General features: G+C 44.2%; 1 protein-coding gene across 2 annotated transcripts; it reads left to right on the top strand.

The window, feature by feature from the left end:
* Positions 1–66,511: 66,511 nt before the first annotated feature.
* Positions 66,512–134,786, top strand: BAHD1 (bromo adjacent homology domain containing 1). 2 transcript variants are annotated; one of them, XM_084632747.1, is made up of 7 exons: positions 66,512–66,836; positions 114,241–115,884; positions 121,104–121,465; positions 123,796–123,955; positions 124,985–125,061; positions 127,704–127,795; positions 131,312–134,786. In XM_084632747.1, the coding sequence occupies exons 2-7, from the start codon at positions 114,258–114,260 to the stop codon at positions 131,499–131,501; spliced, it is 2,508 nt and encodes an 835-aa protein (XP_084488873.1). In that variant the 5' UTR covers positions 66,512–66,836; positions 114,241–114,257; the 3' UTR covers positions 131,502–134,786. The 2 variants fall into 2 exon arrangements, with proteins under 2 accessions (XP_084488873.1, XP_084488874.1); XM_084632748.1 differs by lacking the exon at positions 66,512–66,836 and adding an exon at positions 66,858–66,927.
* The last annotated feature ends 9,393 nt before the right edge of the window (positions 134,787–144,179 follow it).

The raw sequence follows: 144,179 nt of genomic DNA, 5'->3' as shown, positions 1-144,179 counted from the left end.
TTCCTCAGTCAGCCTGGGAACTGCTTGCTCCCAGCCACAGCCCTCTCCTGGGCTGTTTTAAGCCCTTTAAGGCTGGAGCAGGTGACCATTCCTCTACAATGACATTATTGGAGCAGAATCCACTGCTACCTCCCAGCCCCCAAATTTTCTGCCTTACCAAAGAACACATTCACCGATAAATGAGCTATTGGGAGTTTATTATGAAGGGGGGAAGGTCGTAGCCAGGAAATGTCTGTTGTTCTCCACAGAAAATATGGGTTATTACAAAACAAAGTAAGTCTTTGTATCTGAAGCTGTGCATTTAACACTAAATCGCCGTCTGTTCTGTCTGATGATCTGTCATAGTCATTATCTAATGACCCCTCTCCAGATCTGTTGTGGCTACAATGTCGATATAAAAAACAACAGTCAATTGTGAGCAACCCGGAACTGATAAACTCAACCCTGACAGTACTGAGTTTCAACACAATTGCCAAAAAAAAAGTACTGCAATCCAGCTGCTTGTATAATTTATTTTTAAAAATTAGATTACCTAACCTGACCCCACCTCCTGGAGAGAACATCCAAGTGATTTCCATTGATACACAGCCCAAAGACCAAACTAATTGGGATTCTGAGATCGGAATTCTTCCCAAGCTCACTGAAACAAGAACAGTGGCAAAGAAAAGCTACCTGGGGGTGAAATCAGAAACCCACCCGAGCTAAGCCCTGGAGATGAGCAGCACGCTGGTTATCAGAGAGATAGAAAGGAGTGCCCAGTAAGTGATCCCAACACAAGTCATGTGGGCAGTTCATTACCTGAGAGAAGAGATTAGGTGTATCCACAGCCCAGAACACTAAGCCAAGGAAATGGCTGAATTTATTAAAAAGGAAACAAACAAATGGAAACCTGCTCGTCTCAGGCCAGTGTCTGAAAATAACAATCTGCCAAGTGCAGCTAGGCTCCCCATTCAGGTCAGTGCCGACCTTCTCTGCCTTCTTTCCTCTCTCCCAGTGCAAGCCAAGAGATGATCTCTATTAAATGGATTAATTAGCTAATGTCTGTGCAGCACTAGGGAAATATGAAGTTTTTTGTAAGTAAATCTATAAGCCTCCAACAGAGGGGAGGCTTATAGATTTACCTTTACCTTATCTTCTATCCACTACCAGCACTCCCCACTATCCCCGATAATGTCACGGCTAACCTGGTAGCTGAACTTTGTGACTTTGTCCACCAACCTCAGCCTGGTCCAGTCCACACAAGAGATCCACTTCCTGGACACTACAGTGCTAATAAACAATGGTCACATAAACACCACCCTATACCGGAAACCTACTGACCGCTATTCCTACCTGCATGCCTCCAGCTTTCACCCTGACCACACCACACAATCCATCGTCTACAGCCAAGCTCTGCGATACAACCGCATTTGCTCCAACCCCTCAGACAGAGACAAACACCTACAAGATCTCTGTCAAGCTTTCTTACAACTACAATACCCACCTGCAGAAGTAAAGAAACAGATTGATAGAGCCAGAAGAGTTCCCAGAAGTTACCTACTACAGGACAGGCCTAACAAAGAAAATAACAGAACGCCACTAGCCGTCACCTTCAGCCCCCAACTAAAACCCCTCCAACGCATTATTAAGGATCTACAACCTATCCTAAAGGATGACCCAACACTCTCACAAATCTTGGGAGACAGGCCAGTCCTTGCCTACAGACAGCCCCGCAACCTGAAGCAAATACTCACCAACAACCACATACCACACAACAGAACCACTAACCCAGGAACTTATCCTTGCAACAAAGCCCGTTGCCAATTGTGCCCACATATCTATTCAGGGGACACCATCACAGGGCCTAATAACATCAGCACACTATCAGAGGCTCGTTCACCTGCACATCCACCAATGTGATATATGCCATCATGTGCCAGCAATGCCCCTCTGCCATGTACATTGGTCAAACTGGACAGTCTCTACGTAAAAGAATAAATGGACACAAATCAGATGTCAAGAATTATAACATTCATAAACCAGTCGGAGAACACTTCAATCTCTCTGGTCACGCAATCACAGACATGAAGGTCGCTATCTTAAAACAAAAAAACTTCAAATCCAGACTCCAGCGAGAAACTGCTGAATTGGAATTCATTTGCAAATTGGATACTATTAATTTAGGCTTAAATAGAGACTGGGAGTGGCTAAGTCATTATGCAAGGTAGCCTGTTTCCTCTTGTTTTTTCCTACCCCCCCCCCAGATGTTCTGGTTTAACTTGGATTTAAACTTGAAGAGTGGTCAGTTTGGATGAGCTATTACCAGCAGGAGAGTGAGTTTGTGTGTGTATGGGGGTGGAGGGGATGTGAGAAAACCTGGATTTGTGCAGGAAATGGCCCACCTGATGATCACTTTAGATAAGCTATTACCAGCAGGACAGTGGGGTAGGAGGAGGTATTGTTTCATATTCTCTGTGTATATATAAAGTCTGCTGCAGTTTCCACGATATGCATCTGAGGAAGTGAGCTGTAGCTCACGAAAGCTTATGCTCTAATAAATTGGTTAGTCTCTAAGGTGCCACAAGTACTCCTTTTCTTTTTGCGAATACAGTCTGTCACCTGTGGCTGTTTCCTCTCTCCAGGTTTATCGTCATCTCTGAGGTTTACTGTAGCCTGAAATCCTCAGTAGCAGGTGAACCATGTGGTATTCACAGGGAATTCAGTGTCAGGCTTCTGCACACCATCAGTGGACCCCATCCCTGACCTGAGGGGACCAATCCTTTGAGAAGGGAATGGAACTCCTTCCTGGAATGGTACTAATATACAGTTGGCTGTTGCAGTTCTGTTCTCCCTATGGTAGTAGCAACTTATGGGTGGCATGAAGAATCAAGTCCTGGCTTTCTTATACCGGAGATCTACTAAAGAAAAGAGCTATAAAAGAGCTAGGTGTTATTATTTATTCATTCTGTGTGTATCCACTTCCCAGTGGAGACAATGAGTCATAAGACCTTTCCTCAACACCGTGTATGTCCCACTTCCCAATAAGACCACTCTTGCTTTTTCACCAAGCTCCCATAGATGAGAAAGTGTTTCTAGTGTTTCTCTAAATATTGCTTTTGCCATACCCACCCTGACTTCCTCTGGTTGATAATGGCCTCAAAGGGGACAATTCACCTGGTGATCTAGGGCTACAGTTTATCGTGCAGGAGCCCTGCAGAAGTGATCTCAATTTGGTCATTCTGTCATATGTGAGCTAGATTTTGGAGACAATCTTGTGTGTGATGTCACCATAAACTAAAACACCCACATTCAGCACTGAACGTACATTTTACCAGTAAATTGTATCGAATTGAAAATCTGCTCAACAGCAATTATGAGACTTCAGACATTAGTATTAAATATACATACTGTATCAACATGAAACGTATCAGCTGTTACACACCCCACTGTAAACTAAGGAGCAAGGCACAGCCAAAGCACATGTCAAAAAGCCCATTGGCAGCACATGTAAAACCCTGTTTGTCCAATATTAACGTTCTCTGCAAACTTCAAATAAGGGAAAGACTCACTCATGCTCTTCAGCTGCTTTTGGGCCACTCCATAACCACAATTAAACTGCTGATCAGACCAGGTTGACAATTGTTTCCCACCAGTCCCCCCTTAGCCTGACAGCTACTCTGCCATTCCTGTTCCATGCTGTTTTTTCAGAGGATTTGAGGGAGAGGGTCAGAATTACTCATGACCATGGAGGAATTGCCAGACTGGGGGTCTGCGTAAGTCCAGTAGCCTGTCAGCATCAGTGACCAGCAGCACCAGATGCTACAGAGGAAAGTGCCAGACCCCTGCAGCAGGCGGAGGGGTGTATCTTCTTCACACTGTTTCAGTATAATTCAGGAAATCAGGCATCTCTGGGCAGCAGCAGTCTTGCTGCAGCTTTCCATCAAGCTGCTTCCATTATAATGGAGCGCCTTTCGTCTCCAAGCCCTTCACAACCCTCACATCCATTGCTGTTATTATGGTATCACCCAGAGGCCCCAATCAGGACTGAGGCCCCTCTGAGCTGGGCACTGTACACACACACATGCATTTCAAACTAAAGACCTATCAACTGCTTAAACCTGGAGCTGGGAAGGATTTAACTCCAGTTCCCCACCTCTCCCCCGTCCCCCCCGGGGCTCCCTTATAGCCCTATCCCAGGGAGGGGGGAGTTCGTCTTGGTCTCAATACCTTCCCCAGGCTGCAGTTCTTGTACCCCTGCCCCTTCTCTTCTGATCGCATTCTCCCTGCCTTCCCTTTGAGCAGCCCTCCCACACCCTATGTAAACATGCTGTGCTTGCAGACAGGAGGTGAATGTTTGCCTGGGCTCTGGATCTCTGCTCTGAGGCCTGAAAGGGCATTTTAATGGCTGGATAGGCCCATCCCCTTTGGCTGTTGTGGTGTGTTGGGTGTTCTCTCCTGGGCTGTATGAATCATTTTTCTGTGCTCTGCATTATTTGAGCTCGTTGCCTCTGAGACAGGAGGAGAGAGATCTAGAGGAGGTGTTCTTACGAGTATGACTGTCCTCATTGCCAGCAGGCTGTAAGCAGCTGAGGGAGGACATTGGTTCAGAGGCAGTGCATGGAGTGAGCTGTAATATCTAAGGCAGCGTGAGCATTAGAGTTTCAACTATTTATGAGATGCAAAAACTACATTCATACCAAGTCCCCACCTGCCCAGCCATTGTTAGAGCAGCAGGCTGGGAGGGAGGATAGCTGCTCCTGGTTGCAGCTGTAGATCAGATTCCCTGTGTGAACGAGTCGTTTATCCGCTCTGTGCCTCAGTTTCCCCACATAAAATACTTGCTCATTTCACAGGGGTCCACTAGCGTCAGATTCTAATCTTCTGGGCCTGGTGTAAAGCCGGAATAACCGTGCTGATGTCAAGATTTACACCAGCATGACTCAGGCAGGAATCAAGCAATTAACAGCTGTGAAATACTTTGAGCTCCTCACATGGCAGGCGTCTGAGAAGAGCAAAGAATATCATTAACGCTGAGATTTTCATTGTCAGGAAATTGAGCAATGGGCAGGGACGTGTGCTAGTGATAAACCCCATGCACGAGATGTGAACGTACTGGTGAGAAGCTGGACACTGGGAGTCTGTCTGTTTCCCCAGCTAAACACAAAGCCTTTGCATAATCAAAGTGGGAGGAACTGCCACTTGGAAAACAAACTTCTATTAGGTGCAGTTGCTGGAATGAGTCTATTCTGTGCCTGGAAAAAATATCCTTAATGTGTTGAGGTCCTCAGGTTGTGTACTTTTGGAAATGGGGCACTGATCTCAATAGGTTTAGCAGGCCGTGCGGGAGGGGCTCTCTCAAGTCACTAACACCAAGTACAAAGTTTGTATGATCAGCTGATGAAAGTCCTGTGACACGCAAGGAGGCAGAGCACAGGGCCTGATTCTGACCTCACTTTCGCCACCTTTACACTGGTGTCATTCCACTGGCTTCCACGCTTCCTGGTATATGGTGGAGTAAATGAGATCACAGTCAGGCCCAGCGTTTCTGAGAAAACTTTAACTCTGAGGACCAGACACTGGGCTCCAATCTGGCCCCTTGGCACTGCTCTGGTGGTATAAAAGGCTTGTGCAGCTGCCCTAACAAGGCAGCTGGCACGCTCCCTGGCCTGGAGGACTCCCTGGCTGGCGTAGAGTTGTCAGAATCCATGCTGCACCATTCCCTCCCAGCCCCCTCCTGTGTAGGGGGTATGCTGGCAGTGTGTCACTGGGAGGGGTCAGGGTTAGAGTGCTGTTGCAGGTTCCTGGCCGGTGTAACAGGACTGTAGTGGTGCTGGAGCAGTCCAGAGCATTGCTCTGGCCCCTGAAATCCAGAACAGAGCAGTGCTCCAGCACTTCCCCAGCACATGGTGTTGCAATGCCACTCAAATTTGGCCCAGCTTTCCCTCCATCATGATGCGGGGGAGGGCACCCGGGCCAAATTTGAGTGAGCAGCTTTGCGACTTGGTGTATGGGGTTGCAACAGTGCTCAGATTTGGCCCAGCTGCCCCTCTGTCATGATAGGGGGTGACCAACCAGGCCAAACCGGAGTGGCGTGCAAGCCTGGGTGCCAGGTCATAACAACACTCAGCATGCAAATTTCGCCTGCGCTCTGTGAGTGCGGGGCAGGCAATGGGAGCAAGCAGAGCTGCGGGGTGGCCAGGAATGGGAGCAATTCCCCTAACCCAGGATGGGAGCAGAGTGCTTAGCCAGGGGCGCCACGGTGAGAGGCCATGGAGGTCCCGGAGGTGGTGGGTGAGGGGCTGGGGGAAAGTTGTGGGTGAGCTATTGGGGTCTGGAGATGTTGGGGGCTGTGCCTGGTGCGGCTGAGGTGTTGGGGGCTGCAGTAAGCGAGATATCTGTCAGGGCTGCTGGAGGCGGGATAGCTGTCAGGCTAAGGGGGGACTGGTGGAAAACAACTGTCAACCTGGTCTGATCAGCAGTTTAATTGTGGTTATGGAGTGGCCCAAAAGCAGCTGAAGAACACGAGTGAGTCCTTCCCTTATTTGACGTTTGCAGAGAACGTTAATATTGGACAAACAGGGTTTTACATGTGCTGCCAATGGGCTTTTTGACATGTGCTTTGGCTGTGCCTTGCTCCTTAGTTTACAGTGAGGTGTGTAACAGCTGATACGTTTCATGTTGATACAGTATGTGTATTTAATACTGACGTCTGAAGTCTCATCATTACTGTTGAGCAGATTTTCAATTCGATACAATTTACTGGTAAAATGTACGTTCAGTGCTGAATGTGGGTGTTTTAGTTTATGGTGACATCACACACAAGATGGTCTCCAAAATCTAGCTCACGTATGACAGAATGACCAACTTGAGATCTCTTCTGCAGGGCTCCTGCATGATAAAATGTAGCCCTAGATCACCAGGTGAATTGTCCCCTTTGAGGCCATTATCAACCAGAGGAAGTTAGAGCAGCTAAGAGGCTGCCCTGCCTTATGCTGGGGGTGAACTGGCCCTGGCAGGCTGTAACTTGGGGGAGTGCAAGGGGAGCATAGTGTCCCCTTTCCCTCTCCCCTTGTGTTCTGGGACAAACAGTGTAGTCAGGCCCAAGGACTGGGCCCTGCCTTTCCTGACTTCTGTGCATCCAAAATCTCAACCTTAGTGTTACACTAATGAGAAATTTCAGTCCCCAGAGTAATGACATTAATAGTTAGGCAGGCCAGAAGATGCCGATCTGATCTGGAATAGATTTGGGCAACAGCACCAAAATCACCTGTGCAGTTATTCAAGATTTCAGCCCATGTTGGGGAAATATGAGAACAGCTGATCTCGCAAAAAGATTGCCACTGCTTTCTCTCTTCTGGGCAAGGACTATGCTTCTGTGAAGTGCGTAGCATACAACTGGGCATGTGACTAGTAATAATCTTGGGCTGCATCTCAACCAGGACCAGAAAATAGACCTCTTCCAGCTTTGGATCCCACCCAGTACCAACAACATAGGGGTGGATTTGGATCTGGGGATTTAAATCTGAGATTTCAGCCCACACCCGCCAAAGTGGCGGCGGGAGGAGGCATGGGGGTCAGACTTGAAGTTCTCGTGAGGCTCCAGCTTAATAATGTTTGCTCCTATAAGAGTCCTACCCAATCACCTCTTGTTTCATAAAGTTCTGGGCTGCTGCAAATAGGGACCTCAAGTGAATGTGCCATCAGTTTGGAAAGGGCTGGTGAAGAAGACAGCTCTGGCTAGACTAAATATAACCTGCAAACCTGATGTGAACATTACAGACTGCAGAATGGTATCGAAGAGAGTGAACAACAAATTGAGGATCACTCTTATTGACCCTTACTGTCTTTTGTGTTTCAGAAGGCCCTAAAACGCTGCCAGAACTGCCGTGAACATATTATGGCTAAAGAATCCGTTTCAGCAAATAATAGCATCCAGGACTTCTGCATCTAAAGGCAGCAGGGCTACCTGTAAATCCCAGAGATTTTAAGGCCAAAGGGACTATTGGATCCATCCAAGGTAGTTGTATGGCCCTCCTTACCATAGTATCTGAGTACCTCACAAGCTGCAATGTATTTATCCTCACCACAGCCCTGGGTGGTAGAGAAGTGGGCAATGAGCCCAGTTTTAGTGAGGGGGAAGCTACATCCCAATTATGGAGGTCTTAGTTTTAATGGGAATCAGGGCCCTAAATGTCTTTGAAGATCCAGACTTATGTAATTTTTCTAAGGTCACACAGGGTATGTCTACACTACGGAATAAGGTCGAATTTATAGAAGTCGTTTTTTTAGAAATCGGTTTTATATATTCGAGTGTGTGTGTCCCCACAGAAAATGCTCTAAGTGCATTAAGTGCATTAACTCGGCGGAGTGCTTCCACAGTACCGAGGCTAGAGTCGACTTCCGGAGCGTTGCACTGTGGGTAGCTATCCCACAGTTCCCGCAGTCTCTGCTGCCCATTGGAATTCTGGGTTGAGATCCCAATGCCTGATGGGGCTAAAACATTGTCGCGGGTGGTTCTGGGTACATATCGTCAGGCCCCCGTTCCCTCCCTCCCTCCATGAAAGCAAGGGCAGACAATCATTTCGCGCCTTTTTTCCTGAGTTACCTGTGCAGACGCCATACCACGGCAAGCATGGAGCCCGCTCAGGTAACTGTCACCCTATGTCTCCTGGGTGCTGGCAGACGCGGTACGGCATTGCTACACAGTAGCAGCAACCCCTTGCCTTGTGGCAGCAGACGGTGCAGTACGACTGGTAGCCGTCATCGTCATGTCTGAGGTGCTCCTGGCCACGTCGGCTGGGAGCGCCTGGGCAGACATGGGTGCAGGGACTAAATTTGGAGTGACTAGAGCAGGTCATTCTCTTTAGTCCTGCAGTCAGTCCTATTGAACCGTCTTATGGTGAGCAGGCAGGCGATACGGATTGCTAGCAGTCATACTGTACCATCTCCTGCCGGGCAGGCAAGACATGAGGATTGCTAGCAGTCATACTGTACCATCTTCTGCCGGGCAGGCAAGAGATGAGGATTGCTAGCAGTCGTATTGTACCATCTTCTGCCAGGCAGGCAAGAGATGAGGATGGCTAGCAGTCGTACTGTACCATCTTCTGCCAAGCAGCCATGAGATGTGGATGGCATGTAGTCCTTCTGCACCATCTGCTGCCAGCCAAAGATGTAAAAGATAGATGGAATGGATCAAAACAAGAAATAGACCAGATTTGTTTTGTACTCATTTGCCTCCTCCCCCGTCTAGGGGACTCATTCCTCTAGGTCACACTGCAGTCACTCACAGAGAAGGTGCAGCGAGGTAAATCTAGCCATGTATCAATCAGAGGCCAGGCTAACCTCCTTGTTCCAAAAAGAACAATAACTTAGGTGCACCATTTCTTATTGGAACCCTCCGTGAAGTCCTGCCTGAAATACTCCTTGATGTAAAGACACCCCCTTTGTTGATTTTAGCTCCCTGAAGCCAACCCTGTAAGCCGTGTCGTCAGTCGCCCCTCCCTCCGTCAGAGCAACGGCAGACAATCATTCCGCGCCTTTTTTCTGTGCGGACGCCATACCAAGGCAAGCATGGAGACCGCTCAGCTCACTTTGGCAATTAGGAGCACATTAACCACCACACGCATTATCCAGCAGTATATGCAGCACCAGAACCTGGCAAAGCGATACCGGGCGAGGAGGCCACGTCAGCGCGGTCACGTGAGTGATCAGGACATGGACACAGATTTCTCTGAAAGCATGGACCCTGCCAATGCATGCATCATGGTGCTAATGGGGCAGGTTCATGCTGTGGAACGCCGATTCTGGGCTCGGGAAACAAGCACAGACTGGTGGGACCGCATAGTGTTGCAGGTCTGGGACGATTCCCAGTGGCTGCGAAACTTTCGCATGCGTAAGGGCACTTTCATGGAACTTTGTGACTTGCTTTCCCCTGCCCTGAGGTGCATGAATACCAAGATGAGAGCAGCCCTCACAGTTGAGAAGCGAGTGGCGATAGCCCTGTGGAAGCTTGCAACGCCAGACAGCTACCGGTCAGTTGGGAATCAATTTGGAGTGGGCAAATCTACTGTGGGGGCTGCTGTGATGCAAGTAGCCCACGCAATCAAAGATCTGCTGATATCAAGGGTAGTGACCCTAGGAAATGTGCAGGTCATAGTGGATGGCTTTGCTGCAATGGGATTCCCTAACTGTGGTGGGGCCATAGACGGAACCCATATCCCTATCTTGGCACTGGAGCACCAAGCCGCCGAGTACATAAACCGCAAGGGGTACTTTTTGATAATGCTGCAAGCTCTGGTGGATCACAAGGGACGTTTCACCAACATCAGCGTGGGATGGCCGGGAAAGGTACATGACGCTCGCATCTTCAGGAACTCTGGTCTGTTTCAAAAGCTGCAGGAAGGGACTTTATTCCCAGACCAGAAAATAACTATTGGGGATGTTGAAATGCCTATATGTATCCTTGGGGACCCAGCCTACCCCTTAATGCCCTGGCTCATGAAGCCGTACACAGGCAGCCTGGACAGTAGTCAGGAGCTGTTCAACTACAGGCTGAGCAAGTGCAGAATGGTGGTAGAATGTGCATTTGGACGTTTAAAGGCGCGCTGGCGCAGTTTACTGACTCGCTTAGCCCTCAGTGAAACCAATATTCCCACTGTTATTACTGCTTGCTGTGTGCTCCACAATATCTGTGAGAGTAAGGGGGAGACGTTTATGGCGGGGTGGGAGGTTGAGGCAAATCGCCTGGCTGCTGGTTACGCGCAGCCAGACACCAGGGCGGTTAGAAGAGCACAGGAGGGCGCGGTACGCATCAGAGAAGCTTTGAAAACCAGTTTCATGACTGGCCAGGCTACGGTGTGAAAGTTCTGTTTGTTTCTCCTTGATGAAACCCCCCGCCCCTTGGTTCACTCTACTTCCCTGTAAGCTAACCACTCACCCCTCCTCCCTTCAATCACCGCTTGCAGAGGCAATAAAGTCATTGTTGCCTCACATTCATGCATTCTTTATTCATTCATCACACAAATAGGGGGATGACTACCAAGGTAGCCCAGGAGGGGTGGTGGAGGAGGGAAGGAAAATGCCACACAGTACTTTAAGCACAGCACTTTAAAAGTTTACAGCTTTAAAATTTATTGAATGACAGCCTTCTTTTTTTTGGGCAATCCTCTGTGGTGGAGTGGCTGGTTGGCCGGAGGCACCCCCACCGTGTTCTTGGGCGTCTGGGTGTGGAGGCTATGGAACTTGGGGAGGAGGGCGGTTGGTTACACAGGGGCTGTAGTGGCAGTCTGTGCTCCAGCTGCCTTTGCTGCAGCTCAACCATACACTGGAGCATACTGGTTTGGTCCTCCAGCAGCCTCAGCATTGAATCCTGCCTCCTCTCATCACGCTGCCGCCACATTTGAGCTTCAGCCCTGTCTTCAGCCCGCCACTTACTCTCTTCAGCCCGCCACCTCTCCTCCCGGTCATTTTGTGCTTTCCTGCACTCTGACATTATTTGCCTCCACGCATTCGTCTGTGCTCTGTCAGTGTGGGAGGACAGCATGAGCTCGGAGAACATGTCATCGCGAGTGTGTTTTTTCTTTCTTTCTAAGCTTCACTAGCCTCTGGGAAGGAGAAGATCCTGTGATTATTGAAACACATGCAACTGGTGGAGAAAAAAAAAGGGACAGCGGTATTTAAAAAGACACATTTTATAAAACAGTGGCTACACTCTTTCAGGGTAAACCTTGCTGTTAACATTACATACATAGCACATGTGCTTTCGTTACAAGGTCGCATTTTGCCTCCCCCCACCGCGTGGCTACCCCCTCAACCTTCCCCCCCCCATGGCTAACAGCGGGGAACATTTCTGTTTAGCCATAGGCAAACAGCCCAGCAGGAATGGGCTCCTCTGAGTGTCCCCTGAAGAAAAGCACTCTATTTCAACCAGGTGACCATGAATTATATCTCACTCTCCTGAGGATAACACAGAGAGATAAAGAACGGATGTTGTTTGAATGCCAGCAAACATACACTGCAATGCTTTGTTCTACAATGATTCCTGAGTACGTGTTACTGTCCTGGAGTGGTAAAGTGTCCTACCATGAAGGACGCAATAAGGCTGCCCTCCCCAGAAACCTTTTGCAAAGGCTTTGGGAGTACATCTAGGAGAACCGCAAATGCCAGGGCAAAGTAATCCTTTCACATGCTTCCTTTTAAACCATGTATAGTGTTTTAAAAGGTACACTCACCAGAGGTCCCTTCTCCACCTGCTGGGTCCAGGAGGCAGCCTTGGGTGGGTTCGGGGGGTACTGGCTCCAGGTCCAGGGTGAGAAACTGTTCCTGGCTGTCGGGAAAACCGGTTTCTCCGCTTGCTTGTTGTGAGCTATCTACAACCTCATCATCATCTTCTTCGTCCCCAAAACCTGCTTCCGTATTGCCTCCATCTCCATTGAAGGAGTCAAACAACACGGCTAGGGTAGTGGTGGCTGAACCCCCTAAAATGGCATGCAGCTCATCATAGAAGTGGCATGTTTGGGGCTCTGACCCGGAGCGGCCGTTCGCCTCTCTGGTTTTCTGGTAGGCTTGCCTCAGCTCCTTCAGTTTCATGCGGCACTGCTTCGGGTCCCTGTTATGGCCTCTGTCCTTCATGCCCTGGGAGATTTTGACAAAGGTTTTGGCATTTCGAAAACTGGAACGGAGTTCTGATAGCACGGATTCCTCTCCCCAAACAGCGATCAGATCCCGTACCTCCCGTTCGGTCCATGCTGGAACTCTTTTGCGATTCTGGGACTCCATCATGGTCACCTCTGCTGATGAGCTCTGCATGGTCACCTGCAGCTTGCCACGCTGGCCAAACAGGAAATGAGATTCAAAAGTTCGCAGTTCTTTTCCTGTCTACCTGGCCAGTACATCTGAGTTGAGAGTGCTGTCCAGAGCGGTCACAATGGAGCACTCTGGGATAGCTTCCGGAGGCCAATACCGTCGAATTGTGTCCACAGTGCCCCAAATTCGAGCTGGCAAGGCTGATTTAAGCGCTAATCCACTTGTCAGGGGTGGAGTAAGGAAATTGATTTTAAGAGCCCTTTAAGACGAAATAAAGGGCTTCATCGTGTGGACGGGTGCAGGTTTACATCGATTTAATGCTGCTAAATTCGACCTAAAGTCCTAGTGTAGACCAGGGCACAGGAAGCCTGTGGCAGAACAGGGAATTGAACCTGGGTCTCCTGAATCCCAGGCTACTGCTGTAACCACAGGACTGTCCTTCTTTTCTAGAGCCACTTGTCTGACCTATTGTAAAATGCAGGCCATAGAATTTCATCCAGTTAGCCATGTACTGAGCCCAATAATTAGTGTTTGGCTAAACCATATCTTCCAGAAAGGCATCCCTCCCACAGTATTATTGCCAGCAAGTTAAAAAAATATGGATTGGATGAATGGACTATAAGATTGATAGAAAGCTGGCTAGGTCATCGGGCTAAATGGGTAGTGATCAATGGCTCGATGTCTAGTTGGCAGCCGGTATCAAGCGGAGCGCCCCAGGAGTTAGTCCTGGGGCTGGTTTTGTTCAACATCTTCATTAATGATCTGGATGATGGGATGGATTGCACCCTCAGCAAGTTAGCAGATGACACTAAGATGGGGGGAGAGGTAGATACACTGGAGGGTAGGGATAGGGTCCAGAGTGACCTACACAAATTGGAGGATTGGGCCAAAAGAAATCTGACGAGGTTCAACAAGGACAAGTGCAGACTCCTGCACTTAGGACAGAAGAAGCCCATGCACTGCTGCAGGCTGGAGACCGACTGTCTAAGCAGCAGTTCTGCAGAAAAAGACCTGGGGATTACAGTGAATGAGAAGCTGGATATGAGTCAGCAGTGTGCCCTTGTTGCTAAGAAGGCTAATGGCATATTGGGCTGCATTAGTAGGAGCATTGCCAGTAGATCAAGGGAAGTGATTATTCCCCTCCATTTGGCACTGGTGAGGCCACATCTGGAGTATTGTGTCCAGTTTTGGGCCCCCCCACTACAGAAAGGATGTGGACAAATTGGAGAGAGTCCAGTGGAGGGCAATGAAAATGATCAGGGGGCTGGGGCACAGGACTTACGAGGAGAGGCTGAGGAAACTGGGCTTGTTTAGTCTGCAGAAGAGAAGGGTGAGGGGGGATTTGATAGCAGCCTTCAATTACCTGAAGGGGGGTTCCAAAGAGGATGGAGCTCGGCTGTTCTAAGTGGTGGCAGATGACAGAACAAGAGCAATGGTCTGAAGTTGCAGTGTTGGAGGTCTAGTTTAGATATTAGGAAACACTATTTCACTAGGAGGGTGGTGAAGCACTGGAATGGGTTACCTCGGGAGGTGGTGGAATCTCCATCCTTAGAGGTTTTTAAGGCCCCGCTTGACAAAGCCCTTACTGGGATGATTTCGTTGGTGTTGGTCCTGCTTTGAGCAAGGGGTTGGACTAGATGACCTCCTGAGGTCTCTTCCAACCCTAATCTTCTATGATTCTATGATCCCGTCTTGAGCTGAGGACATCAAGTGATGGAGATCCACCACTTTCCTTGGTAGTTTGTTCCAGTGGCTAATCATCCTCACTATTAAAAGTTTGTGTCTTATTTCTAATTTTGATTTGTCTGGTTTCAGCTTCCAACCATTGGTTCTTGTTCTGACTTTAGTATCCAGTATTTTCTCCCCGTGATGGTACTGTAATCAAGTCACCTCAGTCTTCTTTTGGAAAAATCTAAACAAGTTGAGCTCTTTAATCTCTCACTAGAAGATATTTTCTCCAGATCGCGGATCATTTTTGTGTCTTTTTTTCTGCATCCTCTCCCGTTTTTAAAACATGGACACCAGAACTGTAAGCAGTGTTCCAGTATCTGTCTCACTAATACCATACACAGAGGTAAAATCAGCGCCCTACTCACTACTCTCCTGATTACACATTCAAGGATCACTTTAGCTCTTATTGCCACAGCATCGAACTGGAAGCTCATGCTGAGCTGCCTCTCCACTAGGACCCTGGGATGCTTTTCAGCATCACTACTTTCCAGGATACAGCCCCCCCTCCCCCACCTCCAGTCTGGCCTGCATTCCTTGTTCCTGGACGTATGACCTGGCAAGCTAGGGGAGAATCTACTTTATATCTGTACATTACTTCCCATTTGAGGCCTGCAAGCAGCAACTTGAGTCACAAGAACCTACATGGTTCTTGGCATGAGATTCTCCTCTCATTTCCACCAGTGTAAACCAGGAGAAAGTCCCTTGGAGGTTAATGGAGTTGAATGGATGTGCTGGGTCTTTTGCTCTCTACACAGCAAACATTACAGGAAGGAACCACATGGGCACAGTGGTTGTTATTGTCTTGTCCCATGATAATCATATCAAGCCTTGGAAGCAACTTTAGCCACATACTTTCCCGCTTAGCATTTAAAAGCAGATGGGATCAGATATGTCCCGATGACCACCCCTCTGCTCTTTTTAACAAATACAATAAACATATTATTCAAAACAGAAAGTAAGAGAGCACAGGGGATTGGTTTCAGTGGCAGCCATGTTAGTCTGTATCAGCAAAAACAATGAGGAGTCCTTGTGGCATCTTAGAGACTAACAAATTTATTTGGGCACAAGTTTTCATGGGCTAGAATCCACTTCATCAGATGTATGAAGTAAAAGATACAGGAGCAGGTATAAATACATGAAAGGATGTGGGTTGCTTTACCAAGTGTGAGGTCAGTCTAACGAGATAAATCAATTAACAGCAGGATACCAAGGGAGGAGAAATAACTTTTGAAGTGGTAAGAGAGTGGCCCATTACAGACAGTTGACAAAAAGGTGTGAGTAACAGTAGGGAGAAATTAGTTTTGGGGAAATTGACAGATTTCAGAGTAGCAGCCGTGTTAGTTTGTATCTGATGAAGTGAGCTGTAGCCCACGAAAGCTTATGCTCAGATAAATTTGTTAGTCTCTAAAGTGCCACAAGTACTCCTCTTCTTTTTATTGGGGAAATTAAGTTTAGGTTTTGTAATGACCCAACCACTCCCAGTCTTTATTCAGGCCTAATCTGATGGTATCTAGTTTGCAAATTAATTCCAGTTCTGCAGCTTCACGTTGGAGTCTGTTTTTGAAGTTTTTTTGTCAAAGAATTGGCACTTTGAGGTCTGTCATTGGGTGGCCAGAGAGGTTGAAGTGTTCTCCTACTGGTTTTTGAATGTTATGATTCCTGATGTCAGATTTGTGTCCATTTATTCTTTTGCATAGAGACTGTCTGGTTTGGCCAATGTACATGGCAGAGGGGATTGGTATCCTTGATACAGTACTTCAGATATACAATTGCACAGGCACAAAATCCAAGGCCTAGATAGAAATAAAAATAAGTGATGGATCTAAGTAACAAAATTCACATTTAAACCTGGATTTCCTCCCTCCACCTGAAGGTCAGGGCTGTTTGTATCTGGGAGCTTTGGTTTGTCTTTTAGAGATAGAGCTGCCAGATTCAGATTGGGGATCAAATTCCAAATCTGCCCCCTTCTACATTTTGCAGGCATCTAGGTTCAGGTATTAGTTTGGGGGCCCATCAGTAATAGAAATATAGTAGGGGAAAGTAGGAATAATTGCAGACAGACTCTCTAGTACAAGTTGTCTGCACTCACACCACTGCTGTTATCACATTATCATTGAATGCTGCAGTTCACATTTTGACCAGACAGCAAAAGACAATCCCAGATGATTGCTCTGGACACTATAATTTAAATCAATTATATCTGCTCTCAAAAACATCCACCTACTGCCTCCTCAATAGCAACTTCTGTGGACGCCCATAATTTATTCATCTGAGTACACACTTAAACATCTGTTGGAGAGCTAGTTGAGTTTGTTAGAGCATTAGCTTTAAAATTTTATAAGCCACTGTGCAGGTGGCAAGTTTTAAAGTTAAGGAGGATAATTACTGCAGGGAAAGGGTGTTAAGCAGGACTCAACCTGACTAAAAGGGCCAAGCTCTGCAGAGTGCATTTATTGACAAAGGAGTCCCATGAGAAAAGCTCTTTGGGGCTTACTGACTGCCAGGTGCAAAGCAATCCTTACTTCCCACTGCCTCCATTTTAAATGAAGTTGAATCACAGGTGAGGATGATCCCAAATTTCCTCTCTGCACGTGGAAACATTGCACTTTGGTGTATACTTGAACGAGTGAAGAAAGTGCACTGGGCATGCTCAGTTTCAAATATTAACAGCTTTGTTACTGCTAATGAAAAGTTCTTCCAACAAGGTGAATTCCTTATTCAGGACTGTGTATGGGCCAAGTCTGCAGTTTGGAAACAGCCATCAGCAGGGATAAAAAAGTGTGTGTGTGTGCGGGGGACACACCCATCTTTCCACTGATGACAACCACTTCTGTAATACTCAAAAAAAAAAAAAGGGAGGGGGGGAGAACAACAACATTTTATTAAAACTTTCCATCTAAAATAATTTTTGCTTTTGGGGATGAGACCAAAGCTGAGAAATTTTATTCTTAAAAATAAGTTTTCAGAAAGTTATAAGCATTGACAATGGAAGCTCATTATGGTTGAGTACTATAGAAACCTCTAAGAGAGAGAACGTTTTATCTCAGCAGTAATTAGTAGCTATAACATTGTTCCCTCCTTCTCTAATACCCTTCACTGACCCTTCCTTTCCACCCTGGAGTTTTTCTGCCTCTTCAAGTAAAATTCAGCTTACATATAACTATTTGCAGACCTTGTGCTATTCCCCTGAAATGGTATCTTTTCGGTTTACCTGAGTTCAGATCTCAAAGGAACAACACCCCTCCTCTCCTATCTATTCTTTTCTATCCACCCCTCCATTTCTAATGCATCCATAACCATATTATGTATGTACCATATACAAAATGTAGAGTGACATTCTGTGTGTCCTAAAGATGGACCCAGCTTTCTTCTCTGTTTTAAACAGTGTTCTTGAGTGGCCCAGGATTCCTCTTCATTTCCAGGAGACAACATTGCTGACCCATCATGTAACTCCACCGTGGGGAAGACCTGGCTGAAGAGGAGACTCTTGCACTGGGCCTTACAGACAGTAAGTCTTGTCTCGGTCTACTTTTGGGATATAGTGGGTAGGGTTCCATCACTGAAGAACTGAAGATGTGTGACGCCTTTCCTCGCTTAGCTCTTTTTCAATGAATGAGTGGGGAGGATCTGGCTACGTGAACCTATTCACGCCCACCCCAACACTATGCTCTACAGTGGGGAGAAATGGCTGTGAAATATCACCTCCCCTAAAAGAGAAGAGGACACCAAAGGATTGGACTTGGAGATGCTGCCCTCTCTTGGTTTTCCTCCTTGTGAAAGAGTGAGCACAGAGTGGAGGTTGAGCCAGGAGAGGCTATCTTTTCCTTTTCTTGTGTGCACGCAATTCTGTGAAGTCACCCTGCAGGGAAAAAATAGCCACCCCACCCCTGAAGCATGGCAGGGAGGGAAACCTGCATAGACAGAGGCTGGCCTGCGTAAAGAACAAATGTGTTAGGGATGCACATGATGGGGAGGGCAGGTTTATCACCTGGAGCAGCTGCCCATATAATAACTCAGCATTTACATATAATTGTATATCTCCACAGCACAGTACTAGGGTGACCAGATGTCCCAATTTTATAGGGACAGTCCTGATATTCAGGGCTTTTTCTTATATAGGCGCCTATTACCCCCACCCCCGTCCCAATTTTTCACATTTGCTATCTGGTCACCCTACACAGTACAGACATTTACTAAATAAACCTCAGAGCACCAATGTGATACGCAGTGATGTTGTAGCCCTGTCGGTCCCAGGATATTAGCAAGACAAGGTGGATGAGATCATATCTTTTATTGGGCCAACTTCTGTTGGTGAGAGAGACAAGCTTTTGAGCTTACACAGAACTCTTCTTCAGGTCTGGGAAAGGTACTCAGAGTGTCACAGCTAAATACAAGGTGGAACAGATTGTTTAGCATAAGTAAACACATATTTCAAGGGACCATTCAAGTTGAAGTGACCCGTTAACACCCCTCTAGTCATAGGGAAGAAAGGAAGAGGGGGGAGAAGCTGGAGGGGATTGTTCGTGGGTTATAGATTGTTGTAATAAGCCATAAATCCAGTGTGTCTGTTCAGTCCATGATTTTTAGTGTCTAGAAAAGTTATGAATTTAAGCTCCCAGGCCTGTCTTTTGAAAGTGCTGTGCAAATTTCCTGTGAGGATGAAGACTGAGAGGTCAGATATGGAGTAGTCACTTTGTAAAAGGTGATCGGGTCTTTTATCATTTTCTTATGTGAGTTCTTTGGAGAGCACAGTGATTGTCTGGTTTCACCCACATCGTTGTTGCTGGTTAGCACCTATGTGTGGCATTCACCTGTGACAGATGGGGAAATAGAAATGGAAACACAGGGGCCTTGTCTACAATAGTCTATTTTTTTCTGAAAAATGTCCTGCCATTGCTAATACCTGCACAGCTCCCCCAGTGGCAGCTGTAGGTAGACAAAGTGCTAGTAGCCACCAACCATTGGGTCGACCTGCTCTGAGCAGGATGAGATGACATGGTGGTTATAACACGACGGCAGGGTCTATCCTAATGCTCTTACCATTGCGAGAGCTGCACTTGGTTCAGCACTGTTGAGGAGTCTTTCAGAAAAGAGGCTGGTAGAGACTCAGCCAGAGACATTAAGTATATGCTCAAGGCCACAAAATGAGTCAGTGGCGGAGGTGGGATTAGTTCTCCACAGGAGGAAGCACTTGGCTCTTATTCATGGGCTGATTTAGCCACAATACCTCTTGTGTGTGTGAGGAGCAGATGTCTCACAGAGGAAGGGGAGCATGCATGGGATGTCTCTTGGGGGGGTGATCAGATCTCACAGGAGAGTGTACACCATGTGGCTGTCTTGGGCAGAAGCACACCCAAGGGGACAGGTGCATCCCAAACATGTTGGGAGCAACACAAAGAAAAAGGAAAGTGGCTCTCCAGCCACCTCCACCAAAACCCAGCTGTCTCCAGAGTGGCAGAGGGAATCAAACCTACAAATCTAAGGTGCCACAAGTACTCCTGTTCTTTTTGCGGATACAGACTCACACGGCTGCTACTCTGAAACCTACAGCAGAGGCTCGTAGCACAATTCCCGCAGGTGTAGTTTGTTCCCCTCTGTGTACTCCACCCATAACAAGTAGGGCTAACCGTGTGTCTCCCCAACAGGCTGAGCCGGAGCCCATCTGCACAAGCAAACTGACCATAGCAGGAGCTCATGTTATGGTCAATTTTCCTTGTTAACAGGCCCTAAGGCTTAGCTGAGAGATGGGTCTGAGCCCTCAATTTCTAATCCAGATCTCCCCCAGATTCAGGGGGGTTTGGTTCAGGCCTATCTCTAGATCAGACTGAGGAGACATTTGGTCTGATTCTCAGTTCTGCCCAAATTCTTGTTGACTTGGGAAATGGGTGGGGAGGAAAAAAGCATATTCTGGGGCCACTGACTGGGCTGTTCTGTCTCGAACACAGCTCCTCCTAACCTCATGGGGTGCAGCTGCACTCTGGCCATGCCCTCTGGCTTTTGATCATACTCCCTATACCACAATTACACTATACAGGATATAAACCCTCTTGCTTCAGTGCCTAAATACTTGGGGTTTTCAAGAACCTTCCCCCAGAGGGCAGGTTATTCCATAATTATCCATTACAAGGCTTCTTGCACCTTCTTGAAGCATCTTGAAGCCGCTGTTGAAGAAAGGATGTTGGACTAACTGAGCCACCGGTCTGATGGGCTATGGGAACTTTCTTTGATCCAATGTTGAGGCTTCCTCTGGGCTTCCAACTTCATCCCATAGTCTCTATTTGTTTACTAGAAAGTAAAGTCTTTAGGGGAGGGGTTGTCTTCAATTAGTGCTTTATACAGCAACAACCTCATTTAGTGACTAACAAATGAATTACAGTTTACCTGGTCATGGGGCACTTGAAAGTTATACGCAGTTTTGTACTGTGAATTCTCACTCCAGCATAGATCTGCTGGCTGGCTGGTGAGACTCCCGCAGCCTGGAATTGTTGCACTGCAAAATGTAAATGACTGACTTTGAAAGTCCTTGCCGAGCTGATGAGGAAAAGGCCTGACACAATGCGCGGATAATTATTTTCTTTTAAAATAACAGAGAAGCACAGCTCCTGCTGCTCCTTTTGACACCCGCCAGCTCTCACTTTCCCTGTAGAGTAACAATCACATTTAGAATGTGTCTATTACAAGCAAAGTTTCCATGTGTTTAAAACTAATGAATAGTACATTGAAAGGAAAATATTTAGTTTAGAAATTCCTCTTTAATCTCCTATAACCATTTTATTCCATACTAAGCACGTCCCGTGCCAGTGAAGTCCAGTGTATTGCGGTCTTCAAGTTGCTGAATGCAGTGAGGGAGAGAGGAGAGGGTTGCCTGGACACGTGCAACCAGATCACTTGAAAGTTTCTTCTAGCTACTGCTCCTCTCTATGTCCCTCCCTGCTCTTTCTTCACAGCTAAGGAACTAACTTAGGTTTTGATGTTATCAAATGAGAGTGAGGAACTGAGGCCTGGTCTACACTACGGCATTAGAGTGACATATGCTGCGTTAGGTCGAATTTATAATGTGTGTGTCTACACTACTGAGCCCTTTCCGATGACCTAAAGGGCTTGTAAAATCGACGCCTGTACTCCACCTCTGTGAGAGGCGTAGCACTAGAGTCGACCTTCCCGGGTCGAATTAGGTGTAGTGTAGACACAACGCTGTGTAATTTGATGGGATTGGCCTCCAGGAGGTGTCCCAGAGTACTCCGATGTGACTGCTATGGACAGCACTTTCAACTCCACTGCACTTCAGTTCAGGCATGCAGTCACTCTGGTTCTGAGCCCACAGACATGCCGCTTCTATGAGCAGCTGCATGAGATTCTAGGCGGGGGCCCCACCAATACCCCAACACTCTCCATGGATACCTCCCAGGGGCCCCAGGCAGCCTCGGGGAACAACGAGGAGGACATTGTTGATGAGGAAGAGGAGGAGGAGGAGAATGTGCAGCAGGCAAATGGAGGATCCATTCTCCCCGACAGCCAGGACCTTTTCCTAATGCAGGAGCCAGTCCCCTCCCAGAACCTACAGTTGCGGGACTGTGATGGTGGGGAACGCACCTCTGGTGAGTGCACACTTGTAATCACACTATAGGGGTTAAATGCATTCGTGGTTAATGTTTAATCTGAGGTAAACAATTGGGATACAGTGGCAGCCAGTCCAGCTACGCAAAGGGTGCTCCCTGGAAAAGCCTGTTTATGTGCCAAGAGTTCCCTACCAAAAAATGTCCCTAGGTGTGCCCTGACACCTCCTTCCCTTTCTTGTGTGCTTACCATGACTGCCTGCAAACCGAAATCTGCTGCTCCATGCTCTGCCATGTGTTGTACCTTACTGGTAGGCTCTTCTTTTAAAAGACAAAATATGGCCGTGTACCTCAGGGAATGTATTTACTGCTGTGAAGTGTTTCATTCGTTGCAAGAGTTAACCTTCTGTTTTCAACAATGTATGTTCTGTAAGGCTACCCTTGTGGGGTTTTTTCCCTTACAGCTGCAACCTTGTCTGTGGGTGCTTCCTCCACACCAGCACAAAGGCTGTCCCAGATTAGAAGGCGAAAAAAGTGGACAAGGGAAGACATGTTCTGTGATTTGATGCATTCCTCCGAGACTGACAGGGCCCAGCTGAATGCATGGAAGCGTACACTGTTGGAGAGCATACGCACAAGAGCATATGCGGGGAACAGGAAGAGGGCAGGAAAGCATGAGGGGAACAAGAGCATAACACACAAAAGGAGATATTGCGGCTTATGGGGGAACAAACAGATATGTTGTGGTGTCTGGTTGAGATGCAGGAAAGGCAGCTAGACCTTAGAGTCCCACTGCACCCAATGATGAACCAGCTGCCCTCCTCACCAAGTTCCATATCCTCCTCTTCCAGACATTTTAGAATCCAGGGTGTGGGGGGCAAGGGGGAAGCTCCGTTATCCCTTGAACTCAACTCAAGGGGATGGTTCATGTAGCAGAAGGCTCTCATTTCCACAGCTTTGATTGCTAGACAGTGCAGTTGTAATAAGCTACATGTCCTTGCCCCTCCTTCCCTGTGTTATCAGGACCTTAGACCTGGGTTATATTTGCTATTCATTGCTGTCTTTGTTCAGTGTTTGTTAGCATAATAAAAATGTGTGGATTGAGGACAAGAGGCTCTTTATTCATTGTGCACACTGTGATTGGTGGGGGTTTAGTTTACAGGGAAGTACATGCGAAAAAGGGGGCAGCTTGGTAAGGAATAACACACAGAACTGTCACATCAGTGTTGAGTCATTCATGAAACTGGTTTTCAAAGCCTCTCAGAGATGCAGTGCGCCTCGATGTGCTCTTCTTATTGCCCTGGTATCTGGCTGCTCATAATTGGCAGCTAGGCAATCTGCCTCAACCCCCAACCCCACCAGAAACTTTCTCCCCTTACTTTCACAGATATTATGGAGCACACAGCAAGCAGCAACAATGGGAATATTGCTTTTGCTGAGGTCTAACCTAGTGAGTAAACTGCGCCAACACCCCTTTAAATGTCCAAAGGCACATTTTACCACCATTCTGCACTTGCTCAGCCTATCGTTGAAATGCTCCTTACTGCTGTCCAGGCTGCTTTTATACAGCTACCTGAACCATGGGAGCAAGGGGTAGGCTGGGTCTCCAAGGATAACTATTGGCATTTCAACGTCACCAATGGTAATTTTCCGGTCTGGGAAGAAAGTTCCTTCTTGCAACTTTCTAAAGAGACCGGAGTTCCTAAGGATGCACACGTCATGTATCTTTCCCGACTATCCTATGTGGATGTCAGTGAAACAGCCCTTGTGATCCACCAGTGCTTGCAACACCATTGAGAAGTAGCCCTTGTGGTTTATATACTGGTTGGCAAGGTGGTCTGGTGCAAAGATAGGGATGTGCATTCCGTCTATTGCCCCATCGCAGTTAGGGAACCCCATTGCAGGAAAGCCATCCACTATGTCCTGCACATTTCCCAGAGTCACTACCCTTCTTAGCAGAAGTGAATTGATTGCCCTGGCTACTTGGGTCACAGCAGCCCCCATGGTAGATTTACACGCTCCAAACTGATTCCCGACTGACCGGTAGCAGTTTGGCGTTGCAAGCTTCCATGGAGCTATCCTCACTCGCTTCTCAACTGTCAGAGCAGGTCTCATTTGGGTATTTCTGTGCTTCAGGGCTGGGGAAAGCAATTTGCAAAGTTCCATGAAAGTTGCTGTATATATTTGAAAGTTCTGCAGCCACTGCCCCTCATCCCAGACCTGCATCACGACGTGATCCCACCAGTCTGTACTTGTTTCTTGGGCCCAGAAGTGGCATTCCACCTTGTCAACAAACCCAGCTGCCACTGCCAGCATGTGTGAATTGCTCCATTCCGTGGCTTCCAGCATGGCTATTTGCGTGGCATCACATTCTTCCAATGCGCAGTGTTGGCAACGCTCACAACAACAGTGCACAGCTGAGCAGGGTCCATGCTTGCTGTGCTATTGCATCTGCACAAGTAACCCAGGCTTAGGCGCGAAAATGATTGTTTGCCATTGCTTTTAGGGAAGGAGGAGGCAAGTGCATCCTGGGAGGCGGACGACGTGTACCCAAAACAACCTGTGAAAATGTTTTTGTCCCATCAGGCATTGGGAGCCTAACCCAGAATTCCAATCGGCAGCAGGAACTGTGGGATAGCTGCCCATAGTGCATCGCTCCGTGAGTCGATGCTAGTCATGGTAGTGAGGAAGTGCTCCGACAACGGAATGTGCACACTGGGGATATGCAGCATCAACTTTGTAAAATCGGAGACTAAATGTCAAATTAATTAAATTCAACCTAATTTCGTAGTGTAGACATACCCTGAGACTCTGCTTTGGTTTCTGCCACCTAAAAGATTGCAATGAGAGAGTAAATTCCTTCCCCTTTATTGAAAAGGCAATCTATTTTTATCCTCTCAGTCTCAGGGTATGTCTACACTATGAAATTAGGTTGAATTTAATTAATTTGACATTTAGTCTCTGATTTTACAAAGTCACTGACCACCCCTATAAAGGTAGCCAGTGTGGGGGGTGGGGGTCAATGGAGTCTGATGCCTGCTGTATGACAGGGGTATAGGCCAAGATTTTCAAAGGCGTCTAAGTGAGTTAGGCACCCAAATTCTGTTGGAATTCAATGGGAATTGGGCATCCTGTGAAAATCACAGCCAGTAACCTTGCGTTACCCTGACTGATGTTAAGTTACAGGGGCCCAGAGAATAAAGACCAGTCGCTTAGCTGAGTGTCACATCTTTATTACACCCTCACCCTCTTCTGCATGTGTGCAGAGCCCTGATACAGCAGGATTATTCTGGTTCTAGAGTTCCAGGGTGGGATAACATGCCAGGAGTCCACACGGAGAGGCCTTGAAGATTAGTTCCACGTGGCTTCCAGGCATATCGTGCATGCTGGCATGAGGCACCATGACTGACATCCTGTGCAGTTGGGCCAAGGATATTTTTAACTAGGTGCAAAGCTCTGTTATAAGGGCTTTGTTACATTTCCCAGGACTTGACCCTTAATTTCCTTCTTTAAAAACAAAACAGAAGACAAGGAAAGGGAGGAAAAGAGATTTAGACGTGAATGGTTAATCTCTGTTAATTTTCAGCATACTTCCACAGATGGCTGCAGATCTAAAACTCTGCAATGAAACAGCAGCACAAACACGCATTCATATAAATATCAAACAATGCTGGTACGCACTTAAAAACCAGCTTTGTTCTGCTGCTATTCACTAGGTGGTATTTGTTGTTCACAACTCCCAAAATTTTAAAAATGTTTAGCACAAATAATTTTGTCTGAATATTTGTACTGGTAGCACATCATGTGCATTATTTGAAGGTCATTATTCTCCTGTTTTAAAAAGTTTCACTCCTCCAATCAGGAAGCAGAAACAAAATCATGTGCCCCCTCCTCCCGCCCTGAGACCAATCACACATCAAAAATAGTGTGTTTTCAAAGTGAACAGTTGATAAACACCACTTTGGCTGAAAATTGTTTGTCTAAACTATTCTGGAAATATTTAATAATGAAAAAAACATTTGGAGAAATTGGGATTGATTTGTTTTTACTGTGCTCCACAGTCAGATAAGCTACACTATAATAATTCTACAGGAGTAATTCTACAATTCTGAGGAGGAATTTCATAGTGCAAAACTAGTTCTTCTTCGAGTGCTTGTTCATGTCCATTCCAATCAGATGTGTGCCCGCTCATGTGCACAGTAGCTGGAAGATTTTTCCCATAACAGCCTCTGTCGGGTTGGTCTGGCGCCCCCTGGAGTCGCGCCTTCATGGCGCTCAATATAGAGCCCTGCCGACCCACCACCCCTCAGTTCCTTCTTACCGTCAGTGACAGTTAGCTGAAACGTCCCATAGCCCTTGTTTAGCAAGTGCCTTTATCTCCGTTTTTTATATATATAGTTCTCTCTAGTTAGCGTATAGTAGTTAGTTAGTTAGTTAGTTGGGGGTTCTTCCCCCCCTTTCAACTCCCCGGAACTGGGGTATGCCGCGGTCCCCGGGTTTCAAAACCTGTGAGGTCTGCGCTAAGCACATGCCAAAGACTGACTTGTCTAAGGTGCCTAGGTGAAGGTCACCAAAAGGACCAGTGTAGGATCTGCTGTGCGTTCCGTCCCAGAACTATTAAAGAAAGAGAACAGCGGCTTAAGGTTCTCCTCATGGAGGCAGCTCTTTGCCCCCACTCAGACCCTTGGTCGGGGGACCCCACACCCAGCACGTCCTTGTCAGTGTGGAGTGCCCCGGCACCGTCATCCTGGGAATCGGTGCTGAAAAAGGACTCCTCCCGAGATGGTTGGCACCTGCATGGCTCCTCCATTGTGGATACGTTCCTCCTCCCATGGGGAGGCCATCTCCAATATACATTTCCGCCCATCCCTCTAATTCACAAGCTGCTCCTCAAGGTATGGAGGGAACAAGCTTCGGTGACAGTGATAGCTCCATTCTGGCCCCACCAGCACTGGTTCACATCACTCCGGGAAATGTCAGTGGAAGCTCCAGTCACCTTGCCACTCTTCCCCGGATTTACTAACTCAGGATCATGGCCATCTCCAACACCCGAACCTTGAGTTGCTACACCTCACGGCATGGAAGCTCCATGGCTGAACCCGATGGAGCTTTCTTGCTCAGATCAGGTTAGACAAGTTCTCCTTGGCAGTAGGAAACCCTCCACAAGAGCCACCTACCTTGCCAAGTGGAAGAGATTTTCAATCTGGTTGGCGCAGCACTGTTCGTCCCCAATGCTCACCTCAGTCTAATATAAATGGAACAATCTTCTCCATCTCAAGCAGCAGGGGCCATTCACGTCATCAATAAGCATTCACTTGGCCACGATCTCTGCCTTCCACCTAGGCACAGAGGGCTGCTCAGTCTTTTCTAACCCTATGGTCAGCCGCTTCCCTAAAGGTCTCAACAGGCTATACCCACATGTCCAATAGTCTGTCCCAGCTTCAGACCTCAATCTGGTCCTTGCCAGACTTTGAACCTTTGACAACATGCTCCCTGCTCTCTCTCTCATACAAGTTGGAGTTTCTGGTAGCAATAACCTCAGCCAGGAAAGTGTCTGAGCTCAAGGCCTTGACATCAGAGGCCCCTTACACGGTGTTCTATGAGGACAAGGTTCAGCTCACAACCCACCTGGCTTTCCTCCCAAAGGTTGTCTCCCAGTTTCACATCAACCAGGACATCTTCCTCCCAGTGTTTTTTCCTAAGCCACACTCCAGCGGCAAGGAGCAGAGGCTTCACTCATTGGATGTCCGCAGAGCGCTAGCCTTCGACATCGAGAGAACGAAGCCGTTCTGAAAGTCTGTCCAGTTATTTGTGGCAGTGGTGGACAGAATGAAAGGTCTTCCTGTCTCCTCTCAACGTATCTCGTCATGGATCACGTCCTGCATCCGTGAGTGCTACAACCTGGCGAAGGTGCCCGCATCTCCAATCACTGCGCACTTCACCAGGGCCCAGGCCTCTTCAACAGCATTCCTGGCGCAGGTTCCCACCCAGGAAATCTGCAGAGCAGCGACGTGGTTCTCCATACACCCTTTCACCACCCACTATGCGATTACCCAGCAGGTCAGAGACGATGAGGCCTTTGGAAAGGCAGTGCTCCAATCAGTGGACGATTCCGATCCCACCTCCTGAACTTGGGCTTGTGAATCACCTGATTGGAATGGACAAGAACAAGCATGTGAAGAAGAAAAATCGGTTACTCACCTTCTTGTAACTGTTGTTCTTCGAGATGTGTTGCTCATGTCCATTCCAATACCCACCCTCCTACCCCTCTGTTGCAGTAGCCGGCAAGAAGGAACTAAGGTGGTGGCTGGTTGGCGGGGCTCTATATTAAGTGCCACGAAAGTGCGACTCCACGGGGCACCCAAGCCGACCCGATGGAGGCTGCTTGGGGAAAAAACTTCCAGCTACCGTGCACGTGTGCGCACGCACACCTGATTGGAATGGACATGAACAACACATCTCGAAGAACAACAGTTACGAGAAGGTGAGTAACCGTTTTTTTTCTCAGTCTCTCATAACTTCACTTATTGCCATCAGTTTTATTCCCCAAATTTAAACGGGCTTATTCCAGGGTGAGGATTAGCTATATAATAAATTTCAACTTTTAAAATTCAGCCTGCTATGAATTCTCATGTACAAAAATGTGTCTTAAGTTGTTAATTTTTTTAAGTATTTCCACAAATTCAAAAAGATCAAGGTTGCTCTGCCTACAAAATCTGGGTTAGCAGAACATAACTGCCAGAATATGGAGCAAGTGGTTGGTCAGTTTTGTTGGTTCCTTCATCTGATTGGCAGCTCCTCCGCTAGTAATCAAATCCCCTAGTTTTCTGCGAAGTTGTAGCTCCAGACTCAGTCATTAATAATAATGTGAATTACAGATTTGGAAACAAAAACTGGGTTTTCAATGTTCCGATCATTAGCCAGTGTTTGTTGGTTTATAACGTAATAGATTCAACTCTGAAGCATGAGTGTTTAATCTCACTTGTCAGTCTGACCAAACTGCATCATCATTTATTTTAAAAGGGTTTCTACACGGACGACAATTATCCAATAGATCCGAATGAAACATAAATTCCATCCTGTTGCCTGTGTGATTCATAACTTCCCTGGCTAATTGTCAAAGAGCATTGTGATCAAACAAGGGCTCTCTCCCCACTCTAAGCCATCTTCTCCTACCTGCTCTTACAGTGGAACTGTAATGCTTAATCTGTGATATTACAATCATTCCCATAGCAACAGACTGTGATGTTGCAAAGTGACAATTATGACTTCACTACAGGTTCTGGCACAAGCAGAACCTGGGTTATATAGATCCCAGCTCAAACAGCCGGGGTAACACTGAAGGGAATAATGAATAGTACTAGTAACGATGGCAGGAATAGTGAATAGTACTAGTAATGGTGATGGGAATAATGAATAGTACTAGCAGAATAAATGGCTTTGGATAAATGTCTCTGGCCAAACAGCGCTAATAACCACCTTGTTTAGACCTGGCAGATACTAACATGGTTTCTAGGACATGTGTGAACAAAGTGTTGTTGTTGTTTTAAAGCATTGTGCTAGCCAAACTGTGCTCCCTCTGAGGTTAGTCTATGACATGATTTAGCTAGCACTGTTTTTAGAAAACAATCCCTTGCCATAATGGTCAAGAAAACTGTGCCAACAGCAATTGTATTTAGACCATGGTGTGAGGCCAGGGCCAAAATTTTTGCATGCATGTTTCCATCAGTGTAGGAAACGCTTTTTCAATACTGTATAACTAATGTTATTCGGTAACAAGTGAGGGCCCCATCAAAGAGGTAACCCCACTTCTGGAAGACAGGACCTCCTAGGGGACACATGCAAAATAATATGGGGGTGAGGGACTGGGAATAGAAAAGAGAGCCTTTCATCTCTAGGTTGTCCATTCAAATCTCCTCCAAATTGGTAGAGACTGAAAGCTATGGTATGATGACCATGTGAAATAAGTCGGTGGTTCAGTCTAGTTTTTGCTGGACAGATAACAAAACCCAGAATTGCATCTGGAACTAACTGGCACCTTTGTTGGCACTCAGAAGAGATCCAAAGAGCTGAACCAGCACAGAGAAACTGAACGATTCTTTCATCAAGAGTGATGGTTCCTCCTGTTCAGGCCCAGAGATGGGGTGGGATCTAAGCCTGCATGTGCTGTCCCAGTTCCTATAGAGAGGACTAATTCATAGAGCTTAAGACCACAATTCCACTGCTTTCTACATTCGATTCTGAAAAACAGTATTCATTTGGCATCAGAGTTAGGGTGCTTGTGTTATGATGAAATGTGCATTACTTTAAACTTGATAAGAATAATTTGTTTAGGTGGGCAGTGATGTCCTCAACTATTCATTTCTTGGCTTTTAAATCCTTGGGTTTTGCCAGTGATGTAATAGGTATGTATGTTATTGTCAGTCAGCAACTTTACGTGTCTTGTTAAATGCAGTTTTCTGTTTTTAAAATATCTATACTACAATCCCTTCACCCCTCCATAGAATGCAGCCACCTCTAGAGAGGAACAGTGTTGTTTTACCGCACATAGCACACCAAATAGAAATTTAGGAAAGATGAATAGATTCATAATTTTTTTTTAAGGCCCAAAAGGACCATTATGATCTAGTCTGACCTGCTGCATCACACAGGCCATGTAATTCCTGCATCAAGCCCATAACTTGTGGCTGAACGAGAGCATATTTTTTAGAAAGACATCCAATCTTGATATAAAGACTTCAAGTAATGAGAAATCCACTGCATAATTTGGTAAATTGTTCCAATACTTAATTACCCTAACTGTTGAAAATGTGTACCTTTTCTCTACCCTACATTTAATCTAGCTTCAGCTTCCAGCCATTGGATCTCATTTTACCTTTGTCTGATAAGATTAAACAATTTTCTGCTCATATATGAAAAACCGGATCATTGTATCCAGCTGAAATTGCAGAAGTATTTTAGGCTGGCAGAATATATTTATCTGGGACACTAGGGTTAACGCCTCTACTTTTGCAAGAAGAACCATAGCCAAAACACTGATTTCAAGACTCTCCTGAAAGACAGTCACTCTATCAACAGTGTCCTTTAACCCCACTCCGGGGAACTGGCTCAGAATACATTCAAAAGGAAGAGTGCCACGTACTGCATCACCACTCCCTGGAGTATCCTGCGTTTTCTTAGGGCTAGTCTACATTACGAGTGACACAGCTGTGCTACCGTAGCACGTCTGGTGAAAACATTCTGTGACGAATGGAGAGAGTTCTCTCGTCAGCATAATAAAACCACCTCCGTGAGCGGCAGTAGCTACATTGGTGAGAGAAGCATGGGTTGGTGTGGTTCAGGATCCTGAACTGGGTTGGTCAAGACATTCTGGATGCTGAAAGACTGATGTTAGTAATACTAATTGGGAAGAATTATGGCTCTTCCTTTGCCTGAAACAGCTTCTCTACAGCAGGAGTTCTCACACTGTTTTAGAGTATAGATCACAGGTGAGTAGAGGGATTATCTCATGGATCACCTGCCCTTGTCGCTGTGATTGCCTGGGTCTCTCCCCCTCCCATTGGTAGTCCTATACCACCTCTCTGACATGTCTCTCTCACCAATAGAAGTTGGTCCAATAATAGATAATACCTTACCCACTTTGTATCTCTAGCAATTGCTTACTGGGAAAATTTAATGCATTTTTAATCCAATTTATTATGTGAAAATTAGAAGGATGGCTAGCACCATGCAGCTGTCATGCTCCCTGCAGACCCACCCATGGTCCACAGACCACAGCCTGAGAACTGCTGCTCTTTCCGAAGAACTTAAAGGAGCTGACAAACAAATCCCTTATCTCCCTTGAAATTTCTTTTGCACATCTGTGCCGTGTTAGGGTCTCACGAACCCCTCATGAGAGTTAATCTAACATTTATTCCACTCACTGTTACAGTTCCTCAGATTATTTTAAATCAGGAGCTGAGTGTCACCTGTGGTTATGTCCAAGCTTATCATATTTTTGATTAAAAGAAGGGCCTGCTGAACAAGCTGCTTCCCGGCATCTGCTGTTTACCAAGTTACTGAGTGACGTTTGTTGTGAAGTACTATTAGAGTACAAACTCACAAAAAGAAAAAGGGAACTGAGGAGCACAGTTGAATCATAATGAAGACAGGAAGCTGTTCATTCAGGTATTGGTATGACTTACTGCAGTGCCAGGGTACTATCTGGGCACCAGAAGAGAGCATAGAGAGCTGAGGAACACAGATGACTTAAAGCAAAAATTCATGCACCAGGCAGGCCTCCCTATCTAAGGATTGTGCTAACTTCACAGAAGCTAAAAGATTAGCTCTGCTTGTCAACATACGTTAGTTCCAAAACAGAAAAGATTGTTTTTTTATTTCTTTTCCCAAGGGTTTTGACTGATCAAAAATTATACTTACACTGACATAAATTTCAAACAATATTTGAATTGTGGCTTTTTGTTTTAACAAAAGTGTAATGTAGAAAGTAAAAGGAAAAGAAACTTTTTAAAAAGTTCCTATCTAAATGACAAGTGTTCAAACTGAAAGCTGAATTCCTGGTGAGATACAGAGGCAGATTAGTTGTGTACACATACCGAAACTTACACTGGCTCGTTTAAACTGGCAGAATCAAATGAAATGGAAATGTAAGGCTGAAATCTAGCCCCTTGTAAACTCCTCTTATTCGGCTTTGGTCACTGATGATGAGTCTTTCTGGTCATGAGGGTCAAAAATGGAATGTTTATAGTGTCAGATACGAAATTTTGTGGCTTTCTGATGATATTTTCTTCCCTTCAATGTCCCCATGTTCGGCCCCATTTTTTCCCCTTCTCTTCTGAATCCTTCTCTCTTTATTTCCTTCCTCTCTGTTCTGTCCCCTTCACTCTAGGGCCCCTTTCTCTCTTTCCACTCTCCTTCCCCATGTTCTGCTCCCCTTTCCCTTTCAATCCCTTTTCTACTTTGTCTTTCTCTTTCAGCCACTTCTCTTTGCTGCATCAATTGCTGATTATAGGTGTCAATGTCAATGCTGGCGGGCCCCACCCTTCCCCATTTGACCCCAACTGGTATGTATTGCATCATACACTTGGGCGTGTCAGTTGCCCTAGCTACTGCACTGCCTTCCTTGAGATCTGGGACACATACTAATGGAACTAGTGCCGGCACCGACTTACCTAACGGGGCCCCGTCATTGCCAAGTCTCCAAGCAATGGCTGATTTACATTTCATATGAGTTACAGTACGTGGGCCTGACCTTGTTTACGGGTGGAGTTTCAATCCTAACTGATTTTCCTGGCATTTGATGCTTTAAGTCAGATCCTTAAAGGTTCATTGTCTGTACAAAATGCAAGGATTTAGTCACACAGTTGATGTTAATGCTAATAGGATTTTCACAGCAAACATTCAAACATCACAGTACAGCTTACTGCCCTATTATCTTAACTCTTTTGCTGATCTGCAGGTATTCAACATACAGCCATCAAAATGGCATGTGCACGGCCCAATTGTTCATATCCTCTCAGAGATCATATGACCTTCAAAGTTGTTTAGTGTGCTTCACACGAATTCACAGCCCATGAGTGACAATCAGCAGCATGCATGGGATTAAATATGTAATATTATGTATATTGTATGTGTATATATATCTCCTTCAGTCTCTTAACACTGCAATCCTGAGCAGTCTCAGACCTTCTCACTCAAAAGTCACATCACTTTTGTCTATCATCCCTTAATCCATGGTAAGTGTAATTTCTGGCCTGATTTTGTACCAGTGATATCAATGAGAGCAAGCCCAGGCCCTTAGACTGTCAGCATCTCAGGGCAAGGACCTGGATTGTCTGTAAAATGCCATGCAGCTCTGGAGCACCGTTTGGATGATACACAAACATGATAGGTGTGCGTGACTCTGTATTTCATGTTTTTATGTTAGTTACTAAAGGAAAGAAAAATACAATGGTTAAAGATTGTAATGATTACATAACCTAGCCTTTTGGATTTGGAGATCTACATTCAAATTTATTTTAGATCACAGGCGAAATGAGTTTGACGGTCTCAGACTAGTCTCCAGTGGACATCTGTCTACATCACACAACCTAGCAGCCAGTCTGGCGTAATTTGATATCACTAATGTTCTTTGCTGTGAGAGGACCTGGCTTGGAATAGCTGTAATGCAGTAGGCCACTATGGAGGTGCACTAGGAAAGCATTATGGGAATTAACAATTGGAACTGCATGGCATTTCAGGTATTTTGTCATAGTTTTGTAATGATCCAGAAGCTGCTTCAGGTCAGGACTGAGAAAAACTGGCAGAGCCATGTGGAAGAAATTTTCCCAATGTCTGCTTGCAAAATATCTGTTACAAAAGGTCTTTCTCCACACATGCAGTCTAATGGAATTGGAAAGTGATGGCTCAGTGAAACACTTTGTAAAACTCTTATTATTTGTCCAGTGGAGAGCAATTTCCTTTGGAACTTAGATGTCTCATAAGGGAAACATGAATTTATGCAATTTATGAATAAATAAATGTGAATTTTGATCTGATGGGGGTGAAAAGCACACTAGACCCTTTGACGCCATTGCACGGACTTTTGACAGGAACACCTTATGACTATTCCTAACAAATTGTTAGATTGGCATTATTACACATAAGCATATTACAATGTTATAAGTTACTGGGCACGGACAATGAAAATACCAACGACTTTGCTTGTTACTTTCAAAGACAAACAAACACGTCTCAGCTGCATAATGGAAAAGTTCACTTTAAAAGCACTGCCAGGTTTCCGATACACACAAACATGTTCCAAACCTACTACATTTCAATTCTTTAAAGCTGTATAAACTAAAAGCAGACAGATTTTTAGCAATTTGTTTTTTAAAAAATTAAAAAGCACTGTCAGTCTGTACTGCCACACAGTTTCACCAGCAGCATATTCTAATTAATTTACGGTCCAATTTATAAATGCTTAAAAACCGGGCCAACATTTTCAAACTCAGGTTCCAGATGTCAAAATGAGCCGCTGGTGTTCTGGACCTCTGAAAATCAAATCAGTTCTATTTAAATGCCTAAATATGGATCAAGGTGCCCAAATTTGAAAATTTTGGCCAGGAGACAAATGGATGGTCATATCTCCTGCTGTCAATGGATGATGGCCAGACTTCCATTCTCATCCTCCTTGACCTCTCTGCAACATTTGACACTGTCAACCATGGGCTACAGCTGTCCTGCCTAAAACAGGTGGCAGCGGTACAGGGAACTGCACTAAAATGTTTTAAGTCCTTCCTGGAGGGACACATCCAATGAATAGTGATGGGAAACTGCACCTCCACCACTCAAGTTGTGGAGTTCCACAAGGACCAATTCTCTCTCAACATGCAGGCACTAGGTGAACCAGTCAGCTGATATGGACTTATGTAGCAGCAATATGCAGATGACATAATGCTCTACCTATCCTTCACCACTTTCCACCATACCATTACCACCAAGATGGGACAGTGCCTGGGCAAGATCAGCTCGTGGAAGAAGAATAGCTGGCTGACACTCAATCCAAGCAAGACAGAGGTGATGCTGGTGGGCAGAGACAAGTGCTTTGCAGAGTTTGCAGTCCTGGTGCAGTCTCCTTTGGTTGAAGGCACATCTCTACAATTGGTCAATTCAGTCTGTAGTTTAGGATTGTTCCTGGATTCCTCACTGATGCTAAACTCTCACGCAGCAGCACCTTTAGTATTGCTTTCCCCATTGCTGGTAGGCTAGGAGACTCCATTCCCCATCATGGTGGAGGATGACCTGGCCTCAGTTATTCACACCTTCATCGCCTCTCAGAGGGACTACAGCCATACGATATACCCCTTTAGTACTTAGGAAGCTCCAACTAGTACAAAATGCCGTGTCTCCTCAGCCATACAGGCTACAGCGAGCACAATAAATCTGTCCTCCATTCTCTACACTGGCTTCCTACAGAAAGTCAAGTCAAGTTCAAGGTTTCAATCCTTAAGGTGTTTAACGGCCCAGGACCCAGCATATCTAAAAGGTCCCTAAAGCTCTAGAAAGAAGACCATGGTTAACAACACTGCTTCTCAGGCTCAATGGAACTTTCTGTCATAATGGAAAAGTTCATCAGTGCAGGGGACAAAGCTTTTTCAGGGGCTAGTCCGAGACGGGGAAACAAATGCTCACAGGAACTAAGGATCATTACAAACCTCGCCACTTTCTGCTGCAAGTGCAAACTACATTGCTTTGACCTGCCTTCTCTAACAAAAACAGAGCAGCATATACACTTAAAAAGCCCCCAGTCATACCCAAAATAAAACCCCAGTGAAACAAAAGACTATTGTATGCACAATTCTCCCCCTGCAAAGAGGGCAAGAGACAGAACCACATGTAAAAGATGTTAGTCTGGGAGATGCCTGATGTGAAGGTACTAAGATACTACTGAGATGAGGGCGGTATAAGATCCTATACAGAATAGAATGGGAATTTAAAATAAAATTTCTGACCAGACCTTTTAACTATTGCAGCAGAGCGAGCCTCAGCATCTAAAACCAAAAAATTCTCCTCGGACAACTGGAAACCTTGCAGGAACTTAATGGGTGTGGAGGACACTCAGCACCTTGCTAGGTCAGGTCTTTGACAGCTATTCCTGTTTTCTTCCCAGGACCATTGTGCACTCTCTTGGGTCATAAGCTAAAGAGTGGCAGGCTCAAGGGGGAAACTTTTTGCGTTCAAGTGCCCAATTCATCAAAAATCTGATTGGGTCTGGATGGCTCCAAGTGCCAGTCTCACACACTATCTCCTTACCTCTGTCCCCCTCCCTACGATGGTGCCAATTAAGTGGGTTGGAGGGTGTGTGCGAATGCTTCCCCCAAGTTTTTTGCACTTGCTCAAAGTTCCATAGGCTGCTGAGCCAGGGTGGGGAGCAGGGCCGGGCCCCCTTTAAGCTGTGCTCCTGTACTAAATCAGTATGGCGGCTGCTGGAGCGGGCCAGAGCATGGCCACCCGGCACTTGGGCAATCTGTTGCTGTATCGCACAGCACTGGGCACTAGCCAACATTCTGACTCCTGGGGCACCAGCTCATACACTGTGTGTGGGTAAGAGAGAGGTGCCTGAGGGAGACCCAAGGTCCTTGCCAGGGGAAGGGGAAGAGACAAGTGGGGTGGGGGGCTGGAACTGGGTCCTGCTAGGGGCAAAGAGCAGGGACTGGAATTGGCTCCCCAGGGCCTAGGACCAGGGCCAGTGCAATGACAAGTGGGGGTGCAGCCACACAGCTGGGCTAGGCAGGGCAGGGGCCCCCAGGCAGGGGAAGCCCAGCTAGGGTTAAAACCTGACCCTCTCCCAGCCCCGGCCCCTTGCAACCCCAAACCTCCCCGCCGCCTCCAGCCGCAGGGGGCGCCCTGGCTCTGACATTATACCCCGCCCCCACATCTGCCCTCTGCTCGTTCCCCACCCCCGTTTCCGCCGCTTCCCCTCTCCATCCCCTTCCCCTCTCTGGCGTGGCCAGCCAAGCCCCGCCCCGGGGCGCAGGGATCTGAGCTGCGCTCCGCGCCAGGGACCCCGCCCCCAGCCTCCGCGGGCCACGAGCCCGGAGCAGCTGGTTTGGGGGCACGAGGCAGCGCCGCCCGCAGGCGTAGTGAGCGCGGAGGGGCTCGGCGGCTGGCCGCGCTCGCAGCAGGGAACGGGCTGAAAGGCTGCCTCGTTGTGCAGAGCGCTTCCCCGCTGCCGGCTGCAGCCCACGCGGTCCCGCGGCAGATGTGCGAGGCGGCCGCTGGTGCTAACAGGGCAGCCGCCGCAGCCCTCTCTCTGGGTGGCTAATGCACTGGCGGAGCAGAGCACTTTGGCTAATGAGCCTCCTGCTGCTTCCCGTGCTCGGTTTCCGGCTTGTTAGTGAACTGGCAGCTCCCGCTCGCTTCCCCCAGCCCCTTAGGAGAGGATTGAGGTGGATTCAGAGAGAAATCCTCCTGGAGGAGGCACGAGATCAGAGATCGTTTACAAAAAAACCCAAAACAACTCCCCCCCCCAAGCATTTGGCCTCGGGTTTTAGTTTGCCGGCAGAGCGACCTTTCGCTCATGCTCAGATAAATTTGTTAGTCTCTAAGGTGCCACAAGTCCTCCTTTACTCTTTCCCACAAGGAAGCTCTCGCAGCTTTACATAGGCTATGTTCCATGTCCACCAGAAAAATCACTAGCAAGATGTGTATCAGCAGATGGGCTTTGCTTCTCAAAGCATAGTGCAGCTTTTTCCTTTCCTGGGTATGTGAGTGTAGCTCCCTCTCCTATACCTGTGTCAAGTGTGTGTGTGTGTGAGAGATGCAGTAGAAAAAAACGGTATCTGGACTTTGGAGCTTTACATTAGGCTACTGTAAGCTCCTCCTCACTCCCCCCTGCCCTTTGTTTTGCAAATATGCCTCCGCTTTGATCTACATTTGCACTGCAGGCTCTCTCCCTGTTGATGGAACTGAAATGAGCTGGAGTCAAGGAAGGTGTTAAAATGAGACAACTGATAGGAGAGTGCAGAAAAGGTGTCCATGAAAAACAGGACTGGGAACTTGATTTTAGAGAAATAGATGGTGTAGCGGGTGAGCAGTGAGCAAGGATGTCTATAAGTGTGTTTCCAAGAGCAAAAGGGGCAATATTTTCCATTACCATAGTCCTGGCTCCTATAGTTCATGAGACATAAAACAATGAAATCTGAAATCTATTAGGCCATTTGTTTGCTGCCACTGCTACCTTTACTTCCATGGCTACCTTTACTTCCATGGCTAACCTCTAAAATGTCTTTTCTACAAATTGGAGTGTCACCCGTTGCTGACAAAAGTGATTAGAAAGAAACCATTTCTCCCTGATGATCACCCATTAACATGTGCTTGAAATTGTTTGTTTGCTAGATCGAACAAAACTAATTTCATTACAGAAAGTTTGATTAAGACCTTATGGAACATTGTTATTCCATCTAAACTAGCTAAGCCATTTCCAAAACTAAATGAGGGAGAGGAGGAACCGGGGGAGGACTCACTTCTGACAGCTACTATCATTTTCTTAATTGTTCACTGTTCTGTACTCCCTTTTCTGCTCTGTGTGTGTGTAAGGTCCACTCTGGTGAATATAGGACATCGCTGAGGCTGGTTGGGTCCAGTGGCATCAATCAAGGTATCGGAATCTATATTTTATATAGATGTGTGTGTGCGAGCTCTGTGCATTAAAGCTGGACTCCAATTCTAATTTCCTTTTTCAGCTGCTCATAACTGTCCTCAGTCAAATTATTTTGGGGTTGAAATGTTTCTACTTTGCTTTCAGCCAGCGGTGATTTAAAGATTGACCAAAGTCAATTCAAATTGTTTTGAGTAATTTAAGTATGAAAACTAATATTTTCCCCATATGTTATGATCAGAAATGTTACAATGGAGAACTCCAGAAACATTTGCAATTAGATGCTCAAAACTAGGCCCCAGTTCTCTCTATTGTTATAAGGGTGAAGCTCCAGATTATATAAATGAAAACTGCACAACATACGTAACTGACGGCAGAATTGGGCCTTTATGTTGTTTTTGTAGCTTTTATTAAGTCTAAAAATGCCAGGTTAAAAAAAGTTTAAGGATGCTGTAAGGGTCTGTGGTTGTTCCCCCCACCCCATCTTTCTCAGTGGGGAGCCATGCCCCCTCCCTACAGATGCCTTACTAAAGCTAACTACGCCTGTAAACTCTGCAGGGCAAATAGTGACATATCAGGGAACTTACAAGAGCAGTTAATGATGGCTTCGCGAGAGCTGCAGGGTTGTGGAGTTTGTAATGCCTTTAGAAGTTGACAGAAGTTATAAATTCTGTAAGCAAATAGTTCCTTATTTTTTCCCTTTAAAGAAACAGGGATGGTAAATTTTAATAACCTTGTTGTGTTACTGCAATGTTAAGAATGAAAAATAAAGAACATAGAAATCTAGATCCTTCAAAAGATAAGATATTGTTCTGCTCTGAAAAGTGACTTGGTTAGAATACAGTTGTATGGTTCCATCTTTATGGTCTCTCAGTGATTCCCTGATCAAACCTGCTCAGTTTACAAGTAAAAATCTGTTGTTTTTTTTCTAAATGCCAGCCCTGCAAAGTCAACCCAGAATCTGAAAGTCAAACTGGGTTCGCATACCATCAACTATAAGGGTACTGCAACTAGAACTTAGCGAATATTGTGTTGATGGTGCACGAGCCAGAACAGAATCCAACTCTTTCTGCCATAAGTGTGTTGATTTGTTGTGCTAACAGGAGTAAAAAATAGTAAAAATGTATTTTAGGCACTAAAGTCAGCAGATATGCCTCTGAATATATACAGAGAGCAGATCTATTGAGTAAGAGGGTGCAGTTCTTAAGGTCACTTTTCAGAGTAGAATATCACTTCAAAATTGTTCCCACAGTGCTAAACAACACATACATATTGTACAGCACTTGCCAGTATCGGGTCCTGGTCAATGATTGGCCTCCTAGGTGCTACGGTAATGCAAATAATAATAATATTACATCCATGTAGTATTTGTTATTCCTACCTTCCTTGTTAAATGTCAGCTTTAAAGGGGATCTGAAAAGGGGGAAAGAATGGGTTTGTGCCATTTTGCGGGTCTCCTTTACTGTACTACTGCGTGTTATTAACAACAAGGAGTCAGGTGGCACCTTAAAGACTAACAGATTTATTTGAGCATAAGCTTTCATGGGTAAAATCCCCACTTCTTCAGATGCATGGAGTGAAAATTACAGATGCAGGCATAAATATACTGGGACATGAAGAGAAGGGAGTTACCTCACAAGTGGAGAACCAGTGTTGACAGGGCCAATTCGATCTGGGTGGATGTAGTCCACTCCCAATAATAGATGAGGAGGTGTCAATTCCAGGAGAGGCAAAGCTGCTTTTGTAATGAGCCAGCCACTCCCAGTCCATATTCAAACCCAAATTAATGGTGTTAAATTTGCAAATGAAATTTTAGTTCTGCTGTTTCTCTTTGAAGTCTGTTTCTGAAGTTTTTTTGTTCAAGTATAGCTACTTTCAAATCTGTCATAGAATGTCCAGGATGATTGAAGTGTTCTCCTACTGGCTTTTGTGTGTTACCATTCCTGATGTGCGATGTTATTAATGTGTACTGTAAATGATACAAGGTGCGCAGTGTGGCAGAGTTAGCATCATGGGAGTTTCCCTAACTTAAGTGAGCAAGATGGCTCAGCCTTAATATTGCATTAACGTTAGTTTTTAAAGAAAAAATAAAAGAAACAAATGGGGGATAAAAGAAGTGAAGGTGACCTGAAGCTCTCATAGGGTATGTCTACACTACGGAATAAGGTCGAATTTATAGAAGTCGGTTTTTTAGAAATCGGTTTTATATATTCAAGTGTGTGTGTCCCCACAGAAAATGCTCTAAGTGCATTAACTCGGCGGAGCGCTTCCACAGTACCGAGGCTAGAGTCGACTTCCGGAGCGTTGCACTGTGGGTAGCTATCTCACAGTTCCCGCAGTCTCCGCTGCCCATTGGAATTCTGGGTTGAGATCCCAATGCCTGATGGGGCTAAAACATTGTCGCGGGTGGTTCTGGGTACATATCGTCAGGCCCCCGTTCCCTCCCTCCCTCCATGAAAGCAAGGGCAGACAATCATTTCGCGCCTTTTTTCCTGAGTTACCTGTGCAGACGCCATACCACGGCAAGCATGGAGCCCGCTCAGGTAACCGTCACCCTATGTCTCCTGGGTGCTGGCAGACGCGGTACGGCATTGCTACACAGTAGCAGCAACCCCTTGCCTTGTGGTAGCAGACGGTACAGTATGACTGGTAGCCGTCATCGTCATGTCCGAGGTGCTCCTGGCCACGTCGGCTGGGAGCGCCTGGGCAGACATGGGCGCAGGGACTAAATTTGGAGTGACTTGAGCAGGTCATTCTCTTTAGTCCTGCAGTCAGTCCTATTGAACCATCTTATGGTGAGCGGGCAGGCGATACGGACTGCTAGCAGTCGTACTGTACCATCTTCTGCCGAGCAGCCATGAGATGTGGATGGCATGCAGTCCTTCTGCACCGTCTGCTGCCAGCCAAAGATGTAAAAGATAGATGGAGTGGATCAAAACAAGAAATAGACCAGATTTGTTTTGTACTCATTTGCTTCCCCGCCTCCCCTGTCTAGGGGACTCATTCCTCTAGGTCACACTGCAGTCACTCACAGAGAAGGTGCAGCGAGGTAAATCTAGCCATGTATCAATCAGAGGCCAGGCTAACCTTCTAGTTCCAATAAGAACGATAACTTAGGTGCACCATTTCTTATTGGAACCCTCCGTGAAGTCCTGCCTGAAATACTCCTTGATGTAAAGACACCCCCTTTGTTGATTTTAGCTCCCTGAAGCCAACCCTGTAAGCCGTGTCCTCAGTCGCCCCTCCCGGCGTCAGAGCAACAGCAAACAATCGGGCATCTGAGAGTGCTGTCCAGAGCAGTCACAATGGAGCACTCTGATGGGGCTAAAACATTGTCGCGGGTGGTTCTGGGTATGTATCGTCAGGCCCCCGTTCCCTCCCTCCCTCCCTCCGTGAAAGCAAGGGCAGACAATCATTTCGTGCCTTTTTTCCTGAGTTACCTGTGCAGACGCCATACCACGGCAAGCATGGAGCCCGCTCAGGTAACCGTCACCCTATGTCTCCTGGGTGCTGGCAGACGCGGTACGGCTTTGCTACACAGTGCAGCAACCCGTTGCCTTCTGTCAGCAGACGGTGCAATACGACTGGTAGTCGTCCTCATCATGTCCGAGGTGCTCCTGGCCACGTCGGCTGGGAGCACCTGGGCAGACATGGGCGCAGGGACTAAATTTGGAGTGACTTGAGCAGGTCATTCTCTTTAGTCCTGCAGTCAGTCCTATTGAACCATCTTATGGTGAGCGGGCAGGCGATATGGACTGCTAGCAGTCGTACTGTACCATCTTCTGCCAGGCAGGCAAGAGATGAGGATGGCTAGCAGTCGTACTGTGCCATCTTCTGCCGAGCAGCCATGAGATGTGGATGGCATGCAGTCCTTCTGCACCGTCTGCTGCCAGCCAAAGATGTAAAAGATAGATGGAGTGGATCAAAACAAGAAATAGACCAGATTTGTTTTCTACTCATTTGCTTCCCCCCCTCCCCTGTCTAGGGGACTCATTCCTCTAGGTCACACTGCAGTCACTCACAGAGAAGGTGCAGCGAGGTAAATCTAGCCATGTATCAATCAGAGGCCAGGCTAACCTCCTTGTTCTAATAAGAACGATAACTTAGGTGCACCATTTCTTATTGGAACCCTCCGTGAAGTCCTGCCTGAAATACTCCTTGATGTAAAGACACCCCCTTTGTTGATTTTAGCTCCCTGAAGCCAACCCTGTAAGCCGTGTCGTCAGTCGCCCCTCCCTCCATCAGAGCAACGGCAGACAATCGTTCCGCACCTTTTTTCTGTGCGGACGCCATACCAAGGCAAGCATGGAGGCCGCTCAGCTCACTTTGGCAATTAGGAGCACATTAAACACCACACGCATTATCCAGCAGTATATGCAGCACCAGAACCTGGCAAAGCGATACCGGGCGAGGAGGCCACGTCAGCGCGGTCACGTGAGTGATCAGGACATGGACACAGATTTCTCTGAAAGCATGGGCCCTGCCAATGCATGCATCATGGTGCTAATGGGGCAGGTTCATGCTGTGGAACGCCGATTCTGGGCTCGGGAAACAAGCACAGACTGGTGGGACCGCATAGTGTTGCAGGTCTGGGACGATTCCCAGTGGCTGCGAAACTTTCGCATGCGTAAGGGCACTTTCATGGAACTTTGTGACTTGCTTTCCCCTGCCCTGAGGCGCATGAATACCAAGATGAGAGCAGCCCTCACAGTTGAGAAGCGAGTGGCAATAGCCCTGTGGAAGCTTGCAACGCCAGACAGCTACCGGTCAGTTGGGAATCAATTTGGAGTGGGCAAATCTACTGTGGGGGCTGCTGTGATGCAAGTAGCCCACGCAATCAAAGATCTGCTGATATCAAGGGTAGTGACCCTGGGAAATGTGCAGGTCATAGTGGATGGCTTTGCTGCAATGGGATTCCCTAACTGTGGTGGGGCTATAGACGGAACCCATATCCCTATCTTGGCACTGGAGCACCAAGCCGCCGAGTACATAAACCGCAAGGGGTACTTTTCGATAGTGCTGCAAGCTCTGGTGGATCACAAGGGACGTTTCACCAACATCAGCGTGGGATGGCCGGGAAAGGTGCATGACGCTCGCATCTTCAGGAACTCTGGTCTGTTTCAAAAGCTGCAGGAAGGGAATTTATTCCCAGACCAGAAAATAACTGTTGGGGATGTTGAAATGCCTATATGTATCCTTGGGGACCCAGCCTACCCCTTAATGCCAAGGCTCATGAAGCCGTACACAGGCAGCCTGGACAGTAGTCAGGAGCTGTTCAACTACAGGCTGAGCAAGTGCAGAATGGTGGTAGAATGTGCATTTGGACGTTTAAAGGCGCGCTGGCGCAGTTTACTGACTCGCTTAGCCCTCAGCGAAACCAATATTCCCACTGTTATTACTGCTTGCTGTGTGCTCCACAATATCTGTGAGAGTAAGGGGGAGACGTTTATGGCGGGGTGGGAGGTTGAGGCAAATCGCCTGGCTGCTGGTTACGCGCAGCCAGACACCAGGGCGGTTAGAAGAGCACAGGAGGGCGCGGTACGCATCAGAGAAGCTTTGAAAACCAGTTTCATGACTGGCCAGGCTACGGTGTGAAAGTTCTGTTTGTTTCTCCTTGATGAAACCCCCCGCCCCTTGGTTCACTCTACTTCCCTGTAAGCTAACCACCCGCCCCTCCTCCCTTCAATCACCGCTTGCAGAGGCAATAAAGTCATTGTTGCTTCACATTCATGCATTCTTTATTCATTCATCACACAAATAGGGGGATGACTACCAAGGTAGCCCAGGATGGGTGGGGGAGGAGGGAAGGAAAATGCCACACAGCACTTTAAGCACAGCAATTTAAAAGTTTACAACTTTAAAATTTATTGAATGACAGCCTTCTTTTTTTTGGGCAATCCTCTGTGGTGGAGTGGCTGGTTGGCCGGAGGCCCCCCCACCGCGTTCTTGGGCATCTGGGTGTGGAGGCTATGGAACTTGGGGAGGAGGGCGGTTGGTTACAGAGGGGCTGCAGTGGCAGTCTGTGCTCCAGCTGCCTTTGCTGCAGTTCAACCATACACTGGAGCATACTGGTTTGGTCCTCCAGCAGCCTCAGCATTGAATCCTGCCTCCTCTCATCACACTGCCGCCACATTTGAGCTTCAGCCCTGTCTTCAGCCCGCCACCTCTCCTCCCGGTCATTTTGTGCTTTCCTGCACTCTGACATTATTTGTCTCCACGCATTCGTCTGTGCTCTGTCAGTGTGGGAGGACAGCATGAGCTCGGAGAACATTTCATCGCGAGTGCGTTTTTTTTTCTTTCTAAGCTTCACTAGCCTCTGGGAAGGAGAAGATCCTGTGATCATTGAAACACATGCAGCTGGTGGAGAAAAAAAAAGGGACAGCAGTATTTAAAAAGACACATTTTATAAAACAGTGGCTACACTCTTTCAGGGTAAACCTTGCTGTTAACATTACATACATAGCACATGTGCTTTCGTTACAAGGTCGCATTTTGCCTCCCCCCACCGCGTGACTACCCCCTCAACCTTCCCCCCTCCCTGTGGCTAACAGCGGGGAACATTTCTGTTTAGCCACAGGCAAACAGCCCAGCAGGAATGGGCTCCTCTGAGTGTCCCCTGAAGAAAAGCACTCTATTTCAACCAGGTGACCATGAATTATATCTCACTCTCCTGAGGATAACACAGAGAGATAAAGAACGGATGTTGTTTGAATGCCAGCAAACATACACTGCAATGCTTTGTTGTACAATGATTCCCGAGTACGTGTTACTGTCCTGGAGTGGTAAAGTGTCCTACCATGAAGGACGCAATAAGGCTGCCCTCCCCAGAAACCTTTTGCAAAGGCTTTAGGACTACATCTAGGAGAACCGCAAATGCCAGGGCAAAGTAATCCTTTCACATGCTTGCTTTTAAACCATGTATAGTATTTTAAAAGGTACACTCACCAGAGGTCCCTTCTCCGCCTGCTGGGTCCAGGAGGCAGCCTTGGGTGGGTTCGGGGGGTACTGGCTCCAGGTCTAGGGTGAGAAACAGTTCCTGGCTGTCGGGAAAACCGGTTTCTCCGCTTGCTTGCTGTGAGCTATCTACAACCTCCTCCTCCTCATCATCTTCTTTGTCCCCAAAACCTGCTTCCGTATTGCCTCCATCTCCATTGAAGGAGTCAAACAACACGGCTGGGGTAGTGGTGGCTGAACCCCCTAAAATGGCATGCAGCTCATCATAGAAGCGGCATGTTTGGAGCTCTGACCCAGAGCGGCTGTTCACCTCTCTGGTTTTCTGGTAGGCTTGCCTCAGCTCCTTCAGTTTCACGCGGCACTGCTTCGGGTCCCTGTTATGGCCTCTGTCCTTCATGCCCTGGGAGATTTTGACAAAGGTTTTGGCATTTCGAAAACTGGAACGGAGTTCTGATAGCACGGATTCCTCTCCCCAAACAGCGATCAGATCCCATACCTCCCGTTCGGTCCAGGCTGGAGCTCTTTTGCGATTCTGGGACTCCATCATGGTCACCTGTGCTGATGAGCTCTGCATGGTCACCTGCAGCTTGCCACGTTGGCCAAACAGGAAATGAGATTCAAAAGTTCGCGGTTTTTTTCCTGTCTACCTGGCCAGTGCATCTGAGTTGAGAGTGCTGTCCAGAGCGGTCATAATGGAGCACTCTGGGATAGCTCCCGGAGGCCAATACCATCGAATTGTGTCCACAGTACCCCAAATTCGAGCCGGCAACGTCGATTTAAGCGCTAATCCACTTGTCAGGGGTGGAGTAAGGAAATCGATTTTAAGAGCCCTTTAAGTTGAAATAAAGGGCTTCATTGTGTGGACCGGTGCAGGTTTACATCGATTTAACGCTGCTAAATTCGACCTAAAGTCCTAGTGTAGACCAGGGCTTTAGGTCCATCTGCACCATAGAAGTGTTCCATTTCAGGGGGAAATGATGTGGCTAACCATTGCCAGACCCATCTGTCCCTGCAATGGTTCATTGTGCCTACACTAACGGCCTTTTTTTGTTCATTTGTTTGTTTTGTTTTTTGTTTTTTTTTTCAAGTGGATGCAGTATGTTCACGTACAGCACTTGGCCCGGTTGTTATTATTGTACCTTGTACTTTGTGGTGCCTGCCCCACAGCTCCCTGGAGCAGGTGTGTGGCATAGTGGCAACTGCATACTTGTAGTATATTACTTGCATCTGTTAATTTTAAGTAGAGTTTGATTTCTAAAGTGAAGAATCAGATCTGTGTTTCACTTTCTGTTTCTGTGAGGATATATGTACAGTTCTTTAAATGTGTAGCAGGAAGCCAGGCCTGGGAAAAGTTCTAAGCAGAAGTTTTGTCATGAAGCAGAAAGACATGGAAGGCCAGATTTGTACAGTTACTTAGATCCTAAAGGTGCAGCTATGTGCCTAATGGTCTTTTCAAAAGCATCTAGCTGCATCTTTAGGAGGTACATGGGAATTAGGCACCTAGACACATTTTAAAACCCCCTGAGGCATGTCACTGTATCTTTAGGCACCTAAATACGTTTACAGCTCTGGTCTCGAGAAACAGAATATCTTCAGAGCTGATATTATTTTTCTTATTTTAATAAGACCCTTGTTCAGTGTTAGAAGAAAATGATGCTTTCTCTGACTCTTTACTCTTGGCACATTATTAGTTTCCACATACCCACACAAGTATATGGATGCCATGGTTAAATCTTGGCAGGGTGTTCCCTTGCCAATATTGCCTACCAAACATTGTGACAGGCAGCAGGCTTACAGAATATTATGATGAGCACCCCCACCTTCGGGTAATGATTCTCCATGGGTAGGGATTTGATTTGATTCTTTTAAAATTAGTTAAAATATAAAGTTTCATACTTTGTATGAATTTCCTTGTGAGCCCAATCCTGCAGCCTGCTTTCTGTTTGGAGGCCCTGTTTGTTGCTGAACTGAGTTTTGTTTTAGAACATGAGAACAGCCATAAATGGTCAGACCAAAGGTCCATCCAGCCCAGTATCCTGTCTTCCGACAGTGGCCAATGCCAGGCGCTGCAGAGGGAATGAACAGAACAGGTAATTACCAAGTGATCCATCCCATCACCCATTCCCAGCTTTTGGCAAACAGAGCTAGGGGACACCATCCCTGTCCATCCTAGCTAACAGCCATTGATGGACCTATCTTCCAGCAGGGCCAGCAGCTCAGGGGGTGGGGGCAGCAGCTTGGCCCAACGTGGCTGGGACTGGACTGATGTTCAGGGGCTGGGGGAGGGGCCGGCTTGGCTGGGGTGGGCAGGTTGCGGGGCTCCTCCAGTTGGGGGGGCCCTTAGGCTCCTCCTGTTACTTGAGGGGTTTGGGGCTCTGGTGTGGGGGGAGGGGCCCTCAGGCAGAAGGGGCACAGCCACCAGCTAGCCTCTCCAAAGCGGGGGTTCACCCGCCACCCATGGTCTTGGCCTTCACAACATCCTCTGGCAAAGAGTTCCACAGACTGACTGTGCATTGTGTGAAAAAATACTACCTTTTGTTTGTTTTAAACCTGCTGCCTATTAATTTCATTTGGTGACCCCTAGTTCTTGTGTTAGGAGAGGGAATAAATAACACTTCTTTATTTACTTTCTCCACACCAGTCATGATTTTATAGACCTCAATTATACCACCCGTTAATCATCTCTTTTCCAAGCTGAAAAGTCCCAGTCTTATTAATCTCTCCTCATATGGAAGCTGTTCCATACCCCTAATCATTTTTGTTGCCCTTTTCTGAACCTTTTCTAATTCCAATATATCTTTTCTGAGATAGGGCAGTGACATCTGCATGCAGTATTCAAGTGTGGGCATACCATGGATCTATATAGAGGCAATATGATATTTTCTGTCTTATTTTCTATCCCTTTCTTAATGACTCCAACATTCTGTTCGCTTTTTTGACCGCCACTGCACATTGAGTGGATGTTTTCAGAGAACTATCCACAATGACTCTAAGATCTTTCTTGAGTGGTAACAGCTAATTTAGACCCCATCATTTTATACGTATAATTGGGATTATGTTTTCCAGTGTGTATTACTTTGCATTTATCAACATTGAATTTCATCTGCCACTTTGTTGCCCAGTCACCCAGTTTTGAGAGGTCATTTTGTAGCACTGATACACTGTGGAAAGGTAAGTAGAGGGCTAGGATTTATTTGGAGGTTGGCAGTAGCCTTGCATAGTGACTGTGGATCTGTCATTTCAATGACTTTTCACTATGTCCCTTTTCTCCGGTTATTATTTTCAAATACCTGGCCCCTGGATTGTAAAACTGATGCAGCTCCCAAATTATAACTCAAATGCTGGCCACCATTAAATTAAGTTCATTTTTTATTGATGCTGTTCAGTTCTATAGTATTATTTAATGGATGTGCAGTGTGTGTTTGTGGTCTGTGCTCACAAACCTCTCCTCCTTTCACGTTTTACAGGAGTAAATGAAGTGAGAACTGCTTTGATTATTATTTTTATTGTTCGTTATGTGTAAATGTCACAGTTAAAACTTTATATAAATAAACAATGATTATGTGTGCTATTTGATATCTCTGGAGAGAACAGAGAAGAGACCGGCATCACCTGGGCTGCTCTTGAATCTTCCTGGAACAGAGAGCAGGAGAACAATCATTGGTAGGGGTGGCAGAGCACTGTAGATCCAAGCCAAAAGGACAAGCAACCTTGGTGTGGCTGCAAAGCCTGTGGTTTACATTTGCATTGGTGTTATGCTGCTGTGCAATGAACGGTTCAGGAAGTGGTATTGTTAACACTTGCTTCGAGAAAGTACACTCACAGTGGTACTGGTGAGGTCAGAAGCGCTTATCTGTGTGGACAGAACCTATTTCCAAGATTTGTGGATGCCAGAAACAACGGCTTTTCTCTTTAGTGTAGAGGTACCTTAAAGAGTCAGGTCCCTTTAAGCATGCCTTTAACTTTAAAGCTTTAGAGCCAACAGCACCAGTAAGTGCTTAAGAGCATCATTAGAGGTAAAATGCTTAAGGCAGCTCAGCAGTGAAGGCACTGAAGAGTCTGCTCTGAAAAAGGACTTTAAAAATGGTATCATGGGGTTTCATGTTTAGTATGTCTCAGTGACTTCAAATCAGATTTGCTCAGTTTACCTATAAAAGACACTTTTTTCCTAATTACCAGACTGAAACTGGGTTATGAATGTCATGCTGCGTTCTTTCTTTCCTGCCTATCCGTCATCACCAGTAATATAGATTGCAGGCCAAATCTTACCTGCAGTTAAACTTGTGCTACTCCATTGTTTAGAGAAGGGTTGTGCTGATTTCACTCAGAGCAAATTTGGCCATGCAAGTTCTGTTGACAATATATGAAAAGAAATAGAATTCAGTGGACTCCCTCTTAGCACAGCAGAGCCAGCACATCTAGCAGGAGTAACAAGTAGTACAAACTTATTTTACTCAGTGAAGTAAACAGATGTATTTCTGAATACACACAGCTGCTGATTCACTATTGTCCTTCACTTCATATAGTAACTTAGGGTGGGATCCGTGAAGCTACTTAAGTGCCTAAATCCCACATTTGGGTGCCTAAGTTCCAATTTTGGCTCCACTGTGATCCACAAAACTTCCACTGACTCCTGTAGGTGCCTAACTCACACGACGCCTAAGTTATTCAGGGTAAAAGTTCCCTAGGCACCTATGTTTCTGCCTCTGGGCATGTGCGCTCCTACCTCCCTCTAGGTGTACGGATGCATATCTCCCACCTAGGCCCTAGAATGATCCATGAGCTGGGGGAAGGCAGGTGTTTGGCCACCTAAATCATGTGCAGGGCCCAATCTGGTAGGCGGCCTCTGAGGATGCCTACTTGATCAAGTACCACTCAAAAATGAGGAGGAGAAGATGTCCTTACAACTTTTTGCCCAGTGGCCTGTGCATTTTCTTGGGATGTGGGAGAGCTATGTTCAATTCCCCGCTCTCTGCCAGAGTGGGAGAAAGATTGGAACAGGTGTCTCCCATCTCTCAGGAGAGTACCCTACCTACCTAACTATGGGATATTCTGTGGTGGGGGTATCCTTCAGTCTCTCCTGTTGAAGCTGCTGCACTCTGGATAAATAATGAAAGAGTGACTGGAGCAAGAGGAGTGGTCCTAGGGTGTCCCACCTACTAGCAGGCTGCCCTAACCACTTGATTACAGTCATTCCCAGTCCCTTGCTCTCTGGTCCAGTGACTGTTCCACTGTGGATAGACACCTAAATAATCGTTGGGTCAGAGAGGGAAAGGGAATGAGAATGACTCTGTAATCCAGTGGTTAGGGCACCCACCCTGAAGTGGGAGATCTGTGATTCTATCCCGCTTCTCCAGCCCTGCTTTTTGTTAGTTATCCAGAGTGTAACAGCTCCAACAGGAGAGAATGAGGGAACCCCAATTCAGTATATTCCATAGCTCCGTGAGTGCAGCTCTCTCCTGATAGGTGGGAAACCCCTGTTCAGATTCTTTCTCCCCTTCTGGCAGAGAGGGGGGAACTCAACCTGGGTCTCCTACATCCCAGGCAAGAGCGCTAACCATTGGGCTAAAAATGATACGATGGGCTGCTCCATTTTGTGTAGAGTGAGACAGGCATCTAATCCATTCCAGCAACAAAATGCATCTAACCCTGATTCCAGGCAGCAGGTTCCTATTCAGGGATCTCTGAGCAGAGAAATGACTCCACAAGGTGAAAGGCCATGGCAAATCAGGCCTCCAGGATGAAGATCTGTTTAGTAAGAAAGTACAATTTTTACTGACAGTTTTCAGAGTAGAATTACATTGTAAGGCCTGAGCCAGCTTTAATGCTAAGGTCTGAAGAATTAGTAGTGGCTAAGTGTGATCTGATGATAAATGGATTCCATGCATGCCTAATGTTCTAAAGTTCTTTAAAGTAAGGGATCTATGGAAAAAACCTCACAAAACTTTCAGAACAATTCACTTTTGGGGTGAGACTAAGCACAGAAAATTTCAACACAAAGGGAATCTGTCTGAGATAGTTATCAGCAACTATTGGGAATAGAATGACAGCTATAAATCAGTCTTAGTTACAGTAGAATCTCATAATCCATTCTCCACTAAACTGTACACTTTATTATAATCTGCACAAATTAATGGCAGCCTCTCTCCATCTCTCTGCAAAGATTAAATGGAGTGAGGTCTTGTGTAAGATTTCATTATTTTCACAATATATACCACAGACACTATTATGAAGTGTTATCATAAATCAAACTAACTACAATTCATAGAATATCAGGGTTGGAAGGGACCTCAGAAGGTCATCAAGTCCAACCCCCTGCTCAAAGCAGGACCAATACCCAATTTTTGCCCCATATCCCTACATGGCCCCCTCAAGGATTGAACTCACAACCCTGTGTTTAGCAGGCCAAAGCTCAAACCACTGAGCTATCCTTCATCCCCAATTGACCAAGTAAAAGAACAAAGTTCATTTTGAGACACCATAGCCTGCTTTTTTTTGTTCTGTTTTGTTCATTTAGTCACTAATTTAGAAAATTCGGTTGTTTGCAATGGGTCTCCCTGAAAATTAGTGAGGTTCTATACTATAGCATGTATTGGTGTACCTATACCAGTCTATCCGTGTACATCATAATAGCAAAAGGGTTTCCTGGAAGAAGCTGTAGGAATCCTGGACAGTTTGTCAGATTGTGTGTTACTTTCAGAGGAATAAATTTTGATCTCAGTAACACTGGTGTAAATTTGGAGAAACTCTAACAAAGTCAATGCAGTTAAGTCAGATTTACACTGGTGTAACTGAGAGCAGAATTAGGGACTGAGACTGTGTGATTTGCCACACTGGGTCAGGCTACTGATCTGTCAAATCAGGTGTCTTGCCTCAGCATTGGCCATCATCTGATGTTTCAATTGGGAAGGCAAAAATGTTTCCCAATGCACCTATATTCATGCAGTGGTGTACATGGAGTGCAAGGGAGCAGTTTCTCGGAGCGTACATTTCTGTGTCTTATCCTGAGAGAATCCTGGAATTCCTCCACACTCAGGATACCAAAGGGTAATGTAAACATAGGCTTCATCTATAGTAGGAACTTTATATTGGTATAACTAACTATGTCAATTAGGGATGTGGAAAATCCCATCCCTGAGCAGTGTAGTTACACCATTCTAACCCCTGGTGTAGACAGCACAACGTCGATGGGACGGCTTCTCCTGCCAACATGGCTACTGCCTCTCAGGGCGGTAGAGTACCACACTGATGGGAGAAGCTTTCCCATTGGTGTAGGTAGAGTCTTCACTAAGCGCTACAGCAGCACAGCTGCACCGGTGCTGCTGCAGCTCTGTAGTGTAGACAAGGCCACAGACATTACCAATAGAGGCTAAAGTATCTTTGGGGGATCCTGACTGAGCCACTTTCTTCCTCACATCCATGGACAGTTGAGTGGTAGTTACATTTGTGTCAGTGGATATATCTAGTAACTGTGAATGGGGTGGGTCTGGTATTTCATTTCAGCTTATGGCATGATTCTCATTTATACTAAGGCTAGGGTGACTAGATAGCAACTGTGAAAAAACGGGACGGGGGTGGGAGGTAATAGGCACCTATATAAGAAAAAGTCCCAAAAACCAGGACTGTCCCTATAAAAATGGGACATCTGGTCTCCCTAACTAAGGCCCCTTTACCTCCCTCTGTCTATCTATGGTAATATCATTACCATCGGCCTCACAGTCTTGAATGTAGTTATCCTCACAACATCGCGGAGAAAGAAGGAAGTGCGATTATCCCCATTTTACAGATGGGACACTGAGGCCCAAATCCTCAAAGGTAGTTAGGGCCCTAACTTCCATTGATTTCAGCATTCCAGTGATTTCAGTGGAAGCTGGAAGCCTAAATAGCTTTGTGGATATAGGCTAGAGGAACTAAGTGACTTACCCAAGGTCAAAAAGGAAGTCTCTGGTGGAGAATTGAATCCCAGGTCTTCTGAGTCTGAGGCTAGCACCTACCCACTGGACCATCCTTCCACTCTGGCAGCATAAAGGGACCTGGAAGTGGCTGTAAATGTAATTGAAATGTGCACATTCCGGACTGACACCCTTTGTACTCGGCAAATGAAGACAGGAAAGAGATGTAGCTTTCTTGGTGTTGCATCTGCTTCCTCTCTGCATACATGTGTTGCACTGAGCCCTGGCACCCATGCACCTTTTACGTAATTTCAGAGGATACATGTACACTGCAGTGTAAGCCTAGGGTTAGTGGAAATTGAGTCAGCAGGCCTGGGTTAGAGAACCTAGGGCTCGAGTATCTACACTGATTGTCAACCCTATGTTAGGAATTTTCTAACCTGTGCCTGAACCTGGGGCTCAGCACACTGACCTCAGTCCACCAACCATCTCAGACTTTCTAGAGCTCCGCTGAAATGTGGCCACTCTAGCCATTTATTCATGGTGTAGTGTGGGAAAACCTGACTGTTCACTAAACTTGACTGTCCAGAGAGGACAATGAAAGTCAGCCCAAAGGATTCTGGAATACTTTTGGTGGATTCCCAGAGCATGAGTCCAGTGGGGCTGTGTCTACACTGCAAAGCAATAGGGCTTGAATCCCGGGCCCCACTTGACTCAGGCTTGGACCTTACATCCCATGGGGGTCTGGGACCCTGAGTCAGACCCCTGGATTAATGCAATATGTGTGTAGATGGAAGGGGGGTTAGGTGTGGGCCTGAGTTCAAACTCTCGGCTTATATTGCAGTGTAGACATACCCTTTGTGTCTTTGAATCTACTAACTTATCTGAGCCAATTGTATCCAGTGTGTCACCGGCACTCATCAACAAGTGACAGGGGTCTGGCTTTTACTGAGTGTAACTTTATAATACAGAGCCCTCACCTATGCTCTGGGAACAACTGCATCAGCATTCCAAGCCCACTACAAATCTATCTTTTCAGATTCCATTTTGCAGATCATTTAAATGCTGTTTGTTTTATGTACTATATTGTCTGCTTGGGACATGTGTTTCATGTTCATATTACTACAGCCTTACTACAGTTTTTTGTGAATCACACTTCATAAAATAATTGTTATCTAGGGATGGTTAATCATCTGATAGTGCATATGAATTTTCACTAATGGTAGCAACATCCAGTTCAAAGCTTAAGTCCATCGCTATTCAGGATAGCACTTAGGTATGTGTTTAACTTTTAAGCATGTACTTAAGCGTGTTTTCCAAATCCATGTCCTTATTCCCAGCTGTTCTGTTTACTCACTGTGAAATTTCACTTCTCTGTGCCTCAGTTTCCCCCCCTGTAAAACATAACTAATGAAGCTTACATACACCTTTGTGAAGTGCTTTGAGACCTTTGGGTGAAAAGCACAATAACTGTACTAAAAATCTTCTTATTTTATATAAAGTCTGGAGTTCCAATTATCTAGTAATCACACATTTGCCATTTTTCCAGGTAAATAAAATATCTCAGATTTATATGGCACCTTCATGCTGGCTGACAGATCTCCTACACTGATCCTGTTTCTAATATATCCTCATCAGGGCAGAGACTACATTACGTTTCATGGGAAAGGAGAAAAAAATCACTATGAAAAGAATATAGAAAAGTTGATGTTTAAGTAGAGGTCTCAAAGGAAACACTATCTGTAACTAAAGGTGTTATATTGTGTAGCTAAACACTGATGTCCAAATTCACCTTCAGTGTAATGTCATTCCAAGTAAGTGAATAGAGTTCTATCAGAAATTAGTTTGGCCTGCAGTATTTACTCGCTGTTCCTCCATGAAAAAGGAATGGAAACTGTCTCTTTAAGCAGTAGACTGTGCAGTGTGAGCACCTTTTATGCTGAGGCTGCTCTGCATCAGGTAGGGCAGGGCTGACTCAGCTGATTTGGATATGTGTATGCTCACTGGTTTAGAGTCTGGTCATTTAAAGATATCCCTGCAAGGGGTGAGAAGGGAGAACTTTACAAGGGAGGGGTCCTGGGTAAATTGAACCTGGTACAAAAGCCTGATCGAGCAATTGTGTCTCATTTTAATCCCAGGAAGCGCAGAGGAGCTTCTAATAGAAAATAAAGGTGCCTACAGCATGTGTATAACGGTGATGTTCCCTCACAGGATATGGAAAGCTCTAATTTAAAAGCACCTCAGTCCAGGCTGGGAAAGCTAGTAATTTCTTTGTATTTGGCTGGGATGAGGGAGTGGGGTTGGTTGTTACTTTCAGTAAATGAAACTGAAAGTTTTCTATCAAATTAATCTGTGTGTAGTATGTTTAAATACCTATCAGTGTATAAAATCGCTCTGCTAAGGGGCTGATAGTTACTTACATCTCAGTCCCTAAGGAATAGGACTCTATATCCCTCCATGCATGTGGGACTATGCTACTGTGTTTTTCTATAGGTTTCAAACAGAAGTTTCTTGGGAGTGTAGTTTTTATATTTTATTGTATGGGTCCTAATTCTACTGAATGCTGCCTCCTTTCAGTTCCATTCCCCCTGCCCTAACCTGTACATGGAGTTTCTGGTTTGTTTTTTTGATGTTTGCTGAAGGATCTGGTTCTCTCTGACATGCAGTGTTGTTTGAACCCCCAGTCTTTTGGAGAGATGAGTGATGTGCTGCCAGATTCTTCTGGCTTAGAGCGAACAGGTCGACTTTTAAAAACTGCAAGTCTATGCAGAAATCCAGGCTAAATGAGGATGTTGGATTTTGCGAACATCTAACACAGCAGTAGATTGCAATAGAAATCTTTGTGACTTTTCTGAGGGGGATTACTGAAGCTGTAAAATAAGAAGAATCCCTTTAATACAGCAAATTGATGCACTGAAATGTAAGTCTGGCAACGATATAATTTCAGATATTATTATCAGAAGGGATTGACTTAACTCAAGTTTTTTGTGATCCCAGCAACTGCTTGGTGTGTAGTGGTTTGAGGAAGAAATCTTGTCAGGATCCTACCTGCTCCCCAAAAGCACCATATTATGACTTCCAGCCAAGGAAGGCTGGATAAGGCTTTCCCTGAAACCCATTAAAGCTGATCTAGGAAAGGATTAAAGTAGGGGTTCTCAAGAATACTGTATGCAGCTGCTTCTAGTATATTGCTATCAACAGTTTTAAGCTTGTTGTCCTACTTCATATAGATCTTTATTTATTGCAAGCAGCAAGTGTAATGGGAATTCTCCATTAGTGGTCCTGGTCAGGATTCAGGTGAGATCTCCTGCTCTTGGAGGAAGAGACACTTCTTCCTGCCTCTCACACACCGTGTGGTCAGGGTGATGTTCCTGAGTGCTATAGGTCTGTCCAAGAGGTCAGTTTGCAGTGGTTGGCTAGTTCTGAGGCTAATAGCATAAAGAGGGATGTTGTCATACACTGCTTTAGGGCCACAGAAGCAACTGCTGCATATGGAAGCCCACAGTTTTGGCCAAGTGAAGCCAGTTGTCTGAAATGTGGTAACTTTGTAATGCCTTATCTGATCAATTCCAAAATTTCAGGGAATGTTCTAGGCAGCAGAGGGCACAAGCCTAGTGGTTTTGGTGCAAATTTGAACACTGATTCACAGGAAACCCATGCCCCCAGATAGCCTGGTGTTGCAGGCAGAGGATTCTGATGCCTACACATCAGAGATGGCAGCTTAATTTTTTGGGGAGCACATTGTTGTCTGCACTCTAACAGAAATAAGACAGTCTTACAGGGAGACTGGTATGGAAGGAAGAGTGGTTATGGAGGGAATAGGGACCCAGAGGGAGAGGAGGAAATAGCCATGGTAGGAGGAAGTAGCAGGGACCAGACGGATGGGCTGTTGGTGATTTTTTTCGGGGGGGCGGGACCAGGGACCTGGAGAGGGTGTGGGCCAGTGGTGATGGAGAAGCAGAGACTAAGAGAGAACTGGGGGCTGGTGGGGGAGGGGAAGGAGGCGGAGTGGGTGTGAGGACAAAGCAGAGACCTACAAGGGAATGGCGGGAGGGGAGTGGTGGTGGTGGTAAGGGAAGCAGGGACTCGGGGTGGAAGACCGAATAGATGAGCATAGAAGCAGGGACCTGGAGTGAAGACAGGGAGGGAAAAGCAGGGCGGGGAAGAAACAGTGTCGTGGAGATGGGATAAGGAAATAGGGAGCTGGAGAGCACACGTGGGAGCCCCTGCCATGAGGGGAATGGAGAAAGGGGTAAAATGGTATCGGGGGGAGAGGCCGTGGCAGATACACCAAGCCCCTGGCATGAGGGAGGGATATGGGATTGCAGGGACTGGGAGTCCCTGAAATAGAGGGGAAGGAGAAGGTAGCACACAAGAAGACAAGCTCCCTCTCTGCTGTAGTGTTTGGAGCATAGTGTTTGAAGGACTCTCCGGCCACACTTAGTTGATCCATTTGTTATATTCTCAATGTCTGTTTCTTTTTATCCAGTTAAAGTCATTAACTGAATGATTGTTTGGGTAATTAGGAATAAAGAAACATAACTCCCTTCTCTTTCTCCCTCTTTTCCAAAGCCATTCTCTTCCTTTATGTCATTCCGTTTTCTTTCCTTTTTCAGTGTTGTCTTTTTCCCCACTGCCTTTCTTTCCTTTTGCTGCCCCATCCCAGTCTCCATCCCTTCTCATTGATACCTGTCCCTTTTGTACAGGCGTAAATGACTGCGTAAGCTGCACAGCTGTGGTGAATCAAACCTTCAGTTTCTCTCACTTCCTGGGTCATGCTGTAACTTCCTTGGAGCCATCCTGCTACTGGGAGGCCACAGGAAACTATGACCAGGCCTTCACTGTCTATGGAGGTGAATGTGACAGCAGGTTAGTAAACACTGCTACTGCCTATACCAGCACATTTCAAATGGTGAGTCAACAAACAGGGATATTTATTCTCCTCTGCTGCTATTCAGACAACAAGCAGAATGTTTTGGATGTTGTTCCCTTTACATGAATCAGAATGTTCTGTGACAGTTGGGCATTGGCACCTCATTCCTCATGGTTAATGAGAAAAACCACTCTCATGGGGTTCCTGTGATAGCCAGTTATCTTGTATTGTAACCAAAGATTACATTATTTCCTCTACTCCTGCCCCCCCCCCCTTCTTTGGGAGTGTAATTGATGGCTGTGGAAGGGACAAGAAAAGAAGTTTAAATAGTTTAATGTCCCAAAGGAAAAAGTGGCTATATAAAGCGTGTCAGAGAGAGAACTCTGGTGATGCAGGGGCTAAGTCTGCTTTCTATGTCAATTCCAGTTCTTGTACTTCTCCATCGGATACAAGTGTGTGTGTGTGTTGGCCTGGTCTCCAGATGTTCTGATATCCTGCATCCTTGAAAGAGGTAAGTTACCTGTCCTGCACCTTGAATGAGGAGGTGACAATTGTAAATGGGATAGCATGGTCGTTGACAAGTTTCTCTTCGGCAACAATTAGACTGAAAAATTTGAACTCTAAATGCTGGAAAGTGCATGTATTGCTGTTTGAGTGAGAAACAAGTGTCTAACAATGTGCTTATTTGTTATAGAGGTAGTTTGGTTTAATAGTGTAACTGGAAAAACTTCTGATTAACAATTACTGCTCAGTTATTAAGAGAGAGAGAGATAATTTAGCTAATTTAATTCCAGATTTGCCTAGATGTAGATTATAAAGCAACTGTTAGGAAATCTAACGTCTTCATTTGTGTCCTTTGGCCTCCCTCATTCCAAAACGTACTATGTCACTGTGTGGGAGGTGAGATTAATTTACATATGCACCTCTAGCCCACAGAAACTATTGCCCAAGAGGGTGTCTTAAAATGATAGCAGCAGGACACTGTTAGTGAGAGAGGGATCCTACCATGCTTCATGTATTCTAAATCCAGAGATCTTTCATCGTTGAAAGGCAGTCACACCTGGGATAGAATGGATGGCAGCTACTGGGTACAGGGGGGTGTGTGTGTGCGCACACGCTACAATGTATCAAAAAGGGTGTGTGTGATATGTGTTGGTGGGGAGAAGGGTTATATGTGTTAGGAACAGAAGAATAACTTCTCCAGCTGAAACTGAAGGGGGAATTTAAGAAGTTGCAGTATAATTACCCGAGTTAGACTTTGATCAAGGTACCCTTGTTCACATCCATTCTTTGTGTCTTGATCTTCACTGAGCAAAAGCAGTCAGGAACTCAGTTTTCTGTCTCATTTGAAAGATGGAATGTCCAGCAGCACAGTGACCCCTAACATCATGTTGGGGTATTGGTTCAGTACTGACTCAAAGGGAAGAGTGCCATCTACTGAATCATAAGCACCAATTCCTGCTAACACCTGTTTCTTTGGAAGTTTCTGTCATGGTTACAGGGTTAACTGCACCTCTGTCCCCTGTCTGGTCTCTCAGAGAGCACCCTCACAGTTGACATGCCTCATGTCTTTACCTCTCCTGGGGTGTCATTCTACAATTTGCACACTTTGACTGGGCCCTGGGCTACAGCACTCTGTATTAACCGTGCTTACCCAGCAGATTGGACTGAGTTCTGGCACCTGTGGCTCTTCCCATCAGGAGCTCTGTGGCCAGTGGTGAATATAGTTGCTAAACAGCCTTCCTAAAACCAAAGCATTGTTTGTTTTAACAGTAGGAACAAAGCTTTAGAGAAAAGGGATTTTAAAGCCGTCTTTCTGCATGTCTCTTTTACCGAAAGGTTGTCCTCGCCTGGTGGTAAGCTAGACAGGGCTAATTTGTTCATACCCCCTACTGGGTGCCTGTGTCTCATCCTGATTCCTCTGAACATCTCCCCCATCACTTAAGAGAGTCTCTCTAAACTGCTGTGGTCCTTTTGAGCTGTGGAGTGTGCACACCTTTCCTTGTATGGCACTGTCTCTTAACCCTCAAGCATTTGTGGAGAAATGGCCTATCTTGAGTCATTCTTTTTCCTTTCTGCTTTCTCCCCCCTTACAGTCCCTTATTAAACTAAACCATACAGTATACATCCCAAAAATGAGGTCAACGTACAGTATTCATAATCATAAATTATTTCAGAGCATCTCCAAATCAGTCAGTTTCCAATCCAATTATTGACCAGATGTGACCCTCCTTAGTTGATGAAATCACAGTCCACAGTGGTATGGCTGCAGAGTCATTAAAACACTTCTGGAGAGTAAAGTGAGAACTCTCTGTTAGATTCTGTGCTCTGCATTTGGCCAGTACTTTAGTTAACCTATTGCTGCTGCTCACTGGAGAGAGAGCCTGTTTTAAAAATGTATAGGACAGCTTGGTAGTCCAGCGGTAAAATATACTGCTGACTCTCAAAGGTTGACTCCATCACTCTTCAGGTTGGGAGCACTGTGTAGGCAGCACTCAGCCCCTGGGGACAGGGAGTACCCTTTACCCTTGGGTGACTCCCTTTAGCTGACGCTCACCAGTATTGATGGGTTTTGGGAGGGTAACTGCATGTTCTGAGGATACGTTGCTGCACTATGGGACTCTTGAGGGAAGTGGTGAAATAAGGTATAATGGGAATGTTTTGATAGTACCTCCTTTTCCCCCTATCTTTCTTTAAATGCCAAACTGCAATAAAGTTGCTAAAGCATAAGGGAAGCAGCTCCGAGAGCAGTCATGATTCTGAAAAGTCTGATCCGATTGAGGAGCTGTTGCATGCTGTCACGTTAGAAATCAACTCTTTAGTAAGTTTACGGATCTACATGAGACTGAGTGTTCCTTTACAACCATTACGGTCTTTGGAGTACATAGTATGTATATACTTTAAGTACTCCTAAGATAGACTGCACTATCCTCTCCATATGCTTCTGTGAATTGATTATTTTCTGTTTTAATGCTACCTTAAAGGAGGAGAAAACTTAGTGTTAGCACTGTGCGCTTCTACAGAGCCTGTTTTCTGAGCATCTCAAAACACAAGGATCTTACAAAGGTGGCTATGTTATTGGATGAAGGCCAATTGCTACTGTACATCCCCTGTGGCTCTCAGCAGTGTAGCTGATCAATCTTGGGGCGGGGGCATTGTTCTTTATCAAAGATGAAGGCAAATTTTTCAGGCAGCCTCACTTCTAGCTTCTGTACCATTGTCACAGGTAGTGTACATGTCTTTGCTGGAGAGGCCAGGTTTCAAATGAAACTTCCGTCAGGTCTCATATAATCAGTTATCATAGCTCAGTCCAAAAGCATGTTGGTTAGTTTTCAGGGTAATTTGCCAGTGTGCTAGGTTCAAGTGTCTGTGTCAGTGTTCACCATAATGACATCTAGTAGTGGCTGACTACTTGCTCTGGGGATGGCTAGCCTGGAAAAATATACCATCAATGAACCCTACTCTGTTCCCTTGCATGGGGTACTGTGTGTGAAATCATTACTATAAACTGCGTGGTAGACTCAGAAATTACTTCTCCATAGTGTGGAGACTTTATCAGCAACTTCGAACTCCTCTCAGCAACCAGGATTTGTAACAGAAGGCTGCAGAGCGGTGTCTTAAAAGAAATTTTACATCTACACAAACTGCCTAAGGAAATTGTGTGGTTTAGAAAGCAGATCAGTATCTCCAATTGGTTGAAATGCTCCCTTTTACCTCTTAGCCCAATTCACTCAGGCCCAGCAAGGATTTCAAAACACAGTATGCATGATCAGCCATTGTGGGTTACAGTATCCAGGCCCAATGGGAAGAGAGTATTTCAGACTCTTAACTTTCCTTGGGTTTTGCTGAATTCCAACCAGACCTGTAAATGTTATTTTAACCTAGTTTTTTAAGGCCTAGTTGACACTGTGTGTTCATTGGTGTACGCTTACTATTTAGACATACTCTCGCACTGTGATTGGGCTATCCTGTGTGGCATGTGCTTGCTTCCCAAAGTCCTCCTGAACTGTAGTGGTAGTAAAATGAATGGCAAACATGTTAAAGCTGACGGATAAGTTTCAGTATGTGGCTAGCATGGGTGTGAGTTGGTGGAAATCAGGGAGCATGTATCTCCTGTCTTAATCTCAGTGAAAGTAACGCACCTTTTTATCTTTGAGAAAATTGACATTGCTTTTTATAACTTCCAGTTTGTAAATCACGTTACGTGGCTCTCACTGCAGCTCCTCAGGAGAGAGCTCACCATCACGGCTGTCTCCTTGTTTGGAAATACCACCCACTCTGCTTAGATGGCCAGGAATGGGAAAAGACACACAGAAGATTAATCAGTAGAAACTTGACTATCAATGGTAGTGCCCTGGTACTGGCTCCAGTCACTATTCCAGGCTGATATCTGTTTGGGGGCATCGTTTCCTCCTTGCAGCCTGCCTAGGCTGGATAGTGCAGATAAGAACCACTGCTTTTGAAGAAGCATTCTACTTGCAATGGCTAGTCCCAGGGCTGGCCTGCACAGCTGGTTCTAGACAGCCCTTTGTCCCTGGTGCCCCGTTGTTGGGTGAGTGCTGAGTCTGGTGATAACAAAGTACGTTTTAAAAAAAATAGATTTTTCTCCTTCAAAACAGAAAGGGGTTTGTGTAGTAGGATCCTCCTATTATGGAATGGCAGTAGGTGATTACAAAAGCAAGCCCTTAGTGATAGCAGCACTTCCACTAAAATATGTAAGACACAGACTCTTAACTGATGTGTTTACTGTAATGATTGTCCCAAAGGCTGCAAGAGCAGAAGAAACAGCTCCATATGTCATGATACACATATGGAGTGACCCCCTTCCCCTCTGTTGCTATTAACGTGCCCCTTCAGTGGGAGAAGGTATGGAATACTGGAGTGGGAGGTTCTGTGACAGCTGGTCCCTCCTGGCTAATGAGTAAAATTGGCCTCCCCCTGAAGGAACGGGAAAGTTGCTGATACTGGCTTACAAAACTCTTTACAAAAGGAGTTTGTGCCAATGAACCAATAAGGGGGAATCTTTCTTTGTGACCTCTCACAGAAATGGAAGCACAATCACCTGCTATCTAATCTCTCAAAGAGGGAGTTGATGCCTTTTTATTTGTGCTATAATGACAGTGTTAAATACTGGTAATTGAGGTGCTAGAAAATGGGTTCCTACTGATGGTGATAGGGCAGCAGGGGATGATTTTCTAGAACACTTCCTATCTTCATATTTCTCCACAGCATCCAGGAGTCCATCCCTGCCATCAGATGTTCATGCTTGCATGACCCAGTTTACAAATATCTGTGGAGGCAGCAGCGTAGTCTTCATTTGTTCTGCCATGCTGTGTACCAGGAGAAAAGTAATCTGATCTACACCTTGAATGGAAAGGGAAAACAATGTAAATAGGGAAAGCATTGGAGAACCATGGTTATATTGAAGACACTGCAATGTAAATACTGGTAAAGGTGTGTTTTTTTTTTTCTATTTGATAGGTTTCTAGTAGTGATCATTTATTGGTAAGCCTGAGTTCCAGTTTCTATGCTACTGCTGCTTTTTCCAGTTGCTTATAACTTTCCTGAACTACCTTTTTTCTTTTCTCTTTCTGGCTCAAAATTTTTCAAATATTGGTCTCAGCTGAAAAATGAATGTTTGTTTTGGGAAAATTTAAACAAAAATGTTTCCGACTTTCAGTTAAAGGAAAATGTATTTTTCCCTCTTTGCATGTGATTAACTTACACATTTGAATAGTTAGTGATTTGGGGAGGATGCATTTGTAAGGATGCCACAATTTAGGGGAGGCAGTCAATTAAGGATATCTTTAATAAAAGAATCCATTTGTTACAGCCACCTCACCTTAAGGTGTCAGGTAAAAGTGCACTATGAGTTTTTTCAGCACTTGAGAAAATCAACTACAAAAATTAGCATTGATGTGGTGTTAGTCATGAAATCAAGAACTCCCCTTAGGAAATCTCAAAAGTTAAGTTTTTACCACAGTGTTAACTCCATCACATTATTCAGATGTAGTACTTTTTATTGTAATTTACCTTCTGAATTGCAAACCTTATCATATTACCATGTAACCTATAATGTTTTTTACAGGATATACAAAGTTATTACAGTGGTAGGAATCTTAACGTTGGCTATTTCCTTTACATGTGAATGCTTGATTTGTCAGCATTAACAGTAATTCTTGCATTTAATAGTATGCCTGTTTATGATTTGCAGTAATCCTTGGAGGGAGGTTAGTTTAACAGGTATTGATTTAACCAAAGGGTTCCCATTTTTTCATGGTATGGGACATACTTAATACAAAGACTGTCATGTGGACTGCTTCTCCTCCCATTCAGGATCACACAACATCTCTGTGGCAACTACAGTTGCTTAAATAGAAAGGTGTTTAATGTAATTAATGCTATTAATTTTAAAATGCTATTTAGCAGGTGGAAAAGAGAAGCCAGCATGCGACCAGACCACCTTTTGGGAATCTGATTTAAGGTACAAGTGTTGATGTGATCTCCTTCTCTATTTCAAGTCTGCCTGACTGTAGGTTAATACAGCAATTGTTAGTAAGTTTTAAACTCGGCTGGCTTCTGTAATATCCAGGTGGGGAAGGTAGGATTAGTTTAAAATGTAGACCATATTCCCAGATCACCAACTGCCAAGCAAAGGTCTTTGCAGAGTGCACAGGGGGGTCGTCTGGCTGGGGAGGAAGTAGTGGAGGTTGACTGACAAGTTGAGTCAATGACCTGGATATGGCAGTTGTGCAGGGGGAGTAGACTCAACTGAAGGCTCCATGGAATGGCAGTGACCTGGTTATACACACTCTGGGATGGGAAAGGAATGAGGGAGCAGCAGAGAGCTCCTCCAAGGCAAGGGAAGTGCTGGACGGTGGGAGACTGGCTCTGGAAGCTCAGTGAGGGGCTGGAGACCGTGGTGTAGAGTCACAAGGGAGGAGAGTGGGTGGCAGGCTGGCGCAGTGACTAGGCTAGGGATGGTTTTCAGTGGGTCAGGCATGAGAGTCTGGGTTCTGTGGGATGGGGAGGGGCAAACGACTGGGGGAGACGGTTTGGACTGGAAAGAGGGCGCAGCAGCGCGCGAGTGGGGGTGGGACACGATGTAGGGCGCTTGTAGGCAGGTTGGGATGGGAACGGGGGTGTGGTAGGGGGATGCTGAAGGGCAGGGGACGAGGCTCTAGGGGAATACAGGGAGGAATGGGGTGCAGGGGGGATACAGGAGGGGTGTGGGATGAGGAAGGGATCCTAGAGGGGTGGCAGGCAGCCGGGCTGGGTCAGGGGCTCGCCCAACGATGCTCCGCGGGGGATGCCGAGGCTCGTGTGGAGCTGGCCCCTCCCCCGCCCTGGGGCGGTGGTGGCCATGCCGTGGCTGCTGGGAGCCTCCTGCGCTGGGACCCGGTTGTGGTGGGGGGGCGCTTGGCCCGGCTCGGGCGGGTGGCTGGAGCGGGGATTGGCTAGCAGCGGCCCGTGTGATTGGCGGCCGCGGAGAAGCGGCCTGGTGGGGAGGGCGCTGATTGGCTGCGGACGAGGAAGCAGGAAGGAGGACGGAGGGGCTTGCTGCTTTCGGGGAGTTCGAGCCGAGCGGCAGCGGCGGAGGAGCCTCTTGTCCCAGTCGTAGCGGCCGCCTGCTCCCGGCCTGTGTGCGCTGGGCGGCCGCGGCGGGCGTGAGGAGCCCGATCGCGGCGCCCCGGGGGGCCGCCCCCATCCCCATCCCGCAGCCGGGAGGCTCCGGAGGAGGGGGAGGCGGCGGCGGAGGCGCTGACGCAGCAGCGTGGAGCCCGGGACTCGGGCGCCCCAGGGGGGGGTCCAGCTGCTGGATTCCATCCCGGCCGGGGCCTCCGGCTGCCCTGGGCCCCGACGGGCCGGGCCGGGCCGGCCACGGAGCAGCGCGGGAGAGCGCGGCGGTGAGTCCCACGCGATGGTGCTCGGGGCTCCGCCCGCCCCGGGATCCCGCACGGCGGAGGCTGTGGCGCTCGGCTGGCTCCGTCTCCCCGGGTAACTTCCATTGCGGAGCGGGGTGATGGGAACAGGTGCCGCCGAAGGGTGGGGATGCAGCTCCCGCCGCCCCCGAGGCGGTTCCTGCGGGACGCCCCTGCCTAGGGCGCCGGGTCGGGTCGGGAAGGCGAGGAACTTTCCGCCCGGATCTGGCTGGGAAGGAGGGGGCTGGTTTACTCCGGCGGGTATCCGAGCCCCCTCTCCCGGGGGAGTCCTCTGCCCGATGTGGGCGGGCGGCCCGTGCTCGGCGGCATGAGCTGACAGATAATGTGGGGCTGGGGCGGCGGAGCCTCTTCTCCCCACCCCCCAGATCTCCGCATGGGCCCCCGCTCCCCTTCGCGTGTGCTCGGGGTGGGAGACCCGGCTGCGTCGGCCTCCCAGAGCTCAGCCAGCCACTGTAAGGAGCTGCCCATTAGGACACTCGCTCTCCCCTGAGCTCGCGAAGCGGGGGCGGGCGGGTCTGTAACCCTTAGGCTGGGAGATGGGGTGCGATCTGACCGCAAAGGGCATCCTGCTCCAGGCTGGCACTTAGGCGAGCTGAAGGACATAGTGGGTTGTTTCCATTTTACCCCGCCCATCACCCTGTTGTCTGAGCGGCTTCCCTTTCCACAGAAAGTAGAGGAAATGGCCTTTGTGGCAGGTGGGTTGAGAGTCCCCGGTATCTATCATCAGTGCCATATCATATCTGTGACCAGGCCGTTTTGCTCTGGGATTAGTTTTAGGTTTAAAGTTATGTAATAAAACAATTAACTTACAAACTCCAAGTGATGTGGAGAAGGGCATGTGATGAGCTCAGGGGGAAGCACACAAATGGAGTTTGTGCTCGTTGGCCAGCTATCTTTTTCCCTTTCCTCTGTCTCTCTAAAGTCATAAGAATATTTTACAATTTGCTAATTCCGAGAGTGTTACAAAATCTACACAGACTTCTTTTTTGGGGGGAAAAAATCTGAGACGGATGTCCTTATTAAAATGGCTCTAAAGGACAAAGACAAACAGAATGCTTGATTCCTAGATGTTGGGCAACTTGACAGGCAATTTAAAACAGGGGAAAAAAACTGGAGAAGTGACTAAGCATTACATACAGCCTTAAAGGGAAAAATGTTTGAAAATGAATCTTGATGGATTTTCTCTGGAAATGGCAAGAAACAGAATCACTTGATATTGATTCAAGTGGAGTGTGTTAGCAAGGGGGGAAAACATAAACTTACGTTTTTGTATCTCCTGTGGTGCATGTGTTTGAAGCAACACCATGTTAAGAAAAATGGAGAAGGAATTTTGTTAGGGTAGTGGACTTCACACAGAGAATGAAAACAAGGTGTCATCTATCTCCCCCTCCAGAGAAAGGTTATCTTAATATAATTCCAGGGTGAAATGCCAAGTTTGGATTTGTGAGTACATTAGATGTAACACCTAAATAGATAGAGAGCAGACTGTATATGCTCACTATATCATTTCTTATGCAAGTATAAAGGCTTTTAGTGTTTCATTATAGTGTTTATTTTCAAGTATTTTTAAAGTAAGATATAGGGCACGAAATCTGTTTTATAGTTGAACAGAAGTTTGAAAGGCGTATATATAACGGTAGGTATTTAGCTTGTGTGGCTATTGTGAGCAGATTGCTCTTATGGGTATGCCAGAAATTTAGAATAACTGTACTAAGAATAAATGTTCATTAAGCAGATAAGTTCTCAAACTTTCTCATGGTGTAGATCATGTGTTAATAGAGTGACTGGACTGTTCCTTTGTTTTGAATTAATTATGTCTGGCAACTAAAGCAATAGTTTACCTACAGTAGTAGTAATAGAGTATTTATTGCAATTAACTGGCTTTACTGTAATAAGGGTTTGTTCTGTTTGGGGTATATGTGGATTAAATCCACCATTTCCATTGCTCTTCACTTTAAACATTCCTCCTCTTCCCCTACACATGCTGCCTATTTGCATGGTTCCCATCCTCCTGGATATTCTCTCTCCTGTTGGTGGCTCTCATTGCTGAGAGAAGCTTGTTTCTTTTGTGTAGCAGTGCCTTCTAATAGAGGCAGCTTCACTGGCTCCTTCTTTCCAGCTGCTTCTGCAAGACACAGGAGCCAGCGCCATGTGACTGGCCAGATCTCTGTAGACTAGCAAGTGCTCTCTGGACTATGATTTGAGAACCAGTGAGCTGGATAAACGAAGATGCTAAAATCCCAGCATATTCCTGTTACAACCTGTGACTTTCTACTGTGCATCATGGCTACCCAATCTCTCTTATAAAATATTGCTTGGGTTTTTTTTGTTTTTTTTTTTTTAAAGACAACTTTGAAAATGTTAAATTTAGAACTTATTTTGCCTTTATGGTACGTCTTTCTAAAGAGACAGTAGCCTGCAAACAGGATTTTTTTTTAAGAATACAGCTTATTCTTCTTTCACATAGGAAGTTATATTCATCAGGAGCAGATGAACTTTTAAGAAAACATTTCTGGGCAGTTGGTACTACAGTTAACTGACCTATCCATCAGTCTGTCACAATTAGAATATGATAATTCCAGACTGCTACTACTAAGCAGAGCTCAGTGCATTCTGTGATTCTGTGGGTGCAAAACTGCTCCAGAATCTGAGCTTTCATTTTTAAAAACGTAAGTTTCTCACCCTTATGATTGTGAAGCAAACCTTCCGAATGTGATGCACTGTATGTACTATGCATTTCCTTTGAAATCTAATTATAACTAAAATGCCAGCATTAACTAGTTCACTGCTGATCATTTTAGCAGAAATATCCAGCTGCTAATGTGACTATACCACAATCTGAAATCATTCCCCACACTTTCTCAAGTGCCAAAAACCCCAACTGTCCCCTGCTGAGCTGCCAAAAACTTCAGATTCCTTGACAACTTCTAAGAGGGAGTTTTGCAACTTCAATACAAAACTATGTTAAACTAATTTTAATTTTTAATTTAGTCAGATTAAACACCTGGAATGTTGCATTAATTGTTTGTATTCATTTTCATATTTAATTGAGTAAATCCCTCCATTTTTAAATGGAGCTGAAGCAGCCTCCATTTCCAGGCTGCTGTATTATGAGTGCTGCAGAATCTGGGGTCCTTGATGCAGAATTTAGGTTGACCTCACTGATAAGGTATACATTATAGATATACAATTTAGTTTAAAGACCCAGAACTACTGTTGAGGGAAGAATAATTTACTGTGGAACTTCATGTGTGGGATCTGGATGATCCAGTTTATCTACTGAAACAGTTATGCTGAACAATACAGTGTCGTTGCCTTAGTAAAATACTTTTGTGCCATGATGGATTTTGTCATTTTGAGAAATCGACAATTATAAGCAGTGACTAAAATCGTCCCACACTTACTTTAGCATTTGGCTTGGTTGAATCTGTAGTTGATGTTGAAATCTGACACATTTGAATATTGGGCTCAAATCTTGGAAAAAAATATGACTTAGCCCTCTTCAGATTTTTGGCATTAATGTAGATATGCATTTTTTATATAGCAGCATTGTGGGCTGATAATACTGGATTTCTAGCTGGAATTTGGTTACTTTCAAAGCCTCTGAGGTTGTGCATCACTGCATTTAAAATGGCTTACAGTAACGTTTTAAAAAAATGTAATTTTTGTCACCTTCGGGTCTCCTCTTTGATATCTTTATACTACCTTTATTCATTTTCATCATTGGTTGAAACTACTGGATTCATTTAGTGTTATGTCTTAGCAATAATTGTCATTGTGCAGTGAGTGTGTATTGTGAGCAGCTGCTATTGTGCTTGTGCAGTACATGGTTATTTTACTGAGATAGTGATGAATAATTATTTGGGAAATGTATACTCCTCCTTCAAACATTGACCTGATATACTTCATTATTGAAACCAAGCTCTTAACAGCAGACCTATCCAAAATAAACAATTCTAAAAAATCATTAGAAATCCTAGGCAAACATAGGCATGCAGTTACACTCTGTCATTAAACTCAGGCCACCAGAAAACTAGTATATTTATTGCTGATTATCAGACTTAATACATCAGAACTTTGAGATTCATCAAAAATGTCCAAATATATTACACACCCACACAAAGTTCCAGACAAATTTTTGCCCCATCTAATATTCACCAAGCCACCACAAAACACACATGGGGGGGGGGGGGGAGAACGGGGGAATATACACACACAAATCACCATGGAGAGAGAACTCACTTCCCAATTAATTGATCAAACTAATTAAAAGTCTCAAGTATCTATCTTCCTGTGAATAATCAAATGAAAACAGAAGTTCAGAAAAATGGTAAAGTTAACTTGGAAGCATACTACAGAAAAATTAATGTACCTCAACAAACATTGAAACAAGAAAAAAAACCCCAAATGCTTTAAAATACACACTCTACATTTTATACCACAGAATATGCCATGGTCAGGGATAATATTGTATATGACTATTAGGGAAATGTTGGTAAAACTCTTTTTTTGGAATTTCCCTCTACATTCCATGGGATTTCTGAAGGGCTTTTTCTTCTTTGCCATACTCCTTAAATGTCATTCGGCATCAAGGCAATTTATTGCTCACAGAAAGTAAATTGGCTATGATTCACTAATGCCAGTCTAGTACGTATCTTTGGATATTTCCCCAAACTGTTAAGTGTGTGGAACATATTAAAACCTTGGTTTTAGGTGGCATCTGTGGTAGCATGCTGTGTAAGCAGTTCTTTATAAAGAATGTAAATAGCAAAACATGATTTAGATTGTAAACGCTCTTGAGGCAGGGAATTTCTTAGAATGTGCATGGTGCCTAACACCATGAGTTGCCTTTCTTAACTGGGGCAAAAACATGCTATTTACAGATGTATAAATACACAAACAATAGCACCCGATCTGTACCTAGTCTGTACGTGCTAATATAAAAGTTAAATCATAGTGGTCTTCGCTACTTAAGTTCATGTTGTGGATCCTGAATATTGAATACATACTGTTGAATAAATATAAATTTGAAATTGGGGGCGGGGGGGCTTGAAAACAAATTTCCTTATAAATATTACTCATGCCACCTTTGTTTGTTAAGATTTAAATAAAGATAGATTTTTTTTTTTTTTTTTTAGTGTTGTGTTTTGGACAAAATAGTTAATTTCACTTTTCGGTCTTCCTGCACTAGCACAAGAATGCAATGTTTGGGTCACAAACACTTCAGCGGAATGTCTCGGTTACTGTTTTTTCTTTAAATAACTCTTCCATTGGCATAGTAACAAAATACTCTTATTTTAAGAGAGATTTTAAATGAAACCAAAATTGAGTCTTTATTGATTTGACAGTGTCCAAACAGAAAAGTGTCAAATTAAATCTAGTTAGTTTCAAAATGATTTTGGGTTTTACACCTGCCTTCTGTTCCTTTGCCAATTATTGTAATTTTTACAATCCCATTTTCCTATTGCTGTGTGGGTAACCCGCCAGCAGGGGAAACAGTATAAAGGGAAAAGAGTGAAACTGAGTCAAACTACCAAACAAACTTCCACTCAATCTCAGTTGTAGCCACACTGTAAGTTTTAAAAGTCCATGTAGACTTATACTTTAAATTGATGTCCCTTTAAAGGTTTTGTAATGAAACTCCATGAACAAGGGTAGGTGTTCTGCGTCACACAAATTTACTTAAATTGGGGCTCTTGAAATGAAGAAAAGCTTTGATGGGTAAAACTAATTCTACTGCTTGTGTGTCCAGCTAATCACTTATTTACATTTAATATTCTGTGAAACTTTGATAAAAGACTACACTGTTTTAGCTAAAACTCTTGAGCTTAAGCAGCACATGCAGATCTCTCTTCAAATTTTCTGTGAGCCCTTTTCTAAGAGCCCTAAGACAAGTTACACCACCTTACTTGTATAATTTGCCTTTGTAGCTGCTGGAAGGGTGAATGTTTTTCTGGCAGCAAATAGGTATGGAATGTCAGGACACATAATGTGCCATAGGTCCAACTGCCCTAAACAAGTGCGCTTGTCTGTAGCTAGTATGTCATTAGCAGTGAAGTGCAGCTAATAAACGCCTATTAAGATGAAAAGGTAGAAACATATTTTTATACTCTGTGTCAGGATGCAGATACATCATGGCAGCAGTGCTTCCAGAGGCTTACATTTTAAGGTTGTTGTGATTGACAAGGCTAGAAACTTCACTTTCGTAATACACTTTTCGCAGCTATGAGTTAACAGCTTAACACTGGGGGGAAAATAATTGTGCTATTTTTACCTCTAGATTTCATTAAGCTGGTCAGTTTCACTCTTGCTGTTAACTGGTTCTATTCATTTTCATTTTCTGGTTCTTCTACACTAATGCTAATGCAAGGCTGTTTGGTTCCAAAACACTTCAGGGAAGTTTTTTTAACCATGTGTGCTTCAGTGCCATTTACTGATAAGTACACTGTTAAATGTTCAGTTATAATCGTAGGCAGACACACAATTAAGTTCGAACAGGTAAATGTTGTGAAAATGGCAGTTAAACAGATTATTGGCATGGTTTTTAGTATTGCCTGGTACCATGCATATGTTTGATACACCAACTCTCTCAGCATATTACAGTGTTGTAATATTCTTATACATGACTGGTGTTGGGAAGGACTGGTACATAAATTAGATGTCTTGGGGCTTGTATATGTTGTCTCTCTATACACTAGTAGGAAAGACTAAAATGCAGTGAAGCATTTTTCTTTACACTCAGGTGTATATGCAAGTATTTGGTGTAGCATTGTTTAATGTGTGATAGATGCACATGTTAATAGAAATTGCTCTCTATACAAGTAAGCACCTGGATGGCTAAAGTGGAATAATTTTTTTTTATTGGAATAAATGGGATTTATTACAGCATCTTATTTCTGAATGTGGTCCATTATCGCTTTAGTTCAGGGCTGTCAGTTCTAACGTTAACTTGGGCTGTGACTTTGTTCCTTGTTTAGCCACAACTTAATTATGTGGTTTTCCTCTGTGAGCCAATTATGGTGATGTTTCCTTCTATCCATTGTTAGAGTATTTATTCAAAATATTGCCTAAAATGTGCAGGGGTGGAAGTATGCATGTCCTGAACAAAGTAGGCTGGATTTTTATCAAGTAATACCTCAAAGGTTTTTGTGAATTCTTATGTATGTGTGACTTAGTATATTTTAATTTATCTAAAGTTTTCTTTGAAACTAAAATTGTAGACATTAAGTTATATAAAAGTTTTTCTTCACAAATGTATTTTAGTTTAAATCTTGTTCTTTAAACAAGAATTTAGAGCTGTAGAGACAAAGGTAGACCCTAAGCGTGCTGGCTTTCTATTATTGCAGAATGTGGCCCTGAATGCCTTACTGAAAAGTGTTCCTTAAATTGTCCCCTTGTACAGCACAGGTATATAGTGTCTCTTATACAGACTGTATCTTCAAGTGATTATAGAATACCTGTAAATAAAACAATTTAACTGCAAAGGAGAAGAAACTAAGTGTTCTAGGCAAGGGAGAAAGATTAGTCTCAGTTCAACTGAGTTTGATATGAAGTGGGGTTATACAGAAAGAGCTCTGCAGAAGTCCTTCCACCAGCAGCTGCAAAATTATGTGACTGGACTGAACGGGCAGGCTAGTGCTAGAAGTAGAGAAGGGAACAGAATGAAAGATAAGTTTTGTGAGATGAATCAAGTCTGTGGAGAGCCTTAAAAACAAAGGGCAACTTGAAGTAGATCCTGAAATGAATGGGGAGTCAGTGAAGCTCTCTGAGATTGGCCGTGATATGGTCACCCTTTATTGTAGGTGCCCAAAGTCTGACAAACTGGGATTTGGGGAGACTGTAAAGAGGGGAGGGAGTTTAAATATTTGAGGTGAGAGGAACTGAATATCTCAACAGAGGTAAAGCTGAAGCATTGGGGTAGGCGGGCAATGCTGCAAAAGTGTCAGTGAGCAGATAAACACGTGTAAGGAGAAAGTTCATACTCAAGGATGGAGCCAAGCTTATGGACAATGGAAGCAAATCACCAGCTAAGGAGAGAGGAGGGGGTTTCTTTGATGTTTCTCCTGTTGCCCAGGTGAACTACAAAGCATTTTAAGAAAAGGTTGGCAGTATGAAGGTAAGTATGGTCAGGAATAAAGATTGTTTAATAGAATGGTGGGCAGCAGCAGACTCTTAAAGTTGAGGAAGGTATCTGAGGAAAAGAAGTTGAGGACTGTAGTAATGTAGGGAGCAACAGAAGAATGATGAAATCAAACACAAAGGAGTTAGCGGAGAAGGGAGGTTTCTTAAGGGACTGGTTATTCTAGGGGACAAGAGAGGTGAGAAAATAGTTATGAATTAGGGCAGACGAGGATTACCAGCATCAGAAATAACTTCAGAGCATAATAGCCTGTGCCACAGCTGCCCATGCTGCTGTGGCTACACTACTGTTCTTAATGTGCTAGCTCAGATTATGCATATGCAAGCTGGGAATCACACCCCCGTCTCATAGTGTAGAAGCAGCCATATATGCATGGTGCTGTGGAGAGCTTTTCTGAGGTTGTGAGATATAAATACTGTACCAGTGCTACCAAGGGTATTGAAAATAACTTTAGAGCATAACCGCAGTTATTTCTAATGACTGTTGAACAAGTCTCACAGCATGCAGTGTAATGTACCAATGCTGACCCACAATCCACAACTGCAATGCTGTCCTGTCTCTGTAGCCATTAGGAGACCTTAGAAGTAGCTTTCTTTACAAGAATGCCCTCAGGACTGCAGTCTAATTTCCACGCATTTCCAGAGATGCTGGTAATCTTTTGTTCCCGCTTCAGAATGATCTCCTCCCCTCCCAGCCTTTTCCCCCAGCCAGCCAGAAGCGAGGAATCGGATTCCTTCTTTCAATTTAAGATTGCCCAGGTTTGACATTGTCTGCCCTAATTCATAACTGTTTTCTCATCACCCTTGTCCCCTGGAATAACCAGTCCTTGGGTGTGTCCTTGGGGTGGACAGGGGCAGTAGCAGCACAGGCTGCCCATGCCACTGCAGCTACAGTACTGTGTTTTTAGTGCACTCGTTCAGATAAGAGCTATTGTGAGTATGTGAATGAGAGCTGGGAATCATCCCCCCAGCTCACTGTATAGATGTAGCCTTAATTTACACGAGCTCTCCTGCCTGAAGTTACTAACCAAGATTAAGAACTGTCCTGTCCTTACCTTAAAATCACCCACACAACCATAAAACCTTAGTGGGAATTTTGAAGGTGCCTGTGGTCTTGCTATCTGTATAAAAAGTTAGCAGGGATTTTGGGGTTTATGATGATAAGCTCACATAGCCACTGTGGTATAATAGATCTCTTGCCCTACTTGCTGGGGTAGGGGGGCCATGGGCATGGCTGCTTGCTTTTTTTTTTTTTTTTTTCTTTTAATAGATAATGTGAACTTCTCCCAAGTCTTACTGTTTTCTGAATTCCATGCACTGGCCTATTCAAAACTCCATCCGTCCACCACTAAGTGGACGTGAATCCAGTTTAACCTGCATATGTTTCCAAGGTAACCATCAGAGGCAATTGCAGAAATGGACCATAGAGAGGAAGGAAAGTGAATACACACGAGCATTATTAAAATCTAGTTAACAGCAGTAACCCTAATAAAACAGTATAGTAGGTGACAGTGAGATGGTCTTTCTTTGATGGGCCTGCATTCTGCTTAGATGAAATCTATTCAATTAAAAAAAGAATTTAAAATAGCTTCAAGTACTGCCCCTGCCTCTAAGGCCATTTGCCTATTTTTATGGTCTTACAATCACATTTTTGTATTTAAGACTTTTTCCACTTTGGCTCTATGGAAGATCCACACAAACTTGGGAAAACAGTGAAACTGATTAAATATATGAAGTAACCAATGTAGGAGTTTTTTTTTCTTTTTTTGGTACTTGTAATAGTCAGTGAAAGATTTCTTTAGGTTGGCAGCATCCTTTTAAACCATTGAGCCGAAAGATAGTAGCTTGCTGCTACTGCACATTATCGTGTGTATATGTGCTGCTTTGGAAAGTTACTGAGGTAACTTCTGTGGTACAGAATCAGGTATCCCATAACCCAGGGGTTCTCAATCTTTTTCTTTCTGAGGCCCCCCCAACATGCTATTTAAAAACTCCACGGCCCACCTGTGGCACAACAATTGGCTTTCTGCATATAAAAGCCAGGGCCTGCGTTAGGGGGTAGCAAGCAGGGCAATTGCTTGGGGGGGCCCCCATGAAGCTAAACTGTTAGGGCTTTGGCTTCAGCCCTGCATGGTGAGGCGCAAGGCCTTGAGCTTCCGCCCTGAATGGTGGGGCTTCAGCTTTCTGACCTGGGCCCCCAGCGAGTCTAATGTTGGACCTGCTTGGCAGACCCCCTGAAATCTGCTCGCGGCCCCCGAGGGGGCCCCCGGACTCCTAGTTGAGAACCGCTGCCATAACCAATAGAAGATGCATCAAGGGCAGTATTTTATACACAGACTTGAGGATTTCCTGCTGCATACTGGCTGAAAGACTAAACTTACTTCATTGATACAGAAGGTAGGGAAGAGCTGCTAATGAGGTCCACAGGCTGCTCCCTGGTGAAAAGCCCAGCCTTTTGCCATTCCCAATTGTTATGAAAAGGGCAGAGGCTGGGATTCATGCCAGTGTACTGGCACACCCACAGGAGTACGCGTCTGACAGACCCCCGAAGACACCATCTCGGAGATCCTGCAGGACACGGCCCAAATCGACTCCTCCCTGCTCTCCCCCTGGCAAAAGATCAATGCCTTCAATACCTTCCTGATCCCCTGCATCTCCTTCGTCCTGAGGGGTTGGCCATGGCCAAGGTGCCCCTGAACAAGGCCGACGGCACCATCATGCAGTTGGTGAGGAAATGGTTCTACCTTCCCCAGAGGGCTAGCACTGACATCTACATTTTCCCACAGACAGGACAGCGCCAACATACCTTGGAGGGGCGACTTGTGCGACGTGGCGGTGATCACCCACGACTTCCGCCTCCTGACGTGACCGGACCCGACGGTAAGGAGCATCGCAGATGAAGCTGTGTGGGTCGTGGTCAGGAAACACATTGCCAGGGCCCCCTCCAAGCAGGATGTTGCCATTTACCTCCGCAGCTGCCTGGAGGCTGAGTTCGGGAGAGACCTGTCCTCTCTCTGGTCCTGTGCCCACAACGCCTCGAGATGCCTAGAAAAGAGGATCGGCTGCCACTGGAAGTGGTGCAAGAAGCAATGGGAGCTGGGAATACTGGTGCTGCACACAAAGACCTCGCACCACGCCATTGTCATCCCGACTGTCAGAACGATGCTGGAAAGGACCTGAAAGATGCCATCCGCTGCCACTACGCCGAGAACCTCAAGTGGAAGCCAGACCAGGGCAAGGTGTTCAAGGTATCCAGCAAGTGGGATGCCAGCAACCACTTCCTCCCTGGATGTAGCTTCACCAGGTTCGCAAACTGGCAGTTCATCCACTGGGCCTGACTCAACTGCATTCCCCTCAGTGGAGGTGTCCGCCATGGCAACCAGGACAAGCGCTGCAGGAAGTGCAGCTACTCCAACGAGACGCTGCCCCGTGTCCTGTGTGGATGCAAGCACCACTCTGGAGCCTGGCAGCACCGCCACAACACCATCCAGAACTTGCTGGTGAAAGCCATCCCACCGTACATGGGGAAGATCACCGTCGACTCTGCCATCCCCGGAACGGACAGCCGACTGACCCAACATTGTTGTGACCGACACAGAAAAGAAGAAGGTCCTCATGGTGGACATTGTTTGAAAACAGATCACCGGCCTTCCATGAAGCCCAAGCTTGTAAGGTGTCAAAATACACCCCACTGGCCGACACCCTTAGAGCCCAGGGTTGTGAGGTCCAGAGTCATGCCCTGACCGTGGGAGCCCAGTGTGCGTTGGACCCACGCAACTAGCCAGTACTGAGAATGTGCGGAGTCAGTCGGCGCTACGCCCAGCTCATGAGACAGCTCATGGTGCCCAACACCATCAGGTGGTCCAGAGACATCTTCACTGGACACCGTCAGTACTAGGTCGAGTAATTGAGAAAGCTGGACAGGGAGATAACACCCTTCCTTCCTTCCCTGACTAACCAAAGGATGCACCCCACCCATGTACTTATTCACTACACTAATATTGACTTGGGCTCTAAATACAGTCTTGGGTGACGTTCTCGAAGCCACTTATCCACTGACGTTTTAAAAACTCCCGCACCGCAATCTGGGTCTGTGCTGCTTATGTACTATGTATGTATCCTGTGAACCTTGTAACTGATACTTGTAATCCATCATAAGCCTTACCCCAGATGTACAGTACCTTCCCTCTTAACTTGTGAAAATTTGATTTTAAACATTAGCTTTAATAAAAATTTTATCTCCCTACTTGGGGGCTTCAACTTTAATAGAAGCCTCTGACTTAATAGGTATCTTACATAATTGAAACATCCTCCTTCCCCTTCATGACCCAACCCTTCCCTCCAAAAAGAAAATTTGCTAGAAAGATGAAGGAACTTTGTCTAGTCTCCTCATCCAGACCCTCCTGGCTACTGCAAAGAGGGGCGGTGTAGGTAAAGAGCTGGTCTTCATTATTATTCCACATTCCTCAATTTTGATTGTTTTGCTTTTACTCCTCAAATACCATTGCTTTTCTGTGTTACTCATATCTTTTCACAGCAGCAGTAGGAAATTGATAGGATTCTTGTCAGTTTCTGGGCTGCCTGTAGGTTCCTGGCTAGAACTAGAACCACGAGTCAGCATAGGGAGATTCCACAACTACTAAAATTTGCATCCACTCTTTCTTCATATTTCCTACATATTTTCCTTAGCAAAGCATGCCACCACATTCTCGGGTCCCCCAGCTGTCCGTACCTCAGCTCCTAGAAACTCTCAGCTAGTCTTTCTGTGGCCAGACGGAGTTTCTAGTGTTTCCTGAAGCCACTCTGGCTTTGCTCCACCTGGCAGCTCTCTCTGCTTCAGGTATCCTTCGCTGATCTTCTCTCCAGTTGGTTTTAACAAATTCTCAAAGAATGAGAGAGACAGTACAAACTACAGTCTGGGCTCCTTTTAAGCTAGCAGATTTGAGCTGTTTTTATTTTTGCCCCCAAGGGTCTGTCTTGGTGATCTTGCACTGATGCCCTTAATGCTTTTGAGGAAACTTTCTTGCCACATCATGTACTGCAGACTTTCCACCTCAACATCTTAGTGCATTTTGTTAGTTCTGCATCTTAGTGCATTTTGGTCATGACACCCTCTATTGCTCAATCAGCGCTCTCAAGGTTTAGCTGGACCCTCAGATCTGACACTGGATTTGTCCTTTCCTGCAGTTGATGTGCCTAAGTTTTTTTTTCTTTTGGGTGGTTCTTTTTCAGGGTGTCTTCCTCTTCCTTGATGTCTGAGAAAGAAGAAACCCAGTGAATTCTTGAAGAGTTGATGTGGCCATAAAATGTCCTTCACAGATGAATACAATTGCTGTATTTTGTTCTTGGGGCTCTGATAATGTGCACACATGTCAGATCCGCTTGGCAGTGTTGTCCAGAGCTGTCTGGCTTCAAGGGGCATACCTGAAGGTTCTCTTAAGTCTCCCTCAAGATGTTTCCATAAATCCTGCCTGTATGATTCTGAAAGATTTTGTGAAGAAGCCTGAGTCATGTCCCTTTGTAAGGCATCTGAATTTGACATTAGCACCACTCGCCAATGAGTGCAAATCCAGTTATCTACAAGAATCACCAGATATGCTTCACCAGTTGTTTCATGGTGAGTTGTGTTGATGTCAAAGCTGCAGTCTTCCCTTGATGGAGGCATCGCCTCTGCAGAAGTTCTGAAGGTATGAGGAGCCAAGAGTCTTCAAATAATCCTGTATGTATAGTTGCAGCATTATTTGGGGAACCTTGATTTATTTATTTTTAATGATGGTCTATGTTGACTGCCTACAGTTTTTCAGTTTCATGTCTCAGTTTGCTTTGAGATTGATGACATTTTGACATGATGCAACTGTCCCAGTGCCAATGCAGGTTGCAGCTCTTGCATCTTTAAGAGCTCTCTGCACCAAGGAAGATGCCTGTGCCTTTTAGGTCAGAAACTGGCATGAGTGGAGCTATGACATTCACCAGCAGTCATTCTGTAGCTGGTCATAATGCCTACAACAATGACTCTTCTACTATACTTGCACCGTGCCATTCTGACTTTCATAGGAACAAGTAAATGAATGTGGAGTACTAATTTCACTGATGAGGACTTACTCATCAGAGGCCAAATACATACCCACAGGAGCAGAGGAGCAACTTGGTCATAGAGGACCTTGCCTTTTCTGGCTTCTTATGGAAGCCAGCTATGATAGCAGTCCCTGTCATGGAATCCTTAAGGTCTAAGATCACTAAGTTATTAGACCGTGATCTCCCCCATGAATAACATAGCTGTGTTCTGACATCCTTTTGCTGACTATCAGATAATGTGGAAGACCCCTTTCTCATAATTCCAGATGGAATAATGCCACAATTTTAAACTAATTCTGGTGTAGGACCTTTTTATCACACCCATGCATATGTTCCCAGGCATATCACATGTGGAGGTGATGGCTGTGATTAAAATTTGTCACATGACTACAGTTTATCATGCACTTGTAGCTGCTTCACGAATCCATCTCCCTTGGGATTTATTCTAACATTCCAAACCCCTGAGCTGCTTCAAATAGACACCATCTTCTCAATTATCAACCTGCAAGGGAAGTTCCCTTTGGTCCCTACTGATGTAGAATTCCCTCCAAATATCCCCTGCTTGAGCCTCAGGCCAGCACTATTCAGCACTGAGTCAGATTGTTTTCTAGATATAAACATCACAATTTAAAGTCAGATGTTTCATGCCCTTGTTAAAGAATCTAGAAACAGGAATTTTATACCATTGGAAAGTAGAGGTCCTGCACTTCCCACTGAGGCCTCTCACTGAAGGGCCAGAGATATTGGACATTAAAACATGAAACTTATGTACAGAAAAGTGATTGCATCGGACTTTTAGAAGTTTTATGGTTCCTTCTGAGTTAAGTGCAATTCCAAAGACCACATACCAGTGAATACATCTTAAAAACAAAAAAAAAAATCTAAGCTAAGCTTACATAAATTTTGACACCAACTTTAAGTCCCCAGTTATGACCTGTGGTGCCTAGGCAGCCCTCACTGGTAATGCCAACATCAGGGCAGGCTGCAAAAGGTAGAGTAGATACTCCCAAGACTAGTGGGCAACACTGAAGCTAAACTCCCCAGCCAGTCACTGACTGTGCTTCTGATCCCGACACTGGGGTTATCAAGAAGCAAAAAGAAATCACACAGCCCTTCATTGCATTCCAGTTCGCTGGCTCTCCATCAGCACCAAGGTCCAGCACGGTGAGAACTTAAGTTATTGTTGTTCTGACCCCAAAGGATCAGCCACGTTACCAGATCAGTATCAGTTTGGATCTTGCCCAAAATACTACTCTATCAGCCAATCCTTTAGTGCCTAAAACTAAAGGTTTATTATAAAGAAACAAAGAACAAGAAGAGATTGTTAAATGGTAAAACAGTCACATACATACAAAGACTACAAAGTCCATCAGGTTCCCAGCAGTATTAGTGAGTCTGCTGGCTTGAAAGTCCCTCGAACACATCCACAGCTTGGATGGGTCATTCAGTCCTTTGTTCAGAACTTCATTTGTAGGAAGGTTACTCCAGAGGTTAGAAGCAGAACTGAAGACAAAAAGCAGAAGATGGAGCTGCCTTCTATAGACTTTTGCCATGCAGCTTGATTTCCTTTGTTCCAAAAACAAGCTGCCCAGCACATGTCCTGGAAGCCTTAGAGTTCTGTCCATAGGTATGCCCATTCATGCCTTGCTGAGTCATAAGGTGTATCCCTTTCCTTCTCTCAATGGGTCAGTTGTATAGCTGGTGTCCCTTGATGGGCTGTCAAGCAGGCTAGACGGTGCTAATGCCAGTCTGTCTGGGGGTGTCACCCAGATGTCCCTTCCAAAGCATAAGTTTGGAACTACAGACATACCATACATCTAAAACTTAAAATACAAAGTTGATACAAACACATACATGAGATTATCATACTTGGCAAATTATAAAATGTTTGCAGATACCTTACATGGCATATATGGCATAACCCATTGCAATTTTACAATATTGGTATTCATGATATCCTAAAGTGTCCCTCAAATTCCATACAGCATCACACCCAGTCATGCGTGTGCACGTACACCATTGAACAGAAATCCTCAGTGAGCAACTCCCCCAAAAAACCTTAAAACCCTTTAAGAGAACTCACAATTAGCCTAAAGGAACAAAAACATTGATCCCTTAGCTTTCACTCAAAACTATACATGAATATTTATACCTTATTTTATTCAGAGATTTATTTTTTTTTTAGAAATCTGGCCTATTTTCCAACCATAAAGAACCAACAAAATCAAGAAATACTTTGATAGTCTGAATTGTTGTATTGAAAATGTCTTAACTTCAGAAAAAATCAACTCTAATTTTTTAAATTTAAATTAAATACTTTTTTAAAAAAAGCCTCAATTTCAAATTTAGAGACCTATATTGCGGCCTAAACTTACTATAACTTACTAAAATCATTTAAATAAAAAAAAATTCAAGCAATGTGTTTGACTTTTCTTTTAAAAAAAAAAAAAAAAAATCAAACCACTGAACTGCTAGAAGTACTAGCTAAGCATTTTGATCTGGAGTCTGAACTGCTAAACTAGCTTTGGACAGCAGTAGCCTCTTCCAATCTCTGGATAAAAACTAAGCGAGGATGAAATCTACTGCTTCTAAAAACAAACTTGAAGGACATGGTGACCAGATACAATCAGTTAGGACGCGCTATCTGTACTTAGTGAATTTATCTATTAATAATAAATCCATTATATTTAAATGTAAAATGTATTTTGCTGAACTTTTCTTATGAATTAGCCCCTTTAAGATAGCACTTTTAAATTTTGTTTGTTAAATAAAATTTTGTGCATTTTTAATTTAGCTCAGTTTGCATTAAAATGCAGCTTGACACACAAACGAGTTTTAAAAATTTGTCACTTCCTAAATAGAAAATTGTGAATGATGCATTTCTTAACCATAAACAATTGTGTAAAAAAAAAAAAAAAAAAAGTGTTTTAATAAATGTAAACTAGCTATATAATTGCTTAAATGTGTGTAGATGTGTATTTTCCTGGTTTGTAAAAAGTACAGTATCAAATTCAGTTTAAACGTTTATATTTAGTTGCAAACCGGTTTGTTTTAATGGTTGCCAATTAATGAGAATTTTTTCTGTAGGAAATAACTAGAGTACAAATGCAAAATTTGATCAAATTGATTTAAATCAAGGTTTCTTGTTTGCTGATTTAAAATCCATGATTTAAACCACTTTGATTTAAAGCAATCCACCCCGTGGGCACCCATCACCGTTATAAATAAGTACATCCAAATTGCAGTCTTTTCTTAATGATTAAATTCCATGCAACAGTAACTATTTGGACATAGATGAAATATAATCCCAAACCACATCACCAAACACTGTCCGTTATATTAAAACAGGTAGGGGGGTGAGTGGGTGTGTGTGTTGCAATGAATGATCCAGAACTAATTAATATATGTATAGTCAAATAACTTTTAGCTATACAGTTAAATATGTAAGAGTCAGATCAGTCTCCATGGGAGCTAGATTGGTGCCTCAAAGGGTACCACAGGTGCAGGAACAGAATTAAGGTTGTTGGGTGCTGGTATTGAGACTTCCTGTTTGTTGTTGTCTGAATTGCTTTACTTTCATAATTAATGTTTTAACAAGAGTTGCATAGTTTGCCTACTATTGAATTAAACTTTTCTGTTTTGGAATTTTCTCCTCTCTTTTGTAAATCTGATATTATACGGTGCCAGTCATTTCATCTGGAAAAAATGGACTTTCCACCCTGCTCTCTGGGTTTGGGGCAGGCTGTGGTGCCATGGCCCAAAAGGAGACTTGGCTTCCCAGCCTGCCTACATCTCAAGCACCAAACATTTGGGAGAGATGGTGCCCTGGCTCCAACCACCAGCCAGCCTCCCTCTGCCAATCCACTCTCCTCTTATGCTAAGGTCTTCAGGAAGGGAAATTCCACTCCACTGGACCATATGTTGTTCTCCAGAGCAGGACTCCTCTTAATCAGGCTTTAGCAGGTCTGCCAGCTGCCAAAGGTGCCTGCATGGCAAAACGTGGAGCGTCCTATTTTCCCTGTAGACCCCTGCTCATGCTCTGTTCCTCCCAACCCCACTAGCTTTACTCCCTAACTGCTAGTATTTCTGGAATGCTAAATGCTTAGCACTTAAATGTTTAAGTGCTAGTTGCTTAGTAATGAAAAAATTAATCACCAGGCAATTAACTGTAATCACTCAAGCTGGTGGAGATCCTCTAATCTGATGAAGACAGTTACATTTTGTTTCAAAACGAAAATTCTAGTGACCAGTCTATGCACAAGTGGCTGAATTTTAGAGTTCATAGCATGTTCTATTGTCAAATTGGAAGTGGTCATAAAAATCAAAACAATGTTGTGCTTGCTGGCTAACCAGACTATGTATCTTTGCCCACCAAGGGAGATGGTGGGTAATCTGTTTAATAAGTTACCATTTCTTTTCATAACTCTAACTATGCTATATTAGAGCATACAGACCAAACAGTACTGATGCCAATTTAGGAATTAAAAAGTATATACGCGATTAAGAAAAACAGAATGAGAAGTAGTGAGATACTGCACTAGCTTTTGTGCTAATTTTTGACTGACTAGTGTGTGAAAACAGCTAGAGTTGTGAAATTCTCTGAGGAACTTCTTCTCGCCTACATTACACACACACTTTAAACAAATTGTGTATATTCATCAAAAAAGTAGGGGTGTTTATTAAAACAAGGCTTGCAGTGGAATTAGCAAAGCAGTTTTGCCTACAGTGACAATTGAGCTGCTGCAAAAATCTGTGTATATATTATGAATACGTACACATGCGTAGATAACATAGAAATTGAACATCCTTTGGTATTTTAGTCTTAAAACATGATATTTAGCCATTTTTATTCATCTTTATCTAACTTGAATGGGGAGCGTTAGCCTCTTGCAGAAATGTAACCTTTGGCTGGAAGGTTCTAGGACCTGAGGTGGTGGTAGCTGGTGTCAAGAGCTGTGTTGCAGTGTGGTATACAAGACTACTGTAACTACTTAACAGGCCCCCAAAACCATGACCTAGGGATGTTCTACCGGTTTCATTTGAGACCCAGCATGAGAAGCCTGTGCTATAATACCTCAGAAGAAATAATCTTCCATTATTTTTTGCATTTCTCGTGGCATGTGGATTGAAAATCAATTGTCAATTTTTGTTTCAGGTCACTTTTACTTTCAGGTTTCAGAGTAACAGCCATGTTAGTCTGTATTCGCAAAAAGAAAAGGAGTACTTGTGGCACCTTAGAGACTAACCAATTTATTTGAGCATGAGCTTTCGTGAGCTACAGCTCACTTCATCGGATGCTTTCAGAAGTTCAGAGCTGCTGCTCGAGTTGCAAACGTAGAAGGTAGAATGTATGTTTGGTTAAACTGCTTCCAGTGGAATTTTTAAAAAAATAAATAAAAAAAAGCCCTTCTATTTTTTTTAAAGTTCTATAAAAGCTTTTTTTGAATAATGTAAATTCTGGGCTGGAATTGAGATGATGGGCTCTTAAAAGTGCAGAGTTATTCAAGAGACAGATGAAAAGGTGTACTGATTTTCTTTAATTTTTGGGCAGTGGTGTGGAGTAAGCATGTTGTTTCACGGTGATTTGGATGATGGAGAGAAAAGAATAGAAAAAAGTAGTAATATTGACTGTCTCCTTGAGCAATAGCTGTTACTTTGCTTGTGAAAGAGAACAGTTACCTGGACTTGTGAATAATGTATTTTGAAATCCCACAGATGTCGTCATTCTGTTTCCTCATAGACCAGTCGCTATTTCAAATACAGATAAGGGTTTTTGGCTGAAAATATTGTTCCATGAATTAGGAAAGTGACAGTGGGAATCCTGTTTTCCATCCACAGGGTGATTATGCCTACTGAGTACAGCTGGGTGAAATTTTTCGGATGAATAGTTGATTTGTCAAAAAATGTAGTTTGCGGGTTAACTGAAACTGTTTGCAAATTTGACACACATTGACCAGTCACAGCCAAAGTTTTTTTCGACTAAATTCCCATGAGAACTTAAGTGCTATTCACAAAACCACTGGAGGGAGGCAGTAATAGTGCTGCCCTCCTTATACTTGTGGCTAGGTTACTTGGCTAGGATGTGGGAGATCCCGGTTCAAGTCCGTGTTCTGCCTAATTCAGAGCAGGGATTTGAAGTTGGCACTCTAACAATGTGGGTGAGTGCTCTGGGCTGTTCTGGAGAGGGTCTCTCTCCATTTCTCCTTCTGAAACTGTTCCACTTTGTATACATATTAATTGCAGCAGTGATTGGAACCCAGGTGTGTCCCACCAGGTGAGTGTCCTAACCACGAGACTACAGAGTCATTCCACCCAAAACAATATTTTCCTCTGTTTTATATTATTAGGAACTGAAAAACTTCTTGGATCAATCAAAATGGTCATTTTTATTTTTTCCATTTCAGTCAGAAAACTGAAAAATTGATTATTTGTACAGCTCTGTTACTGAGGCTTTTAACTCAGAATATTTTACTAATCTTAAGTATCTAGGCAAATGTTAAGGGAGGTGAACAGTTTTACTAACAAAAAAATAAAAAGGGTAGAGCTGTGCTAATTTATATCTGAGAACCAGACCCAAATGATTCTCACCCTTTAAAAAAGTTAGATGAGCATCCTATCCTCTCCTATTCATCCTGATTTCTTCCCTTCTTGGTCATAAAGGATCACTTTGTTTACAACCTATAATTAAAACTAATTCCTTGCTTAAAACATTTCCGATAATTAAACTTTGAAATCTGGTTGTCACTATGCTGTTTACCTGTGCTTTTTTTCATGTACAATGTACATGAGAATTAATGATGTTTCACTACTTAGTGCTGCGGTACTCAGGATTCAAACATTGAGGTAGAATGTTCAAAATAAATTTTTTTCAAAACTTGTGGAATTCATCTGATTTTATTTTTTAATAAAAGCTTATTTTTGCAAAATTTAAACTTCTGTGAGTGGCGCTCCTATGAGCGTTCCCCTTCAGGTGCGCATATGCCTCTCGAGCCCTTGATGAGAGGTTTCTAGCTAACCGTTCCCATTCAGCCTGTGATGTCTTATGCTGCTTTGTGGCAGACACTGAGACTATGTAGGGGTGCACAGGCGAACCGCCTTCAGTTCCTTCTCTGCTTTCTTGGTCCAAGATGGAACACTAGCGTATCTGCCTAGCGCAATGGTTCTTAACGTTTACTGCAGCCTGCACCCCTTTGGTTCTCAAAATATGTTCTCGCACCCCTTATCAAAAATTGTTGAAGTAGGTCAATTCTTTAAACCTAGATAGATTTTTTTTTTTGTATATTACAGTAATCGTTAAATGTATGTTAATAAATACATAGGTTTGACGAAACAAAGTAGTTGTACTTACATGCCTGTGCTTAATTTGTGGTTTTTGATTTACCTTCAAAAAAAAATCTGGCATGTCTCACACCCTCAGAAAGGGTGTCTCACACCCCAGGTTAAGAACCACTGACCTAGTGTGTACTTGGCCTTTTCGCTTTACCTTTTTTTCTATCAAAGGTAGTTAGCTTAGAGTTGATGTTAGTGTGTGTGTGTGTGTGTGTGTGTGTGTGTGTGTATATATATATATATATATATATATATTTTTAGGAAAAAACTGTTTTTCAATCTTTTTTTCCCTTGAGCATCTTGTCCTCTCCTGGCTGGGTATAACAAGTTCACCAGGCTTCAAACAGTGCCTCTTGCTGGGGGCTATACTAGTCTGCAATGGACACTCCCAAGTGTGTGTTTGCCTGGGGCAATCCCACACCTTCCAGAAGTGCTCCTTTTGTTTATCCCTTTGGGAGTCTGCCCTTGTGCAGGGAGGACTTTGCAGCTCATTGAGGATGATGGAACCAACCCTGTGTGGGGCGCCCTGCCCCCACACCCGCCGCAATGGCAATATTGGGACCCTCAGTGGTTTGAACATTGGCCTGCTAAACCCAGGGTTGCGAGTTCAATCCTTGAGGAGGTCATTTAGGGATCTCGGGCAAAAATTGGGGATTGGCCCTGCTTTGAGCAGGGGGTTGGACTAGATGACCTCCTGAGGTCCCTTCCAACCCTGATATTCTATGATTTGTTCACCTATGGTCCGCCCATGGACAGGTCAAGAGACCACTAGTACTGTCTGTTAGGGAAATCGGGGTTTGACATCCTTCTAATCTTCCACAACAGGAGGAGATGTTTGAGGACCTGGAGGCGAGGGCAGATGAGTCTCCCCTGCGACTCCCATTTCACAGTTGTCTCCCAATGAGGCAGTTATGCCTCTCCCTCCTTCTGTTGCTGATGACTTCAGATAGTTCCAGGACCTCATTAGAAGGGTAGATTACACTCTCTGCAGATCCCTCTGGAGGAGGTCAAAGATCAAGCTGCTAGATATTTTGCAGTTGGCAACATGCTCCAGAGTTGTGCTACTTTTAATGAGGCTCTCCTGGATCCAGCTAAGATGGTATGGCAGACGCCAGCCACTATTCCACCAATGTACAAAAAAGGCAGACAAGAAGTACTACAGGCCCCCTAAGGATTCCAACTCTTTATGTTCCTATCACCCACCTAACTCCGTCATGGCAGATGCTGGGAATGAATGGGGGAGGCAGCATTTTTCAAACTACCCCTTATGACAAGGATCCCCATCCCTCTTCAGGGACCACCTCACAAGCTTTTACTAAGACAAGAGATGGACTTCGTTCTGGGGTAGGAGCAATAGACCCGGTCCTTTCCCCTTACAGAGGCGGGGGCTCTACTCAAAATACTTCCTAGAACCAATAAAGGACTGAGGTCAATCTTAGATGTAAGGCAATTTAAATAAGTTCATGAAGCCTCAAAAGTTCAGGATGATGACTCTAGCAACTAGAACCTCTTTTCTAGAGGAAAGGAACTGGTTTTTGTCCCTCAACCTGTAGGATGCCTACTTCCATATAACTATAAACCTATCACACAAGAAATAACCACACTTTGCCGCAGACCGAGGTCATTTCCAGTATTGAGTGCTTCCCTTCTGCCTATCTTTGACCCCAAGGGTGTTTTTTTGAAGGTTCCAACGGTACTGGTGGCTTACCTTTTGGCAGGAAGTGATTCTCGTCTTCCTGTATCTTAACATTTGGCTTCTCGAAGACCACTCTTTTGAGGCAGTGTTCTCATCCACTCAGAAGGCCCTTGCTGTGTTATGAGAGTTGGGCTTACTGATGAATGCAAAGAAATCCATGTTAGTACCGCTGCAAAGGATCCAGTTTATATAGGAGCATACTTAGACTCTGTGACAGCCAGATTTGTGACTCTGTCAACACTGATAGGGATGATTTCAAGGAAGTCCTTGGACATCAATAAGGATCTGTCTTCAACTCTTTGGCCATATGGCAGCATTCAGCAGTCGTGCAAGGCTATGCTCCTATGCTTTCCAGGCTAGTTGAGAACTGCCTGTTTTCTGACCAGGGCAGCTGGCAGTCCCTTTGCACATAAAGAACTCCCTTAGCAGTTTAGGAGATAGTCTGGGCTCTTCATATCCTTTGCAAATAGATTTAAAGGGGGGGCTCCCATTTCTGCTCCAATTTTCAAAATTGATTTCGGGTTGTATCTGTTCCTGTTATGAGTCTGCAGGTGCTCAGCCCCCCTCCCTTGAAGATGGAAGTGTTACTCACCCCGTGCGGTAACTGTCATTCTTCAAGATGTGCATCCCTATGGGTGCTCCACTATCTGCCCTCTTTCCCCTCTCCTTTGGTTGTTGCCTAGGGGATGACTGAGTAGAGAAGCAGCTGAGGGCAATTTGCCCATGCATGCCTATATAGCCTCTGTGTCTGCCACAAGGGCTGCATAGACCAAACGGGCTCTGCTAGCTAGAGGCCTCTGATTGAGGGTTTGAGAGGTGCATGCACTGCTGAAGCGTAGCGCCCATAGGGACACAAATGTCGAATTAGAGTTACAGCACAGGAGAAATAACACTTGCTTTTGGGCCAGACTTCAAGATGAATAACTGAGCAGCGTGGATTTACGTAAATCAAAAGTGTTTAAATCACCAATTTTTTTCATTTAAATCAGCAAGCAGGAAACCTTGATTTTAAAAAATAGATATTAATCACGTTTTGCATTTTTGGTTTCTTTTGAGTAATGACTAGTAGTAAAGTATTTTACTCGTAGTAAAAGTTTTTGTTTTTAGTTATTTTCCAAAAGAAAAGTTGTTTTATTAGTTGGTAATCCATTAAGACATGTTGATTCCTAAATAAATATAGCATTTATGCTAAATTTGCTGCTTTTTGCTAACCAGGAGGATACACTATATCTATAAATGTTTATTTAATTTACATTTATTCTGAATCTTAATTTTTACGTTCTTTTTATTGTTAGAAAATGTTGAAGGATTCATTTCGTATTTACCAGATTAATTTTGTATTTGATGTGTGTCAAACTGGCTGGAATTTCATAAATTTAAATGCACAAAAACACTTTTATTAAGCGCAACTGCCTTAAGTCCTGGATACATAAGAGAGAAGCTTTTTAAATGTAAAAAATGTTTTGATACTGACTTAATAAACAAAGAATGTGGGTGTAGTTAATTAATTAACTGAACTAATTGCTTATGGTTACCATGTTCTCCAAGATTGTAGAACTGGTAGATCTCACCCTCCTACACCTAGTTTTTACTCATAGATTGGAAAAAGAAGAAAAGCTTTCCTGCTTTTTCATCACTGGGTGAACTAGTCATTGAACTGAACTAATTTAAATAAACTGAAATGAAGAAAATATTCTGTCTGCATCTGTAGAAAAGGCTACTGGTGTCAAAAACTGGTTTAGCACTTCAATAAACCCTGGTTTCAGATGCTTCCACCAGTTCATTGATAGACTTTCTTTAAAACTTGGCAATAAACATACATTAATGGACTAAGGCCAGAGGGATCATCATGATCATCTAGTCTGATCTCCTGCACATCACAGTCCACAGAACCTCAGCCACCCACTCTAGCAATAGACCCATAACCTCTGCCTGAGTTACTGAAGTCCTCAAATCACAATTTAAAGACTTCAGGTTACAGAGAATCCACCATTTACCCCATACCATTTCTAGGAATTATTTAGTTTCTAATATTCTTTAGAAGTGCCTTCTTATTGTCCTTAGCCTGGCTAGCCATGGATTTTTCTCTGTCTTTAGCTTCCTTTAACCATTTTCTAGTCTTCATAACTTCTGATTACACTATACATTGATTGCTGCATGAGACCTCCAGCATATGTCTCCTAAATTGAATTCCTCAATAACAGCACCATTTCTGTCAATACATTAAGCACCTGTCTGTAAGGAATAACTCACTCTGTTCTCTGGTTTGATTCAGTAGCCTGTAAAACACCCCCACTAGACCACATGCTGGGCTTTGTTAGTTACCAAATTGATCCATATGTAATCAAGATCCTGTGATTCTGAATTATCAATAACTATAAAACAGGTAATGGTGTCTTAATGTAGAGTGGCCTACCATGCACACATTTTTTACCTATTCTGTTCTTCCTGAATAGGTGATAACCCGTCATGTGAATTGTCCCACCAGGTTTCAGTATTGCCAATTGTATATATTTTTTTTCCTCATCAATAAGAATTTCTAATTCCTCTTAAAAGTCCGGTTAACAACTAGCATTGGCATATAAGCAGTGGAAACATGTCTTTTCTTCACGTATTTTGTCACATCAATTCAATTTGTTCATGACATCTTGAGTGTGAGTTTTGTACTGCATTTGCCTCCTTAGCACCTCTTCTTGCTCCAGCTAGTCTCCTACAGAGAAGGTTAGCCCCCAATCTGTGAGATGCCGGCCATCCTGTTTTTATTGCTCCCTTTTTCACTGAAATATGGGCCAATTCCACAAAACCTCTTCCTGTAGCTTCTCACCAACTGTGCAGCCAAAATTCACCACCTGTATTTTCTGCCTTCTCTTGCTCATTGGATTGGTAGACTTTCTAATGAAATCACTTGGCCTCTCCTTTTCTTTTGCTACCTTCCAAGGTGCCTGAGGTCCTCTCTAATTTGAACAGTTCCATGCGATTCTGTGTCATCGGCTCCATTGTGTATCCTCATGAGTGGAGACTTGCCAGACAACTTCATAATCTTGTCTAATCCAGTGGCTATCTCTCATAGTTTCACTCGGGAGAGATAGCATATGTATGGCTTAATGTTCTTTTTATAAAATTTTAAATTATTGTATAGCCAAGGGTAAGTTTAGGCCTTAACATACATTGCCATAATTTGAAATTTTATTTTTAAATAGGTTCATTAAAAAAAAAAAACCCAAAAAACTGTAATTTAAATAAAAGCTGATTATTTTTTTCAAACCTATTTTTATGCACCCTGAGACTCAATAGTGGGAATAAAAATTAAAAAATTGGAACCCCTGCAGGATCAGGCTAAGAGTGCAAGGTGGCATTATCCACACCCCTAAACTGGGAAGGATAGGAAGGGATTTACCTCCCCCATCCCACTCCCCAAGGATTCGTAAGTGCAGTACTGCAATGGTTGGGTTGTGAACATTGCAGAGGGATATTATGACCAGGGCTTTGAAAAATGTCAGACACCCGCTAGCCAGTTGACTAAGGCCAAAATGTTAAAAGTGGATGCTGGCCTCATTTTACGGGTGCCAAACTTGAGAGACTTTGAGCCTGATTTTTCAGAGGTGCCGAATGTCTGCAGCTGCAACTCCCATTGACTTCAGTTGGAGTCGTCGGTGTTCAGTACCGCTGAAAATCCGGCCCAAGGTGAGTCAGATTGGGTACCAAAAGTCAATGAACACATTTGAAACCTAACTCTTCAGCTTACTGCCTGGAGAAGAGAGAATTGTGAACAAGGGACTGTATCTTGTAAGAAGCACACCCCTTACCATCTCCAGTCATTGGGGGAATTTGTGTTCTGGGATTTCTGCAGGGTGGATAAAAATCAATGATTTAAAAATAAAATAAATCCAATTTTTTTATTTAAATCAGATTTTTTTGATAAAATGGTTTTTTTGAGGAAAAAAACATCTAAAGATAGATACATTATAGCTCAAAGATATTTTGTCATGGAATAGGGATTATTAATTCTTTAGTATGAGACATTGTAGTCATGTAATGTTTAAGAAAAGTTTTGTGAATGAGTTCCAATAGTTCATTGATTAGGGACCCAATCTGGGGTTCCAGGGGCTTCTCTATAGATTATTTAGGTGAATCTTTCTACCTACCCAGTGGGACTCAGTGCTCAGTCTAGAGCAGGGGTGGCCAACCTGAGCCTGAGAAGGAGCCAGAATTTACCAATGTACATTGCCAAAGAGCCACGGTAATACATGAGCAGTCCCCCATGAGCTCTCCCCCCCAGCCAGCAGCCCTGCCGATCAGCGCCTCCCCGTGCCTCCCGATCAGCTGTTTTGTGACATGCAGGGGGTGAGGAGGGGTGTGTGTGTGCAAGGGCATGGCAGGCTCAGGAGAGGGGGCGGGAAGGGGTGGCGTGGGGGCAGGGCCTGTGGCAGAGCCAGGGGGTTGAGCCGTGAGCCCCCTGGCACATGGGAAAGTTGGCGCCTGTAGCTCCAGCCCCGCAGTCGGTGCCTACTCAAGGAGCCGCATATTAACTTCTGAAGAGCCGCAGGTTGGCCACCCCTGGTCTGGAAGATTACTATCAGAGATGCTTAGTTTTTCAGTTCTCAAACTGTGGATTTGTGTCTCCAGAGATAACATGCTTGTTAGCAGCAAAAATGTTTTTAAATAAATAAATTAATATATAGAGGTGAGAAATAACAGAAGTCAACCCTATTGTCCCTCTGCAAATTTGTGTACACAGAGTCAATCCCTTACCTCTCTCTAAAAGTGCAAAGTTTCAAAAAGTTCAATGAATAGAAGATTGTTGGGGACAGAATAGATCTGGACAAGGAGAAGAAGTCTGGAGATAAATGTGAGAAGGGAGGGACAGGCAGTAGAAACAAAAGTGAAACTGATTGAGCAGCATATTCCAGAAGTCTTGAGGTCTTTCTGAGTATAGCCTTCATTGATTTGAGATCTACCATACCATTCTCTCACTAGAGGGGAAAACCTATAATGGCAGCAGGCCATAAGAGAGACCCAGTTAGGGAATAAGAACCATTCAAGAAATACATGTTTGCTGATGATGTTTTAAAGAAAGTCACACCAGTGAAGTGGTGGAAGTCACTTAAGCACTTGGATTCAGAGACTGTTGAAGTGATAATCTCACTTTTAACAGCAGTAGCTTCTTCTGCTGCTGTAGAAAGAATATTTTCTTCCTTTGGACTAATTCATTCCAAATTGAGAAATAGTTTGGGACCTGAAAAAGGAGGAAAGCTTGTTTTTCTTTCCCAGACTGTGAACAAACAGGAAAATGAGGGTGAAGACGACTGAGTTAGCTGTAGAAGCCAATATTTTAAGCTTCTCATGTTGACCTGGCTGACACAGTCGATTTAATTTTTTTTAATATTTCATTTAACTATTTTAGTTAACAATTTTAACCCAAACAAATCTGATTTTAAAAAACTTGAATGTTTAACTACATTCAAAAATTCATGTGCTTGTTTTGTTAAAATATTATTTGTTTGCTGCTGAAGAAAAAAATCCAGAATACATAACGTTGTTTAGTTAAATAAGACAATTTAAATGTCTGTCTGGTTATGTTCTCCTCCTAATATAGCATGTCAAGAAAATCCTCCAAATATTAATGATTAACCTGTTGAACTGGAGATAGTTCACCCCCCCAATGACTTCATAAATATCTGCTTCATTTACCTTTTGGTAAATGAAATAACCAATCATTCATTTTCTGATATAGCTGTAAAACTAATCTGAAAAATTTTTTCAAAATAAATCACCTTAAAAGTGTATAGTGTATACCGTCTAAAAATGAAGCCTACATCTATCTCTGAGTTGTGAAGAATATGTATTAAGGTTATAACAACCAACAAGAATACGCTTTTATGTAGAAATCCATGATTAAATCGAGTCTTCCTGACGAGTGATTTAAATCAAATCCACCCTGGATTTCTGCCAAGGTGTTGTCCCTGGACCCTGCTTTGGATCTCCATATCCTGTATTGGCCTCTGACTAGATGTCTAATTTGAAGCTCCATAATCTCTCGCCGCCAGCACCCCTACCTTCCTTTCAAAGCCTGCTGGAAGAGAGAAGACGCTTGTTGCTGTGACAGAGAGAGAGAGAGAGAGAGAAATGCCCCTGTACTCTCCCGTTGCACCAGAATCTCCTAGCTGTTTCAAGGGGGATGGAGAGGGAAGAGTTCTACTGTCATCCCTTGCCCCATTTGGTTTTGGGGCCTCCTCTTCCCCTGTGAATAACTCAGTGCTTGCCTCTGTTCATAGCTTTGCCTGGTAATGGTAGCAGTATGAAACTGATGTGATTTTTGACAGTTTCACTGCTGCCCATAGTTCTGAATAGCATCAGTACAACTGGCCAGCATTTCACTATGTTGCTTGGCAAAACTATGAGCAACAGATGTTTCAGAGTGGTAGCCGTGTTAATCTGTATCAGCAGAAAGAACGAGGAGTGCTTGTGGCACCTTAGAGACTAACAAATTTATTTGAGTATAAGCTTTTGTGGGCTAAAGCCCACTTCATCAGATGTATTCAGTGGAAAATACAGTAGGAAGATATACACACGCGTGTGCACACACACAGAACATGGAAAAAATGGGGGTTGCCATACCAACTCTTAACCAGACCAGTTGATTAAGGTGGGCTATTATCAGCAGGAGAAGGACTTCAGCATCTGCATATGCTCCTCCATTACTTTAAACATCTGCTTAGTTGCATCCTTAACAAACTCCTGATTCTTTTTTCTGTCCTGCCATTCGGCTTCCCAGAACTCTTTGCGTTCCCTTTTCTCTGCATTGGAGCAGTGTGATACCTCCTGGAACATGTCGTCTTTGCTGCGTCTTGGGCACTTTCTTATCTGGCGGAGACACTCTGCCGGGCCTGTGGAGTGTTCCTGAAGACCACATCAGACGTTTCCTCTCCTGCTTCTTGCTCGTCAGAGAGCAACTGCTGAGATTGGCTAGACACTTCTGGAGTGGAGAACAGTTCCTGGCTGCCTGCCACACTGGGCGACCCCACCGGGAGCTGCATGTGCATGTGCTTATGCCTTTAAAAATTACACTGGTGTTAAATGGAGGCTTAGGGGATAATGAGGCTTGGTTTTTATTTGACCAAACTTGTGTAATCAAACTTTGCCTCTACAGTTTTTCTATTTTTGGTAATTTGGCTGTTTTGGCTGCCTAATTCTCATATTTCTACTGTTGCCAATAGTTCCTCAATACAGTATGGTAGGATATTGAATTTAGTTGGTGGTCACTCAAACTAGAATAGGGCATAGTTTTGCCATTGGGACTGAAGCAAAAAAAACCCACATTTTTTCAAAAAAGTACATTAGACAGATGCTACTAAAATCACCCAAGCCAGCAAAAACATATTTTCCTTTTAATGGGAAATTTTGAGAAGCTTCCCTTAGAATCTCAGCACCAAATTTTATCTTATTTCTTGTAAATGGTGCCCATCGCTGTAGTATCTGATCCGCATCCATAAGTGTTTAAAAGAAGAATAGCATCTCTTTGTTCAAAGTAGATTAGAGTAAATTGCTTGATTCTTTGATAGTTTTTACGAAAGACCTTGAGAGTACCAGGGTAGAAATTAGATTGTGATATCTTTTCCCACAAAAATGTGTCCTTGTGAAGGGAATGGGTGTATTCTTATGGAGATTGAGGACAACAAATTCTTAAATTCTGAATCTAAATCTCAAGAAGACAATGTTAGAGCAACAATTGATTTGGGTTATGAATTTCAATTAAACCTTATTGTATTTGAAATACATATATTAAAAAAACAAACAAACATGCATGGAGGTTCCTCAAGTAATGACAATGTCCAGGCTTGCCTGGTTGGTGTGTGATAAGATCAGGCTGTGGTAGTAGGGTTACAAAGTAATGATTTGTTTAAAATAACTGTTGTTCATTGTGGCCTTGGAGAGTGAGACACAGAAGAAGTCAAACTTTGGGCTCCTGCAACGCAATTCAGAGCTCTGCCACTAAGTAGGTTATCAAAACAGATGATCAAGTATAGGATAGACCCTCTAAAGCAATCAAATAGTTATTAAAATAACAATAGTTTTCACAGAGAATTAGCAAGTATAGAATGCTCAGTTGGTCAGCCATGGAAATATGGACTGCACTCAAACATGCTTAACTATTAATCAGAGATTATATCCAAACTGATGTAGCCATTGTACATCAGTGGCTGGCTGTAATTGCAATGTATTTTAAATCCTGTAGTTTATTACATTTTGTAGTTTTATGTGCTGTGAGTGTTTGTAGCATTAGCTTTCAAAATAAGTTAGAGAAAGCTACCCTTTGTCAGGCAAGGGTGTGAACAGTGCTGACCCTGAATAAAAATTCCAAATTCCCTCCGTTGGCTCTGTGATAGCTACAGGGGCCTCCAGGTCCAGTTGATACATCTTTCTGAAGTTAAACTGTGTACTGCGCATTCCTCAGTGCAGTATTTGCAAATTTCCAGAAATTTGCTTGAAAATCATTCGGAATCAATTCATAGAAAGTGTGCTGGTATAAAACCAAGCCATTCTTGAGTTATAGCGCCCCCCCCCCCGCAAAAAAAAAAAGGCACTGTAAAAACATTTTCTGTGTTCAGCTTACTCAGATGGCTGAAGAGCTTTTTGTGAAGCTTTGGGGTGGGGGGATGGACTTTGGGTTGAAACCAAGAAAGTTCAATTTCAGCCTGAAAAATTATTCTATTTTTAAAAGTGTTCTCAGGTACTGAAAGGCAATGATATGCTGGGGAAGAGGTAACAGGGCTTTTGTAAAGGAAAGTCATGCCTCACCCATCTATTAGAATTCTTTGATGTCAACAAACATGGACAAGGGTGAGCCACTGGATTTAGTGTACTTCGTTTTTCAGAAGGTCCCTCACTAAAGGCTCTTAAGCAAAGTAAGCTGTCATGGGATAAGAGGGAAGATCCTCTTATGGATCGTTAACTGGTTAAAAGATAAGAAATAAAGGATAGGTATGAATGGTCAGTTTTCACAATGGGAATAAATAAATAGTGGGGTCCCCTAAGTATCTGAACTGGGACCTGTGCTGATCAACATATTCATAAAATGAACTGGAAAAGGATGTGAGGGGTGAGGTGGCAAAATTTGTGGATCATATAAAATTACTCATGCTAGCTAAGTTCAAAGCTGACTGCAGAGAGTTACAAAGGAATCTCATAAAACCAAGTTACTGGGCAACAAACGATGTGTCTACTCTGCAATTAAACACCTTGTGGCTGCCCTGTGTCCGCTGAGGTGGGCTTGGACTATGAAACTGCAGTGTGAAGACTGGGGCTCAGGTAGGAACCTGAGCTCTGGGACCCTCCCCTCTCTCAAGGCTCCAGAACTTGGGTTCCAGCCCAAGCCCCAGTGTCCATACCACAGTTTTACAGCCTTGCAGCTTGAGCGCCATGAGCTTGAGTCAGCTGACATGGGCCAGGCGCAGGTGTTTAGTTGTACTGTAGACAAACCCAAAAATGGCAGGTGCGATTCAGTGTTGATAAGTGCAAAGTATTGCATGTTGGAGAAAAAAATCCCAACTGTACATACAAAATTATGGGGTCTAAATTAGCTTTTACCACTCAGAGATCTTGGAATAGTTGTGGATAGTTCTCTGAAAATATCTTCTCAATGTGCAACAGCAATCGAAAAAAGCTAGCAAGGTAGGAACCATTACGAAAAGGATAGTTTGTTTTATTATCTATCATAATGTGAGGGGTGTGGCTTAACTAGGCCACAACTGTATTTACTCATCTGGGAATCCTCTGTGAGTAACGCATGGTGCAGGTCTTCATTTCTTCCTCACTTGTTTCCATGTATTTGAGGGTTACCATCAACTTCCCATCCCTCCAAAGCTGTTCCCAACCTGCTGGGACCCCACCACTCTACCCTGGTTGGAAGGTTAAAGGGCTGGGGAAAGGATGTTGTCCAACTCTAATTTGTGAAGAAACCACACTCCCTATAAAACTATTACCTTCATTTGGACATCTGCCACCAGCAGGCACCAGCAATGAGCTTGGCTGTCTCCCCTGCACCCCGACGGGCATCCCAGATAGTTAAGTTACCTCCTTACCACTGACCAAAAATATACCTGCTTCCTAATCAGAGAGGTATATCCTGTCTTCCCTGAATAACACAGGTGCCCAGTATGATATTTTCTGAAGGATAATTACCAATCCTCCCCCTTTGTGTACAGATTTAGCCACCTGTAGATTCACATATCTTGTGGCCTTGTCAACCAATGGAAGCTTGGCAGCTCCCCGCTGTATCCTCTGCTGCAGCATTTCAGACCAATTTATAGCTGACCCCAGTAAAAAGTCCTGTATCTGTCATAAAGCTCTTTGCCTTGGCGAATGAGTTATAAAATCACAACTCATTTTCACCCAGGTGTACAATAATCATGTTCAGTGGCTGTTAAAGAGCATAAGATGGGAATCAGCTAGTCCCAGAGCATAGCTGTCCTTCCATCTCTATTCAGTTGCCTTGCCATCAGGGTCCAGCTGGGACCCTCCAGGTGATCCCGCAACCCATCTGTGGGTCCAATGCACAATACTGTGTCCGCAGATCCAAACAGCAGTTCACATGACTCGCTCCCTTGCTCCTGAAAACTGAAATCATAGTAATATTAGCCATTCACACTGTTGGACTCTGATTCTCATTTACTGGAATGCCAGTGCCTGGCTGCCTCTCTTGAGTCCCTGTTCCCAGTTGGGCTGCACTTATCATTGCCGCAAGCTTCAATGAATAGGACCTGAATTCACAGCAGGAATGCTGCTGCTGTAAGCCCCTCTTTAAAGAATGCCTCAAACTGGTACCATGAAGAGAGGCCCATCCTCAGTCCGTCTCAGTGCAATATAAGTCCTTAATGGGCTAATCCCTGCGTTGCCTCCTCTTGCAGCGCGATGGAGTCCCCTTGCCCTCCTTGGTTTGTCTTTGACATCTCAGAGTTAAGGTGACTAATTGTTTACCTTTTTAAAAGTCCCTAACTCCACAGCCTTACCAGAGGTATCCCTTGCTGACCCCAGGCATCAGATCACTGACTGTAAATGCTCAAAAAAAAAAAAAAAATTCCACCAAGAACTAGAATGCCTCCTGGCTTCATTGGCATGTCTGGTGAAGAACTCACTCCAGATCCCAAAATATCTGAATAGTGACAAAGTTGTCACATCTTCCCTAGGGCCTTTGGATTGAGACCACTCCTCTAGCAATCTCTTAACTAGCAACCTGCTACAAGAACCTGGGTAACCTTTTATCCCCGATGAGGGCCAAGAGATGGTGGTTGAGGCCAGCCTATGATGTTATCAATGGCACCATATACTGAAGAACCTGATCTTCAGGAATAGGTCAAAATAGGCATCCAGCTGAAACTGATTAACTCCTCTCATAAACCCTAAATGTTTGCAGTGCTACTGATCTCTGTGAAATCCAATAGCAGTCATGTGCCAAGGTTACACAGTGTTAGCAACATCTGTTCGGGTTCCTTGTTGGTTCCCAATAACAAGTCTCAAAATCCCTCCACCTGTAATCAAGACAAAGCATCGCCTACACCATTATTAATATTGGGCACATGTTTAGCAGTAAAACAGATGTTAAGTTAAACACTGCAGGATGAATGCCCTCACCACCTTCATCACACTGAGTGATCTAAAGGACTGGCAATTGATAACATGTACCACCATCAGGTTGTCACTCTAAAATCTCACTCTCTTGTGAGCTCCTTTCCCCTAAATTGTCACTGGAACTAAAATGGGAAAGAATCCCAGGAATGTTATGTCCTTTACAATCCCCTTTTGGAGCCAGTGGATGAGCCATTTCTGAGAACACCACTTGCCCTGATGTGTGTTTACAAACACTAAAAACCCAAGCCCAATGCATCCTACTGCATCAGAGTGAATATTTAGGTCTGCCTCTAGCATCTGTTCTTTTTTCTAAAAGGAAACTCCATTACAGTGATTCAGGAACTGTTCCCAGACCCATAAATCCCCCTTTGTTTCTTTATTCACTCTTTTTTGTAAATTGGTTGGGCCTTGTTATTCCAGAGGTGGTAGTTGAGAGGTGAGCACAAGATGATTGTCCTGGGGCCAGTCCTTGGCATACAAAATTAAGATGACCAATAATAGCCTGCAGTTCATGCAGTGTAACTGCTTTGGATGCCCTGGCCCCCTGGGGCAATCCCAAAAGTTCTGCTAGCTTATTTGCTAGGGGCCTAGAGATACCAGCCTGTGTATCTAACTCAGTTCCTAAGTGGGTCAGCTTAATAGAGGGTCCTATGTCTTTTCTCCTTGTATTGGTACTGCCAGTGTACTATCAGGGGCCTAGAATGAGGCCAGCAGGCTGGCACACTCCGAAATCTACTCTGGCCACAAACAGGAAGTCACACAGATAGCGAACTACCTGTTTTAAACCAGCCTCCTGTACCATTGTCTATTCCAGTGTCCTGCAGAGCAATTCAAATTCTGAGCATGATATTGTTCAGGGTGTGAGAGAAGGCTCTGTCTGGATGAACAGGGCATATACACCTTGCCTTAGTGCACAGGGAGCCAATGGCTTCTCTGATTTCCTCTGGCCAGCTCCCAGCTAGGTGATGCCTCCCCAACATGAAGGAAGAGGGAACCCTTAAAGGAGCCATAACTCTTTTCTTCCTGCTGACCAGACAAGGCTCTCCCCCTCACCACCCCAAGGTATGTGATAGTTTCATTTTGTGAGTACCAACGGTATGTTCTCACTATAAAGAACAAAAAAGAGAGAAGAACCCTGCCCACAAGATACTTTACAGATGAAGGGTTTGTGTGATCACAGAAATTTCACCAATTTAAATTAGTGCAATTTCTTATGCTGACTAGACCTAAAAGTAGACAAAGCAATGCTGTGCATAAAATCATGGAAGAATCGTGGTGCCACATAATCTTTTTTGGTTCTAGGTGTCAAATGTTTAACTCAACCATGCTCTTGGATCAATTGCTTAAAAACCTCAGAAATTAAACCTTCTCTCTCCTGGTGTAAGTCCCTTGGAGCGAATATATCTTTTTGGTAAAGCTTTGGAAAGGAAATAGACTAAATAAGAGGGTGCTTGAATGGATGGTCCCAAGCTTGTTTGTCTCCTGATTTCACTTGCAATCAAGGGATGCAGAGTACGAGACAGATGTTGCAGCTGCATGATTACAGAAAATGCAGCTGTTAACACATTTGGTTATTCTCCTGCTAATGAGGCATCAATTCTCTTGTGATTTTACTCTTTGGCAAGTGGTGGTTCTATAGTTTACCGTTTAGTGAATTCTAGAGTAACTGGGGTGGTAAGGACAAGCTGCGAACTAGTGATTAAATACTTTCTTTTTTTAAATGAGTAGTGTATCTAAAAAGAAAAGGAGTACTTGTGGCACCTTAGAGACTAACCAATTTATTTGAGCATGAGCTTCCAATGAAGTGAGCTGTAGCTCACGAAAGCTCATGCTCAAATAAATTGGTTAGTCTCTAAGGTGCCACAAGTACTCCTTTTCTTTTTGCGAATACAGACTAACAAGGCTGTTACTCTGAAACCTGTCATTATGCAAGGTAGTGTATCTAAATATCTTTTTGTCTTCTGTTCCCTTAGGTACAGAGTAGTGCTGTTGTGGCCTTAGATAACTTAATTTTTAGTTCTCTTAAACTTAGATCTGGACTGTTACACTTGGATTATCAAGGTTTCCACGGGGGCTCAACAAGTATAAGTCATTTGTGTGAATTCTTTGGTTCATTATCATGGATCCATTAGTTAGCAGGGACTGCAGTGGGATGAAGAACCTGACGATGTCATTTCCCTACTGAAATGTATTTCATACCAAGGGTCAGAAGCTTGTGTATTTTTGTAAACTTGTGTGGTTTTGATACTAAGCCATGAAATAATACTCAACTGTCATTGTTCTAGGTTTAAATAAGGCTCTGGAAGTTGTGTGTTGATGTGGCAAGGGATGGAGAATACTAGGCACCAAATATTGAGTCAGGTTGTCCAGGTAGCTATTACAAACTACTGTATGTAGCACAAATTTGGAGCCAAAGGAAACTTGATTTTAGAAAATCCACATAGTATTAAGAACTGTCTTTTAACAACATAGACTAAGTACATTATAGTACTACTTTTTCTGGTATTTTTGTTTAATAATAAATCTTGCTAGATTACTTGAGTTCTGTTGAGTACTAACTTTTGGGTGTTCTTTTCAGAATGTGGGATGATGTTTGCATTGCTAAAATAGTCCAGTTTTTTCTTCATGCTGAGAATTGGCAATGTTGTCAGTTTAATGATCCAGTCATACATTGCACTTGTATCCTGATATATCTCTTCTAATGATATCAACCTTATTATATCCACAATCACACAGAACTCTAGGTGAAAACCTTGAAGTCTCTCTTGCTGTGTCTTTTTTTATGTGACAAATTGTAGGAAATTCAAAAAAATGCAGCAAAAATTATTGGTGTGAGGGATTGACCTAGGTGGAAAGACTAAAAAATATTTTTTCTGAAAGATGATGGGGCAGGAGGAGAAAAATCCAAATATTTGAATGGATTTAAGTTAGTGATGATACTTTAGATGTGCAAGTCACTGATTCTAAACTTTTCGTTTTGTATTCTTCATGATGACGTCGGCACGCCAGATGCAGTATGTCTCCAGAAATGTTTTGGATTACGTGTTTATCATTTGTAACAAGCCCTAGTAGATCTGGCATCCATAGGTATGGTAATAGGATTCTTCTTAGCACTAAAAGCAAAAAGCACTTTTGAGAATAGTGTTTTGCTTCCAAGAACGTCTGTATATTGTAGCAGGTCCTCTTTAAGGTGGTGATGTTCTCAGAAAAATGACTATGTAGTAGTGGTATCCTCTTACTTAACTACATATAGCGAGCAGATTTAAATCAGTGATTAAAAGTGAGATTACTTGCAAATGAGCTGGATTCTATTCTGCTTTGTCCATCTTCAGCAAAATTAATCAAAGCTTTGACTGCAGTCTAGGATACTGGTGATAACCTGTGAGCCAGAAAGACAACGTCTTGACTTTTTGGTTCCTAAATTGAGTACTCGCAGTTGGCTGGCAGGGGAATCATTCTTTGGTTTCTAAACGGAGTAGATTTAATGTAGAAATCTTTTAAATAGAAAATATGGAATTCCTCAGTAACACTTCTTACTGTGCCTTTCTGACTTGTGCTTCCATATCATCTCTCTTGTACTTGGTGGTAAAAACCTAGTTTTCAAAGTGTTTTATTACCTGTGTGTTAAACTACCACTTTGTTCACCAAAAGTTTAAAGGAGAGGTTCAGCTATAATGCCAAAAATGCACTTATTCTTTATTCATTTTGCATCTCTAAATCTGAATATCTGGTCTTTTATATCAATTAGCCTTTTGTGATGTTTAAGGGAAATTGACTTGTAAAGATGGGGAGAAATTTTTAAGGAGTTGATGTTTCCCCATAACACCAGTTAACAAGAATTGGAATTATATGCATGCATGACCCCTTTAAAAAGCAGAAGCTTGTGATTGTTGTGTAAGTACTGTGTATAATCACTCATCATATCAAAGGTCTAATTCAATTGAAACCTTTGAAACAGATTCAGGATAGGTAAAAATTGAGATGATTTTTTAGACAAAGATTATTTTAAAATAAATACAAGTTAATTTTTTAAAAATAAACTTATTAAACATTACATTTGAAATTGACAACCTATATTAAGTCCTAAGCTACTTATAGTATGTTAAAATCATTTCAATTAAATAAAAAAAAATTAAGGAGTACATGTTTATTGCCAAGTTTTAAAGAAAATTAAACCACTGAACTGGTGGAAGTCACTGGCTAAGCCTCTGCAACTGGATTTTGTTGAAGTGCTAAACTAGCTTTTGACAGCAGTAGTCTCTTGTGCAGGTACTGTTCAGAGAGAATATCTTCTTCATGTTAGTTTATTTCAATCAGTTCAGCTCAGTGATTAGTTCATTCAAAGTAGAGACAGTGTTTGGAAGTTGAAAGAGCAGAAAAGCTTTCTTCTTCTTCCAATCTATGAATAAAAACTCAAAGTGAGAGGGTGAGATTTACTAGTTTTAAAATCTTGAAGGACATGGTAACAGGAAACAATCAGTTCAATTCATTAAGTACAAATAATACTTTCTTTGTTTAATAAACCGATTAGTTTTAATGCGAAACGTTTCTGATAAACTTTTTTCTCATGTATCCAGCATACTTAAGGTAGCTCTGTTTAATTTTAAAAGTGCTTTTTTAAAATTATTATTATTTATCTGAACCTTCATCCGTGTCGGGCTTGACACAAATCACTAGTAAAAATATTAATCTAATAAGTAAGAAATGCCTCATTCACCATTTTTCACATAGTAAAAATTAAGAATCTGACTGAATAAATGTAAGTTAAGCTATATAATTGCTTAAATAATTGTGTATAGATATAGTATATCCTCCTGGTTAGCAAAAAGAAGTACAAAATTTAGTATAAAGTCTATATTTAGTTGCAAATCAACATGTTCTAATGGTTACCAACCAGTGAGAATCAACTTTTCATTAGGAAAAGAACTAAAAAGTACAAATGCAAAACGTAACTAAAATCAATTAAAATCAATGTTTCCTTCTTGCTGCTTGAAATCATAATTAAAATCCATGATTTAAATTGCTTTGATTTAAATCAGTCTGCCTTAAACATATTGCATGGAATCTGGATACATATTAATTCTTGATACTTTTACCTTTTAATGTGTTATTTTCTAGTATGGAGATACCTATTGCAATCTCTTCACATGATAAACTAATGTAAATGCTTCTCTTGATGTGTAGAGAGAGAAGGTGGGTAAGGTCATATGTTTTATTGGAACAATTCCTGTTGGTGAGAGAGACCAGTTTTCAAGCTCTTCTTCAGATCTGGGAAACTTACTCAGAGTGTCACAGCTAAATGCAAGGTGGAACAGATTGTTTAGCATAAGTAAACACATACTTCAAGGGACCATTCAAGGTGAGGTGGCCTAACACCCTTCTAGTCATAGGGAAGAAAGGAAGAGGGGAGGGGAGAAGCTGGAGGGGGTTGTTAGTGGGTTATAAATTGTTGTAATAAGCCATAAATTCAGTGTGTCTTGATCTGTGGGATTTGAGTCCATCAATGCTGAATGATTTTTTTAAACTACTAGCTATAAATAAACCACAACTTGCCATGTTCTGCCTAGGTATTGCGCAGTAGAACATATATTTCAAAGTCAAGGTTGGGAGAGTGTATGAATTTTCTTCTGAATTCTAAGTGATACTTACTATTGAAAGGTATCTTACTAAATGTAGTTTTCAGGGGTGGTGGCATATGATTTTAAGCATTCATATTTATAGTTTTTGAAAAGAATTGTAAGCAGTTAGTCTCTTGGTAGCACTGGCTATGCCACCAAACCTGCAAGGGACGTATCCTGGGCTGTGAACTGCTCCTTATTTTACTCTTGGGGGAATTCTGTGCCACTGTGTGCGCACAAAATTCATGTCCACTGCAGATTTCTTTGCTTCCTTGCAGAAAAATGACTTTCTGATGGGGAAGCAAAGGGAAGCCGCAAGAGCGGCCACTCACCCCTCCCCAGCAGTGCAGGTGTGTTGTTTCGGGTGCCTGGAGGAGCCAATGGAGAGGTAAGTCACTGCGGGGTGGGGTGGGATGGGGCTGGGGATGCCTCGGCCAGTGCCGGGTCAGACCCAACCCACAATTGCCCAACCCCGGGCATCCATACCCAGACCCCCCTCAAACCCAGTCCTCCCCGGCACCCAGATCCCCTTTCCCCGCTGAGCTCTGCCCCCCTGCACCTGACACCCTGGCCAGCGGCTCCTACCTTACATCGGGCTCAATTATTAGTCCTGGCTGGGCTGGGAGTGGGGGAGAAGCACCCTTCCCCTGCATGGAGCGGTCAGGGCCTGGTCCGACCCACCCCTAGAAATCTCCCCCAGCTCTGCACCGACCACCCCTGCTTCCTGTCCCCCATTGCTCCTCAGCCATGGGTGAATGACTCACTGTACAGGGAGCTGCTCCCCCATCTGCCCAACCCCTGTGCATCGGGACACGCCCCAGACACACCCCCAGCCAAGATTTATCTCCCTGCACACTGAACCCCCACCTGGCGAGCCCTCCCCCCCGCACCCAGCCCTCTCTGCCAAGCCCCACTCCCTTACATCCAGACCCCTGCCGAGCACCTCCCCCCTGCACGCAGATCACCCTCTGCCGAGCCGCACCCCCCTGCCCCTGGATCCCCCACCCCTGTACACAGACCACCCCCTGCTCTTGAACCCCAACCTGATGAACCCCATCCCCTGTGTGCCTAGATCACTCCAATGAGCCTCCCACACTTCGACCCCCACCCCACTGAGCTCCAACAAGCTGCGCCCGAATCCCCACCCCACCAAGCCCCACTCCTGCGGCAACCTGACCCCTTCAGTGAGCCCCTCACACCCAGACGCTCCATGCTGAGCCCCAACCTCCTTCATCTGGACGCCCCTGCACCCGGAACCCACCTCCAACGAGCCCCTGTGCATCCAGATCCCCCCCAAACCCGGACTACCCACTCTAAGCCACCTGCACCCAGATTGCTCCACACAGAGCCCTCTCCCCCCCATACCTAGATCCCCCCACACTAAGCACCTCCACACTTGGATCCTGTTGGGCTGAGCCTGCCTGCCCACACCTGGTGTGGAGGGGCAGGTCCCTGGGGTGCTTCTGGGGCAGGCCTGGCTCTTGCACTTTGTCAGGGTCAGGTAGAGTGATTACACAGCAAGTGTGAAAAATCGGGACAGGGTTGGGGTTAGTAGTCACCTATATAAGACAAAGCCCCAAGTATTAGGACTGTCCCTATAAAATCGGGACATCTGGTCACCCTAGGGTCAGGTGCAGCCTCACCGCCGAGTCTGTGTCCCATGGAGGGGAGGGGTCTGCAGGGTGATCTCCCACTTCCATGCAGCCGGTGGCCTGTACTGCCCTCTGCCATGCTGGAGCCTCCACATTTATTTATTGGCAAATAAACTTTGCAGAATTTTAAAATATTGTGCACAGAATTTTTAATTTGTTGGCACAGAATTCCCTCAGGAGTAATATTTACTGTCAGAAAAATCCACTTCCTTATGAGTCTGCATCACTGTTTTTCGTTTCAGGGGAAATTTGTTGTAACTGGCCACTAGAAAAGGTAAAGAGGAGGGGGATATTAATAAAATGAACATCTATTTAAGTCCGGCATTTTGGACTTGGATGTAATTAAAATACGACTGTTTTATTAATTTTATTTATAAAATATTGGGAAAAAATACCTGTTCAAGGGGGATTAGACTTAAGTCCTGCAAAGGAATGGTGGGAGCTAGCAGAGGAAGGGGATAGCTGATGTCCAGAGTTCAAGTGACTCTCTCTGGACAACCTAGAGATAATTCTCTGTAGAGCACTTATGCCAGAGACTTACCCTTTTGATGGGAACAAGAAGAAATAGGATCACAGAAATAGCCATACTAAACAAATCAATTGTCCATGCAATCTGGTAGAAGGGCTTCCTCCAGGGCAGGTTTGTGTAGGGTGGTTGCATTACCACTACTGGACCTGTTTGGTGGATAAGTCAAAGACTCTTCTTTAATATGACAAAATTATTTTCTTTTAAATAGAGGAACAGAAGATCTTGTTGCCTATTTCTGATTATTCTTGATGTTTTTGAAGTTAAATTTGCCCACTGATGTATGAGAAAATAAGGGGAATTGGTCAGCCTGTAGGTTGACAAGCTGGTATTCACCATCCGAGGCCCTCAAAAGTTCTAAAACCTACATCTCTTACTGAAAGAAGTGATCAGTACATAAATCAACTTTCCCTCAAAAGTCAGCAGTGTTCCTCTTTCAGCACCAAGTATGGAAGGACTATGAGACAGTTCTGTGGACCATCAGTATAGGAGGGGTCTGAGGCTGAGTTACTTCTTATTTACCCTGGGACTTGTTAGATCTGGAACTTTGATGTCTGAAAGAAACATCTGAACGACACAGGTTTCTAATTTATATATTTTATTAACTAAACAAAAGAATCAAATAAAATACATATAAATAAGTAAATTAAAAGTGAGATAATATAAAAAAATACATCAGGTTGATTTAAACCAGATTAAATCAACAGCTTTATCTAATAATTTGGGCAGGCATAACTGAGAGCCCCCAAAATGAGAGAGGACATTATCAATCTCAATGTCAGTCAGTATATTTATGTTTCAGCCAAATAGCTGATACAGGAAGGATCTAATCCCTCCCAGCTTCAAGTTAATGTTGAGCTTTGATGCCAGTTAAGGGAGCTCTCCCAAAATTAATGGTGGTTAGGTAATAGCCAATCTTGCACACCACCCATCCTCAGTCATAGGGTTATATGAAATGTTCCAATACAATTCAAGATGATAGCTTGTTATTTTTAAAATTTGAATGACAAATTTAGGGGAAACTAACATGATTTCTCAGGAATAAGCATACAACTTCTAACCCATGAAATACTGTGTGATCTTTCATTCAGCAAAGTTGGTTAATCTGTGGCTGTTTCAGGTACTGGCAGAATTGTTCTATTGGCGCAATTCTCAGATCCTGTGGGTTTTATCCATACACATGCCTGCTCACTACTAGCCATTGAGGTCAATGGTAAATGGGCCAAAATACAACATGGCTTTACGAAAGGTAGATTGTGTCAAACCAACCTGATCTCCTTCTTTGAGAAGGTAGCAGATTTTTTAGACAAAGGGAACGCAGTAGATCTAATTTAACTCAATTTCAGTAAGGCATTTGTTACGGTTCCCCATGGAGAATTATTAGCTAAATTGGAAAAGATGGGGGTCAATATGAAAATTGAAAGGTGGATAAGGAACTAGTTAAAGGGGAGACTACAGCAGGTCACATTGAAAGGTCAGACTGGAAAGAGGTTACTAGTGGAGTTCCTCAGGGATCAGTTTTGGGACCAGTCTTATTTAATCTTTTTATTACTGACCTTGGCACAAAAAGCGGGAATGTGCTAATAAAGTTTGCAGATGACACAAAGCTGGGAGGTATTGCCAATACAGAGAAGGATCGGGATATCATACAGGAAGATCTGGATGACCTTGTAAACTGGAGTAATAGTAATAGGATGAAATTTTAATAGTGAAAAGTGCAAGGTCATACATTTAGGGATTAATAACAAGAATTTCTGTATGAACTGGGGATGCATCACTTGGAAGTAACAGAGGAGGAGAAGGACCTTGGAGTATTGGTTGATCACAGGATGAATATGAGCCGCCAATGTGATATGGCCATGAAAAAAGCTAATGCTGTCTTGGGATGCATCAGGCTAGGTATTTCCAGTAGAGATGAGGAGGTGTTAGTACCATCATACAAGGCACTGGCGAGACCTCATCTGGAATATTGTGCGCAGTTCTGGTCTCCCATGTTTAAGAAGGATGAATGCAAACTAGAACAGATACAGAGAAGGGCTACTAAGATGATCCAAGGAATGGAAAACCTGTCTTATGAAAGGAGACTCAATGAGCTTGGCTTGTTTAGCCTAACTAAAAGAAGGCTGAGAGGAGATATGATTGCTCTCTATAAATATATCAGAGGGATGAATACCATGGAGGGAGAAGAATTATTTAAGCTCAATACCAATGTGGACACAAGAACAAATGGATATAAACTGGCCATCAGGAAGTTTAGTCTTGAAATTAGATGAACGTTTCTAACCATCAGAGGAGTGAAGTTCTGGAACAGCCTTCCAAAGGGAGGAGTGGGTCAAAAGATCTATCTGGCTTCAAGTCAAAGCTTGATAAGTTTATGGAGGAGATGATTTGATGGGATAGCCTAATTTTGGCAATTAATTGATCTTCGACTACTAGCGGCAGGTATGCCCAGTGGCCTGTGATGAGATGTTAGATGGGGTAGGATCTGAGATACTACAGAGAATTCTTTCCTGGGTGTCTGGCTGATGAGTCTTGTCCCCATGCTCAGGGATTAGCTGATCACCATATTTGGGGTCGGGAAGGAATTTTCCTCCAGGGCAGGTTGGCAGAGGCCTTGGGGGTTTTTCGCCTTCCTCTGCAGCGTGGGGCATGGGTCACTTGCTGGAGGATTCTCTGTACCTTGAAGTCTTTAAACCACAATTTGAGGACTTCGGTAGCTTAGACATAAGTTAGGGGTTTGTTACAGGAGTTGGTGGGTGAGATTTGGGGGGAGGGATAGCCCAGTGGTTTAAGCATTGGCCTGCTAAACCCAGGGTTATGAGTTCAATCCTTGAGGGGCCCATTTAGGGATCTGGGGCAAAAATTGGGGAATGGTTCTACTTTGAGCAGGGGGTTGGACTAGATGACCTCCTGAGGTCCCTTCTAACCCTGATATTCTATGATTCCGTGGCCTGTGTTGTGCAGGAGGTCAGACTAGATGATCATAATAGTCCCTTCTGACCTTAAAGTCTATGATTCTATGATCAGCTGGAGTTAAAAGTGGAAGAACATTAAGAAAGAGTTAGAAAACAAAACAAAACCAAAAAGGCTGATACATATGCAGGATGGGTGTCAACACTTGTGGATAGCCTAAGAAAGCTGGCATGTGGTTGAAAAGTTAGTAGGTGCTCTTGTTGGCTCAGGTTTTAACAGTGGTGGACTTGCTGATTGGGTAGAAGTTACTTGCTTGTAGATGTCGAGTCTTAGATGTTGCATGTTGCTGGACTCCTACCCCTTGGTGGCCACCTGGGTGGGTGGAGGAGGCACAGGCCATGTGGTCAGACATGGTGGCATCTCATGGCCAGAGGCCAGCAGCCAAGGTCTGTAGCATCCACTGCAACAGCCATTGCAAGCAAGCCATGGTGGCCAACAAAACTAAAGTAAAAAGTATTAGCTTCTTCCTGTCCTCCAGTTTTTGAGGATGGTGCTGGTTCCTCCCACTGGGAATCCCTCCTCAGGAGTCCCGTGGCAGATCATAATTGCATCTCCTTCTAAAGTCACTGGCGTCACCCTTATGCAAATTAAGAACCTTCCTCATTTCAGTAATTACGGACTCAAAGACCATGGATCCAAAAATATATCCAGTCAGTGGGTAAGTCCATAGATATTTTGAGACATCTGAGGTAATGAGTCAGTCTACAGGCGTTGTCTCAACCATCCTAAAAAATCCCAACTCAGAAATAATTTTTAAAATGCAAAGCTAGCAAAAAGTTAGAACTTAAATCCTAGGAAAACACCAATCATACATTCACTCAACCATTCAGGTAGAAGAACCTGTTCCTGTTCTGCAGACAGATGCTTATAACTTCCCCTTTTATATTTTTGTTACGCGTTAGCTCAGTTTTTGATGTTTAGCATTTTTGACTCTCAAAATCTGAATGAAAGGTTAGACCTTAACTCAGTGGAATAAAAGTTTTTTTCTTTCCAAAATCATATTCTTGGGATTCAGTTATTATGCAGGCCTATCTACAGATCAGATGGCTTACTTAAAGGTTGTGGCTGGTCTTTAAAACAATTAAAATGTCAAACTAATTGTTAAGCATAGCACTTAGTCACGTTCTTACCTGCACAAAGATTTGTTACTAAGTTTGTGTGTTATAGTTGGTTTGTCTCTGTCCATTTGACTTTCTTTAAAGTTCAGCTTTCACATGGCTTGGTAAGGTGAACTTGTTATCTTTTGTCTAATTGTCCTGGACAATAGCCCTGTTTGTAACAACACACGAGTAATCAAAAATATACCTAGAATGTATTTATACCATACACCTTGGGCATGGGTTTATATTAACTTTAATTAGTTTGATTAATATCTGTGACTTATTAAAAATCATGTCCATTTAACTGGGGACTGGACTTTCATGTAACATACTTGTAATAGTACTTAGGCATAATAGGGCAGGATGGAGTTTTGGCTTTAATCCTGATTTTTCCTGGCTTCTTGGGTTTTCAGTATCAGTCACATATTTAATTACTGTCATATTTTGTGGTTTAATGTTAAACCACATCTCATTACATCCTGTTTTCTGATTGGTTTAAACTGGCCATGACCCAGAAATACTATATTTTGTATAGTAACCAGCATCCTCAAATATTTCCTATTTGGTATATTGTGAGGAGATGGGTCCCTTTCAATGATATTAATAGACTTTTTTTTTCTGTTTGTTTACAGGAGTGAAACTGGGTCCTATGACTCATGCCCGGAAGAAACAACTTTTCCTTCTAAAACATCCATCTGGTTCTGCTGGCCAAGATTTGTCACCAGTAGACGGTGAAAGAATGGATAGGACTGAGGCAGAGTGCAGTGAGCAAGGAGAGACCACTGATATTCAAAACTGCCAGAGTGGATTTATGGGTGTAAACAAAAGCAGGAATTTGCAGGAGATCAGAAAGACGTACCCATTAAGGAAACGTCTGATCACTTCTGTGGACAAAAAAACGTGCAAAGTGCTTCTCACCAGACTAGAGGACGTGGCTGGATCGTTGTCAAAAGAGACCCAGAGTAGCACAAAAAGAGACCTCTCCAGTTGGATGGATGACTTCAGACCTCCCTGTTTCCCAGAACAAGTTCAGACTCTGGGAGCAGGGAAAAGTGATCCATCTGGGGAAAAGTGCACAATAACTTGTCCTGGAACAGAACAGGAACCCAGTGCTGCTCCTTTGGAGCCCAGGAAACGAAGACTAGCCTCTCTGAATGCAGAGGCAGTGAATAACCTGCTGTTTGAACGGGATGATGGCTTATTATCTGGCAGGCGTTTTCGGAAAGACTCTGTCAAAGCCAGTGGAGATTGTAGCACTAAGGGCTTGCACTGCAAAGCTAGTGGCAACTGGCCCTCATTGGGAAAACCAGCTGTAAAAACAGTTAAGGAAAAGAGTCAGAATGGATCCAGTCAGAAATGTAATAGCTCTGACCATTCATTGGATGATGTCTTTGAAGATGGAACAAAGAGGGAGGATAGTGGAATTCCCTATCATCCCACCCCAAAGAGATTGGCCAGTCTCAATGCTGTAGCATTTTTGAAACTGACCCATGAAAAAGACCAACCTCTGAAGCCGAGGAGTAAATCAGATGGAGAGGGCAAGTCTGAGAACCACTGTTCAAAGTCGAGGCTCAAGTGGGCCAAAGCCAATAGGAAGAATTGTGTCAAATCCAAAAAGGAAATGTCCAATGTAAAAATGGAGGGTCCACATGGCTGGCAAGGATTTCCTGCAAGTGCTTTTAGGAAAGCAGACCATCAGGACTCCCCTAGTCCCCATGGAAAAATGGAATCTCTCAATTATGAACCATTATCTAGTTCCTACGATAGCACAGATGGTTTCTATCACAGACTGCCTTTGCTTATGGGTGGGCAAGCTTCCATGAAGCCTGAGTATGGGAGACCTGGGGAGAAATCGCCTACTCCCAAACAGGAGTTTCATCAGCCTTCCTTCCCCGTGCAGCAGTTCCATCCCTTGCCTGTGCCAGGAAATCACACGGATTGTGGATGTCTCTGTGAATCTTCAGATTTGACTCCATTGAACGGGTTTTATGTTTATTATGGCCAAAGTGGATACAGTGGCTACTCTCACTGCTCCGTTTACCCTAAGGATGAGCTTTCGCAGTCTACCTGTGAGGGGCTTTTGGTATCTCCAACTTCCTTACCATCAGGTACTCCTTTCCAGCCACTTCACTGGTGTAACTCTCCATACTGTTGTGGAGAAGGAACAGCTGTTAACAGTTACAGCCTTTGTGGAGTTATGCATGTGCCAGAGAGCAGGATTAGCAGTGTGCATACAGGACGGAACAGCTACCCCTACAAAATGCCTTTTGCAGCAGGTAAGACAAAACAACAAATAGAGGTCTTAGCATGCCTAAGTGAAGAAGGTTAGATTAGTGCACTGATAAGCAGAGGGGGGCATCTTGTTGCCTGTGTATGACCACATAAGAGGCATGCTCCCTATGTATTCGGTTCATCTAAATCTGGGACATGTATTCTCTGTTGTTGAGGAAGATGCAGCATTCAGCTACACTTCCAGATGTTATGACATTCCTTCTTTTTCCACTGAAGGCTGTTTCCAGTAAAATGTTTTATGTGGATGGAAAAATTGAATCAGAAGGCTGGTAAGGTTTGGGACAGAAAGAAGGTGGTCCCTGGTTTGAATTCTGCCCAGGTTAGCGGTAACCACAGTACAATATCTGTCTAATCTATGGAAAATGAGGGGGTGGTCTGTTTAGTTCCTAGCGGAGAGTGGTCCAGTTTGCCAACTGGCCATCAGTGTGTATAGCTCTAGTTCAGAGTTCCAGTTGAATCCGAAGGCTGATCTAGACCATGGAGATCGAATAACCCTTTTGTCCCTAGAGGGGATCACTTTAGTGAAGGGTTGAGGCATGCTGGTAGAGCAGTGTGTGGAAGCTGGCACTGCCTTCTGCACTGTACCTGATCTGCGAACAGTGAAATTCCCAAAATACATTTTATTGGGATCTCACAAAATCTCTTATTTGGGTTTTTTCTTTCCTTTGAACGCACCAAAGTTACTGAGTATTTCAGCAGGTGCTACCTGTGACAGGGCACCGTCCTGCTCCTGTCTCTTCTGTAGCCACAAACTGCTCGGAGACCTTCTAGTCAAACACCTTGTGCAATGTATTACAGTATTCTCCCAACTAACTTTCCAGAGTTGTGCAGCTCTGTATTTACAATAGCATATGATCCTTTGCTCTCTCAGCCAAGGAGGGGGGGAGACAGAAAGTATCTTCCTTCTGAAAGAGCTTTCCTGTTTCTGCCTCTGACCCTGAAAAGCCTGCCTGCCCACCATTCTCAGTCTCTCTCTCTCTTCCCCACAGAGCACATCCTTTCTGTGTGTTTTCTACTTTCTGGGCTGATGGATTCATTAGCCTTGTAGCTCTCTCCTGCCCATCCCCAATCTATCAATTAGGCACAGCTTTGCTCCCCAGGTTTCCTTCGGGGTGATTTAACTGGTGATCCAGTGATCGGAGTGCTGTACAGCTGCTGTTGCCCAGCACTCTGTCACACAACGCAGTTTGGAAAAACACCAAAAGATGTTAGCTGTGAGACTTGTAACACAACTGCACCCTGTACATTGAGATAATTAACTCACTGAATGTCAGTGGATTCTTGAGATCCTATAAGGTCCTTTCCCCTGATTGTGTGTGTAGCCTATTAAACACTGAAACCCAGAAGCGTAATATGTTTAATAAATGGTTCAGGTATTTGTGTAGCTTTATTTCCCTAGCTGTGGTATCCATAGTCTTTGTACTACGGTTTTTATCCAGGAGCTTTGCCTTCACTATGTAGAGAAATGTCTGTTCAAAATATTTAAAACTGGCTACCGGAATTGTTGTGACAGGACAATCGTTTACCAGTACATTTTCAGTATAAAAGCCACCAAGCTATAAAGGAGGTGTGTGTTGCTATTCCCAAAATACAGTGTAATCTCTAAACTGGGATTGCTTCATCTATCTCTGAGATGGAATTGTCTCTGAAGATGCAGCTACATGCAGCAATGCTGTAGGGTTTAGGATTCAAAGGGAAGGTTAACTTATGCAATTCAAACTGCTGATGGATTTTAGGTAGGTGGATGAATCTTCTAAGTCAAGAGTACAGGATGAGATGGGCTTTATGGCCTCCTTCTGTTCTGAGAAGGTGCTATAACTCAGAAGCACTTGAGCGAAGTGTAGGTTTCCTGTTTTTCCAAAATATATCTCTGCTGTCCTGGTGTGACCCCCGACCCCCTACGCTGGGCGGCTAGACAGTACATTAAAGTCTCAGTAATAGCTCTAAGGGTTTTAATAACTGAATACTACTTGTGAGAAGACTAGTTCAGAAATAAGAATACTGATCTTTGACATACTGCCTTGAGTCATGCCAATCTATACTGTACTAAAAGGAATTGGTTCAAGCACCTTAGTGATGCTAGCTTAACATTCAGATGAAAGGGGTGTGAGGATGTTTTGGTGGTGCTCTGAGTGATTTCCTATGTAGAGAGAGAAAAGTTGATGTCTTATGCAGAGGGAGAAGATTGATGTCAACCCTTCTTGGAAATCTGATAGATTAGCTAAGGTGCCATGAGTAGTGCCAGTCTGTCCCACAGGTAGGATTTCTCCAACTCTGGTGTATTCCTCCACACTTTCCCTGCTATAGATTTTTCTTTTTAAAGGCAAGTGGCAAGGTAGCACACTTCTTAAATATGGTGCATTTGGGTGGTGTGTGTTCAAAGGTGTGGACAGGCCCTCTTGTCTTCCTTGCTGAGTAACTTCGATTTAGAATTCTGCAAAATTGGAATACCCTAGATTTTCTGCTTTTGCTGAGTGCAGTGTGGAGGGAGGTCTCGTCTAGCATAAATAAAGTTTAATGTTCTAGGTCTGGTTTGTTGATACTTGTGAAAAAGATCTGAGTCTTTCCTGGAAACGTCAGCTTCAGTGAGTTAAAGGATTACTTTAACCTGAATAATGTCATATGCAGAGAAGAGGAGATAAGGTTGATCCCCCAGTGCTGCCAGCTTGACATATCAAGTACCTTGCATCTATATTCTTGTTGATTACAGTCTGTTGTTAGAGAGGTTAGCTGGGTACCCAATGGGGCCAAACTGCCCTTGAAAAGGTAACTAATTTTGAACGCTGTCATCCTGATAGTGATGGGATTAGTTAAGTATTGCTCATAGATACTAGCCTTCTCTTTACAGGTGTTAATTTTGTCCTCAGAGTAGCACTGTGCGTTGTTAGAATGAGGTGCCAGTCTCCTTTACTGGGGAGGACGTGTTCACTTGTAGGTGAATGATGGGGGTCTGCTGTATACAGGTGAAGGGATTAGGCTGGTGCCGTGAGCAGTGCTTGTGTGCCATATCCAGCAGAGAGAGAGAGAGAGGGATTACTCTTGTGTTCCAGTGACAGCAGCCTGCTATGTAAAACTGCACACAAGGTAACGGGGTTAAGACTGAGCAGACTGGATGAGGAGTTGGCCACAATGATTATCTATTTTTAAACATGGGAAATGCTTTATTGGTAGCACTTGAAACCAATGAATTAATGGGTGGTAGAGGGATGCTAGAGAGGTTAAACCCGGGCAGATCATTTTCGGTGGTGGGAATATATGCATGGCAGATGGGAATGTAGGACATGATGGGGTTCGTGTGGCCCTATTGAGCACCTGTTGAATGAAGTCTTGCCTTTCTTAAGGCGGGTAGCTATTAGTGTGAAGCTGTTTGTCATGCTTCAGTTTGGAACTGAAAAGAGCTTGTGATCTCAATGTCCATGAGGCTGCTACATTACTATCCAGGTCATCTGTGAAATTAGCCTGGGAGCCTAGGCCATAGGGCACCAGAGTTCAGTTCCTAATCTTCACACCATTAAATACAGCTACTCACGATGGCTGCCCAAGTGGTCCCAAATCTGATTCAAGACATATCAGCTTGTCCATTTAAGAGTTCCCGAGACTTTCCCACGTCATCATTCTGGGCTGTTTCTCCTTTATCAGTAAAACTGCTCCATTCTCCTTGTGTGCCCCTCTGCACCTTCCAATATTCTTCCTCCCGCTTCACCATCCTTTAAACACCCATCACAATCACCCACTAACCCCATCAGCTAAAGAGTCGGAGGGAAGCTGCTGAGTGACAGAAAACACTCCTCCTCCCAGGGGAACAATGCTCTACATCTGTAGCACTACAGACTACAAACGGAGCAAGCAGAGAGATCAAGAATCTTTCCGACCAGCTCTATGAGCTATACTTGTTTTTATTGCTGTTGCTGCTAATCTGTGAATGCATCTTTCTTTTGTTACTGCTCCTATCTCCAAGGATGGTGATTGTTTCATAACCTTTTACAGCTCACTGAGTGGGAGGCAGAGGGCAGCAGTTTCCCACTGTCTGGAGCAGCCTCAGCCATGCTTCACTGTAAATTGAATCAGTTATTACGCTGATTCTCTTAAACTGCTTTTATTTTTAAGGCGGTGCGCACTTGGGGTCCTGCAGATGTATCAAAGCAGCCGTCTTTGTGAACCTTAGTGCTGTCTGAGATTGCCTGAAGCTGCCCTGTTGGCATTTCCAGGATGCATGCTTTCAGATTTATGAAGCATGGGGATTTTCTTATGTATTGGGCTGTTTGTTAAGCTGGGGGCTCCCTCCTTGCCGGAATTGATAATGCTGTGTCACTAGACTTCTTCAGATCTAAGCTTCTTTCTTTTTTACTCGGGCTTATTTCATGGATTGAACGCTTCGGGCACTGGAAATTTTGGATGTGAATTATCATTGTAAAATGCTTTGGGATGTCTTTGGAAGGCTTTGTCAGCTGACTTGCTAGCCTGTGGTAGTAAATATGTCTGCTTCTGGGATATAGGGCTGTCCTAAAGGTAACAGCATATGCTTTGTTTCAAGTTCGGCCCCATGTTTTATCATTGGTCTGGATCTCATCAGAGAAAGCTCTTCACTTTCACTGACTAAACTTAGTGCCTGTGCTGGCACCTTGAAGGAAATTGGGCTTTTGGGTTAGTATGGGGGGATAGATATGTAAGGCTAAAAGGGACCCCAAGAGGTCATCTAGTCCACCACCCCGTGCTGAGGCACGGTTGAGTATGTGTAGACCATCCCTGACAGATGGTTAATGTATAGTTTAGTCCTTTGCGAGTTCTCACTTCTCTCACACAGGAAGCCCTTTTGCTACTCACCTTTCCGTGTATGTTGACAGGCTGGAATCACTGTATCTAGTCTAGTATCACTTAGGGTGCTAACCCAGCCCTTTGTACATGAGAGGCTGGCACTAGCGAGGGGCATATCAAATGGGTTTGTCATAGTGAGGTTGTACTTCAGTGCATTTTCAAAGCCGCATACTCAAGTGTCATTGCTTTTAGAATCGAGCAGTAGTACAAAATGTTTCCTAGTACAGGAGGTCCATACGTAAATAGAAGTATTGCCCACTACTAGTAGTGCAATAAAGAGAATTCCTTAGGAAAGTATTGCTTAGCTTGGGATCATCCTGCTAATTTAGTCGTTATCAAGAAACTGCAGTACAAATATATCACTCTCCCTCTCTCCCCCTCTTGTTAGAAAGTTGCAAATCTCTGGACCAGCTGAGCCTCACGATCCCTGTGGCAGGGCACCCTGCATCACCTGCCCACCCACTCTCAGGATGTCCTGTGCCCAGTGTGCCACCAGCTGCAGAACCAGTTCCTCACTTGCAGACCCCCAACTCGGAACCCCAGACCATGGCCCGAGAGTGTCCACAGAGCTCCAAGCCCCCCAGTGGCTCCAAATCTGGTCTTCGAAATACTGCTGGCTGTTTACATGCCTGTGATAGCAAAGCAGCAGGAGGTCACTCTCATCCAAAGCAGCAGCGCATCAGCAGGAGGAGAGCAACCAATGGCTGGATACCCGTGGGTGCAGCCTGCGAAAAGGCCGTGTATGTTGTGGTAAGTGCTGGAAAAATTCTGCTTTCCTATGTATGCCTCCAAGCATGCTGCACAGTAAACTGAGATCCTGTAGGGACAAGGACGGGAGGTTGCAGGATTTCAGGTTAGGTAGACTTGCCTGCAGGTACAAGAGCATTCTCCAGAGTGACACTTCTGCTGTTACCTCTGTAACAGCACGATCTCACTGGATGTCATCCAGCATTTCTTTAACAAGGGAACAATTGGATTGGTGTAAAACATTTTTGCTGGGCTTTGGGGCTGAGCCACTTGACTGTTGGCTTCTCGTTCTTTCTCCGGTACTGCAGCAGCACATGCCCTGGTCTGCCCTGGCGTCTGGCATGACAGGCAAGCAGAGAAAAAGCCTAAAAGGAAAAAATATATATATATATGTTGCTATTACCAAAATACAGTGTAATCTATAAACTGGGGTTGCTTCATCTACCTCTGAGATGGAATTGTCTCTGAAGATGCAGCTACATGCAGCAATGTTGTAGAGTTTAGGATTCAAAGGGAATGCTTCTCCTGCTCCTCTTCCCAGATAATTGAGAACGAGTGGCGCTGGGTTTGTAGTCAGAGAGGGACAGCTGCCTCCTGTAAGCCAGGACACAGGTGCTGGATCATGCAAGCGGTGAACCCCAGCAGGGAAGTGGCAAGTGGTACCTGCTAGCCCCACTACAGGGAGTAGAGGAAGCAGCAATCTAAGGGCAATTCTAAGGCAAAAATAGCAACTGCCAAGCTGCTTGAGCTTGTCTCATCAGGCATTGGTGGTGCCCGTAGCTCCAGCAATAATTCCCCTCTGTTGCCTTGGGAAGGACACAAAGTCAGTCCAATGGGGGCCCCACCAGCCCACATCTTTTATGCCCTATTTATAGGGCCTAGTCAGCTGTTCTTCTCCATGGGGGTTCTTCTCCCAACTAGGCTTCCCCCTTCAACAGATCTCTGGCCTTCTGAGCCTGTAGGAGTAGGGATTTGTCCCAGTGAGGCAACTCTGCTGCATCAGAGGTTACCCTGCTCTGCGGTTTCATTTTATCCATAATATCAAAGTGTACACACAAATTTGGAAGAAAGAAAAAATCTGAAGGAAACTATCCCATTTCTTGGGGCAGAATAGGTGGCTCTTAACTCAGAGGGTATATCTACACTGCAAAAAAACAACCCTGTGGCAGAGTCTCAGCGCCTAGGTCTCCACACTCTGGCATGCACTGCAGAGCTAAAAATAGCTGTGTAGACATTCCCACTAGGGCTGGAGCTTGGGGCTCTGAGACCAACCACCTTGCTGAGTTTCAGAGCCCAAGCTCCAGACTGAGTGGGAATGTCGGCTTTGGGTTTTGTTTTGTTCTGTAGATGTATCCATAGAGGCAGAGCCTGTTACTCTTGTTCCTCGTGCCCAAGAGGTCAGATGAGAACAGAGCAAAAAAGCAACCTTCACCTTTTAGGCTTTTTCTTTGCTCATTTGTCATGCTGGGGACAAGGGCATGTGCTGCTGTAGTGCTGGAAGAAGAACGAGAAGCCAAGAAACAAATAACTCAGCCCAAATGTTTTTGCACCAGCCCAATTTGTGTTGTCACAACCCCTTGACCTCACTTCATTAGTAAAGTGGATTTCACTTTGCCTGTATTTTCAAGAGGACATATTACATGTTGTTGCATTCTTACAAATAGTTTTTAACAGTCTCTTAGGAAGCATAACTATTATATTTCAAAACAAACAACAGATTTAGTCTCCAATTGCATCAGTAGCATAAGCAGCTGGAAACCTACAATATCTAGGTTGGTAATATTAAAAATTTGTGGTCAGAAGAACACTTACCTGAAAGCAGGTTTGTGTGCGCACAGGTATAGGAATGCTCACTTTTGATTAATTTAAAATACAATGGGGGAGACGGTTTCGAAGTACTACTTTTTCCTTTTAGACTAAGACTGATCCTTAAACTGGCGTGGTGAAGATTCTGCAATTTACTGTACCGAAGCAGTAGCATTACGTTTTCTCCATAGCCCTTCTGAACATCAGACTGGTGGCCATACCTGATCTGAAGACACTTGATTCCTGAACCCAGGAGAATGTTCTGTGGCTTTTTTTTCTAGGTTCATTAGCAAATAGTTCACACCCACTTTTCAAATTTGCCCTCTGGATATAGAGATGCTATGGGTGGATTTGTGCTATGTGACTTCTCTCTGGGAGCTCTTGCAGCCAAGGTGCACCACTTCGGAGAAGGTTTTTAGTGAACTGTTTTAATCAAGACCAGGACGATTAAAGGCAGCTTGGATTAGTTGTTCTAAAGTATTTCCTAGCCTAACTTTTTGCCTCTCTTTCCCCTGCCAACACTATAGAATGAGCCAGAGCCAGCTGTTCGTAAGAGCTACCAGGCTGTGGAGAGAGATGGGGAAATTATCCGGGTACGAGATACAGTCCTTTTGAAATCAGGACCGCGAAAGAAATCTATGCCTTATGTGGCAAAGATATCGGCGCTGTGGGAAGACCCAAAAACAGGTACTGGGCAGAAAGCCAGAATACATTATGTTCACCCTCTGTCCGTCAAATCCCAAAGAACTGAGTGGAAATGGGTTAATGGCAGAATTGAGTAGCGGACGCTAATTTGCCAGAATAACTCACCACTACCGGTTTGGTTGATAAAGGGAAGGAGCTAGGTAATCAGAGCCCTATAGCTGTGCATGGTGAACTCTGCTACAGGAACTGAAAATTCATCTTTTTAGTCATTAACTCAGAATCAGTAATTGTCCTGAAAGCATCTGTACAGATCTACCAACTAAAGATCTTTGCAACAATTTCTCCCACGTGATTTAGTAGGAGCAGGTATCTCATGAACCACTAATTGTGCAAATATTCTAAACAGTTTGTAATCTGGAAGATGAAGCATTGATTTGTAGCTGCAGAAGTTCTTGATATTAGCACTGAAAATCATGTAATAGGTACAAGCTGAATGGTAATTGGAATAGTGTGATTTTGATTGTAAGATTCCATATCTGACAGGTCTCCAGGGCTAGAGCCTAATTCTTTGTCTAAGTTGGAAGCTTAGTATGCCAAATGGTACAGAGCAAGTCATACCCCTGACAGCTTGTGAAATAGCAAAACTTAAGATGGTAAGGCCTCTGCTGGTACCATGGTAGTGCTCTTTTTGCATTTGTCCAGGACTAAATATTGCAAGTCCTAAACCTTGGACCCGTGTACTTGACAAATCCCAGTTCAGCTGCTATTTTATATTTGAATAAAACAGTTTGGCTTTGTTGACTAGTGACCTCTTCATCTGGGACTGTGAATAGTTATTAGGTGGTGAGGGTACAATGGAATAGTGACACCACTTGTTTTACCTAGTCAATTGCTATAACAAAAGGAAACTTAGCTCAACATCAAATATTTATCACTGTATAGCTGCAGTTAGGTGAGAGCTATGGAAATACAAGGGCTGATGGATGAAACAGGAGAGCTGAAACTGGATGGTGACACTCCTTAATGCGTGTTTTCATCACTGACTTCAAAATGTCTCTTGTCTCCTTTCAGGGGAGCTAATGATGAGTCTCCTGTGGTATTACAGACCGGAGCACACTCAGGGAGGTCGCAATCCCAGCATGCACCAGGTGAGCAATCCCAAATACCTAGTTGGGATGGTTAGGGGATATTTGGCAAGGATCCACTCTATTCCAGGGAGATGGGAGTGGAATGAACATCCCTGCTCAGCATTCATGCTTAGCCCTTCTTAACACATAGAGACAGGATCCTTGTCACACTGGTCTCCTGGCTGCTCCACAGATGCTGCCATATTTTTGTGTTGAATGGGTAAAACCAGTGTGTTTCACGTAGGACACAAGCAATCTAATGCTGTGAGTTACAAGGATGGGTGGTAACAGAAGTATCTGTACCTTTCACAGGACCTTCTTTGCTTTAAAATTTACTATTTTCTCTGGTCTGAAAACAGTCCTATGCCACTTTATAAAAGAGGCTATTTGACTTTAGCTAGGGGAAGGTGCACTGTGTTGGGAATCAGAAAATGCTGTGTTTTGTATTAAATCAAGACTGAATGTCTTTCAAAAAGATAGGCTTTGGTTCAACCAGAAGTTATGAGCTCGATGCAGGAATTACTGGGTGAGCATCTCTGGCCTGTGTTATGTGGGACATCCGACTTAGGTGATCTGAATGGGTCCCTTCTTTCCTTAAATCTATGAATTGAATTGACTTTCTATTAAAAACTCCTCTTTTAGGGAATCAATCCAGTCCCTCTGGCCTGAAATTAGACATACTAGACCAAAATCTCCTGTTCCCTTTTTGTATAATGTGAAAGTAAATCTGTATAGGGCAGAAAAGGGTGGATTTATTAGGAGGGTTAAAAACAGACTTAAGAAGGATACTGTGCTCCTTCTGCACAAAGGGTTCACTTTTAAAAGTAAAACTTGTGACCCAGTATGTCTTCAAACCCAGGCCTGTTGCTTTGCTTGGTTTTGCATGGAGGGGGAAAGGTACATTTTTAAACCAAAAGAGCACAGAGATTAGAGAGGAATGAGTTACTGCCGTTTTTCCATCCAACAAAAAGTCCACAATGTGCTGTTTTTAAATTCCATTCAGTAGTTGTGCATGCCACATGTAGAATCCCCAATTTTCTTTTGGAAACCAGTTTGGTACCTTGTGACATTTTAGTCCACAAATGAAATCTGAGGTTATCTAACTGCATTTTAGTGCGTAGAGAGCAAGAAGTTGGGTTAGGGAGGAACTACCTCATTTTCCTCCTCCCACACCTGTCTTGCTATACAAAAACTGCTTTAAAAGGAGAAGCTGCCACTGGGCTGAGTAGGTAGAATAGGCCTGCCAAGGATGACTCAGGTAAACTTGATGCAAGGAGGAAACCAAAACATTCACACACCTCTAGGGGTTGGGGTTTGTTTGTTGGTTAGTTTTTTGTTGCTTGTCTAGTTGTTGATCACGTTCCCAGACTCTGACCCTGCTCCTGAGGCTGTAGTGAAGCCTGTCCTCCACCTACCCTGCTTCCCTAGGACTCCAGGCAAAACTAACTCTGAAGCACATTCCTGGCTGCTGCTTCCAGGCACTTACACAACAGCACCCTTATTACCCCAGATCCTCTTTGCTTCTGATTGCCACACCTAATACTCACTAAATTAGCTCCAGCTGGGTTGGCCTATGCCCAGTGGCAGCACTTGTCCACCCCTCCCTAGCTGCTTCAGATGCACCCTTTCGAGACTCAAACTGGGGAGAAGAGGCTACTGCCATTTCTTCATCACTTAGAATAGCTCTTTCAGTTGCTGGGGGAGAGTTGGAGAAAAAAAGGGGACAATTTATTTAGTCTGAGACTGATCACTACAGTAATTGAGAGGCTAGTGGGAGAGGTTGGCTAAATACCATTCATACTCCATTCATATAATTTATTTGTGAAAATGAATCAGAAAGATTTCCAGCGCAGAGAAGAGAAAACTGAGACTGTCCCCCAGGGTATTGGAAATGGGGGAGGAAGAGAGCTCCTGCCTTCTGCCTAAGTTGCTAAACAAAGGGGGGGATTGTAAGAAGGTTCCTTCTTTGCCATGCAATTTCTCCAGTCTTCCCACATGCAGTTCTAGAGGTCTGACACTGGGATTGGATGGGGTGAAAAATTCTGTCTTTACTTTGGATTTCTTTGCATCTTGGGCCTTGTGTGGTAGTATCTTCCCTGACAGACGTTAGAGGACATTTTCCCCTCTGAGCTGTCTTCTTGCTGAGTCTGGTATTGGAAGAGCATTTTTTGAAAAAGCTGCCTTCATATTGCTCAATGCAGCATTCTGAAAGGTCACCTGGTGAGAAACACTTATCACAATATAAGTCACAGCCTCTCAATTGCATTTGAAATGAGAGATTTGGTTATAAGCAGTATCTCTGAGCTGCCTGATGGTGGCAGCTGTCTTACTGAACAGTGATATTTGCAATACATGTGGAGACCTGACAATATAAAGTAGAATGGTGGTGAGTTTATGTGATGGGAAAGCTATAACATTTTGGTCAAATGTTAAATGTTCTTTTGGTCACTAAAACAATTAGGCTATAAAATTGTAACTGTAAATTGTTTGGGTTAATTGCAACATCTGACTTGTAGGGGGTTGTGCTTTCTCTTTAAGAAGCATGTTGTTGCATGTGTGCATAGCCTTTCTCCTCTTTAAGGAGAGTATACCTAGGACTGCGTTGTCTCTCTAAGCGCTCCTGCCCAGTTGAGTGACTGTCCCCATTGTATGTCCGTTTGCAGAACGAGATCTTTGCATCCCGACATCAGGATGAAAACAGTATTGCCTGCATTGAGGAAAAGTGCTATGTTCTGACCTTTGCAGAGTACTGCAGGTAGGTGGTGCTCTTAAGTTGCAAAAGCAACAGCAAGTTATCTCTGTATCACCAGTTCTTTTCAACATTTCTATTACCTGACCTCATTCAGCAGAACTGCGTGTGCTTTGCAGCCTACCTCTCCTAGGTAAACTTGCAGTACGTTTAGTGAATGAGAGGGCTGTGCTAATCTAGGAGTGTTTGTCATGCTCTAGCTCTTTGGGTATCTCTTTGCTTTGTGGTTTATAAACACTTTAAGCGGTTTATAAGTGTTTACACATGCATGACCTTTCTACTACGGAACATGCTCATCAGTAGACACAGTAAAACACGGTAACATTTCACTTACAACACTGGAGTGTAACAGAGAAACCCATACAATATTGTACAGTTCCTCCACGTGCACATGTGCGCTCCAAGTTCAACTAAAATGCATATGCCTGATGTGTTCGCTGTCCTTATCACTCTTTGTAGACGTGCCTATAGTATCAGGTGTTTTGGTAATTAGGTCACCCAATATAGTGACTAGAGAAGTATTTAACTGACCTTACGGTTTAATTTTTGCTATTTTTAATCAGTCTGAGTGACCAAGGACTTCAGAGTATCTGTATTTTCTAACAGATTGCACCATTTAAAGTAACAGTAGCAAAATAGAAATTAGCTCTAAAGTCCAGACCATAGGTTATTAAAATGGAAAATAACCCTTTAAAAATGTATCCTATTTTATGTGCTTTTACTGTGTGCTGTTGGTTGCATTGTATGCTTTGCTCATCTTGGGCAGTAAAACTAGCTTAGCCAGTTTCACACTGTTCCTTATGCTGTGTTCCAATGCTTCACTGGGTTTCTAAGAATGAAGGTCATTTCCTACAATAGTTATTTTTAATTAAACTTATACTGATTTTTACAAAAGTTCTTTTGCACACCATGTACATCCTGGTTCTGAACTACATGCTGCTTTTTTAATAACTCACTCCCCGAAAAAGCAGACATGAGTGACTGGGAATAATATACCATTGGGCTTCTGCACTGGTTTGAAACTTCTGGACAGGAGTCCCATTTCCCTGTGGCATGGCTTGACAGAGGCAGGCAGATGTTACATTAAAGCAACTAGAGCAGCGCTGAACTATTTAGAATTGCCTTTATGGAACTTCAATAAAAGTGGAATAAATCCACTCTGAGTAATTGGGGAATTAAAATCATTTGGAAAGACCACTTTCTGTCATTTTCCTTTTGGTATAACTTACCTTTCAGAAGGACTTGCTAAAGTGAGCCATAGAATGAAAGTGTAGTAAAGAAAAGCTTGTTTACACAGTGAGTCCCTGGAAAAAAAAAAAGACAGGATGTTCTTACAAATGTGCTTGGTATGTCCAGAGGACAGGTTTGTTCCTACTCTAATTGCTTTGAACTTGTGAAGTTGCATCAGCTCTGACATGAAGCTGCTGTGATTGGAATACAGCCTTTCCTCATAAATTACGGCATGCTGAGGGGTTGCCCATTTCAGAATCCACAGCAGCTATTCCTGACTCACTGGCCACATGCTGAGATATTTTTACTGCACAGTGGAGCCAACTTGACAAATTTTGTACTAACTGGACCTGTTGGCGGTGTTCCTTGGAAATGTGCCTCTCTGCACACTGTACAAGCGGTCCATTGCTGACCTGTGCTAAACTGGTTTGAATGCTCAGGGAGTCCAAAGACACCAGCAAAGGCAGTGGGAAGGTGTTTTCACAAACTGGTCAGCAAAGCTGAATTCACTGACTCAGAAGAACCTCCTATATGGATTCTTGTTCAGATAACCACTGTTGCACAATGTGTCTTTGAAACCACTTGAAGAACTGATAAGTAGCATGATCTGTGGTATCCATTTCATTGAGATCTTGCAGATATCCTCCCCCATTCCTAAGTGCCTCTATTCAGGTGAGAGTTCAACCAGCTGGGTTAGTAAGCAGATGCCCAAAATTACATAAGCTTTGTTTATGGTGATTCCATCTCAGTGATACCACAGTCGTTGCAAAGTAAGTGTTTGAACTCAAGCTAGATAGGAAGGAGATCTTACCTGTGGATGGAGGATTTTGCTGCTTCAATGGCAGCTCTGTCTCTGGGGTATGTACCAAGCACAATGAGAAGAGTTTTCACCATGAGAATCGTGTTCAATCACAATCTGCTCCCCAAAGCCCATATTTCATCAGCGGTCAATAGTTGTTTGTTTGGTTTTAATCTTCAAAATATTTCAAATGTAGGCATTTTCTTCCTGATGTCGACCTTAGCATGGATATGCCAGCCTTTGATCTTTAGGCGGGATTACTGGTATGTGCACACTTGTGCCCTTAAACCACTCCAGCTCTGCAGCTATTGCAGAACAAGCTTGGCTGCTGTGCAGGAGTCTTCGCCTACAAGTTTTACACCCACATTCCATAGGTTTCTCACTTGCAGAACAGGCAGCTAGTGTATCATTATTTTATGGCTATACTCAGATAGCCTCATATAAGAGGGCTCTTCTACGTCAGGTATTGTCTGCTTATGTCCTGCTGCTACAGCTGAGCTCAGTGAGGTTCTTACAGCAGCTTCGCTATAAATAAACACGAGAAAGTACAGAAGGCAGGACCTTCTCTGCAGGGCCAGGAATGCTGTCCTTTTCAACACGCCCCACTGAATGTTTGTGTCCATCCCACTGGGCAAGGCTCAAGGTTTTTTATTTTACTTGGTGTTTGGGTGGCATGCTTTGTTCTGCTCCTGATCTCAGCTCTGTTTGTGCACGTTCTCTCCATTCGAGCTAAAATGTTTATATTTTTAAGGTGCCCAGGAGCCTTCTGCCATGAGTGCTTATAAATTAAAACACTGTGGTATAATTATCAGGTTGACTGGCTGGTGAATCATTTTATACACACACATTTTTTTCTGCAAATGTCCAGTCATTGTTTTAAAGTACTATAATGCACTAGGGCATATTCCTCCTCCTGCACCAGGCTCACAAACGGCAGGTCTTGTTCCAGAGTATCCAACTCCAGTATGCATTAATTTAAGTTTGTTTTGTCATCCTGCAGGACCAGTAGAAGGCCTTGTTGACTCAGAGAATGGAGTGACCTGGCTTCTGTGACCTGGCTTCTGTTCTTGCTTAATCACCTTTATTTGAGCAATAATTTTTTTCCAGTGCTGATCAACAGAAATAAAGCAAAGGTGGTTAAACGATGCAGATTGGCTGTTGTAATCCTCCATACTGTAAAACTGTACAGAATCTACCAGCCAGGAAATTTAAACTATTGTGCTATTTGGTAAAGCTCAGAGTAGTTATAACTTGTAAACCAACCTCTAGATCTTTTTGGAGAAAGGATAGTTCTATTCCAGAATCCATAACTTTATCCTCCCCACTCCTGCAGTAGCCTGGCAGGAATATACTATAATGGGTGTAACCCTAAGGAGCAGAAAGAGATTATAGTCTCTTCCAGCAGGAGACCTTAGCAGGAAAAGTGAAAGCTTGAGCAGTGAAGGCAGTAAATGAAGGTTCCCTGTGACATTTTGTATTTAATCACATTGCAGATTTTGTGCCTTGGCGAAGCGTCGTGTCGAGGGGATCCCAGGCAGGAAAACAATGATGGTTCCTCCGTCAGAAGAATATTCCACCCCTCCACATCGCAAGGTGCCAGAGGACACTGATCCTGATCTGGTTTTCCTCTGCCGCCATGTCTATGATTTTCGACATGGGCGCATCTTGAAGAATCCGCAGTAGCAAAACTCTTCAGTCCAGCTATGGTGATGATAAGTGGCGCCAGAGAGCCAGTGGCAGGTTGACTGTCTGGGACATCCATGCATGCTCAGCAACTTTTCTAGTACTGCTTGCAGGCCAGAAGGAATGTCCAAGCACTCTGTCCTCAAAGACTGAAAAGATTTCCGCATTCAGGAACAGATCCCTGTCAAGGAAGGCCAGCAGTTCAAAGCACAGCACTTCATTAAAGAGGATAAATTAAAATATATACCTATAAATAAATATATGTATATAGATATAGGTACTTGCATATGTAAATCTATATCTATATATGTATATAGAGATGCATATATTGAGAGGGGTTTTGCAGGGGAGAAAAGCCAGTATACTAAATCCAAAGCCATCATTGGTGGGGGTGGTCAGAATATGTAGGAGGGATGCTGTGGTGCAGGTATGAGTCAAGCTGTGATAGGTCCATGGTTTTCATGTCCTGATGTGAAGAGAGAGGGCGAAGCCTGGTTCATTTGCATGGTACAGGATAGCCATGCTTGCCCAGCAGAAAAGGCAGGGTATGGGGATTCTTGATGTCACTGCTACTTCAAAATCCAGTAATTCCTCGTGAAGTTGTGCCAGGTGCAGTGTGGCTGTCTGCCATATTGAATAGTTTTTGCTTTGTAAAGGGAGAGGGACTCCTTTTCCCTATACAGTTTTTCTGCAGTCTATGATTTACTACCCAGATTAGGGCCTTTAGGCAGGCCGTGAACTCTGTTTCAGCTCCAAGGCAGAAAACGGGGCGAGGGATAGTAAGCCTTACCTCACGCCTTTATGGAAAGCTTCATGTCTGTCAGAGGTCCTTGGCCAATAGGGCACACTTCCAGCAGACACGTACTGTTGTAAGATATGGAACACACGAGGTTTGCTCTGTAGGTGAAAGCCATGCTTTTCTTCTCTTCAGGATACTTGTCTCCTTGCCCTCCTTGACATCAGAGGCTATCCCTAGCAGTATAAATGGTTTATTCTCTCCCTTCCAAGTTCAGTTTTCTTTGCTGTAGTTTAGTCCATATAGAATCTAGATGCGCACATTCCACCATAGGTGGGTAAGCTAGAGGCAGGGGAAGAAATGAAAAATATTTCCTTTGGCTATTTCATCCTAAAAATGACACCTGACATGATTGTTTTGGTCTTGGGCATGGTCATACTGCTGAGAAAATTAGCAGTGCTCTCTTTTGGTACTGCCTTCCATCCTCCTCCCCTACCACTTATACTGACATCTGAACATGCTCACCGGGGTGGCTTGGTTGCTTCTGAAAGGAACTGACCAATGAGAGGTGTGCGTTGTTGAAAAATGCTACCTGATTCCTACAGATACTTTTGCCTCTTGCCTTATGTGTATAGATCCTAGAGATACTTTAGTTTATCTTAACACAAACTATTGAAGTTAATTCTAAAGAAAACCAAAGGACAGCATAACAGAGTCCATTGAATCAGTCACACAAAGCTGGGAATCCATTTGTAGATTGCACTAATTTAAAGAATGAGAATCAACACTGTATCAATCCATGTACCTGCTGACTGCTGGAGTCACTCATTTAAACTAGGGACCTGTGTTTTCAGTTTTGGGGGTGCCTGAACTAGTGTTAAACAATAGAAGTGTTCATACTGCTTTAACGTTGTTGTCCTTTACGTGGAAGTAGCACTACCTGTACTCACCATGGACACTGACGGAGCTGGAATCAAGGGGATTTCCCTCTTGCTCTGATCACTGAGGCTACGCCTACCTGGCCTGGAGAAAATATCCCTACCACATTCAATTCCGTTAAGTGAAAACAGTGCAGCCTGTGTTTCTGTTAGTACAGGTGATATCCATAGATTTGCTCTACATACCAAAGAGGGGAATGTTTATGGAAGGACAAGAGGATCTCAAAGAAGATGGGAAGGTCTGAGGCCCATGAGGGCCATGCCTGGAAGTGTGGCACATGTTCACCTGGTCTCAGTGGACAATTCCTGCTCAATATTCCAGAGGATGATGAAAAATTCCAAAGTCCCTGCCAGTGCACCCCAGAGAAAAACTCCCAAGCCTTCATTTTCAAGAGGTTTAACAGTAGGCACCTGAGCACAGATCCATAATTTAAGCATCTAATCCCACTTATACCTCAAGGTACTGTTGGTGTCAAGTAATTGTCTGTGTTTTCCTTAACAGTTACTTGGAATAAGGAGGTCAGGCCATTGGCACTACAGAGCGCATTTCACTACAGCAACAGGGCAGGTCAGGAGGAACCTCAGGGCTCTCACTTGGCCAAGTGAGAAGCATCATAGAGGGGATGCTCACTGGTTCTAGATGGGAGGACGGTACAGCTCCTGCTCCCTCATAGTATACAGTGGTGTGTTTGTGGAGCAATATTGTAGTTTCTGTAGCTGCTGCCTGCCCTTCTGGTCCCATGGTGAGAGGTAGTTTTTGTGGCTACATGGTGAAAAGGGGTGCACAGGGAAAATGGAGCAGTGGGACTAATACAGGGGAAACAGCCCAGATTGATGATAGGAACCCTTATATGGACGAGCTGATATGTCCTGAGTCAAATTTGGGACCCCTTGGAGAGCCATCCTGAGTAGGATCAATGGGGTCAGGGACAGACCATGCTAAGATGTCTGGGATCCTCTTTTGCAAAAGGAGTAGCTTTATTTACTGATGTCGTGACAGGGTTTCTCAAGCCCTCCTACTAACTCAAATCTGCACACTACTGCAAAGTCAGTAAAGCGTTTACTATCCAGCCTCAGAAACCACAGTCACTTGCTGAAAATCTTACTTCTCCTGGTTCCTCCCTTCCCACCCCCTCACCTGTCCTATCTCCTTTCCAGGGACGGGAAAAGAAATCCAACTTGCCCAAAGGGGAGAGGAAAAATTGTATTTACCCAGGTTCTGGGATGTGCTGTCACGCCTGTCCGGAGAGGAGAAATCCTCTCTCTTCTGATGTTATGTCAGAATCTGCTTCAGGCCAAGAACATTGTTCAAGACTCACATGGTTGCTTATGCTGTTGTGCAAACAGCATGTAAATGAATCAAAATGTCTTATCCATAATGAGAATATTTCATGCTTTTTTAATCTATTAGATATGGAAATATTTTTTGAAACTGAAAATGCAGTCGGTAGAATTTAAATTGAAATGTAATACATGTAAAATATATTTTAGTTGAGAATTTTGTAAAATGCACTTTTTTGTGTCTCTTCCCTGGTTTCCCAGATCTGTATTTCAGTGTTTACAGATGGAATGAGAGCATTCCCTATACCCTCCTTCTGTGAGAAAGATATATTAGAAGTAATTCTTAAAAAATAAATTTGAAAAATTGTATTGATTTAGAAAACAAATGTCAAGTGTTGTGCAGTTTTTATTTTCCGCAGTCACGTAGAATTCCATATGGCTTCCAGCACTGGCCAGTTTTCAGGCCGGGGGGCTCTTTGAACAATTTAAGAGGAGAATTGAGTAGATGCCAGTAATCCAGGAACCAGAAGCGAGCAAGATTGAGTCGGTTAGGAGCAGATGTTAATGTGCGACCTTGGTATGTGTGATTGATGGGAAACTTGCAGTTGGGAGTGAGGGGTGTGGATATCTGTAGGGTTGTAGAATGAGCCCACAGAGGGATAGGGAAAGTAGTTTGGTATCTTTGTGTGTGTCAAGAGAGCTACCCAAGGAGGAAGATGCTGAGTGAGCACTAGATGGGGGCATTGTTTTTTTTAATCTGGTTTCCCGTGGCCTCCATCCCAGGAGTATCAGAGAGGATGTCTTCCTCTCAAATGAATTAAAAATAAAAAAGAAGTTGACTTCTTAGTGGTAAAAGCCAAAACCCCTCAGCCTCCAAGTCCTGTGCCTTCAGACCACCAGACAGAAACACCCATTGGAACAGATGCATTCAGCAAAGCATTCTGAGGGATGACAGATTATCACCTTGTGAGCGGGGGGAGGAAGGGAGAGTCCCTTCGACATCACCAGGAGGTCAGTGGGTGTCTGTAATTTGTATTACAATACCGCCTAGAGGCCCCAACTGTGACAGATAGACCCTGTTGTGCTGGGCACTGTACATGCACATAGTGAGAGACTGTCCCTGTCCCAAAGAGCTTAGAGTCGAAATAGACAGGACGAAGAAAGGGTGGAGAGGAAACAGAGGCAGAAGGGGTGAAGTGACTTGCCTATGCTCACCCAGCAGGTCAGTGGCAGGGCTGGGAATAGAAGCCAGGTCCTCTGACTCCTAGGCTGGTGCTCCATCCACTGGACTCACTTTCTTTGTCTATTGCTCTGTGTGCAAATCTAAATGTATCTAAATAGGGCTGGTTTATTTAATGCAAATTAAATATTGTGTCTTCTTTGAGTCTGTTGGCAGGTTCGCTGTGGGAATTGGATCCACTGGAGAGGAACTTCGTCCGTTTCAGCAGGTTGGAGAAAGCTTAGAGATTGAGGTGGCTGCGGAAATGGGTTTTTAAGGCCGCTAGTTGGGTGGGAAAACTTGGCATTGCAGGTTATGTGGCTGTGCATCATCTGTTGACTAGGCCACCGCTATCTATTGGCAAAGCCACCAGCAGTCAGTGAAGGCACAAGGAGGGGGAGATGCATGCAGGGAGTTAGCTAGTGATCATCCTGAGCCACGAAGCTCTATACTTATTTTAATTTCTGTATTTTGAAAATACTACAGTGTTGGACATTTCTGGACTTGCCGGTTTGTGCATGGTCCATTTCCTAAGTGTGTCATACTGTTTGTCAGGAGCTGCGTTCACAAACTCTTCACTACTTCTGAATTGTTCAAATGTCTCTCCTTTTATTTTCCTTCTCATGCACAGATTTGGAGAGGCATTGGGCATCACAACCATCAAAGAGCATTTATTGATGGTATCCTCGCTCATCAACTAGTAATGGACCTAATTTCTGATTTTCTGACTTTCCCCATGTTAGTAATACCCTTTCTGATACACACACCCTCACCCACACAAACACCCTTACCCTCTTTGGCTGCTCTAATTCTGCATTTTTCCTGCCTTTATCTTTTCTCTGCAGTATTAACTGATTATATTCTCTTTTGCTTCTGTCTCACTTCCAAGGAAGGCTTCTATTATACCCCAGATCTCTGATCAGTCCTTGATGAAGCCATATTGGCCATGCCTTGCTGTGTTCTTTTACAGTGGAATAGTAGCCTGTGTGTTCGTTCGTTCTCTGGTGTGTGTGCTCTCTCTTGAGTGTCTTCATTTCTTGCTCCTGCAGACAGTAGCACCAGGCTCAGGCAAGGAAGCATTCTACATGGGCAGCCATCTGCACCAGGAAACTGGTGAGTGATCCCATGGCCTTTTCCTCAGTGGCTACCTCCATGTGTAAAAACGCATCTGCAGCGGGGTGTGATGCTGTCATCTGCCAGCATCACAGTCCAGGAGGTCTCTACAGCAATCTTATAAAACCAGGTTTACGCTCTAAAAGAAGAAAATGCCTCCAATGAAGAGGGCCCCAAAGGGCAGAGGCGAGTATAGTTTTGTATATCTTGAGACGGTTTGAAGTTTGGGATTTTGGGGAGGAGACGGGAAGTAGGACCTTTGATGGGTGCTTGACTATTGGGTAGGTCTGCCATCTGGTGGCAGACTCATGACTGGGAGGCATAGCCAGAATGTTATGAGTGGTAGTGAGGGTAGGAACTGATCTAGCTATCATCAACATTACTTTAAAAGGAGCCAAATCCTGGAGTCCTTACTCAAGTTACCAAAAAAAAAAAACCCCAAACCCTCTTCCCCCTCCCTCCCCACGAAACTTTTGTTTTGAGAAGGACTGAGAACTGCAGGCTTGGCCCATAGCACCTATAGCTGTATCACACCCACCAAGCATAGCTCCCTGGAGAAACACTGCTGCTGGATGGCCAGGCTGGCACAGCAGGGAGCGGAGATCATTGGGATGGGGGTCAGTGCCTTGAGCTGCTTACCTTGAGGTCTGATTAAAAGAACCAGAAAGATCTCCAAAACTCAGCAGAGCCTTGAGTGCTGCTCCATGAGGCTCAGCCAAGCCCCTCAATCTGGGCAGACACAGAGCAGTTTGGATTATGGGGTGATTTCCTCTCTGAAGGCCCTTGGAAGTGGAAAGGGCAATTTATAGACGTGATGGACTGTTTTTCATTAATGGGAGCTGGACCCCTTACACAAGGGAAGGGAGAGAATGAGTCCTGGGAGCAAGACAAGGGAGGAGGGGAAAAAAAGAATCTATGTCTGTTACAGACACTGAATTAGCACCTCAGTATACAACGGGGGGCAGGGGGGGAAATTGGTGTGGTTTGTGGGAGAGATGGTGGGGTAGCACACAGTAACCACATACAGTATGTGCAAAATGCCTCAAACCCCAGCCCAGCAGGTCATAAATACAGTGGGTGGTGTAACCAGCTTCTGGTGAGGGCAGTCCTCTCCTCTTTCACTCCCAGAGCTCCAGTGATGCATCCTATCTTTAACCCCATCAGTGCCACGGGAGGCTATTCTGTAGCCCATACACTCACTAATACCCACTCCTCACATATTAACTGTCCTTGCCAATTTCAGGTCCATGGGGGTGCTATGTAGGCAGATAGTGAGGATATAGAGAAACAACTTGCAGGTCTGTGAAAGCTCAGCACAGACCTCTGTGGACTGAACAATGACTTTTCTTGTGGATTTTTAGAGCTGCATTTTGAGTGTGGTGGATCCCAGTTCTGGGCTGTCTCTTTTTGTGCTGTCGTAAAGAATGCTCGTTTTGTTTGTTTTTTCTTCACCTATGGATACAATTAAATTATAAGTTTATCTAGGTTGTTGGGCAAAGGTAATGTTATGGAGTTGTAGGAGATAATCCATAGAGACAATTCCAAATTATAGAACACTTCCTGATATTGATGGAATCCAAGTGAAATTCAGTAAACATTATCACGGTAACCTGAGCTTGCAAGTATGCACAAGCACAGTGTACTGTTGCGAAGACTGGTTTGAAGCATGGTAAGTGAAGACATGCAGTGCTGAGACACAGTTTTGCTTGCTGGAGTAATGCTGTGTGGACAACCAGCCATGTTTGTGTAACCAGGTTCAGACATGCTCTGGTGCAGTGTGGATAGGCCCTCCCTGGCTTTTTAGAAAGATGCGGCTGCAGCTCCTGAGCTGCTTTTAAAGGAAATCTTCTCATCCAAAATGGGAAGTGACTTCCTCAGAAGGAGGACTGCGGAAAGGTTATTATTGAGGTTACAGGGACAAACCATCCCGATGTGTAAAAAGAATAGTAAATATGGCAGGCAACCAGCTTGGCTTAACAGTGAAATCCTTGCTGATCTTAAACACAAAAAAGAAGCTTACAAGAAGTGGAAGATTGGACAAATGACCAGGGAAAAGTATAAAAATATTGCTCGGGCATGCAGGAGTGAAATCAGGAAGGCCAAATCACACCTGGAGACGCAGCTAGCAAGAGATGTTCAGAGTAACAAGAAGGGTTTCTTCAGGTATGTTAGCAACAAGAAGAAAGTCAAGGAAAGTGTGGGCCCCTTACTGGATGAGGGAGGCAACCTAGTGACCGAGGATGTGGAAAAAGCTAATGTACTCAACACTTTTTTTGCCTCCGTCTTCACGAACAAGGTCAGCTCCCAGACTACTGCACTGGGCAGCACAGCATGGGGAGGGGGTGACCAGCCCTCTGTGAAGAAAGAAGTGGTTCGGGACTATTTAGAAAAGCTGGATGAGCACAAGTCCATGGGGCCGGATGCGCTGCACCCGAGGGTGCTAAAGGAGTTGGCGGATGTGATTGCAGAGCCATTGGCCATTATCTGAAAACTCATGGTGATCGGGGGACGTCCCGGACGACTGGAAAAAGGCTAATGTAGTGCCCATCTTTAAAAAAGGGAAGAAGGAGGATCCTGGGTACTACAGGCCAGTCAGCCTCACCTCAGTCCCTGGAAAAATCATGGAGCAGGTCCTCAAGGAATCCATTATGAAGCATTTGGAGGAGAGGAAGGTGATCAGGAACAGTCAGCATGGATTCACCAAGGGCAAGTCATGCCTGACTAATCTAATTGCCTTCTATGATGAGATAACTGGCTCTGTGGATGAGGGGAAAGCAGTGGACGTGTTGATCCTTGACTTTAGCAAAGCTTTTGGCACGGTCTCCCACAATATTCTTGTCAGCAAGTTAAAGAAGTATGGGCTGGATGAATGGACGATAAGGCGGACAGAAAGCTGGCTAGATTGTCGGGCTCAACGGGTAGTGATCAATGGCTCCATGTCTAGTTGGCGGGCAGTATCAAGTGGAGTGCCCCAAGGGTCGGTCCTCGGGCCGGTTTTGTTCAATATCTTCATTAATGATCTGAAGGATGGTGTGGATTGCACCCTCAGCAAGTTTGCAGATGAGACTAAACTGGGAGGAGAGGTAGATACATTGGAATGTAGGGATAGGATACAGAAGGCCCTGGACAAATCAGAGGATTGGGCCAAAAGAAATCTGATGAGGGTCAACAAGGACAAGTACAGAGTCCTGCACTTAGGACGGAAGAATTCCATGCACCGCTACAGACTAGGGGCCGAATGGCTCGGCAGCAGTTCTGCAGAAAAGGACCTAAGGGTTACAGTGGACAAGAAGCTGGATATGAGTCAACAGTGTACCGTTGTTGCCAAGAAGGCCAATGGCATTTTGGGATGTATAAGTAGGAGCATTGCCATCCGATCAAGGGACGTGATCATTCCCCTCTATTCGACATTGGTGAGGCCTCATCTGGAGTACTGTGTCCACTTTTGGGCCCCACACTACAAGAAGGATGTGGGAAAAATTGGAAAACGTCCAGCGGAGAGCAACAAAAATGATTAGGGGACTGGAACACATGACTTATGAGGAGAGGCTGAGGGAACTGGGATTGTTTAGTCTGCGGAAGAAAAGAATGAGAGGGGATTTGATAGCTGCTTTCAACTACCTGAAAGGGGGTTCCAAAGAGGATGGATCTAGACTGTTCTCAGTGGTAGGAAATGACAGAACAAGGAGTAATGGTCTCAAGTTGCAGTGGGGGTGGTTTAGGTTGGATATTAGGAAAAATTTTTTCACTAGGAGGGTGGTGAAACACTGGAATGCGTTACCTAGGGAGGTGGTGGAATCTCCTTCCTTAGAAGTTTTTAAGGTCAGGCTTGACAAAGCCCTGGCTGGGATAATTTAGTTAGGGATTGGTCCTGCTTTGAGCAGGGGGTTGGACTAGATGACCTCCTGAGGTCCCTTCCAACCCTGATATTCTATGATTCTAAGGGATCTGGGGGTCATAGTGGATCACAAGCTAAATATGAGTGAACAGGGTATGTTGCACACACACAAAAAAGCAAACATCTTTGTGGGATGTATTAGCAGGAGTGTTGTAAGCAAGACACGAGAAGTAATTCTTCCACTCTGCTCTGTGCTGACTAGGTCTCAGCTGGAGTATTGTGTCCAGTTCTGGGCACCACATTTCGGGAAAGATGTGGACAAACTTGAGAGAGTCCAGAGAAGAACAACAAAAATGATTAAAGGTCTAGAAAACATGACTATGAGGAAAGATTTGAAAAAAATGGGTTTGTTTAGCCTGCAAAAGAGAAGACTAATGGGGGACATGATAATAGTTTTCAAGTACATAAAAGATTGTTACAAGAAGGAGGGAGAAAAATTGTTCTACTTAACCTCTGAGGCTAGGACAAGAAGCAATGGGCTTAAATTACAGCAAGGGCAGTTTAGGTTGGACATTAGGAAAAACTTCCTACCTGTCAGGGTGGTTAAGCACTGGAATAAATTGCCTAGGGAGGCTGTGGAATCTCCATCATTGGAGATTTTTAAGAGCAGGTTAGAAAACACCTGTCAGGGACTTAGTCCTGCCCTGAGTGCAGGGGACTGGACTAGATGACCTCTCAAGATCCCTTTCAGTCCTACGATTCTGTAATTCTATACTGCCCCTACCAGCCTTCTGGTATGTTTCATTAAAGCTCCAGGGCTTGCTTCTTTGTAGGATTATGCTTTTTGCCAGAGCATACAGTGCCCTCAATTTCTTTACTAAGAATCCTTGTTACCAGTGCTGTTCCTTACAGAAAACTCTGTGCAAGTTTTACCTGTAAACCAGAAAAATTGATAGAAATGAGAGATAATGTAGGGTGAGATCAGGAAAAAAAGACTTCTTGACAATAAAATTGATTAAGCAATAAATAATTATTTATTGATAATAAATATATCAAATATTTAAGTATAATAAATATTTTATTAATTAAAATATTTGATATTATATTATTAAATATAATAAATAATTATTTATTGATTAAGCAATAAATAAATAAAATTGTGAATAGTCTCCCAAAGGAAGGAGGTAACTTCTGCATGTAACATTTAAACTGGACTGCACAGAACAGTAAGTTCAGGAGGCAGAGCCCTGCGTATTCCTGCTTCCATGACTGGAGGCTTTTGTTCCAGAATCATTGCTCTTACATTTTTTTATTTGTTTATTTCAATCCTTTTGGTTGCAAAGAGATCTTTGCAAAAGTGAATCTACTTTTACTCAGTACCTTGCTTGTTTATCTACCCGGGTCTGGAGACAGACTGAAGCAATAGCTCTAAGAGAAGTGTGTGACTAGCACTTGTTAATACTGAAAACCAACAATGACAAGATTGTCAGCATTAACTATTTAACTGTGCATTGTTTTAGCTGAAACAGCCAGGTAATGTTTCTATCCCACAATCCCAACCACCTTCCATGCCTTCCCAAATACTAAAAGCCCCACCAGGTCCTTAATCAAAGGCCAAATCCCCCAGCTTCCCCTTGTTAGCTTCCCTAGGCATTGCAACACAAATCCATGGCACATCGAAAACATGGGGACAATGTAAAAGAGAAGTGGATTTCGTATCAAAGCAAGCAACATGAGGAATACTGGACCTAGTCTCAATTGTTTTCATATTTATATTAAATGAACTCTTTCTGTGAACCTGATATTGGTATGGAATTTATGGGCTGACATACCAGAGAGGTTAGGCTTGCTACAGAGGTCTTTGGGGCTGCAAGCTCTGGTTGTCCCTAAGCCTCCGAGTGCCAGAAGCTGGAACTGGATTACAGGGGATGGATCACTCAATAATTGCCCTGTTCTGTTCATTCCCTCTGAAGCATCTGGCATTGGCACTGTCAGAGACAGAATACTGGGCTAGATGGGCTAGTCTGACCCAATATAGCCATTCTTATGATCACTAGGTGTGACAATTGTGCATTGCTAGAGAGGTGGACTGTATGAACTAATAGGCCAGGCAACATGTAATCTGTCAAGCTGGACCTATGTTCTCCAGCAGGACCTGTGGTTTCTCCAGCGCTGTGGTGTGGCAGGCTCAGGAGTTCATGGTGGGTTCATTTAAATAACAAATGTAATGCTTTAATGAACTAAATGACAATGATTAGCACAACCAGTGCAGTAGCTCCATGTGCTGCTTGTTTAGATATTAAATGCATGCTGCTCCATATTTTCAGTGGGCCACATCTATAGTGAAAATGTGTAAGTACCTTGTAGAAGTTGCTGGGGGAAGCTGGAGGTTTGGGCATACTGGGCATTTGGCACCTGGGAAAGCACTGGAGGTGATTTAGGGTTATGGCACATAAGATGAATGTTGACATTTAAATTGTCATCTTAGGTTTCAGAATGAAGTCCACTGAGATAATGAGCCGGTTCAGACCTCAGAGCTATTGTTTCATACTGTCTGCAGTCTCACAAAGACAACACTCTGTTTACATTTGCTTCATGGTTTTACGCTTTTCTTATTTTGGATATAAAATATTTTTTTTAAATGAAATTTAGTGCTCCATGATTTAGTTGGGGATTGGTCCTGCTTTGAGCAGGGGGTTGGACTAAATGACCTCCTGAGGTCCCTTCCAACCGATATTCTATGATTCTATGAAATTCTGTGGCAAGTGATGGATTCTAGGGCATGTTCTCCACCTGTAGAATGGAGAAATACAGAGGGCTTACCAATGCATCTCTGGCAGCATAAGACTCCAGGCATTTCTACAGAGCAAAAACTGTACATCAGCTAGCCTATCTGAGCTAGCTTTATTCCAGTTAGCATGCGTAATGGTAGCAGTGAAGGTAACACAACGCAGGCTAGCAAGCCAAGTACAGAGCCAGGGTTTGGGCCAGGCTTGTATGATCTGTGCTGAAGCCCACACTGCACTGTCTGCACTGCTCGGTGACCCAAGCTAGCTCAGACAGGCAAGACCATGCACAGCTTTTCCGCCGTAGACATAAACTCTGTGACTTGTGGTACTTATTTTACAGGGGGTAAGGCCAGAAGGGACCACCACCTCATTTCGATAGTGGACAATTCCTGGATGCCATCGTGTTATCAAGTCAGAGAACAAAAGCCATAAGTTGTTGGTTACATTTAACTGCCACGACAACATGTGTAATTGTAACTGACAGTAATTGTGTCACAGCAAAGTGACAGGAGCAATTCTGACTGTCAGATTAAAGTGACAGAATACTCCTAACAATTTTCCCACAGCTTTTTCCCATTCAAGTGACTACTGAAAAATGAGCCACAGACAAAGTAGCATGTGTAGCTGAGTGTTTTGACTGATTAAAGATGGCAGGATCAGGCGCAGAGGGAGGGAAAATCTTCCAGAAAAAAGTGTGAGCATTAGCATAGGCCCATATTAACTAATCTAGGACAACCAAGAAAGAGAAATCATGGCTTGAATAG

The sequence above is a fragment of the Lepidochelys olivacea genome (genome assembly GCF_965140295.1).
Source record: "Lepidochelys olivacea isolate rLepOli2 genome assembly, chromosome: 6".
NCBI classification, from domain to species: Eukaryota; Metazoa; Chordata; order Testudines; family Cheloniidae; genus Lepidochelys; species Lepidochelys olivacea.
The sequence above is the reverse complement of the archived record's forward strand: the minus strand, read 5'-3'. Positions and strand labels throughout refer to the sequence as shown.

Excerpts from the sequence above, each read along its gene's own strand:
- BAHD1 (XM_084632747.1), top strand. The coding sequence starts at position 114,258 with ATGACTCATGCCCGGAAGAAACAACTTTTCCTTCTAAAACATCCATCT. Across the intron at positions 123,956-124,984 it reads GTGGGAAGACCCAAAAACAG|GGGAGCTAATGATGAGTCTC; the intron begins GTACTGGGCAGA and ends GTCTCCTTTCAG. Across the intron at positions 127,796-131,311 it reads ACCTTTGCAGAGTACTGCAG|ATTTTGTGCCTTGGCGAAGC; the intron begins GTAGGTGGTGCT and ends ATCACATTGCAG.